General features: G+C 54.8%; 37 protein-coding genes across 37 annotated transcripts; 17 read left to right on the plus strand and 20 right to left on the minus strand.

Annotated features, from left to right (window-relative positions):
* Positions 1-6,792: 6,792 nt before the first annotated feature.
* On the minus strand, positions 6,793-8,546 carry V2A60_006472 (SAM complex subunit SAM50; the record flags this gene model as incomplete). Its single annotated transcript, XM_083257766.1, has 4 exons — positions 6,793-8,039; positions 8,095-8,281; positions 8,339-8,458; positions 8,517-8,546. The coding sequence occupies 4 exons, from the start codon at positions 8,544-8,546 to the stop codon at positions 6,793-6,795; spliced, it is 1,584 nt and encodes a 527-aa protein (XP_083113892.1).
* A 429-nt stretch (positions 8,547-8,975) lies between these two features.
* On the plus strand, positions 8,976-9,894 carry V2A60_006473 (ubiquitin-conjugating enzyme/RWD-like protein; the record flags this gene model as incomplete). The annotated part of the gene is made up of 3 exons (XM_083257767.1): positions 8,976-9,002; positions 9,058-9,137; positions 9,195-9,894. 3 exons carry the CDS (start codon positions 8,976-8,978, stop codon positions 9,892-9,894), a joined length of 807 nt encoding a protein of 268 aa, XP_083113893.1.
* A 1,030-nt stretch (positions 9,895-10,924) lies between these two features.
* Positions 10,925-13,555, plus strand: V2A60_006474 (uncharacterized protein; the record flags this gene model as incomplete). Its single annotated transcript, XM_083257768.1, has 3 exons — positions 10,925-11,267; positions 11,376-11,576; positions 11,646-13,555. The coding sequence occupies 3 exons, from the start codon at positions 10,925-10,927 to the stop codon at positions 13,553-13,555; spliced, it is 2,454 nt and encodes an 817-aa protein (XP_083113894.1).
* A 1,042-nt stretch (positions 13,556-14,597) lies between these two features.
* On the plus strand, positions 14,598-16,949 carry V2A60_006475 (ankyrin repeat domain-containing protein; the record flags this gene model as incomplete). The annotated part of the gene is made up of 1 exon (XM_083257769.1): positions 14,598-16,949. The coding sequence occupies one exon, from the start codon at positions 14,598-14,600 to the stop codon at positions 16,947-16,949; it is 2,352 nt and encodes a 783-aa protein (XP_083113895.1).
* Positions 16,950-17,856: 907 nt separating this feature from the next.
* On the plus strand, positions 17,857-19,677 carry V2A60_006476 (uncharacterized protein; the record flags this gene model as incomplete). Its single annotated transcript, XM_083257770.1, has 3 exons — positions 17,857-18,191; positions 18,278-18,874; positions 18,951-19,677. The coding sequence occupies 3 exons, from the start codon at positions 17,857-17,859 to the stop codon at positions 19,675-19,677; spliced, it is 1,659 nt and encodes a 552-aa protein (XP_083113896.1).
* A 544-nt stretch (positions 19,678-20,221) lies between these two features.
* V2A60_006477 (uncharacterized protein) lies at positions 20,222-23,165 on the minus strand (the record flags this gene model as incomplete). Its single annotated transcript, XM_083257771.1, has 5 exons — positions 20,222-22,596; positions 22,669-22,750; positions 22,805-22,883; positions 22,948-22,991; positions 23,073-23,165. The coding sequence occupies 5 exons, from the start codon at positions 23,163-23,165 to the stop codon at positions 20,222-20,224; spliced, it is 2,673 nt and encodes an 890-aa protein (XP_083113897.1).
* Positions 23,166-29,402: 6,237 nt separating this feature from the next.
* On the minus strand, positions 29,403-31,064 carry V2A60_006478 (Homogentisate 1,2-dioxygenase; the record flags this gene model as incomplete). The annotated part of the gene is made up of 2 exons (XM_083257772.1): positions 29,403-30,756; positions 30,997-31,064. The coding sequence occupies 2 exons, from the start codon at positions 31,062-31,064 to the stop codon at positions 29,403-29,405; spliced, it is 1,422 nt and encodes a 473-aa protein (XP_083113898.1).
* Positions 31,065-32,568: 1,504 nt separating this feature from the next.
* On the minus strand, positions 32,569-33,526 carry V2A60_006479 (uncharacterized protein; the record flags this gene model as incomplete). Its single annotated transcript, XM_083257773.1, has 4 exons — positions 32,569-32,724; positions 32,803-32,986; positions 33,202-33,253; positions 33,400-33,526. The coding sequence occupies 4 exons, from the start codon at positions 33,524-33,526 to the stop codon at positions 32,569-32,571; spliced, it is 519 nt and encodes a 172-aa protein (XP_083113899.1).
* A 3,590-nt stretch (positions 33,527-37,116) lies between these two features.
* Positions 37,117-39,124, plus strand: V2A60_006480 (major facilitator superfamily domain-containing protein; the record flags this gene model as incomplete). The annotated part of the gene is made up of 4 exons (XM_083257774.1): positions 37,117-37,263; positions 37,441-38,272; positions 38,343-38,567; positions 38,679-39,124. The coding sequence occupies 4 exons, from the start codon at positions 37,117-37,119 to the stop codon at positions 39,122-39,124; spliced, it is 1,650 nt and encodes a 549-aa protein (XP_083113900.1).
* Positions 39,125-39,501: 377 nt separating this feature from the next.
* Positions 39,502-40,977, minus strand: V2A60_006481 (Zn(II)2Cys6 transcription factor domain-containing protein; the record flags this gene model as incomplete). Its single annotated transcript, XM_083257775.1, has 2 exons — positions 39,502-40,770; positions 40,846-40,977. The coding sequence occupies 2 exons, from the start codon at positions 40,975-40,977 to the stop codon at positions 39,502-39,504; spliced, it is 1,401 nt and encodes a 466-aa protein (XP_083113901.1).
* Positions 40,978-42,559: 1,582 nt separating this feature from the next.
* V2A60_006482 (cytochrome P450) lies at positions 42,560-44,316 on the minus strand (the record flags this gene model as incomplete). Its single annotated transcript, XM_083257776.1, has 2 exons — positions 42,560-44,130; positions 44,184-44,316. The coding sequence occupies 2 exons, from the start codon at positions 44,314-44,316 to the stop codon at positions 42,560-42,562; spliced, it is 1,704 nt and encodes a 567-aa protein (XP_083113902.1).
* Positions 44,317-44,617: 301 nt separating this feature from the next.
* V2A60_006483 (cytochrome b5-like heme/steroid binding domain-containing protein) lies at positions 44,618-45,312 on the plus strand (the record flags this gene model as incomplete). Its single annotated transcript, XM_083257777.1, has 3 exons — positions 44,618-44,696; positions 44,747-44,907; positions 44,968-45,312. The coding sequence occupies 3 exons, from the start codon at positions 44,618-44,620 to the stop codon at positions 45,310-45,312; spliced, it is 585 nt and encodes a 194-aa protein (XP_083113903.1).
* Positions 45,313-45,790: 478 nt separating this feature from the next.
* V2A60_006484 (uncharacterized protein) lies at positions 45,791-46,965 on the plus strand (the record flags this gene model as incomplete). Its single annotated transcript, XM_083257778.1, has 2 exons — positions 45,791-46,125; positions 46,212-46,965. The coding sequence occupies 2 exons, from the start codon at positions 45,791-45,793 to the stop codon at positions 46,963-46,965; spliced, it is 1,089 nt and encodes a 362-aa protein (XP_083113904.1).
* A 312-nt stretch (positions 46,966-47,277) lies between these two features.
* Positions 47,278-48,174, minus strand: V2A60_006485 (uncharacterized protein; the record flags this gene model as incomplete). The annotated part of the gene is made up of 1 exon (XM_083257779.1): positions 47,278-48,174. The coding sequence occupies one exon, from the start codon at positions 48,172-48,174 to the stop codon at positions 47,278-47,280; it is 897 nt and encodes a 298-aa protein (XP_083113905.1).
* A 696-nt stretch (positions 48,175-48,870) lies between these two features.
* V2A60_006486 (type I polyketide synthase) lies at positions 48,871-56,817 on the plus strand (the record flags this gene model as incomplete). Its single annotated transcript, XM_083257780.1, has 7 exons — positions 48,871-49,089; positions 49,161-49,305; positions 49,405-49,673; positions 49,779-50,141; positions 50,245-55,776; positions 55,842-56,553; positions 56,648-56,817. The coding sequence occupies 7 exons, from the start codon at positions 48,871-48,873 to the stop codon at positions 56,815-56,817; spliced, it is 7,410 nt and encodes a 2,469-aa protein (XP_083113906.1).
* A 2,906-nt stretch (positions 56,818-59,723) lies between these two features.
* V2A60_006487 (uncharacterized protein) lies at positions 59,724-61,106 on the plus strand (the record flags this gene model as incomplete). Its single annotated transcript, XM_083257781.1, has 1 exon — positions 59,724-61,106. The coding sequence occupies one exon, from the start codon at positions 59,724-59,726 to the stop codon at positions 61,104-61,106; it is 1,383 nt and encodes a 460-aa protein (XP_083113907.1).
* A 501-nt stretch (positions 61,107-61,607) lies between these two features.
* V2A60_006488 (uncharacterized protein) lies at positions 61,608-62,778 on the minus strand (the record flags this gene model as incomplete). Its single annotated transcript, XM_083257782.1, has 2 exons — positions 61,608-62,172; positions 62,306-62,778. 2 exons carry the CDS (start codon positions 62,776-62,778, stop codon positions 61,608-61,610), a joined length of 1,038 nt encoding a protein of 345 aa, XP_083113908.1.
* A 1,663-nt stretch (positions 62,779-64,441) lies between these two features.
* On the plus strand, positions 64,442-65,326 carry V2A60_006489 (uncharacterized protein; the record flags this gene model as incomplete). Its single annotated transcript, XM_083257783.1, has 1 exon — positions 64,442-65,326. One exon carries the CDS (start codon positions 64,442-64,444, stop codon positions 65,324-65,326), a length of 885 nt encoding a protein of 294 aa, XP_083113909.1.
* A 487-nt stretch (positions 65,327-65,813) lies between these two features.
* V2A60_006490 (uncharacterized protein) lies at positions 65,814-67,064 on the minus strand (the record flags this gene model as incomplete). The annotated part of the gene is made up of 2 exons (XM_083257784.1): positions 65,814-66,626; positions 66,696-67,064. 2 exons carry the CDS (start codon positions 67,062-67,064, stop codon positions 65,814-65,816), a joined length of 1,182 nt encoding a protein of 393 aa, XP_083113910.1.
* A 1,666-nt stretch (positions 67,065-68,730) lies between these two features.
* On the minus strand, positions 68,731-69,604 carry V2A60_006491 (uncharacterized protein; the record flags this gene model as incomplete). Its single annotated transcript, XM_083257785.1, has 2 exons — positions 68,731-69,454; positions 69,522-69,604. 2 exons carry the CDS (start codon positions 69,602-69,604, stop codon positions 68,731-68,733), a joined length of 807 nt encoding a protein of 268 aa, XP_083113911.1.
* Positions 69,605-71,347: 1,743 nt separating this feature from the next.
* On the minus strand, positions 71,348-71,851 carry V2A60_006492 (uncharacterized protein; the record flags this gene model as incomplete). The annotated part of the gene is made up of 2 exons (XM_083257786.1): positions 71,348-71,721; positions 71,776-71,851. The coding sequence occupies 2 exons, from the start codon at positions 71,849-71,851 to the stop codon at positions 71,348-71,350; spliced, it is 450 nt and encodes a 149-aa protein (XP_083113912.1).
* A 928-nt stretch (positions 71,852-72,779) lies between these two features.
* Positions 72,780-73,733, plus strand: V2A60_006493 (oxidase ustYa family protein; the record flags this gene model as incomplete). Its single annotated transcript, XM_083257787.1, has 4 exons — positions 72,780-73,143; positions 73,199-73,320; positions 73,378-73,462; positions 73,516-73,733. The coding sequence occupies 4 exons, from the start codon at positions 72,780-72,782 to the stop codon at positions 73,731-73,733; spliced, it is 789 nt and encodes a 262-aa protein (XP_083113913.1).
* Positions 73,734-73,809: 76 nt separating this feature from the next.
* Positions 73,810-74,868, minus strand: V2A60_006494 (Zn(II)2Cys6 transcription factor domain-containing protein; the record flags this gene model as incomplete). The annotated part of the gene is made up of 2 exons (XM_083257788.1): positions 73,810-73,861; positions 74,306-74,868. The coding sequence occupies 2 exons, from the start codon at positions 74,866-74,868 to the stop codon at positions 73,810-73,812; spliced, it is 615 nt and encodes a 204-aa protein (XP_083113914.1).
* Positions 74,869-76,315: 1,447 nt separating this feature from the next.
* On the minus strand, positions 76,316-77,719 carry V2A60_006495 (pyridoxal phosphate-dependent transferase; the record flags this gene model as incomplete). Its single annotated transcript, XM_083257789.1, has 1 exon — positions 76,316-77,719. The coding sequence occupies one exon, from the start codon at positions 77,717-77,719 to the stop codon at positions 76,316-76,318; it is 1,404 nt and encodes a 467-aa protein (XP_083113915.1).
* Positions 77,720-77,916: 197 nt separating this feature from the next.
* On the minus strand, positions 77,917-79,966 carry V2A60_006496 (transcription factor domain-containing protein; the record flags this gene model as incomplete). Its single annotated transcript, XM_083257790.1, has 3 exons — positions 77,917-78,775; positions 78,828-79,265; positions 79,314-79,966. The coding sequence occupies 3 exons, from the start codon at positions 79,964-79,966 to the stop codon at positions 77,917-77,919; spliced, it is 1,950 nt and encodes a 649-aa protein (XP_083113916.1).
* An 882-nt stretch (positions 79,967-80,848) lies between these two features.
* On the minus strand, positions 80,849-82,118 carry V2A60_006497 (chaperonin 10-like protein; the record flags this gene model as incomplete). Its single annotated transcript, XM_083257791.1, has 2 exons — positions 80,849-81,722; positions 81,847-82,118. The coding sequence occupies 2 exons, from the start codon at positions 82,116-82,118 to the stop codon at positions 80,849-80,851; spliced, it is 1,146 nt and encodes a 381-aa protein (XP_083113917.1).
* Positions 82,119-83,222: 1,104 nt separating this feature from the next.
* Positions 83,223-85,130, minus strand: V2A60_006498 (Sodium/hydrogen exchanger family-domain-containing protein; the record flags this gene model as incomplete). The annotated part of the gene is made up of 2 exons (XM_083257792.1): positions 83,223-84,763; positions 84,986-85,130. The coding sequence occupies 2 exons, from the start codon at positions 85,128-85,130 to the stop codon at positions 83,223-83,225; spliced, it is 1,686 nt and encodes a 561-aa protein (XP_083113918.1).
* Positions 85,131-87,050: 1,920 nt separating this feature from the next.
* On the minus strand, positions 87,051-88,140 carry V2A60_006499 (RNA-DNA hybrid ribonuclease; the record flags this gene model as incomplete). Its single annotated transcript, XM_083257793.1, has 2 exons — positions 87,051-87,874; positions 87,984-88,140. The coding sequence occupies 2 exons, from the start codon at positions 88,138-88,140 to the stop codon at positions 87,051-87,053; spliced, it is 981 nt and encodes a 326-aa protein (XP_083113919.1).
* A 1,044-nt stretch (positions 88,141-89,184) lies between these two features.
* On the minus strand, positions 89,185-90,541 carry V2A60_006500 (cytidine deaminase-like protein; the record flags this gene model as incomplete). Its single annotated transcript, XM_083257794.1, has 2 exons — positions 89,185-90,217; positions 90,276-90,541. 2 exons carry the CDS (start codon positions 90,539-90,541, stop codon positions 89,185-89,187), a joined length of 1,299 nt encoding a protein of 432 aa, XP_083113920.1.
* A 6,146-nt stretch (positions 90,542-96,687) lies between these two features.
* V2A60_006501 (6-phosphofructo-2-kinase-domain-containing protein) lies at positions 96,688-98,724 on the plus strand (the record flags this gene model as incomplete). The annotated part of the gene is made up of 2 exons (XM_083257795.1): positions 96,688-96,923; positions 97,029-98,724. 2 exons carry the CDS (start codon positions 96,688-96,690, stop codon positions 98,722-98,724), a joined length of 1,932 nt encoding a protein of 643 aa, XP_083113921.1.
* A 977-nt stretch (positions 98,725-99,701) lies between these two features.
* Positions 99,702-101,045, minus strand: V2A60_006502 (rRNA-processing protein SOF1; the record flags this gene model as incomplete). The annotated part of the gene is made up of 1 exon (XM_083257796.1): positions 99,702-101,045. One exon carries the CDS (start codon positions 101,043-101,045, stop codon positions 99,702-99,704), a length of 1,344 nt encoding a protein of 447 aa, XP_083113922.1.
* A 478-nt stretch (positions 101,046-101,523) lies between these two features.
* Positions 101,524-102,708, plus strand: V2A60_006503 (DNA-directed RNA polymerase II core subunit RPB3; the record flags this gene model as incomplete). Its single annotated transcript, XM_083257797.1, has 3 exons — positions 101,524-101,595; positions 101,675-102,243; positions 102,303-102,708. The coding sequence occupies 3 exons, from the start codon at positions 101,524-101,526 to the stop codon at positions 102,706-102,708; spliced, it is 1,047 nt and encodes a 348-aa protein (XP_083113923.1).
* A 1,126-nt stretch (positions 102,709-103,834) lies between these two features.
* Positions 103,835-105,030, minus strand: V2A60_006504 (mitochondrial carrier domain-containing protein; the record flags this gene model as incomplete). Its single annotated transcript, XM_083257798.1, has 3 exons — positions 103,835-103,919; positions 103,988-104,688; positions 104,905-105,030. The coding sequence occupies 3 exons, from the start codon at positions 105,028-105,030 to the stop codon at positions 103,835-103,837; spliced, it is 912 nt and encodes a 303-aa protein (XP_083113924.1).
* A 923-nt stretch (positions 105,031-105,953) lies between these two features.
* On the plus strand, positions 105,954-107,466 carry V2A60_006505 (phenylalanine--tRNA ligase; the record flags this gene model as incomplete). Its single annotated transcript, XM_083257799.1, has 2 exons — positions 105,954-106,053; positions 106,109-107,466. 2 exons carry the CDS (start codon positions 105,954-105,956, stop codon positions 107,464-107,466), a joined length of 1,458 nt encoding a protein of 485 aa, XP_083113925.1.
* Positions 107,467-111,427: 3,961 nt separating this feature from the next.
* On the plus strand, positions 111,428-112,198 carry V2A60_006506 (Calcipressin-domain-containing protein; the record flags this gene model as incomplete). Its single annotated transcript, XM_083257800.1, has 1 exon — positions 111,428-112,198. One exon carries the CDS (start codon positions 111,428-111,430, stop codon positions 112,196-112,198), a length of 771 nt encoding a protein of 256 aa, XP_083113926.1.
* Positions 112,199-113,152: 954 nt separating this feature from the next.
* On the plus strand, positions 113,153-114,445 carry V2A60_006507 (mitochondrial ribosome assembly protein RRG9; the record flags this gene model as incomplete). Its single annotated transcript, XM_083257801.1, has 1 exon — positions 113,153-114,445. One exon carries the CDS (start codon positions 113,153-113,155, stop codon positions 114,443-114,445), a length of 1,293 nt encoding a protein of 430 aa, XP_083113927.1.
* A 3,143-nt stretch (positions 114,446-117,588) lies between these two features.
* Positions 117,589-118,729, plus strand: V2A60_006508 (SDR family oxidoreductase; the record flags this gene model as incomplete). The annotated part of the gene is made up of 2 exons (XM_083257802.1): positions 117,589-118,074; positions 118,127-118,729. The coding sequence occupies 2 exons, from the start codon at positions 117,589-117,591 to the stop codon at positions 118,727-118,729; spliced, it is 1,089 nt and encodes a 362-aa protein (XP_083113928.1).
* Between the last annotated feature and the right edge of the window lie 1,390 nt (positions 118,730-120,119).

Below are 120,119 nucleotides of genomic sequence, written 5' to 3' on the forward strand. Positions count from 1 at the left end.
AGAGTCTGAGGTCTGCCAGGGGGGGGTGGCGCACCAAAAGGGGAGGGAAAGACGCCGGTTAAATGGCAAACGGAGACAAGGAGAGTAAGTATTCTTGTGGCTAACTAAGTTATGTCTGTGCCGGATTCGCAAGTATTGATACTATTAAGTAGTTATTTGTCTTTTATCTACTCCGTAGAAACTGCCCAAGTAAGTAGATGCCTACCTAGATAGGGATATACACCAGGTATCCCTTTATCCAGCCTTGTTCTCCAGGTATGTACGAATCACAGGCTGTATACCCCCCCCCCCCCCCCCCCCCCCCGAGCAAAAGTGCAGATGAGATGGACTTGTTTCGTTTGGCCTCTGCCGCCAGCTGCCATGCTTGCCGGCCCGCCTCACGATGCTCGCAACCTTGACGCAGGCATTCATCTACCTACTACCTTACCTCTAGTACCTTAGTACCTGGTATCTTGCTTTGACTACCTACCTAGGTACCTACTAAGGTAGTAACTTACTTGCTTGTTTGTCCAGTGACTATAAGTACTAATCTATCTACTTAACCTTCCTACCAACTCAGATTCATCGTTCAACCCTACTAGGTAGACCCCTGGATCGTTTCTTGCTTGCACACCCAAGCTTCCGCCTCCCTTGCCCACCCACCTCGCATGCCACCTTCTGCTCTCCCAAATACCTGTTCATCTAGCTCACCCCACCAAGACGTTTCTTCCCTCTCACCTCCTCCCTTTACTCTTCGACGTGGCTTGACAGAAAACACCAGTAATATCGCAACCACCACCTATTCTAATACGAAACAAGAAAAAAAACCACGGACGGGCCGCATCTTCAAGGATCTCATTGACCCAGGCCCATCATTCGTTGTCTCGCTTTCTCAACACTCGGCATGCCTCTCGTCCACGCAAACACGGCCCTGCAAGCCACCTCCTTCCCCCTCACCTAATTACCAGATGATGCATGATTCACTTAAACAGGTGCACCAGTCCAGGAAAAAAAAAGAAGACACCGCCCGCCATCGCCGCAATACCAGTAGTCTGGAACACTGTGTTAGCGTCAATCTTACTCTGCCTCAGTACTAATAGATACCGGGGTGAGTCGGTACTTGGCAGGTTCCTCATGCCCAACAAAGCCTGTTGCTGACAGCCTTGGTACCTATATTGGCCTCTTCATCACTTCCCCAGGCTTTGATGAAGCCCAGCTTCCTCAACTTTCAGCCCCCCTTCCTATCCAAACATAAGTAGGTAAGTAGAGTAAGACCGCGCGAATATATATACTCAGTACTGACTTGTCTTGTGAGCCACTCGGCTCCGCTTGTTACTGATACTGTTGAAATGCCCACCACGTAGCGCCAAGCAAATCCCCGATGCATGATTGCATGAATGATGCATGCGCGTCGAGCATCTTTCTCTCACTACTTTGTTTTTGAAATCCGCTTGAGTATGGATGTACAGAACAACGCACATGGCAGGTGCAGCTATCAGGTGTGTTGGCGAGTAACACCATCCCAACGCCTTGGACAGTGCACACATGCGCGTCAGCATTACCCACGATATTCCTTTTGCCGCCGTCGCATACGACACTATTCTCTTGACATTTCTGAGTATTGCGTCAATTCACAAGTGCGGCGGCTTTCGTTTCCTTCCTTCCCGTATGTAAGCACAGGTAGTCCCCCACGCTAAAAGAGTCAGGAGAGGGTCAGGACTCAGGAGAGGGTGACGGGACAAAGCAAAATACATGCAAAATACAGGCGATGCCTCGCAACAGGCTGCAGTAGCTCGGCATCCTTGTCATATCAACTATCGAGTCAACAAGTGTAACGGCCGCTATTCGCACCATGACACAAGAAAATGATGACTATGGATGCTGCGGGCGCCCATCCCCACCGCCGCATTTGCCCCTTCATCAAGGAAAAGGACCAGTTCAGCCTTTCAGGTCATCCGGCGCTGTGGGGAAATGCGCATCCAAAACAAAGTTTCTTCTCATGGGACGAGTCACGCAAATCGTTGGACCGAGAGACGCACTCGAGAGGAGGGGAAAAGAAAGCAAATTTCATCCAAAAGAAGAAAAAAAGGGCAGGCGAGGAAAGAGGAATGAGCCAGAACAAACACATCAAACACACCAGGTTACGCCTCCACTGCAAGCTAGCCCAGCCATGTGGCATGTGGTGAGATGCCGGGGTTAAAACTCTTGACCCATCATTTGTTCTTTCGGATATACCGCGCTCTTGTTTTATCAAAGGCCGACTGATGTGCAACTTGTTTCCAAAACTCGTGGGGTGATGACCAAATCTCTCTCCCTTCTTGTTTTGGACTCGGTTCACGCGACGATTCCACCCTATCGAGTAAGTACTACCACTGGTAAACTGTGCGAATCGAACGGCTTGCCCGACGGCGAGCGGGACCTGCAATCTCCTGCACTTTCGAGCGTGAGGTCTATCAACAGGCTTACCCAGCACCTGACGCCGTGATGCGCGCTGGCACGGAGAGACATGGAGTTTCTTTTTCTCAAGGCCATGGCGCGTATGTAACTGAGCTTTCAATGTTGCTTTGGCGCCAGACTGTCCTGGCAGCACCTGCATTCAAGAGGCAGCGTCATCCCCATTTCCCTGCTTGCTTCTGTTGGATGGATGAGAAAGCCCATGTGACGACCAGCAAACACGTGCTTTAGTGTCCTTCTTTATTAGTACGCATCAATAGCATCCGCGGAGAGTTTTAGCGACTGGATGTTGGGGCGCATAAAGTTTACCCGTGCAGCAAGGCTCATCAGCGCACTGATGGGCATCCCGTCCAATTCGAGCAAATCCGTCTCCCTCGGCCATTCCCATCTCAGGGGAACAAACCCAAGTACCTGCACAGACGGACAGAGAGACAGCCCCGATGCCGCACAAAAATGAAATGTTCCCACCGCCCCTGAACTTCGGCTCTCCCTGCGGATACCCCCGTGCCAATCAAAAGACTGTTCCTGGCCCCAGGCTTCTTTTGGTTTAGTTAGCCCCTTTAGTAGCTGGATACAGCGGTGGGTTCCAAGCATTAACTGGAGTCTTCTGTGCGCCATCGCGCCCTTGTCTTCTTTCTGTGGCCATGACTGCTGCGACTGCGTCTGCTTGTCAAGTTCCCGTCAAAATCGCTACTTACCAGAACATCACTTTTGGCTTCAAGTCCTACTGGTAGTGTGCGGCAATCCCGGCAGAGGCTGGTCCGACATGGCTCTCGAAGCTTGATGGAGGCATCGCAGGGCTGATATCCGTCCTCACCCCACTGGGAAGCCTCATCCAATGTTCCCGAAATGGTCCGAGGCGGCCAGTTATCAAGATGAAACGCTGCATTTGGTAATGTGCCACCATGTAATCTGTACTGGTAAGTGTGGTCCAGAGCAGCAGCTAATAAACTCTTCGCGACTCCGCACCTGGCAAGGTATTGACGGGTAGGCATACTGAACTGCCCAGCTGCCTGCCATACTTACAGCCTCGTTGAGCTCGCTACTTAGGCGTTGAGGTGTCGGGGCGTGTTGGAGCTATTCGCTTCCATACAACTTGTGCAGGCATTGGATCGTTTGCCCCTGCGTATCAACTACATGAAGTGTTACTGAGTATGCTGATCAATTCGTGCAATCGGCATCTGGAGCACCTGTCATCGTCTGGTACTCAAGATAGGCCCCCAACATGCTAGTCTTGTCGGCTTGCTACCAAGCCCTTTGAGTAATACCGCGTACACCACGCAAGGCCAAAACGCGATCGGCAACGCGTCGTCTGCGCAAGTCCCGAGAATGTAAAAAAGATCTTCTCGTTTAGATGACGGTGTCACTAATTTATTAGTGCGGGCTTGTCTCTCGAGCTTTACTAGTCGCGTGCTTGCGCCCGCAATTCCTGCTACGCATGCGATGACGGTTTATTTTTACCATTTTCTTTGTTGTGTCAGTATGATGTCGTTGTGCCCTTTACCTGCGACCGGGCGTACGACCACTGCCAGGGTCGGTGCCATCCATCAGTTCTTCACCCGCTCTTGTCTGCATTCCATGCATCCAGTCGCGCCACGTGTGAAGGTTGGCTAAGACAAACCGGCCATGCCAGAATGTTGCTACCTTGAAGGAAGGAATTTGGGTGTGGGCGAACGACGGCTCGTGGTATCTATGCACTTTGTGATATTTTACAGGCCAGGAGCTGATCTTCTGTGGGCTCGTGCGCGGTTTCGAACGATGCAGGACCGTCTGTTCTTCAACAAACTCGCTGCAACTCTAGCTAGTCATGTCGAGCTAGCAAGAATGTCGGTAGTTCTCCCACCAGCGGCTGGGCCAGTTCTTACAAGGATGTTTTCACCCAGTAAAAAATGCGTGCCCGCCTCGGGACGCCAGCTTCTCCCTTAGCCGGTTTCAGTCCGGAACAGTGTGAGGGTGCCTTTTTGAGTACAGAAGAAATTGGCCAACAGCCCGAGTGTATCAAAAAAAAGTCGTAGCGGTGCATCGCTCCAGGAAGAGACCGGGGATAAGTGAGGCTAGTTGATAGCAAGGACCGGTGCGGTAAGACTGGATTTGTTTCTAGAAAAGAAGGCTGGTGTTGTCACTTACATATCGCGAAGGTCGTAAACGCGACACAGTTGGGCAGGCCTACCCTGCACACCCACTCCACGATAATTTTCTTGCTTCTGTTTGTCCATGCGTGCATGTGGGCTATAATCGTCGTTTTATTTGTTATGGTCTTGTGTTTTGACTGCTTGAAAACTGAGAAGCACTCGTGACATCGATTCCCTGTATCATATCACATTCCCTTGCCATTCCTGTTGAGAGTGCTTCGGCGTACTTGTCTTGACGCCATTCCTCCTCCTGAACGTATCCACGCCAGACCCGACGGGCACACCAAGGGCAACTGTCAGATTTCCACCCCATAATCCCAGCACTCACTCTTGAATTCCAGGATGACCATGCCCAGCCGGTTACTATCAAGAGACCATACGGATGTCGTCAAGTAAGTAGAACTTTTGTTCCTTCAGGCGAACCAGGAGCGCGCGTTCCGAGCATGGTGCATAGAGTTTCAGTAGCGTTCCGTCACGCACACGCTCTGCTTCTTATCCAGACATGCACCATTTACAGCCCATCATTACCCCATTCCGAATTTCTGCCACGGGAAGAGTAAGAAGATCTAGGGACGTGAGCCAAAACCTCACTGTACCGAGTACGAAACCGGGATGAACGCAGTAAACAGTGTGATGGGTGTATCATGTCAAACTGGTAGACGTTAGCCTTCACACCCCGTTTAAAGGACCAACAATCATTCTCCGGTAGGTGAAGAAGTATGTTCCGTCAGTCTATGACCAATATGGAAAAAGAAAAAGGCAAGGTACCCCCGGACCTCCCTCGCTAGTCCTGTTGATAGCCTTCTGATCCTCCTTCCCGCCTCTCTTTAGCATTTTCCTGAAACCACGGGCGAGGTAGGGCAGACAAGGGCAATCCCGGCCATGCTCAGGGTAGTGCAGACACTGTTCTTTCCCCTTTCCAGATAGGTGCTGAGGACGAGGTGGTGGTGGTGGTCATTTCGGTTCACTGGCAGCGCCGTCACCAGGGACCGTGCCGGACCCCCTCCAGGCCGCCTGCATTAATTAGACGCCGAGATAAGGTTTCTGGGCGGGGGGCCCGGGTCTCGAAAGCACCTGGCATCGTGGAGGGTTTCATCCATGCCGCGGGCTGCTTGCCGTGTTGGACACGACCCGTTGACAGCACAATGCCGTCACGGACACAAAAACGTTTCAGTACTGGCCGGTGCGACGCAGCAACGTCCTCGTGGCGACGACGACAAAGGCGGAGCATGCTTTATGCGTTGGGGAGAAACCACGCCTGTAGACATCTACGCCGGGTCATGCCGGTCAAACCGGCCGACAGGTGCCACTCGAAAAGGTCTGGATGAAGAGGGAGAGAGGTATGGAGAGGATGGCGGGTGCTCGCGCGCCTTCGTCTCGGCGTCGCTGGAAAAGCCAGTGCTGTACGTTTAGACTTTCATAGTTGAGCGCAGGACATTGATCAAGATGAAGGAAACAAACAAAATAAACAAAGAAAGCAACAGGGACAACCTTGGTAGATATTTATGTGAAGCCTCACATCCGCGCCGCGTGAGGCTGCCCGGCCTCACCGTATCTGACAGCAGGATACCGGAATCAAAACACTCGCTCGCTTCACTGTGACTGCTGTCGATGATACGAATAGACGCAAGAGACACTTTCGTATTCGTTAGAGAGGGACGCAAGTCCACGCGTCCCCCCCCTTCCCCTACACCGCTCACTCATTCGCACTTCCCTGCTGGATTGACTCTTGTTTTCCTTCTCTTGTCGCCCTCTCTGGTGACCCTGAGCTGTCACGAGAACAGGAATCTGACCAAGTGTTTGACCAAGAGTCCGCCTTGCGTCTACGGGTAAAAGGGAGAGATTCATAGGCGGCTGTCTTATGTCGATCCTGCCACCCGGCGAGGTCATTGAAAGGCGATGGCTGCATCGCACCGGTCGATAGATTGTCGGCCACTGCATGTTATACTTTACTAAATTTAGAGCAGAATCGATGCCGAGCACGTCTTTTGGCCCATCCTTGTACTAAATCGGCATGTGCTGATGGTCTCGTATTGGATTTGCGAGTTCTGAGTCATTGTTACGGCGCTCTGCCTTTTCAAGCTGCCAAAAAAAAAAAAGAAAGTCATGTTGAGATACGAAATAGAAAACTATGATACATTGGTGGGCGCCGCCCTTGCTTGTGTGTAAATTTTATGACTCTGTGTAGTCTACCTCATCTTCGTTGAACTCACCTCCGTATCCTTCCTTACATCAAGTTGATGCCGACTCCAAGCTGCAGCCCCTTGGTGCCAACCTCGCCCCTCCGTAGCACCAGAGGCAGACTAAAGTTGAGCTCGAACCGAGCCACAGGATGTGCGTAGACGAGACCAACACCAGCAGCGGCGCTGGGAGCTCCGTTTAGCAAGTCACCAACCGCATTGAGCATGCCATCGCGGACTGCGGAAGGGCTCAGGCCAGATGAGGCTACGCCGCCCTCGTTGTCCTTCGATTTGCTCGCGTTTTTCAGGGCCACCAGTCGGCCGCCGTTGGCAAAGACCTGGAAGCGCAGGCCGGAATCGGGGCCTTTGTAGGGTAGAGGCAGGAGCATGTTGACACTGCCGGCGGCGAATAAGTCGCCACCGACAGAGTCCTTGCCATCGTGGGGTCCCAGACCGCCGAGCTGGAATCCCCGCACATCTGCGGGGCCTCCAAGCTGGAAGCGGTCGTTGATGCGGCTGGGCTGGGCTTTGCCGGTAAAATCCAAGCCCAGAGGCATAGGCCACAGCATGCCCATGCGGAATCCTCCACCAATGGAGATGCCAGACCTTTGTGATGAGCCAGGAAGAGGGACCGGAACAGCACCACCGAGCTCAAGCTCACTCTTGGAAAAGGCAACATCGCCCCCAAGGGGTCCAACACCTGCAAGCTCGAACCTCGATCGGACCATGTAGCCGCTTTGTGGCAGCTGTGGGTTATCACGGCGCTCTCTGAAAAATGTGTGTTTGATAGCGCTCTTGATGGAATCACCAGCATCATGGCGGACCGTAGCGCTGGCACCTTGACCCAGGCCCGTCACCTGGCGCCAAAGACCAGAGTATTCCAGCGAGTGGCTGTCTCTTTGATTGTTGATCCATGAGAACTGAAGTGAGCCGCCCTTGAGCACTTCCTCGTGTGATGCCCAAGGCTTTTCGGAAGCAGAAGCAAGAGCTTCCAGCGAGATTCGCATGTCCGGGTTGCTCAGCACCGGCGCGCCGAGGTTGGCGCTGTAAGCGGATCTCGTTCTCGTACCAGAGCGCGCATTCAGAGTCAGCATCTCGGCTCCTCCGAATATGTTGCGCCACAGAAGAGATCCATAAGCAGAGCCTTCGCCGTTGCCGACGTCAGTTCCGGTCTGAAGTTTGAATCGGGGCAGCTCCTTGAGGGACAAGGAGACATTGACATCGGTCGGGTTCGACGAGGCATCTGCAGGGTCGGATTGCTGAAGGAATACCTCTGGGGGCTCTCGAAGTATTTCTAGTGATTGTTCAGCAAGCTTCTCTTGACGTACTCGGCATCTTCTGCCACTCACGCAATGCGCTCAGCTTGCCACTAGTCTCCTGCAGCTTTGCTAGCACTTCTCCCACCGTAGAAGGAGCACCAGGTTGATCGGCGAGTAATGGTTGGACAATTGGGGCAAGAAAGGGGCGTCGGATGTTGTTGCCGCCAAGAATGTTGACTTCGTTGACGGTCATCGGCATGGCTGTCTGGTCGACTAACTACGAGCAAAGTGTCAATTCACGCCATCGCTCGTTAAAATGATGGAGCAATATTACCAGCTGCGCGACTCTGCGGTCTCTGGCCTCATGATCAGCATTGCGAGATTCTGGCCGGGCTTGCGCATCCCGCAGGACATCCATGCCATCCTCGTGTAGTTTATCGAAGCTGCCGGCAGGCTGTACCTAATGCAATGAGTCGCTGGTCCTGGGGAGTCAATATTGGGGAAACACATACGGAGCCGATAGATTTGTTTCCGCTCGCCATTTTTCGTGATTGGTTCCTGTTGGGATATGGTCTCGGCAGATTGGACGAGGAATTCCCCTCAGCTTGCACGAGGGAACGGAACATCTCGCGAAGCTGTGCAAGCTCCCGGATGAATGGTGTGGCGTACCCACGTCAGTGTGGCTGAGCACAGGACACCAGCCACAGAACCCATTTGCCACGCTGACGCCTTGCTCCGACTCCGTTGCCTTGGCTTTCCATCCATTTATTAACCGCCGACCTCTCTCCTTGACGCCATACTACATCAACTCGGCGTGTAGAGCAACCTGTATCACTATTCTTCTTCATATTTATATTTTTCTTTCTTGCGCAGCGGCCTCTTTCCTGCGACGCCTTCGAATATATATCACCGGTCTCTTCCGTCACGCGACGTTCCCTTTCCACTGCGCATTTCATCTCCTCTACCTAGCCATGGCGAGCAAGGCGGCTTTTAAGCGTGTATGTATCTGCGTGAGCAATTCTGTATCAGTCAAGCGCTAACATAGAGTCGCAGTTGACCCGCGAGTACAAGACGATTACCGAAAATCCGCCTCCATACATTACGGCGCATCCGTCCGAATCTAATATCCTCGAGTGCGTGAAGTTCTACCCGGCATTTGCTGGCGGACACTAACTGGAGGTCGTATTTAGGTGGCATTACGTTATTACAGGGCCAGAAGATACTCCTTACCACGGCGGTCAGTACTGGGGCACTTTAATGTTCCCATCCAACTACCCGTTCGCTCCGCCGGCCATCCGTATGCACACGCCGTCTGGGCGATTCCAGCCATCAACGCGACTGTGTCTTTCGATATCGGATTTCCACCCCAAGTCTTTCAACCCCGCGTGGGAGGTGTCGACGATTCTCATTGGCCTACTGTCGTTCATGACGAGCGACGAGATGACGACTGGCTCTGTCTCAACCAACGCTACGGAGAAGAAGTTTCACGCATCCCGGTCACGATGGTGGAATTCGACGGGCGGCGGCTCGCATGCCAAAAATCCGGCCAACAAGGGCAACGTCAAGGTAGGCGACGGTGGCGCCAAATTTCGGGCGGAGTGGCCTCAGGTCGATGCCGACAACTGGGAGTGGATGAAGAACCACAAGGTCGATTCCTTGACGGGAAACCGCGCTGGCGGAGACAATGGCGCTTCGTGCGGTCCGCAACTCGGAATCGCCGGGACGAGCGGCCATCAGGCGCAGGCGGTGGTTGACGCGGTGGTACAGCAAAGGGACGCAGGGCGAGGATGGATCTACCGGAATAAATTGGTAGTCGCCGGCGCAGCCATATTCGTATACGTTCTGATTGCGAGATTGATGGGCGGCGACGGGGTCTTTTCCAAGAGTTGAGGGCTCGGAAGCTGGTTATGAACTAGAACAACAGCTGTGACGCACATGGCCGAGGCCACGGTACCATACAAGCATAGGATAATAGCAGGACCACGCTCGGCTGAGCGTGACAGCAGTTGGTGTATTTTAGAGCCGAGACTACTATGACGGCCTTTCACAAGCCCCCTAGATGAGTAGATACACAGCAGCCTTGATCATGTGCTGGCAGGCACCCCAAACAACTCCCATTTACGCATAAGACAGCTTCATGATCGGCAGCGCAGTGACGATGTTGGCTGTTGATTAGAGCTGTGACCAGGGGGTTGAAGTGGTCAACTACCATTATTATGACATGGTGCCCCATCGAATGGGATAGAAATCAAAAGTGGCCCAGGCCGGTCTCCGATTTGCAGGTGGGCCCCCAGTAGATGAGCGAGCCAAACAGCGAGCTGGCTGCGAGGAAAATAAATCAGGTTGGTACGTACCTGGCGGCACAGGCAGGCAATAAGTAATATCCGAGAATAATTTTACTGCTTGTATGTATTCGCAAATAGGGCGGTATTGTGATGATGTGATGATGTGATGATGCGATGATATTATGAAAAAAGAAAGTAAAAGAACCACTGGAAAGCCAGTCAAAACTACACGGTGGTAAAAGATGATGAGCCATCTTCTCTCTTATGAGGTTACCTTTTTCAGTGCCTACCTGACCTAGGTAGGTGTCTGTTAGGCACCTAAATATAACCGCTACAAGCCACTGCAAACACATGCCTCTTTAGCGGCACGCCCACTAAATTTAGCCTCTGTTAGCTCCTTCTAGCCCAGCAAACAGCGCCCTCTGCGCCCTCCAAATGGCCTGTTGGGCCAGTGCCAAATTCGCTGGCCTGCCGCCGCCGCCGCCGCCGCCGCCGTTCGCCGCCGCAGATTTCAAATCCCAAAATCTCGCCTGCTACTCTTTGCATCCTCGTTCGCCTCTTGCACCGCAGCTTCTGCGCACCCGTTCCTATCTCAGGGCCGCTTCTTCGCAGCCCGCTCGCCCTTCTGCTTCGCCATGGCGCCCGTCAACGGCTCGTCCAAGCCGCGCAAGGCCGTTTCCGCCGCCGCTGGTGCTGCCTCTGCTCCTTTGGCGCCAGTTGCGGCGACGACGACCAGCAAGCCTGCGCAGAAGAAGCCCGTGGTGCCTGCCCTGCCACTGCCCTACATGAAGCGCCATGCTGCTTCGGCCTCGACTTCTGCCTCCTCCCCTGCCCCCTCTCATGCGAACAAGGCTGAAGTAAAGCCCGAGGACTCGCCTCAGGGAAAGCAGCACAAGCTGAAGGAATCCAAGCCTCACAACGACCACAGCTCCAAAGCCGCCGCTGGTGCGGAGCCAACGTCGGCCACCAATGGCCCGGGTAAGTTGTTCACTGAACCTGCTTTCCTCCCAAACGAACCTCGTTTGAGCTCTGCCATAATTTCCGACTTCGTTTTCAGGCCTGTCGCTTTACTAATACCAGCTTCAGAGCCCGTAAGCCCATCGCAAGCCCAGACCAAAGCAGCGTCAACCCCCAACAAGCAGCCACTCTCGCCCAACACCGAAACATCCAGCCGAGGCTCGACCGAAGCCGCTGCGACCGCCATACACGTCAACCAAGCAGAAACCCGCGCAAAGGATAACGCGGGTACCTCAGCAGGATCAACTGAGCAGAGAAGCAACAAGTCTAGTGAGTGCCATTGGCGTTGACGTGTACCCGCTGCCAGCCCCTCGCTTGATGCTAACGCCCGTGTGACAGGTGCCAACGCGACGAACAACAAAGGCCCCAAGTCGCGGCCCCCTCCCGCCGTATCGCCAACCAGATACCACATGCCTCCGCCTTTCCAGCCTGGTAATAGGATGCCCGGCATGCACGCCAACGATGACGGATCTAGGGGTCCTCGACCGCCTGCCCCCAATGGCCATGCCCATGTACACCACCAAGCACACCCCAGCAACAGCAGCTTGCATTTCGGCGGCTTCCACGAATCTCAAAGCTCCAGCCCGGCGCCTCCTCATTCTGGCGGTATCGCCCCGCCTCCGGGCATGCCATTCCCGGCTGGCCGCCAGCCGTTCGTGGGCCCGGGTGCTAATGGCTTTCCGCCTATGATGCCGTACGGTCCCGACATGATGCCTGTAACGACCTTTGACAATTACGGAAGACTTCCAATGGCCTACGCCCCCCCAGAGTCTTACCCGCCTTACCGCAACAACTACAACGCATCAGCACCTCATAGCTTTCACGACTCTCATTCTTCCATGGAAGAATTCAACCAGCAGCAGTACGCCGGTCGAGTACCTATGCACAATGGCGGTCCTGTCGCAGAGGAACAGCAGATGCAAGGAAACTCCGGTCGCATGCTTGCCCCACCCGAATTTCATCGCATGATGCCCAACCCTGGTGTGCCACCTCACATGGCGCCGCCAAGCGAGGATGCGGACCAGCTCGCCGGGTACACTCAGCAGCAGTTTGGAAATCCAGAGCTGTCTGATTGCTCTCTTGAACTCCGCTACCTAGATGATCGAGCGCCACCAGTCCGTATCGCTGGCCATCGATTCATCCTCAACCGATCGGCCGAATTGGCTTCGCTTTTGCGCCAGCAGATAGTGTCGCCGAGTCCACCCGACCGCTCTCAGCAGACCGTGCTGATCGAGACCAACAGCAAGTGGATTCGTTCCGATTCATTCTACATGGCAGCTCAGCGTCTCTACGGTTTGCCGCTCTTGCAGTATCCTGGCCCTCGCAATCACCACTCCGATTCGGGCGAGTTGACTGATGCCGGTTCAGCTGTCGAGCAGCTCGACTTCGCACTCTCCTACGCGGCCGCCGGCCAGCTCATTGGCTGGGTACCCGTCACTAAGCGTGGATGCGAGGTAGCCACCCATCTTATCGACTGGCAGACGATCGAGCGAGTTTTGGAGTTCGCCTTGGATGGCTACCGCGACCTGGGCACTCACAATACGTACCGATATGGCGAGGGCTCCAAAATCATTCTTGACGCCGTCGTCACTTTTATCGTGCACAACTTTCCACCTACTTTCGAGCTGGATGCTGAGGTGATTGCTCCCGTACAGTATGCGAGACTGCCCATGCATCCTCCACCGCCTAGCCGGCCAACTGCCCAGGCAACTGCGGCCGCCTTGGCGGAAGAGAAGCCGGTGGTACAGCTTGGCAAGGGACGACGCTCCCAGAAACTGACCAACATTCAGTTTGGTGACTTGACACTTACCGAAAGCAACCCTACTTCGGCAACCGAAACACCTAAGGCATCCCGCCCGGCACAGCCTGTCTCCCATGCCGTCTTGTCCCGAGTTTTACTCAACATTCCGTTCACGCAGCTCAAGATGATTTTGGAATCTTCCAGCTCGGGCAACGTTAATGGCTGGGCCAACGCCGAATCACGGTACCGCATTGTCAAGGCTGCAGTGGACGAGCGCGAGGCGCGCCGTATCAAAGCAGTTGATGCTGTTGTTGACGGACGGGTTCTGGATGCGGAGGAGCTGCGCGCCAGCCTGAGAGCTCCCGAGCCTCGCAACATGCCGCAATGGGGCGCGCTCGGCTGGCACGAGGAGATGCTGCCGTACGGGAATCCAGACGGCCCTTCTCTGGGACGCAAGTGGGTTCCACTGCCAGCACCACAGGGCGGTCCTGTTGCCGATTATCCTTGACGTGCATCTACCAGTGCGTCAAGCATGGACATGACGATATGATGATCCGCACATGCTGCAACAGACCGCGCAGTACATTGAAGTTGCGTTTGCGCCTGGCTAAGAAGAAAGGACAAAAGTTTCAGCATGATTTTGGCAACGATTGGGTTTTTATTTGATTATTGCATTTGCAACCGGCTTTGGCAGAACTATAGTAACTGCCAAACAAAAACAAAGACTGAAGAACGAACGCATCGTGTTATCTCAGTGACCACACCGGTCAGTGTCCCGGAGCAGTCAACTTTGTTGCTTACGACGGGGGATGTTTGCTTCCACAACAGGGTCATTGATGAGACTGAAATGCACAGAGTCTCTGGTGGGTATTTGAATACGGGGGAAGTCAGCTTGATATTCGTTGGCCAGTACTACGAAATGCTGAGCACGGCAGTGTGCTACGAAAATGGCGTCTGGGGAGGTAGTTGGGGTAACTGGGAATCGGAGGGGGGCCGTATTTGGGGGTATTATGTTCTGGAGAGACTCGATATGGTTCCTTATTAGAAACCATTTTTTTTTCATCTCGTTTTCCGCGTTATTTTGTCTTCTTCGGGAGGGATGGGATAACCAGGCAAGGCTAGTGGCTGGGAGACGACACTAGCCTGCATGTATTTACGCCGATATATCGCTTGAGTTGGTAACAGGCAGCATATCAATGTCTTCTCACGATAAATGTATGAATTGATTTGCTAGTGAACTTCGTCCGAGAACCTTTTGCCTTGTGCGTGCTCACCCAGTGGTTATGATGCGGTTTCCCGACGTCAGCACGTTGCTTACTTCGCAGCTCAAGGCGTAGCGCCGCCAGTCAGTTTGGCTGGCTGGCAAACCTGAAATGGGACGGGCATACAATCCCAAGGCTGGCCAACCAACCTTGCATGAAATTTAGGTCAGCTGGGTGATCATCTAGCCTTGTATTCTCCATTTTATCAACTTGAACGACCTCGGCTTGTATGCTCGTTCGTTTTAGCCCCCTCATATACACGCATACCTCCACGAAAGTAGGGAAAGAATGACCCCGCAGCGGCTCGACGACCTCGCCGCAGAGCTCATTGTGGATGTTGCCAGGCATCTATGGCTAGGCGACATGAGCCGCCTGGCACAGGCCAACCGGCGGCTGCACCAAGTCGTCGATCCTTTTCTCTACCTGACGGATTCGAAGCCGTACAACCAGTACGCGCTGTTCTGGGCCGCGCAGCACAACCTGTCTACGGTTGCCGAGCGCGCACTGCACGCCGGCACGCCAGCAGAGCCATACAACACCTGTCCATCGCGGCTGCGACCGTTTGGGCGGCCGCTGCTGACGACGGAGGAACTCGAGGCGGCCGCGCGCTGCCCGACGCTTCTGACCCCTCTTGATATCGCGGCAGCGGCGGGACACACCGAGGTGGCGGCCTTGCTGCTGCGACACCTGCCCCCGACGTCGGCTCAATGTATTGTGACAGCAATCAGACACGCAGCGTCAAACGGGCATGTGGAAACGGCAGATTTGTTTTTACGGCATACGGAGCACTCGAGCGAGCAGGTGGGCTACTTGGTCCGCGCCGCGTTCATGGCGGCGGCTGATGCGGGGCAGACGGCGGTGCTCGAGCGATTGCTCGAGACAGAGGAGGGCCCCGCGGCTGTGAACCAGTCTGTCAGTGGCTTTTCTTACCGGCGGGCCATGATGCGCGCTGCTGGGGCTGGTCATGACGAAGTTTGGGACCTCTTATTGTCTTCTCAGCCACTGGAGCTTGACACCAGCTTTACTGTCCAACATGCACTACTAGACGAAGCTTTGGGCATGGCGGTGACTGGTACAGGCTCCAGAGCTATCTGTGAGCTGGTCCAGAGATACATTAGCTTGGGTTACGATTGGAAACGTGAAGGAGAGCCAGAAAGAATGCTACAAGTGGCTCTCATGAAAGACAATGTTCCCCTCATGGAGCTCTTACTCTCCTATTCATCGGAAGAGCAAAGAAATCGAGAAATACTTGTCCAAAGTTTCAGGAGCAATAATTGTCTCAAGGTCCGTAAGATGTTATTGCATCGTGACATTCCGAGCAGCGTTTGGGAGCAAGCGTTTGAGAAGGCTCTACGAGAGAGACGCGTCGACGAAGCTCGGCAGCTAATCCCGGCCGCAATTGACGCTGGCGAATACGTCCTCGAGGACGGGCCTAGAATGCTGCTTCATGCTTGTGCTATGGGATTTCTCGAGCTTGTCGAGCTTCTGCTGTGGCATGCTTTGGATTCAGAGGCTAGGGACATTTTCAAACATGCGCAGTCGATGAACCTCGGCGGGCTAGGGATGTTACAGTTACTGATGGCTCCTGGGAGAGGCAATGAGCGTCTCGCTATTGCGAGAATACTGCTCGAGGCTGGCGTTGATCCGAATAAGCGCGCGAATGTAGGGGTCGAGGCCGGATCGCCACTGAGCCGAGCGTGCATATACGGTCTGCGAGAGATTGCCCAGCTCTTAATGGAGCATGGTGCTGATGTTTTAGAGGTAGATGCACGCGGTGTTAGCCTTCTTCACACTGTGTGTACGGAGAACCCAGACGTCGTTCTCATAAAAGAGTTGCTGGCGCGCGGCGCCGACGTGATGGCCAGAACCGCGGGCGGGGCCACGCCGCTTCATCATATGTGCCTGGCGGGATACAACAGGCAAACAGCCATGAATTCGGTGAATAGATACCAAGCCGCCAAGCTGTTAATTTCTCACGGCGCGGACCCGAATGCGGGCAATCTCGCCGGCACGACGCCTCTCCATTTTGCGTGCGGCAACACGCCACACAAAATGGACCTCGAGGATGCTAAAGTTGTTCTTGCCCTGCTGGAAAGCGGCGCAGACATTGAAAAGCCGAACAGCGGGCACAAGACCCCTCTCTTCCTAGCATGTTCGGCTTTGAACCACCCCGTCGCCTCGATTCTGCTGGCGCAAGGGGCCGACCTGTCATCACGGACGCTCCATGGGTTCGCCGACCGGTTGAATGAAGTGGTCCTCGACGAGTTCATCGACTGCCACACGCACGAGATGGCGAAGCTCTTGCTTGCCCACGGGGCCGACCAGGCCATGCTGCGGCATGCGATGCTGCTGCCCATCAACGACCGCAGGGTCGGGTTTGAGACGTTGCGGCTACTGATGATGCATGGAGGTGCTACCGACAGAGACACGCCGCTCCTTTTCCAGAAAGATGATCAGAGGTCACACTTACGCACAGTGGTGTTGGCAGAGGAGCTTGGAATGGTGAAGGATGAAGAGCTTGCGAATGAAGTCGATGATATGAGCCCGTGCGTGGTGCTGGCATGGCCCCGCGAGCGGAGGAAGAAGGCGCCCATCGCGGACGAGTACGATGGTGAAGACGATGAAATACTGTACTACTAAGAAGACGCTACAGAAGCTAGCCCGACATTGAACAGCAAGATGGACTCTGGGAAGGGGGCCGGCGACATGCTTCCTAGCCATATAACAATGCGTCCTGTGCCTAATTATATCAATGATATATGATGAAATGAATGAGCAAGTGAGTCTGTCAGGCAGAGGACAATGTGTACATGACTACGTCACTGTGTAGCTAGCTAACAGCCGGTATTCATTGTCCAACCCCAGACAGCTCATCCCCACACTTTGTGCTTATAGCGTCCCTTTAGGCCCTTGCAGCTGCACCTGTAGCCGAGGCTGGCTTATTCTGGCCTGCTTGTGATTAATTGGTAAAAACATTAATAACATTCCAATCCCGCCGGGGGACCCTCCAGTGTTTTTCTCCTCTCCTTGCTGTCGCGACGTTATCGCGAGGTCTGACTCGTCTTATTATTCTGCCCGTCCGATCAGCCGTACGAAATCCTCCTCCCCTTCCCCCCCTTTTTTTTGTCTTCATTGTCCGATGGAGAGGTGATTTAGCCGAAGCCAAATCAAGGGTTGACTAGAGAGACAGCCGTGTCTCGTAACCAACTCGTGTGCTGCAGGGACCTGTCTGTCACCTGCACCCCCGTTTCCTGTGCCTCGGGATAAGCACAGCCAACTCGCATCAGCATCGCACATAAGCTCAGCCCTCTACGCATACAGAAACTCCGCGACCGAGAGAGAAGACGACAAGAAAAACAAAAAGAACAACGCAATTAAAAAAAAAAGAGAGGCCGGAGACGAGAGCCCCATTGGAACTGTACTTCTAGCTCTTGGTCCCTTCCTCCTCCCCCCCCGCTCGTCCACTCTTCACCAAACAATCGATAGGAAACAATAGAAAAAGGAAAAAAAAAAAAACAAGGACTGCAAGAGAGAAATAAGACAAAAGATGTCGTCGCCGGATGGAGGGAGCTCTGGGGGCCGCCCTCGACGAGTCTCATCCGCCGCAGGAACCATCGACCCCGTGATGCGCAACACGCTACGGTACACGGTCTCGGCGCGCGAATACGCAGCCTTGCACAAATACATCATTGCGCGCTCCAAGACGCTGCGCCGCAACGCGCCGACGCCCGCCGCCGTCGAGAAGAGCCTGGCCCCGACCGCGACCAGTGCCGGGAGCGACTACAATGCAAAGGCTGTGAGGCATGCCCTGCGCGTGTTTGTGGCCTCGTGGGTCGGCATGAAGGGTTATGAGTTTGTCACGAAGAAGCTCTCCAAAGATGGGTGAGTATGTGTGTGCATGTGTGAAGTGCGCGCGCACACTGAAGTCGACAGAGATGCTAATTTATTCTGGTGAATGACAATTCTAGCCGCGCACCCGCGCAGAAGCAGCCGTTTTACAAGTCGCCCGCGCTGCGACTCTCCCTCTCGTTGTCGAGCATCCTCTTCCTCTACCGCCTGCTCTTCCGCTTCCTCACGCGCCTCCGCGTGCACCTGCTGGAGCCCTCGGTCGAGCCGTTTCGCCGGCGCAACCCGCGCACCGCCGCGGCGCTCACGTCGCCGTACGCGCCCGCCGTCGGCGCCTCCTTTGCCGGCCTGGCCTTTGGCATCTACCCGTCGCCGCCGATGCGCGCCGGCGTCGCCCTCTGGCTGCTCTTCAAGGCGCTCGAGTACGGCTGGGACCTGGCCGAGGGGGAGGGCCTCGTCTGGGGCACGAAGCAGGGCAGGAAACGCGAGCGGCCCTGGTGGTTCGGCAGCTGGCTGCTCCAGCCGCTGGCCTTTGGCCAGCTGCTCCACGCGGCCGTCTTTGACAAGGACTGCTTCCCCGAAAGCTACGGCAAGTTCATCTGGGGCAACTCGCCCGTGTACCTGCACGGTCGCCCAGAGGGCTACCCGACGAACCTCAAGTGGCCAACCAAGGACGACGTCGTCGCTAGCCTGTCCGAGATGGCGCGACTCAACTGGCCGTACGTTGGCTCTCCCCCCCCCCCCCCATTTGATCGCATCCAACGCGCGCGCATTCGCTAATTTGAGACCCAACAGACCATTCATCTCTCCAACCATGTTCCCCAACAAGAAGAACATCCTCCCGCCCACAGTCACGGCCGTGTCGCCGCTGACGTCGCAAGCGCACCCGCTCATCACGTCGCTCTCCTGCGCGGCCCTCCACCCCAGCGACCCGTCGTGCACGCGCACCTACCTCACCTTCTGGCTCAGGTCGTTCCCGCCCGTGGCGCGCTTCTTCGTGCTCTTCTACTCGGCCATGACCATCGTCCCCGGCTTCCGCCGCTTCTACCACAGCCCCATCACCGGCCTGCAGCGCATCCTCTCGCGCTCCGCCCGCATGACGGCCTTTGTCACCGGCTCCCTGTCGACCGCGTGGGCCTCGATCTGCTTCTTCCAGACCTACCTGCCGCGCCACCTGCTGGCCACCCAGCGCTTCTTCCTCGGCGGCTTCGCCGCCGGCCTGTGGGCCTGGATCGAGCGCAGGCACGGCCGCATGGCCTTCCTCTACAGCGCCCGCGCCAGCGTCAACTCGCTCTGGAAGGTCGGCGCCAAGCGCCGCTGGTGGCGCGCCATGAAGGGCGGCGACCTCTGGGTCTTTGTCCTCGCGCTCATGATCACCGGCGTCGTCTACGAGCGCGACGCCAAGGCAATACAGCAAAACTCCTTCCGCAAGGGCGTCAGCTGGGTGCGCGGCGAGGGCTGGAGAGACTGGGCTATAGAGGAAGACGAGGAGGAGGACGGGACCAGGGAGAAGGAGGAGTAAGTAGGTGAGGCGTTTGCCAAACACGGATGGAACGCATAATGTGGCGAGTTTTGATTACACTGTACATGTTTTTTTTTCCTATGGAGCCTTTGTGCGTGTAAGGAATCGGGAGTTGAGGGAGGCGAGCTGCATTATCACGACTACTTGAACACTCAGGTCATTATCCCCTTTTTGTTTTCTGCCTCGGCGTCACTTGAAACAGTACATTAGCGACGGACTATCGAGATAGCACCGAACGTATGAGCTGGTAATAAAGCACATGAATCAACTCTCTGTGACACTATTCGTGATGGTGTCGTGATGATTGTCGGTAAGAGCATGGTGAATAGGCAATTTGTTTATATATTTTTGCTTATTATATAACTAGATAGTAATATCGTGAGGCAACTATCCCCCCTCCAAGAAAAAGCATTCATATCCAAGCCACATCTCCGTCCGCTTCGTTGCTCAAACAATAAGAACCAAAGAAAACACGTCAAGTCCATCACCACCCAAATAGTTACGCCAAGGAAGGGTATGCGGCGAACCGGGCCAAACACACAGCTTAAGGAGCAGGAATCTTGGAGTTGCTCCACCACGGGTAGAAGCGCTCGCCCTTGGCGAGGTGGTGCAAGGTGCAGGCCTTCTTCTCGCACCCGACAGACGCCTGGTTATTGCCCCACCACTCAATCTCCTTCTCGGCCCACTGGACGGAGAAGAGCATGATGATGGCGGAGATGGCAATGGCGGCCGACAGAGAGGCGGAGAGGACAAAGTTGAACTTGGACCAGAAGGCGAGGTAGCGGCCGCGGATGTAGATCCACGAGAACCAGGCGACGGGGACGGCGGGCCAGGCGAAGGAGAAGCTGTAGGGAGTCCACTGGAGGGAGCCGGCAATGGCCGCGACGATGTGGACCTGGCGGAGGGCACGGCTGTTGGGCATGGCCTTCTTCAGGCCCCAGGAGGCCAGGACGAGGAGGATGCCGATGGGGAAGCCCATCAGCAGCCAGCGGTACTGACCGTCCTTGCCAAACACCTTGATGGGGCCAATGGTGCCCCAGAGGACGGACGCCGTGAAGAAGGTGTTGGGGCCGGGGCAGGTGAAGCGCATGGGGGCGTTCTCCTGGCAGACGTTCTTGAGGTCCATCTGGAACTTGAGGACGCCCGTGCAGACCAGAGTGGAGATGAAGGTGGCGAGCAGCTGGCCGGCAAAGGTGACGCGGGGAGGGATCTTGACGTAGTGGGCAATCTTCAGATCGTTGGCAAAGGACAGGGCGTGGGCGCAGGTGACGTAGCCGTACGACTTGAAGAAGTTCATGGCGAGGGCGTTGCCCTCGACAATCATTCCGCCGATGAACTCGGCGAGCACGTTGAGGGTGACCTCGATACCGGTCATGGCGGCCACGATGCCGACAGGGACGACGAAGATGAGGCAGAGAAGAATACCGTAGAAGACGACACCGACGGACGTGTAGGTGGGCCAGACGGCGATACCGACGATACCAAAGACGATGGAGATGATGAGGGTGCCAAAGTACCACCACTCGGACACTTCGGGGTACACAGCCATGAGGCGGTTGTGAACATCCTGGTACTCGCCCTCGTTGGCGCGGATCGTGTCGTCGGCGGCTCCGTCAACAGTGTTGGTATTGTTGCTGCTGTTGCTGCTGCCTCTCTTCTTCCACTTGAACCCTTGCCAGAGGTTCTTGAAACCCATGGCCAGTTCATAGCGGTGGTAGAGAATGACGTGGGTGACAATGGCGGAATAGACGGCAAAGAAGAAGCCGTACACAAGAGAGTTGCCAGCAGTCATGTAGGGGGCAGAGTAGGCCCTGTACTTGGCATCGTCGTACATGCCGTGCTCGTCGAGGGTGCGCGAGACGTTGTACAGCTTGCCGTAGTGGTCGTAGATGCGGTTGGAGATGATGGGGAGGTAGCCCGTGTTCCAGGTGTTGCTGTACCAGACGCCCGCGATGAAGAGGCCGGTGATGAACATGCCGGCGACGGCGTTGAAGGTGGAGAAGGAGGGAATCATGAGGGGGTCGGTGGTGAAGCAGATGACGTTCCAGTCAAAGGTCGGGACGGGGTTGAAGAGGCCCAGACCGTTCTTCATGCCCGTCAGGATGCTGAGGTTCAGGTTGTCGGGAGCGATCCATGTCATCCAGCTAAAGTAGGAGAGCACCGAGAAGATGTAGTTGGGGAACCAAAAGTAGACAAACATGGCGCCAAAGGTGACGAGGAAGAAGTTGTAGCGCGAGATGTGCCAGAGCTTCTTGAACGGACCCGGGACGCTGTGGTTCTCCTCGTTGTGGAGGGCCGAGTTGAGGGAGATGGTGACGAGGGACGAGGGCCACACGCAGTACGACGGGTAGACGAGGAACTTGCGGGTCAGGCCGGCCAGGCCGTAGCCGATGAAGTTGGTGGCAAAGGCGTTGCAGAACATGTAGCCAAAGGAGCGGGCGTACTGCTGGTTGAAGTACTGGGGCAGCACCTGGACCCAGACGATGTAGGCGGTGTAGGGCGTGCTGCGGGACGTGTTGGCCATGATGGCGATGAGCATGTGCTCCTTCTTGTTGAAGCGGCCGGGGTTGAGCGGGATCGTCGTCTTGGTGAAGGGGAGGGGAATGTCGGCGTTGGGCATCCAGCGCTCCCAGGCCTTGCCGATCGGGTAGGCGAGCAGCTGGGCGACGTTGGTGTCGAAGCGGATGCTGGGGTAGCGGATGCTGAAGAGCTGGTTCACAAAGGCGAGGAAGACGGAGAAGATGATGCCGATGCTCCACGCGCGGATGGTGGACACGGGGAGCGACGGGTTGTCGTGGTTGTCCACGGCGGCGCGGACCTCGGCGTAGGGGCTGTTGTTGGTGATGAGGGCTGCCTCGAGCTTCATCTCCTGGATCAGGCGCTCGTGCTTCTCTGCGTTCTCGGCAATGTCCTCCTTGGCTGTTTGGCAAGCATCGGGTTAGCTACAAGGTTGTCTCTTGTGACTCGTTAAAAGGGGGGTCTAGGCCGTACCGAGGAATTCCTTGATCTTCTGCAGAGTAACAAAGGGAAAGTTGGGATCGCCGTCATGAATAAGAACGACGTTTCTCATCAGCTAATACCGTGTTAATCAATGAAAGAAGCCATGGGTGAGGCAGTATCAGCCTACCTTTTGGACCGTCTCCAGGGTCATGGAGGCTGCGACCTCCTTGGCCTCCAAGATGTCATCTTCTGTGGCGTTGAGATGGCTATCAAAGTGTTAGTTGTATTGACTTTCCATTGACGGTGTGCCAGAGGAGAACTCAAACTTACCCTTCAATGGTCTGAGTACGGTGCATGTCTTCCTCCTCGTAGAGCTTGGCGAGAATGAAAGGTTAGTTACGGGGGAGCTTTTGCCGGGTTGCACAAGAGGAAAAAAAAAAAGAAAAAATCCTCACCACTTCAGTCATTTCCTGCTTCTCACCAAGAACACCGCCATTGTTCGGATCCTGGGGGCTAATATCCCGCGGCTCATTTACAGATCTCGCCATGATGAGAATTTCCCGTCTCCTGGGTCCAGGAAAGGCACACGCAAAAGAAAAGGACCTCGGGGCCAAGGTATGAAGAGGTTGACACAGGAGAGGAATACAAGCGAACGTCGCAGATGGTGAAGGGGCGGGAGTTGTAAGCATCATATAGTAAATTCAAAAATGGCAGGGCTGGCCGGGCCCAGCAACGGTCACTTCATCTTGCCTCCCCCCCCCCCGCCGCCTCTCCCCGGGAAGGTAGAGAGGGAGTGCAGCGCCAAGATCGCGGGGGGGTGTCGCATGGCTGAAAAGAGGCGACAATACTACGGTGGGGAATGCGTGAGCGAACAGCAAGAGATCTCGGAGTTGAGCTTCCTCAAAGGGTGTAGACTGCCCAGGCCCTAGACGAGCTGGGGCGTACAGAGAACCTGGTTGCCAAGGGACCTTCGGGGGACTTTGTGGTTTGTGGCACACTCTGGAGCAAGGCTGTCCTGATGACTGCAGAAACAGAGGCATACATACTGTTACTGTACATACATGGCTGTTCAACTTGTGCTCAAGTTACTCGGTGGCCACTGGGCAAGTACTGAACTCGGCTACTGGTTTGGATCTGGACCGACTTGCGTGCCGGCACGGACCTATCGCGCAACATTCATGACACTTTTTTCAATGACGGACACTCTTTTATCTTTACCGACATTGGCAACGCACTCCTGGGTCTGTCGTCTTGGACGGTATAATAATGCTCACTGTCACTCGCACTACAACTGTTTCCGACTGTGGCAGGAATGTCAATGTCTGGAACTTTTGAGAAGCGCCCTCCTTCCGCCACACGAACCAACCAGGCCTAATCTGATATTGCGCGAGTTGGGGCTTGCTCGCGCTAATAAATGCTAAAAGCACTGAAGATCGATGGGCTCCAGCAAAAAAAGGCTAGATGCGCGCGAGCTTATCTTGGGCCTAATAGTGACAGCCTGACAGGCTGCTGCTCCGGCATTCTTAGTTAGTTAATCCACATGCACCACGCTACCTACTACAAGTTACTGGTACACTTGAATGGCAAATGGATGCAGCGTCATCATGATCTGTCTCCATCCCCCTCGTCCCCCGTCCAGGGGTGCCTTGTTGCCTCGCCTAGAGGCTAGAGCTGAGGACTGGCTAGCCACCCGCCGCAGCAATAATTGAGGCTGAGAAGGCGACGGGAACTTCTGCTAGAGGACAGCGTCATGGGGGAAAGGGAGGGGAGGGAACCTTTGCCACAGCGCGTGATGCCATTCCCAATCTACAAGGGGAGAGGGGCAAAGGAGAAAAGGAGAAGCCAATCATATTTTTGCTGCAGGAAATAACGAAAAAAAAAAAGAGAAAAGAGAGGAATGCAGAGAGGAGACTCCGTACATGATTAGATAGTTCAAGTAGATAGTCAAGGAAGGCTTGGTGGTGCTACGCACACTACTGGCGTACTGATAGCTCCCTCTCCGTCAGCGGTCTAGAATGGAGACGTCGGCTCGGCATTGTCTTGGCCCTGCGCCCGCCCGCGCGAGAGAGAGAGAGAGAGAAGTGAAGAGAAGGCGGGAAAAAAGCCCATCCCAAGCCCCCCCAGGCCCAACCCATTCTGGAAAGGGAGGAAAGGGGAGGGGGGGCAACTTTGGCCGCAACCCGAGCTGGTCAAAAGACCTTTTGCTGCTGGTACTATTATTGAATGCTGGCGGCGCCCGCCCAGACGGAAGCACGGCGAGGAACTCTTTTTTTCGACCGAAATCGTGGGTTCCGATGCCCGTGGCTGCTTTTGCTTTCGGAGGACGAGTCCAATCCGGGACAGCCGAAAGAAGAGATGGCCTACCTACCTACCTACCTACTTACCTGCCTGCGGTGGCGGGATCAGTTTTATTTCTTCTGAGCGATGCCATCTCTGGGCAAAAGAGGTCTGCTACTTGGACTTGTTGCAGCAAGGCTACATGGAGCATCGTTGACGCATTTTACTGCGGGAGACAAGTGCTGACCCTTTTTGCCGCCCAGCAGATCGCGCCACCAATCCGGGCCTTTTGGCGAGCGCCTTTTCTTTCCTGCCATTTTTTTTTTTTTTTGGGGGTTTCGTTTATTTTTTTTTTCATCATGCGCCCGCGCCTGCATAACACCATCAAAAAGTCTTTCGGCACTACTCCGTACTAAACCTGGCAAAGTACGGCTCCAGCACCAAAGGATGAGAGAGTCGAGCAAGCCACTCGGCCAATCTTTTTTCACAAGCCAGCCAGTGAATCCATCCGCATTAGTACTGAGCAGGCCAGGCAAATTAAGGTTATCCGGTTAGGGGACCATTAGTGCGCCATGGCGTGTATGACCTGGCGCAATTCTTCCCCCCTCCATGCCTGTTCCTTCTTACACACCTTCTTCTTCTGAGACAGCACACGCACACGCACACGGCACATAGCCCTTCAGCTCCAGCCCTGTAATCTTGTCAGCTTTTGCCGAGTAAGCATTGTCATGTCAGACATAGCAACGTCGTGGACAAGAAGGAGAGACTTTTGCGTGCGCGACTCTAGCGAACATGTCGGGGTGAGACAGCTCGGAGTTTGTTGCGAGATATGGGCAAATGTTGGTAGGCCGAGGGAGGGCTTGCTTCCCGCCGCTATCGCCCCCAAAAAAGAGAAAAAAAGACACCAACGCCCGCCCATCCCGGACAAGCCCCAGAACTAGTTAGATTGCATCTTGGCGGATGTCGGGGACGATGGCCATTGGGCGGACGGTGGACAGGAACTTTTGTATGCTGCATTGCTGCTCCCCCATGTCCCATCGCATCATAAGCGCAAGAAAAATGGGAACCTGCGGCGCGCCGGCAAACAACCTCTCTGCAAATTCAACTAATAACACCGCAGGCAGGCTCCATCCAGACCGGCCTCTTCCTCCGACCGGTTTGTTGTGGTCACAAGGGGTCGCATTTCGCCGAGTTTGTTGCTGTGGTCCCCGTGTAAGTTGGCTGGATTTCTCCAGAAACCGTTTCGGGGACCGCTACTTATCCACCCCCGCGTTGGGAAATAAATGAAAGGAGCGAGATTCTCATCTCGTAACGGAATTCAAACGGCTACTGAAGAAGCCAGCTCCTCATGGCTCGTTTATCAGGAGGGCACTGCCTCCCCCCGGCCCCCCCCCCCCCCTCCTGCTTCTTGGCACGCCCACCCAGTGGCAGAGATGAATGCGGGAAAGATGCTCGCATGGAAGCAAGGTGATGAGCAGCTTGGCACGCAACTTTCTTCAGCTACCTCTGCAGGGCGTTGCTGCCGATGATACCTTGGCTCCTGGTTGTCTCACTGAACCGAGGCTCCTCTCAGCTTTTACGCGGCGAGGCTGCGAGGCTCTGGGCTTCATGTCGATGATCATCTAGAGATTTGCGTTTCCAGTCCATGGTATCAGTAAGCTGGATGAGTATAATACAGTCGTCCCCCCCTTTCGCACCAGCCCGATAAGTAGATTTTTTTTTCCGCAATCAGTGGCGTCCGGCCCTGTCCAACAAGTCCAGTGTGCCACTTTGATAAAGGGACGGACAGTGGTCGCCACCCCCCCCCCCCCCCCGCGGCCGGGGGAGGCGGCGCCTCATTGACGTTGGAGAAAGAAAAGGAGCATTGGTCCTTTTGGGGCGGTACTCTACGGCTCATGACGGCATTGTGTACTCTGTATACGCAAATGCCCAAAGGAGTCTGAAAAGAAAACTCAAACTGGCAGAACAGAGCAGCTCTGCCCAGTCCCAGTGGCGTTTGGAATTGGTTGGGTAGAGAAGCGCCCGAGCAAACAAGTAGAAAAAACCTAAATTTTCCAATCTGGGCCAAGAAAGATGAATTTCACTTTTTCCTATTGTCCCATATCGCCCTCCAGTACGGAGTACTCCGTAGTTATCTACTTACCATGCCAGCTATAGGTTGAATGCCAGCCTCAGATCGCCCGCCCAGTCCTCATTGCCAAGTCTTTGCCCTCCCTTGCCCTCCCCACACATACTCTCTGACGAACAACAAGGCGTTTATCTATAGCACCATGTTCTTTTTCCAAACAAAGGGTATCCGTCTCAAAAAGGAAGGAGCAAAGCGTGAGCTGGAAACGAGGCTGCTTGGCATACCTCGGCGTGGTTCGTGGTTCGTGGCGAGGAGGCGTTTGGTCGTTCCTTTGGCAAAACGCCATGCAGTTGCTGATATCTAATAGCTAATAGCTAATAGAAATACCAGTCCGCCCTTGTCTCGGGATCTTTTGTCCCTATCAGGCGGCAATAGCGGTGTCAGGCTGGCTTGGCCTCGGTCGTGTCGTGCCGGGGGAAGGGAAAGGGGAGGGCCATGCGCCAGGAGGCGCGCATGGATGCGTCCCGAGTAAACGAGCAACCAAAGATGGGTTGGGATTTTTTTACGTCAAAGATTTGAAAGTATTTGGTTTTTTTTATTGTCATGGGGGAAGAAGGAGATTGAAGCCATGCATTTCAACGCCCCCGTCAAAGGATCAATGGACTAGGAAAGCCCACGATGGCTGCCTTGCCAATTTGCTGTGCATGGTCATTGGTAGCTGCATAGGCGGTGCTTGGGGTTACATTGATCGGAAAGATGGCAAACAATAGACACATGACACTGGGCAGCGGCACCTGAGCAATCTCAAGCCCTTCATAGTACTGTTCTACATGTAATTGCGAGGTTGTGTGGTGCTCTGCTTAAACGTCCTACCTGGGGATCGCGGGGAGTAAGAGTCACCGCCGACAGCGAATTCGTGCCATCCCGCCAGGATATACGGCTTCACATTACAATGGTATAGTCCGCGGGATCCGTCGCCAAAGGTTGAGCTGGTCAATGGCGTACTCTGGTCATATTGTTCGCGTATAGCAAGCGCATCTTCGGGGCCACCCACCTCATACCTTCATCGTCATTTGAGTGGAATGAAAATGGCCGCAGGATTTGCAAAAGGGAAGCGGTGTCGACAATTGGTCCGTCTCTTCACTCGACCTCCTGCTGACTGACTGACTCGTCATCTGGGCCCCGAGTACTTTGGCGAGAGCAACTTGCTGGCTTAGACCGGCATTCACACAGCTTCATGCCGGGCTACAGCAGTGGGATAATGCCAAGACAGCATGGAGAATTACAGATGAGAGTTTGAACAGGCGTATCTCTTCAGAAATTCGCGTCCACGCTGGTCAACCTGAACCTTGGTCCGGTTTCATCGGGGATCTCGTGAGTCCCTCCTGTCGAACAGCAATGACTAAAGAGTCGTACGGCAGCCATGAAATGTATCATCCATCCAAATTGGCTATTCTCGTCAACGGTTCTCCGACATATCGTCCCTCCTTCAAACGATGCCGTCTGCTACCGAGGCGCGCATCCTCGGTTTATGCACCGCCCGCCCGCCCGCGCCCACCCGGCCGTCCCAGGAAACATTATACGGATCCATGCTCTTCTACCAACGTTCCTGATATACTACAGGCATGAGTAACGCTGCTCAATCCAGCGGCTTGTGCCCGGTCTGCGGAGCGTACGCTCGAGAGGACTGTCGACTGCTCGGCATTCGTGAGAACGGCCGTCTTGATGCATACGCATCAAAGTCAGGGGCAAGCCGAGAAATCGGTGGAGCACCCGCCGCAAGCACCAAACTCAGCCGTGTCTAGGGAGTATTTCCAGTACGTACGCATTGGTATAGATACATGTATACGAGAAGCTGGAGCTGAACGTTTCGGCAGAGGACAGACAGGTGGACCTTTTCGTCCGACCGGGAAGCCCCCCTCCGGCCGCGGGGCTGAGGCCGGCAGCTATGCAGAGTCTCTCAGGGGTGCAGGCCCTCTTGTCCGTGCTGGTCGAAAAAAGCCATGACTAGTTACTCCGTACAATGACATGCTTCTCGCAAGGGATTAGTCAGTGAGGGACTTGGGCTTGTAATTAGGAATTGGGTTCGTAGGCGCAGGATGAGGCTTCACTTGAGCTAGTTCATGTGCCCTTGTCAAGATGTACCAATAGCCAGTGACAGAGCGGGAACCAGGTCAAATCATTGCGCTCCTTTTTGCTGTTGTTCAAGTAATTTCATTTCAAGCGTAGTCTAGTGGTCATGTTTGTCGTACAGCGCAAGCTCATTTCTATGTACAATTTATAGATTCCCCCTTTCCGCCTTTGTGCCGTGAAAACGAGGTCCATTCGTCGAGCGTGGAAAGAAAAAAAAAGAAAAGAAAGTCCGCCAAAAAAAAAATGCTGATCAAAGGTCCGCTGCCCAGCTGAAATACCTCTTCTTTTTTTAGCCTGCCTCCCCCACTTACTCCAGGAGGTGACTCCGGACCGTCTTGTCCTCGGGCATCTTCCAATGCGTCTGGACACCGCCCCAGCTCTCCTCGCTGTAGCCCTCCTGGACCTTTTTGCAGGTGCGCAGCCCCCACTCGGTGACGCCGACCATGAGGCACGTCTCGAACATGAAGGCGCAGCTGCCGGTGCCGACCTTGACGGGCTTGAGCTCGGCCTCGCGGGCGCCCTCGTTGCTCTCGGCGTCCGGGCCGTGACCGCTCATGACGTTGTGGAGGCTCGCGCCGCCGGGCACGAAGCCTCCGGCGCCGGCCTTTTTCGCGTCGTAGTCGCCGCAGATGAGGCCCATGAACTCGGCCATGGTGTTGCGGTGGTACCAGGGCGGGCGGAAGGTGTCCTCGCCGACGAGCCAGCGCGGCGGGAAGATGACAAAGTCGGCGACGGCGGTGCCGGGGGACGGGCTCGGCGCGGACAGCACCGTGAAGATGGACGGGTCCGGGTGGTCAAAGGTGATGGTGCCGACGGCGGCGAAGCGGCCCAGGTCGTACTTGTAGGGGTAGTAGTTGCCCTGCCAGCCGACGACGTCAAAGGGCGTGTGCGCCTGCGTCGTCGCGAAGAGGGTGTTGTTGAACTTGACCGTCACCGTGTACTGGGCGCCGCCCTCGGAGGCGGTGGCGCCGGCGTCGGCGTCGAAGCTGGCGACGGGCGCCTGGAAGTCGCGCGCGTTGGCCAGGCCGTTGGAGCCGATGGGCCCGAGCTCGGGGAGGTGGAAGTGGCCCTCGTAGAGCTCGAGGGCGTAGCCGCGGGCGGCGCCCGACGGCAGCCGCACCTGGTACTTGACGCCGCGGGGGATGACGGCAATCTCCATGGGCCGGACGAGCAGCCAGCCCATCTCGGTGCGGATGTCGAGGTCGCCGTCCTGCGCGACGATGAGCAGGTCGCCGTCGGCCGAGTAGAAGGCGGCGTGCTCGTCCATGCTCTTGCCGGCGGTGAAGACGTACATGCCGAGGCCGGACTTGAGGCTGGCGTCACCGGCGCCGGCGACGAGGCGCAGGCCGGACACGAAGTCGAGGTCCTTGGCCTCGTTGTGGTCAAAGGGATCCCAGCGCAGCTGGTTGGGGATGTAGTGCAGCTTGCTGGAGCCCTCGTCGAGCGCGGCACCGTCGACGCCGTTGGCGGCGGCCGTCTTCTCGGCGGGCGCGTACGGGGGGTGCGCGCACGACGGCAGGACGCGGTACAACCACGTCTGCTTGTTGAGGTGCCGCGGCGCCGTGAAGGCGGTGCCGGAGAGCTTCTCGGCGTAGAGGCCGTAGGGCGGCTTCTGCGGGTTGTTGTGGCCGATGGGAAGAGTGCCCTCGACGGCTTCGGACCTGGAAAGAGAAAAAGAAGAGTATTAGTGATTTGAGACAATGGTAGATGGAATAGGACAGGGCTTTGATTGCGCCGTCTTCTTCCTCTGTTTATTTGCATTTTGTCTTTCTTTTCTGGTTCGGGGCCGTGTGCGTGTCTCAAGTTGTTGGCCTTTTTTTTGGGTTTGAGACAACCATCAATCACGTTTGGCGAGAGAAACAGAGAGAAGAGGAGGCGAGGGCACGGAGCAGCGAGCTTACTCAAAGTGACATCCGAAGCCGTTTTGGTAACGGTACTTTTCCTTGGTGGCAAACTGTGTGACGGGCATCTTGAACAATTGGCGGTTCGATTTTCCTGGTTTCTCGAGAAGGATTGGCCAATGCTGCAACTAGAGATTGGGGGGAAGGAAAGCTAGGAAGGAGGGAAAGGAGATGGAGAGATTTTAAAACATCAGCGAGGCCCGCAAACAAAAATAGCTTATCGGTATATCACGAATGGCTATTCGCGGAGGAGCCCCAAACGTCATCAGTTTCGTGGAAGCTGTCTGCTTTGTCCCCTCCCCTCCGGCAAGCGGCCTCTCGACGCGCCCAGATTCCGCCGCGGGGAGTGCGGCCGGGATTCCGAGGGTAGCCGCGCATATTGGTGCGGGACTGATCAAGTCTGACCAAGCCGGAAAGACTTTTTTTTTGGTTGTGTTGGAGAGGTGGAGGAAGGATGGGGGAGGGGCTCGGTGGCGGCGCCCGGTGTTTCCGCCCGGCGCAAACCAGTCCACTTGGAGGGGGAGGGGGAAGAGTGCTAGTGTACTAACAGATATACACGCTCTGCGGTGCCGGGAGCTGTTAGCAGAGTACCTGATACCCCGTCCACGGCGACAGAGGAGAGGCGCAACTTGCTTCCGGGTAGGTGGAATCGGAATCGCAACGCTCTGAGGAAGGAACCGAAACAAAAGAACGGAAGATCAGACGCCCGAAAAAAAAAACGGGAAGATCAGGCAATCTCGAAAGCCAAATTTACTTTCCATGTCAAGGTCATTATCCACTTTCCATCCTTATCAATCTGCTGACTTTGTTCTTTGTTATCTGGAGGTGTGCACCTCCTCCGGCGGACAGCCTCTGCCGGGATCCTTGGTTAGATATCCCCATAGATGGTAGGCCAAGCCAGCTGTGACAGTGGTGGCACATGGGCTCAAACGATTGCGCAGTATTGCTTTTTTTTTCCTTGACAAAAAGCAGAAAAGAATAACCAAAAAAAGAAGAAGCAGATAAACAAAAAGGTCGAAACTCGAGACATGCAAAAAACGTATCGAACAACGTTTCAAATCTTTGACAAAGGCAAGGCTTGCCAGTCAATGCCTAATGCCTTACGCTTGCTACGACCAGGTCGTGTGCGGGGTGTAGTGTGGGCTCAACCCCTCCATCGCACACACAATCCACGTCAGCATCACGCTTCACACAGTCTACACTGCACTGCCTACGGCTTATACAAACTCTCCGGCAACACACCAAAATTCACGAGTAATTATCCCAAGTTACCCCTTCATCGCCTCTCAACACGTAGCAAACATTCAACATGAGCCCAAGTGAAATGGTGCGCAAAGTAAAGTGAGGCCGAGACACACCGCCTCGGCCCAGCAAAGTAGTAATTGCCATTCGTGAGGAGAGTACATATTCTGCGCCGCATCGCGGTCGCAAATGAGCAAAAACACGCCAAAATTAATACCTAGGTATCTCATTGCAATATCCCAGGCGCCGCCCCGCCGAGGAAGCTTGCGAGGCCAAACAATACAGGTTGAAGGAACTATTGGAACAGATAACAGGGTTGGCTGGGGGCATTTACTCTTCGTCCTTCTTGCCCTTCTTCTTCTTGCCGCCGCCACCGAAGCCAGTGCTGGTGGGCTGCGACTGGAGGTGGACAACTAGTCGCGTCCACGACTCCTCCTTGTCCCACTCAAAGCCAGCAAGGTAAGGCTTGTCGAGCTCGTCGTCCGACTATTGATGCTCAGTCAGTCAATCCATCATTCAACGCGATTCGGCGCTTGCTGGATGCACGCGGCAATCCTGACGTACCCGCTTCTTGTAAGACTTGTGGATGGCGTCCAGAGCATCCTTGATGGTGACACCCTTGAGGTTGCGGGCTGTCACCTCCAAGCCGAGAGGAAAGTGCAGGTCAATCTTCTTGATGGGAGGTTTCGTCAGATGAAGCTTGAGGATGCTGGGGTCGTCGACCGTCAACGAGCTCTTGTTAATTTTCCTGCGGGACAGACGCGTTAGCCAAGGGAACCGGCAGACGCCGCCGATAGAGTGTATGGAGCTTCTCCCGGCTTGCTACCCAGTACTACTAATGCACGATACGGCGAGAGGTGGGGCGCGAGCGACCCGCCATGGTGTCATGAGCACATGGGACGGAAGAGGCAGGGCGGCGACGGGGCGACAAAGGGCGGCGGCAGACGGGTGCAAAAAACTCACCAGCCAGTTTTTTGCGTCTCAATGGCAATTTCTAGTTCGACGCCATCCTTTTCTGCGATTGGCGAGGTTCATGTCAGCGCCGATAGCGTAGCTTGGGAGGGGGGGGGGGCTGTTGTGCGGGAGGTGAAGTGAAAGCGGGGTAACGAGAACGAGGCGATGCGAGGTGGCGCGTAGCGCAGGTGATTGAGACAGACATACCTAGGTCGTTGACGTTGTAGACACCCGGGGCGGCCGCGGAGCTGGCTCTTCTATTGCCCTTTTCCTTGGGCGGCGAGGATGAGAGGCCTTGAACGGCAGAGTCGACTTTGGAGAGAGGTTCCGACATGTTGGCAGAGTTGTTGTTGTGAAGTTGTGGAGACGAGCCAGCAGCTGAGCTGTGAGTGACGTGTGAGCGTTGCCGGTTTGACAGCAGTGAGGGTGGTCGAGGGCGCAAAGAGCAGCGGATGTGGATTGAACTAACCAGTTGCGAGTGAATTGGACTGGTGTGAGATGTGAAGACGATGGCCCGTGTGCGAGAGTTGATGATGAAGAGAAGACGAAGAAGAAGGGAAAAAGGGCAGAAGAGGGAGGGAGGGGAGGAGGGGATAGATATCTGTTTGAGGGAATGCGCCTAGTAGTGGACGGGACGGCCAGCGGAGCTCTGTTTGGTTGCTCGAGCTCGGTCGCAAGCAGGTCGGGGCGGGGTCAGCAACAACAGGTTGTAGACTGACTGTGACCAGCTAGCTGCCTAGGTAAGTAGCTGATCTCTACTCCGTAGCTAGGTAGCTACCTCTAGGTAGGTATGACTGTGAAAGCGTGGATTGGAGACGAGGCGCAAGGGGGGGATCGCGTGACTTGGAGGTACTTTGAGCGTCACTTCTGCCAGCTGCCAGCTGCCAGCTACTAAAAGGGCCCCGCTAGTTGTAGGTCTAGCGCTGCCTGGCGTGTTCGCTGGTGGCCTGAGTCTCCAGCGAATCTGGGGTGCAAAATCCGGGGAAGCCTGGTCTCTTGCCCCACAGGTCCGATTAGCTGCTTGCAGAGAGAGGAAGAACGGGGAGGGGAAAGAGGGGGCCCGATGGGTAAGGGGCGAGAGGATGAGGACAACAAGAGGACCAGGCGAATGTGAATGCAAAGAATATTCAATCGATGCTGGAGGATGGCTATCACTGTCTGGCTAGTGGAGGAGCAGGAGGAGCAGGTACCTAGTGTGAGGGCCCTGAGGGGATGGGTAATGGTGGTGTGGTGGTGGTGTGACGGACCGTCTGGCTGGCAAACAAACGGACCAGCAGGCCGCGACAGGGAAGCCCCCATCTGCTGTTCACTACAAGCCGTCACGCCACTTTTACACGCCAAACCAAAGTACCTTGCCATCGCTCGACGGCATCCTTTTGATGCATTTGACGTGATGCCTTTTGGACCTAGTACCTCCATGTACCTTTTATTTTTCCTGTTTCCCACTATCGAGTCTCTAGGTACGGCCAGCCATCTCCCCTGCCACCCCCCTCCGGCCCTCCGGCCACCATTGTGCATCGCGCAACGCCCAGCGCTTCCAATTTAACAATTTCCTGTGCCTACGTCTGATCTTATTTTGTCTGATCCCAGCCAATCTGTAAAACCAAGTTACCCAAGAACTCAGCCAATGTCACTCTCATTCATGAGATGGGTACTAAGGTACCTGGGGAGGGAGACGCAGGAGGACCGACAGTGAGGGGTACCAGGCCTCAGGCAAGCATGTATGTACCATCGTCTACCTCTGCAAACGGCACCTGCAAGGCGAGCCCCCTCTATTCGTACCCCTGCCCTGACCGACCCCTACCATCCGCCCGATGACGCTGCAAGCACACGACCACCGCCACGCTTCCTACGCGACGTCACCCACCACCAAATCACCCCTCAAACCGTCCTTTCTCTTGTGTATCTCTTGCAATCACTTTCTACTCCCGCCACTCACATTTTCTTTTTTGTATTCCTTCCTTTCTTTTTCACACCTTCACTTTGACTCAATTGCACGCAAACGTCACATCTTACTCGCTCCGCCTAGCAAGCCCGTCGATAAAGGCACTATTGTGGGCCGCTGGCGCACCTGACCTCGTGGGCCCCTCATCCACGGCCGGCGGCGAGTTCGGAGGTTCGGCTCGGAGTGACGACGATTCGATCAATCCAATAATGTTGAGAAATGGGAAACACACTGACGCTGGAACTCGGGCTTCTCAAGATTCCTTGCTCTCCGCAAGGAATATTACCTCATACAATATTTAGCTGTTGGCTGCGCCAAAGCAAAGCTGTTCGTTGTTGTTGGTACCAACATGCACCTCAGCAGATGATGCGACAGGTTGACCATCGTTGGAGATTTCTGCCAAAGTACTCTTGCCTCTATTCTTACACTGGTATCTTCAGCACAGTTTTTCGCTCCAGCAACCGAGCGAGAGAAATCGCGCACGACCATCCGGTGATCCACGCAGCAAGACCAGGGCTTGTGTGGCAACTCTGCCTTTATACCGAGATGAAACCCTCAGGGCCACCATCACTTGCATCGAACAATCTCGAAACATCAATGTCCCTCGGTTGTGAAAACGATCATGAGCTCTGCGTTGGACGTATGACCACGGGCGAAGCTACACAAGGTGCACCCATTTGCTCTCAAGCTATACATGGGAATACTGATGCCATAATTATCTCCGGCCAAGCAAATGTCTTTCATACGAACAAACTTCCTTGACTCGAGAAATAAGTCCAAGCTTCACAAGCAAGGGACAGTTCAACATGGCAAGCAGACACCCAGCTGGCCTGCTCGTCCCGGGCAGCATGATGCGTCTGCTTGTCGCAGTCCCTCCTAGAAATCTAGAAGCTAAAATTCTGCCATGATTAATTGTATCCATGTCGGGACGACCTCTGTAGCAGGTTTCTTCTTCTTCTTTTTTTTTCTCCATTTTTTTTCCACTGCAGTTTGATATCGCATACCACCAAGGTTGAGGTGGCTGGTGCTGGCGTACATGGGCTTCAGCTCCTTTGCCATACAGGGACGTAGCTTGTAGATCATAGAGCGTGCCTCGACTTATCAGGCAAGAAAGTAGGAAGAACGCTGCACGGGCTTCAGATGTAACCTTGCGAGCGCATGATTGTATTATGCCAAAAGGAGGCAAATTTCTCGGGGACGTTGCTCTTCCCCGTCTCAATGGAAAGAAGTTGCGCCGCTGTGAACTGCGCCCCATTTACTCTAAAAAATTATTAACGGCAGGCCCGATTTGGATGTTTCGAAAAAATGTCCCGATTTGGCAATTTCCCTTTTGGGAAGGACGAAGAGCCCCACCAGATCGGATCGTTTTGGGATTTTCCAGACCATCGTGACAAAAATCGTCTTCCTTTGCCTTTTCTCTCCAGGCGGCTGAATCCAATGAATATATCATGGCTTTTTTTTTCGAGTAATCTAGCCGTTCTATTAGGAGCTGCAGTTTTCTATAGATGAATTTTCCAAGATTTCTTTTTCTTCTCAAAATCTGTAGAACCCGCAAAGAAGTGCGCATCCTCGCAAGTAATTCTGGCGAAACCTGGCGATGGCTTCGGCGTAGAATTGGTCCGCCTCCTGTGGGGTCCCTGCTGTCTGTTTTTGTTCTCTCCTTGTCGCTCCCAGGAGCAGAAGTGATTTTTGTCCGTCGCGCTTTTCATTCAAGCCGGTTCTTGGTTTCTCCTTTCTTTCCTTCTCTCCAATTAATCAGCATTTCTTGCAGTCTGGATTATAAACCCTTTTTTCCTTCTCTCGTCCGCCAAGGCCCCCCCTCACGCCCCTCTATCTTGTGCGATTCCTCTTCTTGAAAAGGTCCAAAGCTGCGTGTTGTTATTTTTTGCCTCCTTGTTGAAAAACAAAACTCAAACGCCCCCGGGGAAGAAGAAAAAAAAGGCCAAATAAGAAACAATTGCAGAAAAAGGTCTGTTACCATGACGGCAGCTACACAGACTGAGGAACATCCCAAAGATGGCATCTCAACACCAGAGACTCTGCTCGGCGACACTTCTGCGCCAAGAGAGCCGGTGGTGGAAAAGGCGGCCAAGCCTGCCTCCCCTCGCCCTGTTCATGGAGCCAAGGTGCGTTGTCCCTCTCTACCTTGTTGTTTGCTTCGACGAGGGGGGAATACATGTTTAATTCGGCCTCCTCCTTGGCCTTGTTACGGGTATCAACACCCGACCAAGACTCCCCATCTCTCCATCTCTCCATCTGTCTCTCTCGTCACCTACCTCTGACAACAACCAAAAAATCTGCAGTGGGCTCTCGTCGTCGTCTCGCTCCTCGCCTCCTTCCTCCTCTACGCCCTCGACACCACCATCGTCGCCACGATCCAGCCCGCCATCGTGGGCGCGTTTGGGCACGTCGACCTCGTGCCCTGGCTGGGCGTCTCGTTCGCGCTCGCCTCGGCGGCCAGCACGCTGCTGTGGTCCAAGGCGTTTGGGCTCTTCTCCGCCAAGAAGCTGTTCCTGGGCGCGACGGCGCTCTTCATGGGCGCGTCGGCGCTCTGCGGCGGCGCCCCCGACATTGCCGCCTTCATCGTCGGCCGCGCCCTCGCCGGCGTCGGCGGCACCGGCATGTACATGGGCCTCCTCACCCTCCTCTCCGTCAACACCTCCGACGCCGAGCGCCCGCGCTACCTGAGCCTCACGGGCTTCTGGTGGGGCATCGGCACCGTCCTCGGGCCCGTCGTCGGCGGCGCCTTTGCCGAGAGCGCCGCCACCTGGCGCTGGGCCTTTTACCTCAACCCCTGCGTCGGCGCCGTCGTCGCCCCCGTCTACCTCCTCGTCCTGCCCGACTACCGGCCCCTGCCCGGCGCGAGCCTGCGCGCCCGCCTGGCCAGGCTCGACTGGGTCGGCGCCGTCCTCTCCTCGGGCCTGTTCCTCTGCATCATGATGGCCATGAACTTTGGCGGCGTGCTCTGGTCCTGGCGCGACGGCCGGAGCATCGCCCTCTTTGCCCTCTCCGGCGTCTTGTTTGCCGCGTTTTGCGTCCAGCAGTGCTTCTGCCTGCTCACCACCCCAGACAATCGCATCTTTCCCATGCACTTTTTCCGAAACTACGAAATGGTCATTCTCTTCGTCACCATGAGTACGTCCCCCCACACCGAGACTGCCGTTGAGGCAACGCATATTTTGCATCTACTAATGAAAAATCAAAGTGTTTGCCGCCTTTGGTACATTCATCACCATTTACTATCTGCCTCTCTACTTTCAATTCACCAGAGGCGCCACGGCTCTCCAGACTTCTGTCCACATCCTGCCTTATATCCTCTTCCTCTCCGCCAGCGTCCTCATCAATGGCGATTTCATGTCCAAGACGGGCTACTACTACCCCTGGTATCTTTTTGGATCTGCGCTGCAACTAATTGGTGGCGCTTTGCTATGTAAGTTGAAAAGAAGAAATAAAAAAACACCGACTTCCCTTGGGGAGCTCCCACCCCTCCTGCAACTACCCCGTCAAAGTTCTGGTGGCTAACGAAACATGAACACGCCAGTCACTGCCGACGAGCACACCAGCAACGCCAAGATTTACGGCTATACGATCTTGCTGGGAGTCGGCGTCGGCTGCTACTGCCAGGCTGGCTTTCCGGTCGCGCAGATGAAGGTGGCCGCCACGGACATTGCCTATAGCGTGGGCTTCATGACTGTCAGCCAGATGCTGGGCATTGCCCTCGGCACGGGCATCTCAGGCGCCGTCTTTGTCAACAAGTCCCACCAGGGCCTGCAGCGCCTGTTTCCGGGAGCGTCGGCACAGGAGATCTCCTCTGCCGTCGCGGGCGTCGGCAGTGACCTGATCGACAAGGCCAGCAAAGACGTTGCCGCGGCTGCCATCCACGTCATTGCGCTAGCCATCCAGGACGCCTTCATCCCGGTTTTCGTGACGGGTGCCATTTCATTCTTGTGCAGCCTGGCCATGAAGAAAGAAAAGCTCTTTTGCTAGTGGAGCAGATTGCTGCGCGCTTTGCCTCTTTTCTCACTCTTCTTCTCCATGACACGTTGTATAGTATGGCTTATAGGCCCTGATCCGACAGAGTTTTTGCATTTGCATTCAAGCACCGGCGGCAAAGGGGGGGTAACTTGTTCATCTCTTTCTTTTCCTTTTAATAATTGCGCCGATACGTGATCCCTAACTAAATAATAAGACAAGATAACAGCTTCCATGCCCAAAACAAATAGAGTCTGTGACGGTAACATGGGCCAGTCTGGTGCGCTTGAATAAATGGGCGAGGTGCAGGTAGTATGCAGCGAAATATGTTGCATGCGTTCTGGTCAGGTGGCTTGAGAAAAGTGGACGGAAAAAAAGGTTCTCAGCGAATTTTAGCCGTCATAATCAGAGTACGGCCCCCCCATGAATGCCTGTAGAGTCTGTTGCATCTTCGTGACGATGCTCTTAGCACCTGCCAACAGTAGACGTGGTTGGTCCACCATGCAAGCCTCGAGGCGAATGATGAGTTGGCTCAAGCATTTGACGTGGAGCTCAATCATGCTTGTAAGAAGACTTGTGCGCATCTTTGTTTTCTGTACGCTATACCGGCCAAACTGGAACACGGTGGGCACCGTGTCGGCAGACTGGCAGTGCGTTAGTCGATGGACCAGCTCCGAGAGCATCAGCGCCAGGTGGTTGACGGCAGTCACGACGAGCATGGGACTCAGGTCATTGAGGCCACAGTTCATGCACGCGAGTAGAATAGAAAATTGATCGATTCCCCTTTCCACCGATAGGAATAACGTGTCGGTCGGTGTTGCTTCGGCGTCGGCGTTTCGCTGCAGGTCTAGCTCGTCTAGGCCGCGCAGCACGGATGAGAGACAATTGCAGCGACCAGACGCACATGATGACGATGGCTCGGAGAGCTGATCTTGCGATGTGACCGACTTGTTTCTACGAGATGCGCGTGCGCACCCGGAGGAGGATGGCTGAGGGGTGAATGGCGGTGTGAGGTCTAGATCTGCCGACTGTAGATTGGTTTGGCCTGGATGACTTTCACGCGCTGGCCGTGTTGAGGCGTCGTCACGTATTCGCGGAGGAGAAAGCTCAAACAGTTGTAGGATGTCCTGATCGAGAAGCGACGTCTCATTGTCGTCGAGAGGATTGTCAAAATCATGCACGGAATGGGACTGAGGTTCTAGCCTCAGTGTCGGGTTCGGGACTGCGCTCAGATGTTTGGCGGGACACAGGGCAAAACCATTACCGCTGAGAGGAACATCTGACCAGTACTTGTCTCGGTCCTGGTGTGTGGTGGAGGTGGAGGTGGAGGTGTTGTTGTCTTCGGTACCGGATACAGCATGCCGGTTTGGCAGGCCGGAGAGCGTCACGGAAGTAGCAGGAGTGGCATCCTGCGCTCGATTCCAGGAATTGCTTGTTCCAGAAGAGGATGTGCCATTTGTCAAGCTCCCGTCGTCGCACTCGGGAGACGAGCCGCTGCGCGGGGAGATGGGCCGGCGCGAAGGGACGTCGGTCAAGCGAGGATCCCAGACCTTGCGGCGCCTCTTCTTGCCCGGCCCGACGCCGGAGCTAAACGTATACGTGCATGCGCTCGAGGACGCGAGGCAGCGATCACAAGCCTCGCCAGTGCCCAGGCATCTCAACTATGGACCTGGTCAGTCAGGGACCACCCACGACCAGCCAAAAGGAAGGGAGGGCGGCCGGGTACCACAGCGTACCTTTTTCGCTCGGCAAAAGTCGCAAGCGGTGCGTGAGTACTGTGTGGAGCTGGAGGAAGACGTAATGTCGGGAGGCGTGATGATTCGCGGCTGCTGCTGGGCCGGCTCGTCACATCGGAAGGCTGTAAACATGATGGGCAAGATTGCCGGGGGGTGGGAGGCGCGAGCCAGGGCGATGCTGCGGGCGGAAGAAGTGCAGAAATTGAACAGCTCTGTCTTGCGCGGCTGGTTTCACAGATCTCGGAGTTGGCCAGAAAAGGACAGACAGTTATTCGGATGGAAAGTCTGCGATGAGGGGGGGGGGGGGATAGTAAGAGAGGCATAGTCAGCTGGGGGCGTGGCGGCGGGTGGTGGCGGGCGTTGGACAGTCTTTATCGGTTTCCGTTGCGTGGACGTTTTACGTCTGTGGACTGCAGCGAGTCGGGAAGCTAAAAAAAAATCCTAAAAAAAACCCCACGAGTGGGAACGAGATGCCGGATGAGGGGCAACAGAATAATAAGGGACCAGACGAGCCGACTGACTAACCTACTTGGTTTCTTTCTTGTCTGTCTTGTCTGTCTTGTCCGTCTGTCTGCCTGCCCACAGCACCACGGTGGCGTGCTGGCCCACGATCCCTGCAGCCTCGCGACTGTCGCAGAACCAGCCCTGTAGGCTGTAGGCCAAGGACTGCGTAATGGGTGGCTGGCTTGCGACAGTGTAGTCAGTTACCGCGTATAAAAGAATTAGTCAATATGCGCCCTCGGAATCCAGCCGCTTTTGGCCCTCGCAAATGCAGTCATCATCATGGCCCCCACCGTCGAGAACCGCCCAGCTGCACCCTTTCAGTTCATCTAGAGTTCAAGTATTTTTAGTCTTGTGGGCATCCTGTGGTTATCTCCGGGGACCGACCTCTCTACTCTAAATATTCCATGGACCATTGGGGGAACAATGGAGGACGGGGACAGGGCATTACTCTGTAGATCTTATATGAGTAGCTTGTCCTCTCCTCATGCAATACGCAACTCTGTTAACCTTTATCACATATCATGTTTGCTACTCTTTTAAAGGGTTTTGAACTGCCATTGAATCGACTTGTTAAAAACAAACTCTATAACTCTATTCCTATTTCACCTTTTTCGGGCGACAAACACTATGGCTCTCGCTGGCCCCCATACCAAGACTAGCTGGATGGCGCGATGCGGATGTGATTCGGCATATGCCTTGCCCCTGTTTGACGGCTGAAGCTGAGAGTTGGCTCGCTGTTTGGCACGGGTATTGATATTGCCGGAACGGAAGTGACAGAGGGGCATTTTCCCGCTTCCTTTCATCAATAGTAACGTGGCATGCTGCGCTGCGTGGGGAGATAGCCAGGTGGGCTTCACATTGTGTGTCTACTTGATTGAGACAGAGTTGCTGAAAATTGTTCTGGCCAATCTTTGTTCTTTTCTCTCTCTCTCTCTCTTTCTCTCTCTCTCAGGGTGACATTGGTGACATCTTGTCTGCATGCCTCCCCACCAGCGGAGGCTTGTGATGGCCAAAAAGTAAGAAGTAATCAAATCAACTCAACTCAATTTGCAATAGACCACATCAACATAAGGCTGCCTAGCTCAGACTTCATGATTGGTGAATAAAATCATAATATAATAACTAATCTCATTGCTATCAATTTCACAACTATTTTGAAATAAAAAACAAAAAAAAAAAAAAAAAAACTCTTGAGTAATGCGAAGCTCTCCTACTCTTTCTTGCGAGCCTCCGGCCAGGTGGTTCGCCGACGGGCCCGCACGTAGCAGTTCAACGGGCGGATCACGAGGAATTCCGGGTCGTACTCCATCGCCTCGGTCGACGCGTCCTCAAAGTGGTAGCGGTAGACCAGGTTCGCCAGCGCCAGCTTGGCCTCGAGCTTGGCCACGTTGAAGCCGACGCAACCGCGCGGGCCCGCCGCAAAGGGCGTAAAGGCGAGCCGGTGCCGCTCCCGCCGCCCGCCGCCGCCCGCCCACCGGTCCGGGTCGAACCGCTCGGGGTTCTCCCAGTGGTCCTTGTTCCTGTGGATGGAGGGGAACGTGGGTATGACGACGCTGCGCGCGGGGATCCGCCACCCGCCCGGCACGATGACGTCCCGCCTGGTGTTGCGCGCCGTCTGGAACGACGGGTTGTGCAGCCGGTGCGTCTCCTTGACGAAGCCGTCGAGAAAGGGCAGCGCGTTGATCTCGTCGTGCGTCCAGGCCCGGCCCCGGCCCCGGCCCGGCCCGCCACCACCACCACCACCACCCCCCGCGTGGTCGACGAGCTCCTGCAGCAGCCGCTCCTGGTGGTGGCCCGGGTACTTTGTGAGCGCGTACACCATCCACGACAGCAGCGACGCGCTCGTCACGAAGCCCGCGCCGATCAGCACCACGACGTTGGCGAGGCGGTACTCGGCCGGCAGCTTCTCCCCGTTCTCGTCCACGGCGCGCTTCAGGTAGTCGGCGATGCAGGTCGAGTCCAGCGCCGCGGCCTGGATCGGGGCGTCCTTGCCGCCGTCGCCGCCCGGCGCCGCCTTGTCAATGGCCTCGTCGACCAGGGCCCACGCCCGCCGCTTCACCTCGGCCAGACGCCGGTGGTTGCCAAACGGCAGGTAGCCGTGCCACCGGGGGCTCAGCGACGTCTTCTTCATCAGGGACATGTACTCCCCCAGCAGGCGGATGATCTCGTGCGCCGGCGTGTCAATGTCCTTGAAGTGCCCCACGTCGAGCCCCAGCACGATGCGGTAGATGATTTGCCCGGCGAGCTTGAACATGTACTGGTACACGTGGAACGCCCGGCCCTGGCGGTCCAGCTCGTCAAAGACGGAAAAGGACTCCTGAATCGCCTGCTGCATGTTGCCGGTGTATTGCCGCACCGCGTTGGGCGTCATGCTCGGCGGGATGAACTTGTGAGCAATGTGAAAGGCCGGCGAGGATGTGTCGCACATGAAGAGCGCAGTCTCGTCGCGCATGTAGTACAGCGGATGCGACGGATCCGAGGTAGCCTTTGTAAAGTAGTCGCTTTCGCTCAGAGCGGCTTCCGACACCCGCGGATCATTGGTCAGATAGTTGGTCGTGCTCATGTTGGCCGTCCTGATGACGCTGCCAAAGCGTGCAAACAGCCGCTCATGGTTGCCCATATGATCGGGATAGATTTCAAAGTGATTCCCAAAGAATGGCAGTTCTCGAGGTGCATACGGTTCTCTGATTGGACAACCGTCGACTTTCAAGCCGATTGATCTCGTTGCCGCCATCACATCCGCAGTCGTGAGCAGTGTACCCGACTCATGCAAAGTAATGCCTGCGTCTTTCGGTCAACATCTAAATTGGCGCAGTTCCGCTTCCAGAAAGTACCTTTGGGGTCGCAAATGGCAAAAATGCCCGCGAGGTCCGACTTGATATGATCAACATGGTCCGACGGCTGTACCTCGATCTTTGCGCTTTGGCTTCGGACCGTGCCGATGAGATGGAATTCCTTAAACACCATAGTTACTGTAGTGTTGACTGTGTAGTACGAAAGTGATTGTCCGGCATACTTCTCCTTGTATGCTCTGGAATAAGACTGCCGCCCGCCATCCTGTGCACAAAGACAAGCCACCTAAATCCATATTCGGCACTAATTCAGCATATTCCGACTACGGACTTCCCCTTTCAGGCATTTTCATCTCATCTTTTGCTTGGTCGGCATCGGATAGACAAGTTTTTAGTTTTATAGCACCATGACAATGAATTCAGCATGGCGGCCGGAATAGCAACTTCAACAATTCCAGCGCAAGGCACCAGCAGCCATGATTCGCAATTACACGCTCGCGCAAATTGCAGAGGCCAACACACCGGAAAAAGCTTGGATTGTCATTCACGGAAAGGGTGCGTAAATAGAATTCTACGCCTCTTGAGAGACTGGCTGACGATGCCAGTGTACAATGTCTCGAGCTACCTTGATGACCACCCGGGCGGCCGCGACGTGCTGTTGGAGCTCGCAGGCAGTGATGCTACCAGCGACTTTGACTTTGTCGGCCATTCCAAGTCAGCTGCGAAAGCCATGGCCGAATTCCAAGTCGGAGCGGTGGCTGGCTATGTTTGTATCCCCTCTACCAACGAATTTTTTTTCCATTGGGCTTTCTAATACGTGGTCTAGACCGCGGCGCCCGAGCGAGCAAGTAGACAACAAGTGATTGTGTCTGCGACTGAGCCGCAGAAGCTTGGCAGTGAAGTGACGCCATTCCTTCAGAACAGTACTGTGCGAGCCTTGGTTGTTCTGGTCCTTCTCTCTGCCGCGGCTTTGTGCCGGGGCCTCCACACCACATATCATCGTTCTGAGCAGTTGAATGGGCCTCTCAGCCTACAGTCAGTTTCTTTCAATCTGGTCATGCTGCTTTTGCTTTCAGGCGGCGCGCTGGTTTTCGGCATGCGGAGCTACTGGCACAGTCTGTTCCACTACAGGGGCGTCTTTGAGTATCCGCCGCACTACATTTTCCCGTAATACGGACATATCCCACGTAGAAAGCGGTCACTAATGAGGTGCCCTCGGACGTGTCAACACCCCTCAATCCAGTGTCAATTTTCGCGGATGGTAGGTGCATGGATGGAGCACCCAGTAAGTGCTGTTAGGGTATGGGTGCGCTTACCAATAGGGATGTCCGGTTGGCTGTCTGTCTTGAACCCCGAAGCAACGGTGTATTTAGTTTGGCTGGAAAAGAAAAAGAAAATACTGCGGGTTGATGGTCCTGTGAGAGACTTCTGATAGCTATTGAATTGTTCATCTCTCGTATGATTGGTGACTCGGCATAGGTCTCCCGTGAATGGACTAACTTGGACGCTTGACAAATTCGGAAATCACCAAAATGGCAAGTCACCATTGCATCCCTGCAACAGGCCATTTCCCGGGCTAACCATATTTAAACAGACCCCCAACTTACAAGCTCGGGTGCTGACTTACACGCCCAAATCATGCCCAAAACATGGTGATGCATACGTACTTTCTGGGCCTGACGGCAGTCGGTTACGATGCGCTCTGGGGATCGCTGGTTCGAAATGGGACAGCCCAAGCCATCGGCGCCGTCAAAGCGGCCGGAACGCTTCCCGAGGGCAGCCCTCTTCGGCTGGTCTACACGGCATGGCCTGCCATTGACAGGCTCCTCATCTCACCCGTCATCTTCTACGATGCTCTTATGCGCGACCACAATCCGACGTTCCGGTCGCTCCTGGTGAGCCTCTTCTGCACGATGCAAACAACTTCGTTTTGCATGGTCGCCGCAGGTTGGGCCTGGGGATTTCCGCGCTGGGCCACCATCCTGTAAGTTCAAACCGCGCCCCCATGACTGGCAACTTAAAGCCGTGCACACAAAGATTCGCGTACCAACTTCGTCACCGGCATTGTAGGGGACCGCTGTTCTGGGGTATCGTGAATCAAAGCTACGGCGCCGCGTTCATCTATCCCTTGTACCTCTTCGCGCACACGCACCCGGCCACCACAGGCGCCAAGGCGAGCACCAACGTTGCTGCCATGTCGCCCGTGGATGCGGAGGCGCTGGCGTACACTTCTATTCTTGCGGGCTTGCTGCCGGCCTGGCTGCTCTGGCCGGCCTTCGTTTCCTGCTCGACGGAAACAAGGCAGTTTCTCATTGCATCCTACCGGCTCACCCCAATACTCCTGGGCCTTGCGCAGCCAGCTTTTGCAGCTCTCATCCAGGTGCTGCGTCGAAAGCCGCTCGACAAGAGCGCAACGCGCCCGCTTGTGCAGGCCTCTCTGTACATGTCAGGGCTTTTCTCGGTAATAGGACATTGGTATGCTATCAGCAGCGCAGTGCTGTCGCCATCAGTCTCCCTGGCCGGCATTTTCCTGCCCGGGGTCACGCAAACTGCAGGCGCACCATTCCGCGCCATCATTGGTCTTGGCTGCCATAAATTCCTACAAAATGACTTTTGGGTGATTCTTGCGGGATTTATACCTTTTGCATCCGCAATGCTATGCCGTGATGGCAATTGCGCCGATTCGACGGAGACCCCATCGAATTTTGCCACAGTTCAAAAGTTTATGCTCGGCACAAGTGGTAGCTTTCTCTCTCTGGGAGCACTGTCCACTCTGCTCTCTCCAGGGGCGGTGTTGGCTTGGTCCATGGCTGCGTCTGTTTGAGGGATGAATGCCCTTCTTGCGGCAAACTCTTTTCCTATACCACATAGTAACAAGTAGACTTTAGTGGAAAAAAGACGACAGAAAAAAATGATAGACAAAGAGGGCAAGAGAACTGATTAAAAGCACAAGTAGCAAGAGCTAATCTAAGATGTCAATGCCCCCCTGATGTAATAGAGCAAAAATTGATACAAACTCATCCAAGATAGCCAAAGACCCCTGAATATCCTAGCAGCCGGCAAAGTCTATCAGTCTATCTTCGGGTTTATTGTAATCATGCCCAGTCTTAAAGCTACAAAGCTATAAAAACCCGCCTCAAAACATACTTCGCGGTTTCACGTTTAATGCCTTGTGCATCGCCTGCTGGCTGTTGCTTTCAGCCGCTGCCCACTCGATATCCCGGACCAGTCGCTTCACCTCATCAGGTTTCGTAGGTACGGCGTGGCCCCCCGAGTGCTGAAAGCCCCTTGCCATACTACGTTCGCACATGCCCATGACCACGAGGGACTGCTCCACCATGGCGGAGTGATCGCGCTCTCCGGTGTAGTGGACGGTTGGTATCCCGATCCGCGCCTCGGTCAGAACCGGGTGCAGCAGTCGCGGCACCTTGTCGGCGTGTCGGTGCCTGAAGAAGGCAACGTCGTAGTCTGGGCCGGTGGCGCCTATCTTGCGGGCAATGTTGAAGGTCGCGGCCAGGTAGTCGACAAAGACCTGCTCCAGGCGAGGCAACTTTGCCGAGACGTGGTCGGGGAAGTCGGACAAGGTGTCGTGCTTTTCCCGGAGGAGGTGCTGCACGATGGGGAGGCAGTGCTGCGTGTCCGGAGAGAAGCCCGCGACGGAGGAGAGGAGCACGGCGAAACCAAAAGGCGCCGGCTCACCTGGACATCGGCGCTGGTGGTCAAGGATGTAAGACGCGGCCATGGATGCGCCTTGGCTGAAGCCAATCACGCCAGCAAAGGGACCGCAATCTTGAACCATGTCATCCAGATCATCGAGGGCAACGCGAATCTCGCCCGGAGCATACCCCGTCGTGTATGAATAAAAGGGCCCAGGGTAGTGCGAGGCCATGCCGGGGCCCCGTTCGCGAGTGAACGCGCCATCAAAGAAGATGAATTCATATTCAGACTCCAACGCCTTGACGACAGGATTGAGTTGAACGCGAAGGATATCGGAGGACGAGCCCACGCCGTGCAGAGCCAAGAGCTTCTTCATTTTTGGATCTTTGTTTGGCAACGTATCGTCAACACAGTTGTTCTTTGTTGCGGACTGTAACCAAGGGGGTCTTGTACAAGTTGAGGATCTTTGCTCGCATGACTCTATTATGAGCAGTAGTTAAATGCTCGATTCATGTTTCCGATTTTGGACACTTGATATTACTGTATTTTAGTTTGGGAGTTTCCTATTGTCCCAATGCCATGTGTGTGTTGCAAAATAGACACGCAAGTCCTCCCCGGCGACCAATTCTTTTTTTTTCTTCACAGAAACAGATATACACAAAGGCACCGAAGAAGGCGTAAGCACTAAGCCAGACGTGATAAGCATATGCAAAACCCACGTTTTTTTCCCCAGCAGTTTATTTCCCATGTTGGAAAGTGGAAAACGGCATGTCCACTCTGATACAGCTTGCGACCTACTCACAGCCTTGTCCATTTTGGGCACTTGCAACAAGCCACAATCTTTTATTCCCTCGCGAAACAGCGAAGCTGAGATCGAATCATATGTTATGAAAATGGATGTAATAGTTGTTTGCGATGGTTGCCTTCTGATTTCGAAGAATTGAACAAGGTATAGATAGACCATGGCTGCTATCTCCAAAATTATCCAAGCATTACACAAAAAGTCTGTCTACGTTTTCGTGCCTTGATAGTCACGACACGACACTTATTAGACAAGATACCGTTTCAAGAGATGGGGTACCAATCTTCGCCCAACTTCAAGGCCGACAACCGTTGTCACGATGATCCCATTGTGATTGTAGGCGCGGCCTGCAGATTCGCGGGCGAAGCATCATCACTGGACAACCTATGGAATATGATGAAGGAGTCCCGCACCGCACATTCCAAAGCCCCCAAGGACCGTTGGGATGCGGACGCTTGGTACCACCCTGACCCGGACCGGAAAGGTTCTGTACGTACTCTTCTTCCCCATACAGTCACTCGATGACCGTGTTTGGCTCACTGTAAGACAAAAAAAAAAAGTTGAATACTACGCACGGTTTCTTCCTGGAGCAAGACATTGCCGCATTTGATGCACCGTTCTTTACCGTCAATGCAAAGGAAGCCGCCGGCATGGACCCGGCCAAGAGACTTTCACTAGAAGTGGCCTACGAAACCTTTGAGAATGGTGAGTTGAGCCTTCTCCCCCCCCCCCAAAAAAAAGGCGTCGTCTCTTTTTGGGGGGCACGAGAGAGAGACACCACTGCTAACCCATTTTATTCTTAAGCGGGCATGCCTTTGGAAAAGATTGCAGGCTCGAAAACCGGTGTCTACGTTGGCAGCATGACGAGCGACTACGAGGTCCTGTCCACTCGTGAAATGTACGACGAGCCACACATGGCCGCGGCGGGAAGCAGCGAGGCCATGACCGCCAACCGCGTATCGTGGTTCTTTGATCTTCGCGGGCCCAGCTTGACGCTCGACACGGCCTGCTCCTCCAGTCTATACGCCTTGCATCTGGCATGTCAGTCGTTACGGCTCGGCGAAACCAACATGGTAAGGAAGAGAGCAAGAAAATCAATCGCCCCTCTCACAAAAAAAAAACCCCTTGAATAGCACATCTTTCAGAAAGTTGTTCCTGATTTTAACTTCTCTTGATAGGGCCTCGTCGCTGGCGTCAGCGTCATGCTTCACCCCAACTTCATGCAGCAGCTGGTGGCCATGCACATGCTGAGCCCCGACGGCATCTCGCACACGTTTGACGACCGGGCCAACGGGTACGGCCGAGGCGAGGGCGTCGGCGCGCTGGTGGTCAAGCGCCTGAGCGACGCCCTTCGCGACGGGGACACGATCCGCGCCGTCATCCGCGGCGTCGGCTCCAATGTGGACGGCAAGACGCCGAGCGTGACGATGCCGAGCGCCGAGGCGCAGGCCGACCTGATCAGAGAGGTATACGAGCAGGCCGGGCTGCCATTGCAATCGACCCCGTACATTGAGCTGCACGGCACGGGAACCCCCGTTGGTGTAAGTCTTTGTTGTCTCCCCTTGTACCCTCCACCCGCCTGGGTCTGTTTTGAACAAGTCGCTCATCTTTCTTTTTTTGTCTTGCCGTCTTTCGCGAATATAGGATCCAATCGAACTGTCCGCCATCGCGGCAACATTCGGCGCGGCGGCGCTAAGAGATCGACCCGTCTACGTGGGCAGCATCAAGCCGAATGTCGGACACACGGAAGGCTGCGCCGGCCTCGCCGGTGTGTTCAAAGCGGTGCTGTCCCTCGAGCGCGGCGTCATCCTGCCTACGGCCGAGGTCCGGACGCTGAACCCCAAGTTGCGGCTGGACGAGTGGAACGTTGCGCTGCCCCGGGGCCCCCTGCCGTGGCCCGCCGACGCGCCGCGACGCATCAGCGTCAACTCGTTTGGCTTCGGCGGCGCCAACGCCCACGTTATTCTCGACGGGGCCTCCCAGTACCTGGCAGAGCGCGGTCTCCCTCGACGCCACGCGTCGGACGTCTCCCTTTCCGACGTCCGGGCCCTCTCCCACAACGGAGTGGCCGGCGGCGGCGGCCATGAAACTGAGCCGCGGCAGAAGAAGAAGGAGAAGAAGCTACTGCTGTTTCCCCTCAGCTCGCGGGACGAGGCCGGGGTTGCCAGAACGGCCAAGATACTGGGAGCCTATCTGGAGACGCGCAAGGACGAGCACGACCCGGGGTACCTGCCCAGCGTTGCCCACACGCTGTCGTTCCGGCGCTCGGAGCTGGAGCACCGCTCCTTTGTCGTGGCGGATTCCGTCGGCGACCTGGCTCACAAGCTCGCCATGCCGAGCTCCTCGATGCCGCGCGCGGCGCGGCGCTCGGCCAGGCACAACCGCGTCGCCTTCGTCTTCACCGGGCAGGGCGCCCAGTGGGCCGGCATGGGCCGGCAGCTGCACGGGCAGTTTGACGCCTTCACGCGGAGCATCGCGCGGAGTGGTGCGTGCCTCGCGGCGCTGGGGTGCTCGTTCAGTCTGGAGGAGGAGCTGCGGCGGACAGAGCTGAGCAGGATAGAGACGGCCGAGCTCAGCCAGCCCGTCTGCACGGCCGTGCAGCTCGCCCTGGTGGACCTGCTGCGGGACTGGCAAGTGCTTCCCGGCGCCGTGGTCGGCCACTCGAGCGGCGAGATCGCCGCGGCCTACGCGGCGCGCCTCATCACGCACGAGGACGCCGTCAAGGTCGCGTACCTGCGCGGCGTCTACTCCGGGGTCGTATCCAGCAGCTTTCGGGCCGGCGCAATGCTCGCGGCCGGCATCTCCGAGTCCGAGGCCGAGGAGTACCTCGCGGCCGTGCCTCCGGGGAGCGCCGTGGTGGCATGCGTCAACAGCCCCAAGAGCGTCACCTTGTCTGGCGATGCCGACGTCGTGACCCGGCTCGAGGCCACCATCTCGGCCGACGGCAAGTTTGCGCGCAAGCTCCGCGTCATGACGGCCTACCACTCCCCGCACATGGCGAGCGTCGCGGAGAGCTGCCTCAAGGCCATGCAGGACGCCGGCGTCGGCCGCATCACAATGATAGGCACAGAAGGTGACGACGCTACCTCGTCCATCCCCATGTTCTCGTCAGTGACGGGCGAGGTGATTGACCCGGCTGAACTGGACCCCACGTACTGGATCCGCAACATGTGCGGCACGGTGCGCTTCTCGCCGGCCGTGACCAACCTCCTCGCGGGCAACCTCTCCCCGTCCCTCAAGAGGCGGACCGCGGGCCGGAAGCCGGTCGTGAAGTGGGACGCCCTCATCGAGATCGGCCCGCACTCGGCCCTCAAGGCGCCGCTGGTGCAGATCATGGAGGGAATCGACGGCAAGCTGCCCAAGCAGCTCCCGTACACGTCGCTCCTCGTGCGCAAGGAGGACGCCGTCGCTACGGCCCTCGCGGCAGCGGGTGCTCTCTGGGCGGCCGGTGTCAAGGTCGCGATGGACCGGGTCAACCGGAATCCGATCGACGACGACGCGGCGGCGGCGACGGCGGCGACGGCCTTCGAGGGCGCTGCGACGCGGACCGTGACCGACCTGCCCTCGTACGGCTGGAATCACGAGAAGACGTTCTGGCACGAGGCGCCGGCGACGAGGCAGCAGCGCCTCCAGGGCCGCCCGCGGACCGACCTCCTCGGCGCCCCCGTCGAGAACCAGAACCCGCTCGAGCCGCGGTGGCGGAACCACCTGCGCGTCCGCGAGAACCCGTGGGTGGAGGACCACAAGATCACGGGCACCATCCTGTATCCCGGCGCCGGGATGCTCATCATGGTCATCGAGGCGGTGGCTGAGATGACCGGCGGCACCGGCGGCACCGGCGGCGGCGACCGCGCCGAGGTGGACGGCGTCGAGTTCAAAAATGTGCGCTTCGAAAAGGGACTCGTCATCCCGCAGGACGGCGCCACGGAGACAATCTTGCGCGTCCAGTTGCCCTCGCAGAGCAGCGGCGCATCCGCATCGGCGCAGCACTCTTTTGCCATCTTCTCCAGGATCGGCGACGCGCCATGGGTCAAGAACTGCCACGGCCGCTTCCGCATACTCTATGCCGAGGCCGGTGCCGGTGCCGGGGCGCTCGGGGCCGACGAGGAGACTACGGCTACGCTCGAGTGGAAACGACACATTGACAAGTTCCACGCGGCCAAGCAAGGCAGCGCGGTGCCCGTTGACGTGGCGAAGCTGTATACCAGGCTGCATGGCGTCGGCATGCAGTACGGGCCTACGTTCCAGAATGTCACCGAGTTGCAGACCGTTCCCGGACGCGAGCTGTGCTACGGCGCCGTCAGGATACCCGACACCAGGAGCGTGATGCCCCTCGAGTACGAGTTCCCCCACCTCATCCACCCGGCCACGCTCGACGCCATTTTCCACCTCATCGTCGTGGCCGTTGCCGGCGGCGAGAGCCTGACCGAGGCGGCGGTGCCGTCGATGCTGGAGAGGCTCTACATTTCGTTTGACCTGCCGCGGGGTCCCGGCCGGGAGTTTGTCGGCTACGCCGAGCGCGTGCACCGCCGCGACGGCAAGCTGTGCGCCGACCTTGTCGTGTCGGACGGAGCGTGGCAGAAGCCAAAGGTCACGGTGCAGGGCCTCATAATGACGCGAGTCTCTTCTGATTCCGCCGACAGCGCAGCACCCGGACAAGGCGCCGTGGCTCGAAAGACGACCACCCTCGACTGGAAAGTCGACCCTGTTTTCTTTGCCCAGCTCTCGTCTACGGGCCTACTGTCGAGCGTTTCCACCCTCCGGGATTGGCTGGAGCTTGAATGTCACAAGTCGACCGAGCTCAGGGTCGCGGTCATTGGCCAGACACTGACGGAGCAGGTTGTGGATGAGCTGCTACCGTTCCTCAACGGCGCATCTTCTTACCGGGGAATCTCACACCTGGCCGTGACAGAAGACTCAAGTGATTCTCTCCAACCCTGGAAGACCAGGACTGCCGTGGCAGATACTCCCATCAGCTACGAGACTGAGAGTGAGTGGGCAGAGTCCAGCGCGTCATATGACATTGTTATTGTCGGCGCGACTCGAGATGATCCAAGTGAAACACTACAATCGTACAAGGCAAAGATCAAGGCAAGTGGACGAATCGTCGTTGTTGACTCTTACATGAAAGCACCTGTTGCGCACAGTGTCAATGGGACGAATGGAGTCGGACTCACCAACGGCCATGCAAGTGCCGACAAGGACTTTGTCAAGCTAGAGTTTGGCGGCGGAGCGTCATTCCAGGTTTACACCGAGAGAAAGCAAAAAGTTCCTATCGAAACGGAGATTATGATCCTTGTCCCGTCCGCCACTGCTGTATCACCAGGTGTTGGCTTGATTTCGGATCAACTCGATAGATGCTCTGTCGCAACTCGTCTAGTTGAGCTCAAAGACGCTGCGTCGCTGCAACACGCGACAGTCCTCTGCTTCCTGGACGGCAGTTTTGTCAATGGCTGGACGCGCGAAGAGTTCCAATTCTTCCAGGCCATGGTGTCTACTGCCAGTCGCATCTGCTGGGTGACAAACGGCGCACAGATGCTGCAGCCATCCAAGCGTGGTCTCGATGCCAGCGGCGTTGCCGGCCTTCTTCGAGTGCTGCGCAACGAATTCCCGCACGTCACCCTGTCGCATCTCGACTTGTCCTTTGATCCCAACCATGCAGCCGAAGGGGACGCCAAACTAGTTGTCGACATTCTCCGCCAACTTACGAGCCCTGTGGCGGAGGGAGAGCTGCCCGAACTAGAGCTTGCCGAGATGGATGGCAACGTTTTGATCCCCCGCGTTGTCGAGGATAGCGGAATGGATCTGGAGGTAGCGCGATCCACCGGTAACGCACCGCCGCTACTACAAGAGCTTGGCAGATGTGGCCCCCTCCAACTGCTCAAGACTCGGGCCAAGGGAATCAAGTCTTGCTGGGAAGCAGAAGAAGTGATCCATGACGCTCTGGCGGTGGATGATGTGGAGGTTGTCGTGTCAGAAATCTCAATCTACCCATTCGCGAGCAGTTCTGAAGTTGCAAGAAAATTATTGGGAAGCCTTGTCACCGGTACTGTGAGCGGATGCGGCGCGAACGTGTCAAGCCTTCAACCCGGAGACGAAGTGGTGGTACTGGGACTGTCCAACTGCAAGACTACGGTTCGTCAACACCACTCTCTGGTTTCCAAGATGTCGGCCAAGGCTTCGCACTCGGCAGCAAAGTTGTGGATCGAGCTCATGGTGAATTATATTCTCGAGCACGTTACCCATTTGGGTGCAGGAGAGACCATTCTTGTCCCGGACGCCGACAGCCTTTTGGGTCACGCCATTATCGTCAGAGCGACCAAAGAATTTGGTGCGCACGTCCAGGCCATCGTTTCCACCACCGAGCAGAAATCCCGATTGCTTGCACGGACTGGCCTGGGACACGACTCGGTCACGGTACACTCCACGGAAGCAAGCTCTTCTCTGTTATTTTCGCACATGCTAGAGAAGACTTGCGGCACGGGTGTCGATGTTGTTGTGCAGACAGGGCAGAGCCTAACGCTCGACGAGGATGCTGCTGTTTGCCTTGCGGACCTTACCCGAGTGGCCATTGTTTTGCAACCGGACCATGCAGCTTCTTCGATTCCCGCATTAGGGGGCAATGTGACTTGGGCGACAATCGACCCCGCGCGCATCCTAGTAGAGCAACCTCGTACGGTGGCGAAGCTCCTTGGTCGCAGAAGCCAAGAGATCTCGGATCTTTCCGAGGTCGATTCTGGGGTCATATTTTCCGTCGCAGAACTGGACAAGGCGATTGAGGTGGCAGAGTCTGGCAATTCTGATAATCTCGTCTCCATCAGCTTCGTTCACGGCATGGGGGGTGCTGTACCGAGCGTCCATGTGATGCCGCCTGCGCCGCAGATGCCCGCACTCGACAGAAACGCTACGTATGTTCTGGCCGGTGGTCTGGGCTCGCTGGGCCTCAGAGTCGCGGAGCTGATGGCAAGGAGCGGAGCGACGCATCTGGTGTTTCTCTCCCGCTCTGGCGGGAACCGTCACAACGACAAGTTGAGCAAGCTCCATGCACTGGGATGCGAGACGCTGGTGCTTGCCTGCGACGTCACCTCAGATGAAAGCGTGCGGAGCATGGTTACGAAAGTGGAAAAGACAGGACGGCCCATCAAAGGTCTTCTTCAGTGCGCCATGGTGCTTCAGGTGAGTAATTGGCGGCGATTTAGGTCTAGCAGGTGTGGAGGAGATGCTAACGAATTGCAAAACAGGACAGCTTATTCGACAAGATGAGCCACGAACAGTGGCTAGTCGCCTTCAAGCCCAAGGTCCAAGGTAGCTGGAACTTGCATTGCGCTCTCCCGAGCGACTTGGCATTCTTCGTCATGCTCTCCTCGGTCGTGTCGGTGATTGGCAACGTGGCGCAGGCCAACTACGCGGCGGGCAACTCGTACATGGACGCGCTGGCGCGGTACCGGCGCTCTCTCGGGATGGCGGGCACGTCGATCAACGCCGGGCTGGTGGCCGACTCTGACCACACGATTGACGGGACAAGTATGGAGGACTACCTGGAGCGGTTCAAGCACATGGCCAGCGTTAGCACGACGCTGGCGGAGCTGGACACGGCCGTGGCAGCGGCGATGCGGGGCACGGTCGGCAGCAACAAGGGCGGCGACGCGTCGACGTCGACGTCGACGTCGGCGCAGTTTGTGTTTTGCATGACGGACTCGCTGGAGCCGACGGGCGTGGACTTTTGGGCCGGCGACGCCAAATTCGTGCACAGGGTGCGGCGCGCTCGCGCCGACTCGGAGTCGGGCGGCGACGGCGGGCACGAGATCAGCGTGGCCGTGGTTCTCGCGGCGGCGACGGCGCGGGAGGACTGCCAGGCCGCCATCCAAGACGTACTGAGGAAGCTGCTCGCCCCCGGGATGGGCGTGCAGCCGGGCGAAATTGATGTGGAGCGACCGCTATACGAGCTTGGAGGTAAGATGATGTGGCTGCCATGGTTGTATCCAAAGCAAGGGTGATGATGATGCTAACGGGCGTGTCTGTGTGTGTGCGTGTGCGCTTATTCTAGTTGACTCGTTCAAGGCGGTCGAGGTCCGCAACCAAATCTTCCGGCAGCTCAAGTGCGACGTGTCGGTATTTGAAATTTTGAGCCCCAACTCGCTGGCTCATCTGGCGGACCAGCTTGCGTCGCGGAGCCCGTTGGTGCCAAGCGCGCTAGCCGTACCAGTAGACAACTGAACCCCTGGAGGAGGAGGAGGGGGTTGTCGAGGATGAAACGGTAGCCGGGTACCGAATTACTGACGGATTGTCTAACTTGCTTACGGGTTCGATGTGGCGGGATGGGGTGGGAAATTGGTGACGGTCGAGATGCGCCATCAGGCGCTGCTGGCGTGATTCGGGGCCGTGCTTGGTTTTAGAGTGGTTGCAGAAGGCATTTGCAAGGTACCTGAGAGGCCGGCAGATATCCGTACTAAGGTTCCATTGCTTGGCGGCAACACAGATGCTTATTTACGCGAACTACGGTGTATCGTTGAAGCGAATTTACGAATCGCATTCCCCCCTCCCCCCTCCATTTTTTTTCTGTCTTCACATGTACTAAGTAGATTAAGCTGGAACACGTGCTCTCACTTGGGTTCCGTGAAAACATGGGGGTTTGGTAACCTGTATTTTTGAGGGGCTTCCCTACGCGGCCCTTGTCCAAAGGGTGTAGCAAACGGAGAAGAGTTGTGGGCGGTGCTTAACAGACTGCGGTATATTTTATTTTCCCCGGGGGAAACCAACATTGGTCCATAAAATCGTGGAAAGAGTCTGACACGATGAGGTTGTCTACTTTTGATTTTTAATTCTTCTTTTTTCTTTTTTCCCCCTCTTCTCTCGTCACCAGCAGGCGGACGCCTTGACGGGTGCGGGAGCGCCCCTGGGTCCTGAGCCCTTGGCCATGCGCATGACTCCCGCCGTGTACGGAATAAGCAGAAGCTAAGCCGATCAGCAAAGCGAAACGCGCGGCCGTCCCATCCACACAATGGAGCGGCGCAAGCCTCGAACGACGCCGTCTGTCGCAAAGTGGCGAAAGTCGGTATGTAGGTTATATGGAGTGCTGAGAATGGGGGAGGAGAGTCAAAAAAAAAAGGGTTCATTACTGGGGAATGAGATGGGATGTGCAGGGCAAGATGTGACCAAATGTTTAGTTGGACCACCAAAGAGCTCAGGTTTATAATCAGTGGCGGAGTGTCGGGGCAAATGGACGAGAGGCGGCGTCTTGAACATGCTTTTCTGCCAGTGACTGACGAGTGAGCATTACATATTTTTTTGGTGGCTTTTGATATGGCGTTGTGGATTGATTTTAGTGGAAAGGGATTGATACTTGTGTGAAAAAAAAAAAAGGTCTGGGAGATGCATTGTCGATGGATTGCATCGTCTCTCGGTTGTTGGCGTATCTGGTGTGGGGTTGATGAGGAAGGGGAAAAGGGATGGGCCAATGGACCAATGTTTATGCAAATGAGGGGGGGGGGGGGGGGGGTCAAAAAGGGAAGGAAAAAAAAGGAAAAAAAAACGAAAGAATGAAAAAAAGTGACAAAGGCAAGAAAGGTAAGAAAGCGACAACAAAGAGGACAATGACATGGGTGCCGATGATCTTGGAAAGAGAGACGCCAAAAAAAAAAAAATCTCCAGAGTCGAGAGGCAGCGGGCGCGGAATGATGGGGTCCGAGACCAGCTGGGCGGCGGCGTCGTAAGTAACACGCGGTGAAGACTGGGGACTGGGCATTGGCCATGGCACTGGCTGGACTGCCTAAGAGGAAGAACCTGAACAAGAAATTACAAATAAAAGAAGAGGAAAAAAAAATAAAACGAACCAACGGCTCTCTCTCTCGCTCTGGCAAAAAAAAAAAAAAGAAGAAGAAGAGAAAGACGGCACCAGCGCTTTTGGCCCGTCCGCCCGCCCGTCCGCCTCGTGGTCCTTGGTCCTTGGTCCTTGGTAAGCCGCCTCCAGAGGGGGGGAGGACGCGCAATGCAGGCCGACAGCGCAACGTCACCCTTCTTCGCGTATACGTACCCCCTCTCTTGGGTGGGGGGAAAAGAAAGAGAGAGAGAGAGAGCACATTCGCATGCATGTCAGTACCCGCGTCAGTACAGAGTAAAAAGCCAAAGAGTTAGTTACGGCTTGATAGTCTCAATTGTCTCTGTTGATTCCCAAGTGAAGAAGAATAAATCCTCATAACGGTCTCTTGATGGCAACTCGTAAGAAATTACGAAGCTGAGAAAAAAAAACGAAGAAAAATGAGAAGAAGTAAAATCAAGAAAAACAAAATCGTCGTCTCTGTCGTCGTCGTCGTCGTTGTCGGAAAGCAGACAACCAAAAGCGACCCCCCCTCTCCTCTCTTCCCCTCGTACCCACGCTCTTCTCGTACTTAGCCTGTAAGTACCTAGCCTGTAAGTACTTACACTCTCTTCGTTACCAGTACGGAGTAGTACCTTAGTACGTTTAGTAGGTAAGTAGGTAGGCTCTCTCTCACCCCCCTGGCCTACCACCTTCTGCACTTCTCTCCGGGCCCCCCCTGCACTCACTCTCACACTCACTCACTCACACTCTCGCTTTCGCCTATTGTTCGTCGTCCCTCTTGGTCTTTGCCATCTTTCTTACCACTTTCTCCATTGGCTACCGTGGGCTGCTCGGTCAAACTAGTCTCTCGTCTCTCTACTTCCAGATCTTGCCTGGAGTCTCCGTCTTCTCTCTCTCTCTCTCCCTCCTCTCTCTTCCTCTCTCTACGTCTCTCGCTGTCTCTCTTTGCCTTTCTGCAACACCAAAAAAACCCACCCTTCTCTCACTTACTTTCTACAAGTTGCATCCCTTGGCTTTCTTCTTTTTTCCCGCCGCGCCTCACCTACCTTTGTTCTTCTCTTTTCCCAATCAGCTTCTTCTTCTTCTTCCAATCTTGCTGGTTGTTGACGGCAACACACACACACACACACACCTCGAACCACTTCCCTCCGCAAACCACCACCACAACCTCCCACGCTCCTCTTAGCCGCGAAATCGCTGCATGCGACCGACTCGCTACCTGCGCAACCACCCGCACCAAAAGCCTCGCCGCGCGCCCGCCCAAAATCCCCTTCGACCTCGTCTCCTCTAGCCATGCGAAGATATGCCGCCGCCACATGGCTTCCCTGACATTATCAGAAGGCCCGGCACCGCAGTAACCACCTCGCCGGATCTGCTCAAGCCGCCGCTGCCCACCCTCCCGACCAGCTTCTCCCAGCACGTCCGCGACACCGAGGTCCAGGTCCCGCCTCTCATTGCCGGCGCCCTCGTCGCCGCCTTTGCCAACTCCCTCGCCGACGGCCTCGACAACGGCCTCCTCACCCACTATTACCTCGAAGATCAAAAAGTCAAAATCAACCTCGACCGTGTCATCGATCGCCTCATCTCCGACTTTTGCCGTCACATCTGGGACGAGCTCTACCGCTTCTACCACAGCGACGACGACGCCGCCTCCCGTCCTACCAGCCAGGTCATCCTCCTCTTTGAGGGTCCCATCCGCCAGATCATCCTCATCCTCAACGGTCCCGAAACCTCGCGTTGCGTCCTCGACCGCATCGGCCCCAGCCTCTCCCAGCGCAACGTCACCTGGTCTGCCAATGCCGGCGGCATTGACCTGCCCCTCGCCCTACAGCTCGTCTGCGGCTTCTGGCATCGCGAGTTCCCAGACGTCTCCCCCGGCGGCTGCCCGGAGCAGATTGCTCGCACCCTGCACTCTCTCATCATTGATGGCCAGGCCTCCAAACGCCTCATCTCCGAGATTGACCGCGTCCTCCTCTCCCCCAACTATGTCCAGGTCCACATGGCCGAGTCGGCCATATGGGACGTCATCCGCAAACGACCCTTTCCGCCACCCACCGACGGCTACCAATTAATTCAGTTCAAATTCGATTGCCAGCTCTTCGGCCCCCTCGACGGCATTGGCGATCCTCAGCTCGTCAATCTCGGCTCCTTGCCTGCCATTACCGGCACCGCCGGCAGCTGCGTCTACACCACCGTCGCCGAGTACATTGACAACCAGTGGCCCAAGTGCGGCCGTCTGCTGCTAAAATGTCTCGAAGAGGCAGTCACCAACGCCTCCGCCTCCCACCAGTCGGGCGATCCCTGCCCCGGCATGTCCGTGTGGGACAGCACCGACGAGGACTCCGTCTTTTGCCCTGGTCTGCGCCTCGTCCACCTCGAAGTCGAGGAAAACGCCATCCGCGTGAGCGCCTCGGCCTGGACGCACACTCTCATTGAGATTTTCCAGCAAATGTGCTGGACCTGTGCCGCCCTCAGCGCGTCCCCCTTTCCCGGCGGCTCCCTGTCCGAGTCCGCCATTGCCGTCTCCGACTGGGCCTACCAAAACGGCTCCGTCTACATGGACTGCAGCCTATCACATAAACCAATAGAAGAACGCGAAAGCATGACGTGGTTGGACCAATTTCACGGCGCCGCCATAGCATCCGGTTTTCCTCTGGCGGCATTTTCAACGCCCCAAAACACATGACCAAGGCGTTTCTTTTTCTCTTCTTCTTCTTCTTCTTCTCTATTTCATGGTTGGGAGTTGTGGAACTTGTGGTTTTTTGTTCTTTTTTTTTTCATTCTTCTGCTCTGAATCATTGCACCCAAAAACGGTTTCTTTTGTGTGCCCCCTCGGGGCTCGTCACGGCACGGTTACATGTGTTACATCTTTCTGGTTTCTTGTTCCATTTTATCTTTACGGTTAGACGGCTCATGACGGCTGCATCTGGGTTATCCAAACGTCCCTGTAAATTATTATATTAATACATGATACCCAAAAATATTACCTTGGTCACCATGTTTTCTTATGTGTGTGTTTTTTGTCATTCTGTGCCTGGTCTTTTTTCTTCTTCTTCTTCTTCTTCTTCTCAGACTCTGCGTATCTCTAATCTGGATACACCTTCATATTATACCCGCTGCTGCTACGATTACGAATTGCCCCCTCCTCCCTCTCTCGCCAACCAACTCGAGTTTCGAGTTTCATGCTTCACCTCGACGACAGCGACGGCGGCGGCGGCGTCACCAGCCGGGCGACCGCCGACGCGAGCCGGCTATACCGGAACCCCGCGTCCCCGAGGCCGTCGACGACGAGCGCGCGCGTCTCCGGGTCGACCATGACCACGGGTCGCCGATCCGCGTCGCCCCTCTCGTACGCTTCGGCGCGGGCGGGGTCTGCCGGCGCAAACAGCCGCGACTTGCGTAGCGTCTCGTACGGGTTCCAGTGCGGCTCCCACACCACAATTTCGAGAGCGGGCGCTGGTGGTGGCGGTGATGGTCCTCGTCTTAATCGGCGTCGTTGTTGCATTCCCTTCTCTTCTTCCTCTTCCTCTTCCTCTTCCTCCTCCTCCGGAGAATCAAGTAGCGCCCTCACCTGCCCGACGAGGGTCCGCGGCGTGAGCAGCGCCGCCCTGGCAACAATCATGTCGTCACCGTTGTCGTCGTCGCTCCTGTCGGCGGCGTGGCGCGAGGAGGGCTGGATGACTAGGAGGGGCCGGAGCCGCGGCGAGGGAGCCAAGGCCTCCCAAGTTGCTTGTGAGATGTTTGCGTAGAATCTAAGAGTGTGTGTTAGCCGGGCAAGTATTATTTGATTCGTCTTTTTGCTAAATTCTTTTTTTTTTTTGCGCGCGTGTGTGTATGTATGAAGCCATCATGTCGAGTGTATGGTAGGAAAATGTAGACACATACTCAAACGTGGCGCCTGGCTCGACAATAAAGGCATCGACGGCTTCTTTATGGAGCACTTTGGCCAGCACATTCCGGCGCTGAAGCAATTCGTCAGTCTCGACGGCAATGTGTGTAAGCGCGTCCTCCTCCTCCTCCTCCTCCACGACACGGCCTCCACGACCATCTCCATGGGCCGCGTCTCGCTCCGGACATGGTTGCGACCCCAGTAGCGGCCCTAGCACCAGCAGCCGCAGCGGCCGTGGCAGGCACTGTGCCGTTGTCGTCGCCGTCGTCGTCGCCGTCGCCGTCGTCGTCTCATTCACCAAAACACCCCAGACACCAAGGGCCAATAGCATGGTGGCCGCGATGGCGGCCACGTAGAGGGCCGCGGCATCGCGGTGGCGGCGGAGCTGGCGGCGGTGTCGTCTTCGTAGTCGACGGAGCGGGTCCCGTCCGGGATTCTGTTGCTGTAGCTCAAGATCGGGATTGCCCATTTTTTTTCTTTTTCGAGAGCAACCGAGGCTCTTTGGAGTTGCCTTTTTTTTTTCTTTTTTTCTTATTTTTCCTGTTCCTTTCTCTACTTTACAAATATGGAACCGGTATTCGCCTCTTTTACCCCAATGCGGTCTCGCTCGGCTGGATCTGCGGGTTTTTGCGTTTGGAAAAGGGTATAATGCTCAGTAAGGAGTCTAGCGCAGAGAGAGAGAGAGAGAGCTTGTCGACTCTTTTTGGTTCGGAGTTCGTATAGGCTGATTTGGACAACTCCTTGGCTATCAAGGTGACGGATGCGCAGAGTGTGAAACTATACACCATAAAAAAGGAAGCAGAAGAAGAAAGTAACCAAAGATGAACTCGGCAAGTAAAGCAATAACGCTAGAACAGAACGAAATATAGATGCAGACTTGTTTGCAAAAATCAAAACAATAAAAAGTCCAGCAAGATAAGGGGGAGGGGAAACTGGGATATTTATCCCAACTCTCTCCCGTTGGCAAACATACCTGTCCGGATCTGGAATGCGAAGCGTCCACTTGTCCTTCTTCTTGGCGCGGGCTATTGTGTGGGACTTGGGGTCCTCGTATCAAGGATACCGAGCCAGTCGATTATTATTCCATATTCATCTTGTGCATTGAATTTCATGCGACTGTATATGCCTTTGCCTGTCTGTCCAATTGTTTCTAAATTATAGAGTGCCGGGTCTTGGAGAAAAGCTTAAAAAATTAGGAACTAACCCCCCCGTCGCGCGCGCTCCCTACGCAAGGGTATTCTGAGACAATATCTAGGAAATTGTTTCTACATATTACATGAATCCCCCCCCCCCCCGGCATAACGTGACCCGGCTTGCCCGGGAGACCACAGGCAGAAGGGAGGGGAATTGGACCACCAAGTTAAAGTTGAGAGGTAGACAGAGACTTAAAACAGCCGTTTTACAAGGGAGGGGCGCTTAAACAGCTGTATGAGTCGTACTGGTACCTTGAAATGCCGCTATAGACAAGGTTGACTCCACTGTAACCCTGCGGCAGTTCGACTCGATTGTAACCCGGCCGTAGTTCCAGAACTCGACTGACTACCTACGTGGCGCGGCTCCCGAGTTGCTGGCTGCCATTGTCTACTCAGTATCCGTATTTACACTTCAGTCTTGTTCTCGCCAAAGGGCGGTAGCGGGCAGAGCCTGTTCAAGGGGACAAGATCCGAGTCATTGGTCTTCGAACTTGAGGGCGCAGCTAGCTGCCTGATGCTTGACAACAGGAACGTCAATGCACCACAATACACTTTCCGACGTCATGAAGCTCGGCGTGACAACCGTCTTGCTCATCAACACTTTTTTTTTTTTTTCGTTCTAATGGACACGGTTATTCACAGATACAGATAAAGACGGACGGAAGCTGAAAATGGTGCTCTCAAGTGCATGGCGCGGAGAAGACGGAAGTGAAGCCCGCGTGAGATGGCATCTGAGAAGCTTCCGAGGCGCAAAATTCGCCTGTGATGTGCATCCCGTTTTCATATCCGTGGCACAATTCTCCTGCTAGAAAGAATTCCTTCTCTTCTGAAATCTCCTTTGTTTGTTCTTCTGCCTCTCTTTGACGCATTCTTGTCTGTATTGTGCCAAGTTGGCCAAAGTCTCCGTCCACGAGCACCAAATTCAACGCACACAACAAAATGGCACCGCGGCAGCACACCGCCGCTCACACTCGCAAAACCGTCACCACTCCAGCTCCGAGAGCTTCGGTCCACCGCGTCACAAAGGCAAGAATGCGCACCTGCTCCTCCAGCGATCCCCCACCCTCCTCCTCCTCCTCCTCCACCACCCTACCTCTGTGGGAGCAGGTGCGCGCGCTGGAGCTCGCCAACGCGACCATGGCCCTGGAGTCGGCGGCTCTCCGGGACCGCATCGCCTCCCTCAACCACAAGCTTGACCAGCGCCGCCACTACACCAGCGTCATCCAAGGGGACCAGATGCGCGCCCTGGAGAACAAGGTCGCGCTCGAGAAGCAGCTCGTCGACGCACGCGCCGCCGCTGCCGCCGAACGGCGAGCGAGGGACGACGAGATGCGCACCTTGCGGGCCCAGCTCGCGCACGACAAGCTCGAGAGCCGCATCCACCGCTGCGCGGCGCAGGTCGCGTACCAGACGCTGACGGGGCCTGCCGAGCGCGACATGCTGCTGCGCATCCTCAAGCGGTGCCGGCGCGCTTTTACGGACTCCGACGCGCCGCCGCCCCCGAGACCCCCGTCGCCGGAGCCGGCACTGCAGCCGGAGCTGAAGCCGGAGGTGCAGGAGAGAGCCGGCGCTGTGGGCGTTTTCATGCGCAGGGGGCCGCAGGACGATGCCGACGACGACGACGACGGTGACGAGAATGAGGACTGGGTTCTGCGCACGCCGTCGAAGCGTCAGGGCAACATGCCCAGGACGCCCGTGTCGATGCCGCGCGTAAGTCTCTTTGGGAGCACGGCGCCCGGCGTTTGTCGGGAAGACAGTACGCCGCGCCGCGAGGGGCTACGTCCGAGAAGAAATAATGCCGGCAGCAATGGCAGCCCGTGCTAAGGTATAGACTGGTTCCGAGGGCGGAGTTGGGGATCATGACGGCTGGTTGACCCAACGTTCACTCCTCTTTTGCTGGCGCGGCCCGAGCTTTGATGACTGCAGCTTTGATGACTGCAGCTGATACATACAGCCTTGTTGGTTTCGGAGCTAAAAATTCCTGTCCTGGCAAGGGGTTGCTTGCTAAAGCGATGAGTAGGACTTACTTTCCGTTCGACTTTGGATTTGGAAAACGACGGAATACATATTGGTGGAGGAGCAAGCAAAGGAAAAGAGAGAGACATATTTCGCAGAGTTGAGTGTCATTGAGATATGTACATCTAGAAACGAAATTAGACGGAAAAGAACACGCTGCAGCATGTCAATACAAAACTCCCCAAACGCCATTGTTTTTTTGCTATTCTCAAATCATCACTGTCCGTTTCCAATCTCTTTGTTGATAAATGAGGCACTTGACACATTGCGTCGGTCGGCGTGCCAAAAACCGGCTTTATTCACCTTCGTTGCGCGAGGCATAGCTGGCCGCGCTCTCGCCTACCTTGACCTCGTCCTCGGGGACACCCACCGCCACGCTCATGACGCTCTGCCTGGCGCTGGAGCGGCTCTTGTCGCGGGGCCCTGCGATGCTGGTGCCACCCGTCGGCACAACGTTGGCGCTCGCTGTGGTGCTCGTGCTCTCGCTGCGTACATGTCGGGTGGCGCTGCTCTCTCTGCGTTCGCGCACCATCTTCTCCAGCTCGCGCACCCGCTTCTTGAGCAGCTCGTTTTCCTTCTTGGCCGTCTCGAGCTCGGTGCGATAAAAGGCCGTCTCCTCGTAGCGCGTAGTCGCAGGCATGAGGGCAGGGCTCATGTGGTCGCCGCCAAAGTTGCTTCCCGGCGTCGCTGCCACCGAGTTCGTGGATGCATGGTGCGGCACGCGCTGCTGGTGGAAGTAGCTCGATGGATCTAGCCCGGCTCCAGCAGCTGCTCCGCCGCTGGTCAGGTGCACTCCACCACCCGGGGCAGCCTGACTAGATCGCGACGTGCTGCTATCCTGTCGTGAGAGTGGTACCGGCGCCGGTGGTCGAGGGAAGTGCGTGCCGCGGCCGTCAAAGGACGATGCCAGCTGATGGCTCTGGCTGGCGGTTGACGAAGTGCGATGGTGGCGCCTGGTTGTGGGTATGGAGAATCCCGATCCAGAAAGCAGTGATGTCTCGGCGATGGGGTCGTGGCTAGTGCCCGCGGAAGCAGACGAGGCATTCGAAGCTACAGAGGCGTTATGGGTTGCTCGTAGGAGGGACAGTTCCCGGGTGAGGCGGTTGACCTGGTACGACGGTGTTAGTTTGTGGCGGGGTAGCATGTGCCATATGCAGCCGCGTGACGAGGGACGTACCAGGGCTTCTTGTTCTTTCTCGAGCTCCGTGTGAAGCTCAGAGGTAGTCATGGGTCGGGGATGTCGCAGAGGACCAGGGCCGCTCGCAGGCTCGGGCTGGGCGAGCTGAGCAGAGGTGAGGTGAGGGGAGGGCAGAGACGACGCGGCAGCGCTCCCGTGGTGGTGTTGGTGGTTTACGGCGGTCTGGTTGGAGGGGAGAATGTTGAGCGACGAGGATGGCGTGAGGTTTCCCGGGGACGGAGAGCCGACGGTGTGCCCGGGGACGGCGGCAGCGGCGGGCACGGTAGCCATCGAAAGGTTGCCGGATTGCCGGCGTGAAGAGGGTGCCTGGGGGTGAGGCGAGGCTGGTACAGAGTTCAAGTCGGGCATGGCTGGTGATGATGGCAGCGCTGTATCGTCTGGTCCTTGGAGGGGAGGCGCAGGCTATAAAGCGGGAGCGATACGAGGAGTCGATTGAAGAGGCCGCATACATTCGAAGGAGAAGAAGAAGAAGGAAATTTGGAGGAGAAAAGGGAGGGGGCGTATCACGACACGGGCGTTGGAAGAGAGAGACACGCAGAGAGAGAGAGAGAAGAGGCAAGTGGCGTTTCCAACAGAACGTCTCAGAAGCAAGACAATGGCAGAAATACAGTGGTGGAGAGGCCCTGCAAGACCCCTGTAAGACCCCTGCAGGATTGTACTGGGGCTTGAGGGAGTTGGTGTCCTTTGCGAAGCCGCTGTTTGGCTGGAAATGGCTACCTATAATTGTGAGATTATCTATTATCTGTTCAAGAAGCACAGACCAACGCCAGTGAATTAGGGAGAGTTGTTCATTCGTCGTGTGACTGATCCCGGCGGCTTATTAGGCATAGTGAAGCTAACTTGGTCGACGGCCGCCATCGCGGACCTGCGGGGAAGCTGGCGACTCTCAGGGTACCTAATTAGTTACTGAAGGGAGCGATGCTACAGTTTAATTTCAACGTGCCCTTGAGTGACATGCAAGTGTGGTCAACTCTCTATTACATCTGTATATTTATCTGTATATTTATCTGTATATTTATCTGTATATTTATCTGTATATTTATCTGTATATTTATCTGTATATTTATCTGTATATTTATCTGTATATTTATCTGTATATTTATCTGTACATTCATGCATGAATTTGGGTGAAGATATTGTGTGTGAATATGTGTGCATGTAGGTGCGCGTGTATATTTGTGTGTATAGTAGTGTATACTGGTAGTAGTGTATACGACTACCTACCTTAGGTAGTGGTTGGTGTATATGTGTGCATATATGTGCATGTATATGCATGACTATACTATGTACACAAGGGACAGCCAAGAACCCTGCCAAACTAAGCCGTGTACGGATAGTTACCAGCCGGGGCGTCCATGCCATCATTTCGAGGGATGCAATAATGCGGCAACCATATCGATCTCACTCGTCATTGCCTCTGCAGCAAGATCAAGCGCCGTGGCAATCGCCCAAGTCACAGGCAGGGGGTAACAAACCTTGCCAACACTTGTCAGTTAATTACATGTGATTGACCTCCTGAACGAACGGCGCAGTCTGGTTGCCGGGGACCAGTACAGTGTTGTACGACTTGCGGCAATAAATTCGGCCGCGAGATATTGGCCATTGTCTCCTGGCTCCTGAATAAGTAGTGAACAGTGCTGAAATGGATGCCCGTACAAGTCTAGAAAAATCGAACAGGTAACTTGTGGACCGTGCCAAGCTACCACTCTGAGAATAGAATTGCATATCGACGCCCGCCGGTGCAATTATACAAGCAGCTCAAAGTCTTGGGCTTTTAGCTTCACAGTACAATTACAAAATTACAACATCAGGGTCATTCATGATTCACATCTTGAACAAATTCAATGGTTCCACACCAATGATGCTACAACAGTCATAGAATTACTCGTATTCATAGGTCTCAACTTGATAAAGGATGCGAATACATAAGACACGCCATCGGTGGTGAAGGTCGTAACACCAATCAACTCTCAACATTCATGCCATGCACAATCAGCACTCTTCACCCGCCCGTCTAACCAGTCTTGGTGTCAGCGGGCGCGGGTGCGCCAGCGGCCCCCGCGGCAGGGGCGGGAGGCGCACCAGCAGCAGCCTCCTCCTTGGGCTTCTGCTGGCCAAAGACGCGCTCCAGGCCGGCGGCCTTGTAGGCGCTGCCCCCGTGACTCTCCTTCTTGAGGTCGGCGAGGCGGCGGGCCTCGGTGTGGATGTCCTGGACCTGGCGGGAGCCGTCGGTGTAGAACTTGACAATCTTGCGGCCGGTGGGCGTGGTGCTGGCCTTTTCAAAGTACGAGCCCAGGCCGGTGAGGAAGTTGTTGGCCTTTTGCGACAGGCCGTAGCTCTGGTCCGTGGCGCGGGCGCGGTCCGTGGCGTGGTACTTGGCGTCGAGGTTCTGAATGGTGCCCAGGAAGCGCGTCGACACGTTGTGCTTGGTGTCGAGCTCGATGGCGTGCTCAATGGCCGCGTCGCCGACGACGTAGCCGTGCGCGAGGTACTCGGCCAGGATGCGCGCGCGCGGCTTCTCCTCCTGCGTGATCTCGTCCGAGTCGCGCTCCTTGCTGTCGTGCGCGACGTCGTCGCCCGGCGCCGCGCCGCTGGCGCTGCTGATGGTGATGTGGTTGGGTCCGAGCTGCGTGTTGGTGAGGAGGAGGGCCGTCTTCATCGCCGTCTCCTTCTCAAAGGTCACCTCGGCGGTCTTGGTCTCGCCTTCGGTGGTGATTTTGATGTCGGTCACCTTGCCGCTGTGCGCGATTTGTTAGCAGTCTGCACATGTGGAGATAGATCGAGGCAGGACGGTGAAGCACTTACCAAAAGACAAAAAAGTCCTTGACCTCGCCATCGCTGGTCGAGGCAGAAATGTTCTTGACAATCACAGTAGCTTTGGACGCCATGATGTTGTATCGTGCGGGCAGGTCAATGTAGAGGATAAAACAGGGCAGATAATAAATTCAAGGTGCTTCTGGGGTGCAAGGTAACAGATATAAGTAAGAGATTAAGCAGTACGATTCCTGGGAACAGCTTTGTTGGGAGAAGCAAAAAGCATGTGCTCGTGGCAACATGGCACCATGGATCCAAGCTCTGGGCCTTGTTTGGGGCGGGGCAAATATCGCGACGTCATCTCCAAACTGTGGCGGTGCTGATCCGCTGAGCAAACCGCACTAGCTCGCGGGCTGCCTCCGTTGGTACGTGGTACTCTTGCTGTGGCGCAGACCGGCCGAGTTGACAAAAAAGTTGGCGAGGACCCTGATGACGAATTCCGAGGCACTTGCACATGGTTTTCTTGAGCCAGGTGCGTTGTAAAGGTCGAACTGGTGTGTGCACTTTGCAAGTCTCTCACCTGTCTTGTAGCCCATGCTGCATCCCACCGTAGTCATGCAGGGTGCCCAAGCCAAAGCTATGTACAGTACTTGATGCTCAGAAACTGATAAAGCTTGTATAGAAACCCAACCTGTAAGTACCGTTAGCACATGGTTGGGTAAACCTACGGATATGTTCCCGCTATACGAGTTGTTGATGAGCAGCCAAACAAGGCTTGGCAGTACTTGCAGGTTTCGCAGCGCCCCCGGTCAAGACACAAATCCATGCGCAGATCATCTCCAACAAAACTGCCATACACTCGCCTGGGAAACTTTGCAGTGTTTTATGTCCGTCTGAAGATGGTCCGGGTGATTTAGAGTACAGCTATCGTGTCCATGCATGTTACAGTTATGCTAGAGAGAGCTCGTTGCAAGTAGGCAGCAGGGAGCCCGTGCCTTTGGATGGCGATCAATACTCTGCCCATGTCCCACCGACTGGTTTGTCGCTGACGGCAGAGGAATCGAAGTAGGCATTCTCTTTTCCTTGCCATGATGATTGCCTTTCCACTCGGGCCGAGCTTGCTGTCCAGTACGAACCGGTTCTAGGGTTGACTGGCTCCAACGTCAGTTCGAAGCAGTTGTCTAGCCTAGCCATAGCTTTACTTTGCGGAGGCATGTGTGCTATTACCATCAAGATGTTTGTAGCAACTTATTAGGCACCGCCGTAAACCCGTAGGACGAAGCGTAGCCGGCGTCATCGAAGATGTTAGATAACCATTCAAGTTTCTTCAGCAAATAAAATATTCTAACTATAAACGGCCGCAACCTTGATCGAAACTTTTGAAAAAAAAAAAAAAAACTCTACTTGCGTTGATTGGCAACCGTTTCAAGCACTCTTTCATTCACCGGCCATCCACAAAGTGTTCGTGATAATGGTACCGTGCCATGGCTTGACAAGCAGCAGTAGCTGTGGGGAATAGTGGTCAAGACCCCCGCAACTGTGGAATTACCGGTCAATTTCCGTTCATTATCGTCCAACATGTGCTTGTCATGCAGAATATCGGGTGATGTCAATGCAGCTCAGTGTAGGAGGACACTGCGCTTGCGCGCCGCATCTCGCCTACCCTGGACAGATGTGCAACGGCACCACAAAGGAAATGAGAGAATAGTGAAACGCAATCTGCCGATAGAGTATATCGATAACTTTGACGCTTGGACTGCCCAAGAAGTAGACATATAATTATATAAGTTTTCTCAATCAGGATAGTATTTTGTCATGGCAGCCTATCATAAGCGCAACTAACATCCTACTTACAGTGTGCAGGAGTCGCATTCGACTTAGACGTTGCCATAAGCACCATAGGGCTCCAACTCCTCGGATTCTTGACGCTTCACGTTGCCATAGGCACCATAGGGCTCCAACTCCTCAGATTCCTGACGCTTCACATTTCCATAAGCGCCATAAGGCTCCAGTTCCTCAGATTCCTGCCTCTTTACGTTTCCGTAAGCACCATAAGGCTCGAGCTCCTCGGATTCCTGTCGCTTGACATTACCATAGGCACCGTACGGCTCGAGCTCTTCCGTCTCCTGGCGCTTGACATTTCCGTACGCCCCGTACGGCTCGAGCTCCTCGGCTTCCTGTCGTTTGACATTGCCATAGGCTCCGTAGGGCTCGACTTCCTCGGACTCTTGACGCTGAGCGAGGGCCGCACCTGTGAACTCGTCAGTCATATCCTGATTGCGACGAAAAAAGCATGCCCATCTACCCTGCGGATTCGTCGGGGCCGCCAAGACAGCCGACAGCAAAGCGACGACAGTAATAGTTTGGGTGATGAGTTGCATGGTTTTGAAGTTGTCACGGGGTTAAAGCTAGAGTAGAGGTTATCTGTTCTCGTAAAAAACTGTATAAACACAGACGTGGGGCCGTTTATATATGTTGCTTTCTCCAAAGATGTCCGCATCTTTCCGCCCATTATCTTATGATGCTTATCCTCTAGACATCCGCGTTAGGCATAGTAGGTCTCTTTCTTCACAAATGAATAAAAACCAAATCACAATAGATACTGTGGACTCAGGATGGCCCTGTGTTACTGGCTGTAAAGGCCCCGAACTTGCACATGATCCATGCTGCTGAAACTGTAATATAGCTTAGACAATTTGTACATCCCGCAAATTCTCTTTTTACGGTTAAATCATGGATCGAATCCCCCTTCAGACCTTGGATTGGCCAGAAAGCTCCCGATATGAGAAGTTGAAGCAACCAAGTCGCGCGTCTGACTTTGCAGTCCGGCGGGTGTGCGGTATCCTGCCATTGGGCCTGGGCAACAGCAAGCCGACTGACTGTAGGCGATGTCCTAGCGCCTGGCCTTTATTGGTCCAAAAGATGCCGAAAGCCAGGTCCGGATATCGCAATCTGACAGGCGCAACTAGTGGCTGCATTAGCTGCGATTTAGCTTGCAGAAACTCAATCACGTCGTCAACCACGCTGGCTACTATTGGCCAGAAAAAGACCGAGCTGTAGCTGAGTCGCTGCAGCTGGATAAGATCCTGGGGTAGCAGACTTTCATACAATTAGACATATCGGGTAGCTATTGAAATTTCGTGGATCGCAGCTCTACAGGTGGCCCTTTTGAATCGAAAACCCCTCGAGTTTTCTGCAAACTTTTACGTCTCCTCCATAGTTCATCGTGGTTGCCGCAGAAGACCAAGACGCATATTCACCTTGCTTCTCGCGCGATTGTACATGCCCTGTCCTCTCCTTTCCGTTGTCATGGACCCTGAAAAATCACCTTGTTCAACAACGCTGGACGATGACTTTGAATCAGAGTCTTTGCTACCAGATGCGCTGCTCCGATATCGTCTGGGCGCCGACTTTGAAAAGAAGCGCATGCGTTATCTTTTGATCTCGCTGCTTGGCATTGCGGTGTATACCATTGCCGTGATGGGAGTCACAGTATCAACACTACGCAAAGTTGACTACGAGTGTCGTGGCGGCCCACATCTCTATCCCAATTTACTCGAGGATGCGATCGAGTATCGTCTCGAAACGTTTGTAGACAACCACAAGCCCGATCATCCGTACTTTGGCGAGCCAAGCAAGGAACTGGATCACAACTGGCATGAGCTCACAAAGTGTAAGTACAAATAGCATAAGAATCAAAACCCGATAGCTGACTACAGTATTTGTAGGGTCTGATGTCAGGATCCCAGAATCCGAGGTCGAGCGTCTGGGTCGAGAATATCAGGGAGTTCACTTTACGGACGGCGGGTACTATGGCATGCTCACCGTTCATCACAATCTGCACTGCTTGGTATGGGGTTGACTTGACCAGCTTTGACTCGAGCGTGCTGCTAATGCTCAAATACAGAAGCGCTTGTATCAACACATGAATATCGACCACTACTTCCCAAATATGACAGACGAAGAGAGGCAAATGGAGTCTCAGCACACGAGTAAGAACCAGAAATCCGTTTCAATACTCTTATACTAATATGCGAATTCAAAGTCCACTGCATGGCACTAATAAAAAACGCGCTCATGTGTCAAGCAGACACGACTCTTCTTACCATGCGCTGGCTCGATTTTAGTCCAATTCCCGCTGCCAACTGGTCCACGCCACGCACCTGTGTCGACTGGTCTCGGATCGAGGATTGGACAAAGAATAACTGGGTGGACGCAAAAAAGGACGGAAGAATGGTGCATCCCAAATTTGGTGAGTTTTGATGCAGCCCGAGTAATCTTTTCCGCAGCATGACTCGGAGCCCATACTGACCTTATCTCTCTCTCTCTCTCTCTCTCTTCAGGTCAGGTGTTCGTCAATGGTAAACATAATGGTTCTCGAATAGGGGTATCTTTGATGCATGAAGACCATAGTCATTAGTTATTCTCTTGTTGAATCAATTTTCAAAGGTTTGCTGCCTTTTCGGCGTCAACTTTACTTGTGCTTGACACACTGAGTGCCTTTATGCCAACGGGATGTAGACCAGAGATGTATATTATGGAGATGAAAGATGCGCAAACGAATAAAAGTCAAAAATCCACTTCGTACAAGCAGTATGCATCAGGATGGAAATGTCTGACGCACTCTCATTTAGGCTCGTGTATGCTAGTCGTCTCCAATGAGTCCACACAAAGTATCTCTTATTTACCAAGCAGAAAAATGTACCCTCTGTGCATGCATCACCAACTGCGCTCTCTCAGTATCCCTGAATCCCAAATCTGGATTCATGTCGGAAGATTGACGCCGTGATACGCAACCCGTCTGTCGTTGGTGCTTCCACGCGCCGTGCACATACCCGAAGCCCTCTTCCATGAGGCCGCAGCTCCCGAACTCGGGCTCGTATCCGTCAAAGGCACTATCCGCATAAGGCTGCTGATGTAACGGTGTGCCCCAAAGAGCCTCCAGATCTAGTGCAGTTGTCGGCCAGTCATGATCCAGAAGGTGACACGGCGTTGGTACGTGTGCGACATCTGAAATCCCGGCCGTCGATCCAGCACCACGAACACCAACACGGCGATCCAAATCCAGCTCGTCTCGGCTATAGCTATATATGCTCTGCTCGATGCTGTACTCTGGGAGAGAAGATCCCATCTCTGCTGATGGCAGGTCGTGGTTGGCCTCTCTCGATGCGGCACTCGCCAAGGGGCGGATAATTCGGGGCTGAAAAGGTCCATTATCCTTGCGGACCTTGCGAGGTCTCCCTGTCCGTTTTGCCGGCGCATATGTGCAAGAGACTTTCTGCTTCTGGCAGCGTTTGCATGCTGGTCTGTCCTGGCTACACTTGACTTTGGAGGAGCTGCACTCCTCGCAGGAGCGTTTGAGCTCAGATGAAGTTGAGCTGTAGTTGAGGGCTTCCATTGAACAGTATCTTTCACGTTCAAGTACACGACAGTCGAGAAGCAAAGCTCGTATAAAGTGAAGTGGCAATAGTCTGGAATAGTGTTCAAAAGAGATAAGACGTACGTCAGACCATTTATACCGGCGACCAAGAACCATTCTGCAACCGGGATCCGCCCTCGACGCCCCGTATTGGGCCAGAGCAGAGTTGCTGTTGAACGGCTGAGAAGACATCAGCTACTAACCCCTCCATCTCTGTCTCCCATCAGTATATCTTTCCTCGTTGAACCTAGTCCGGCTCTTCTGTCATTGCACTTTCGATCCTGCCAAGTACAGATTACTTGCAAAAAAAATCCCATTCCAAGAACCATAGCTATTAGTGTGAGCCAGCTTGGCTGGGTAGTGTGCGCCTCTCAGACAAATCTCAAGCCATCTATAGCCACCTAGGCTTGTGCGACTCGCTGGTGCCATCACACCATAACAAGAAGAGACATCAGCGCCGCCACCCATGGGCTTCGTCCCTCAAGCCAATCCGGTCATGGACCCTGGATTTATCCATTGCCACCACGCGACATGGGGGAGCGCTGCACTAGTTTGCAGCTGCTGAATGGCGACTCTCCCTTAGCGAAGCCCGCCCCGTGGCGGAATCGGGGCCGCCCTCGCGTTGCCGCCGTATCGAGATGGGGTGGCTTACACCGGCCGCACGACATTCTCGACTCTCAAGCCTCAGTCGCCAAACAATTATTCCCGCTGCGGTCTTGTCCCGCTTGGGGGCTTGATAACACTCTTGGCAAATCGCAAACAATGGAGCAACTTTCCTGGCAATGCATCGACTGAACCCCCTCCATCTTCGCCACCAATGCGCCATTGCCGCTGAGGAGAGAGAGAGGCGTAATGTTGGCGCACACGGGGACGAGGAGCTCCGTTGGCGAGGTACAATATCGCGGCCCATGACGAGAAGGCACAGGCGGCACCAGAGCAGGAAGATGTAGAGGTGATAAGTAGCCCGTGCGCGAGAAGCGCTCCAGCCTATCGAGACGCAACACACCGGCCAGTGTCAACGTGCTGAGCTGACCACTTTGACTTAGCCTGGTGCCCTGTATCTGCAGATGACCAAGTGGCGTTATCATACCCCGCCATCTTACACCATGGCTAGATGCACCTAACGATAGCTACCTGATTCAGCTGCTCGGCAATGATGATACTCGAGGAGCAAAGTATGCATATTTAGGTCGTGTCTGCCATTCACAGACGTACTATTCGACCATTGCCACCCAAAAAAAAAACTGGATACTGACTAAGATCATTATTTCTTGACACAAGCACCCGAGTTGCATTACTGGATCGTAAGTTTGGGAGCCCTTGATCTCTACTTCAGCCGGCAAAACGACAAGAATGTGGCTTACAGATATATTCATTTGAATAGAACAAGTTTGTGATTTATCTAAAAATTTGCATAAATATCAAATTAGTAGAGAGGCAAGGAGCCCTCCGTCTCGGCAAAGGCGCGCTCCAACATTTCCAAACCTTGCTCGACTTGCTCTGCCGAGATCGTGATGGGCGGCGCGATGCGGAACACGCCGCCAAAGCTGGGGTGGGTGCTCAAATTCGCCCAGATGCCGTAGTCAAAGGCCTTGTCCCCGATTCTCTTGGCCAAATCACTGGCGGGGTGCTTTGACTCCCGGTCCGTGACGATTTCGATGCCGGCCATTAGCCCACGGCCCCGGACTTGGCCGACGCAGCCATAACGAGACCTGAGCTTGTGCAGTCCCGCGTGAAGGACGTGGCCGACCTCGCGTGCGTGCCGGACCAAATCGTCACGGTCGACAATCTCGAGCACCTTGTCGCCTACGGCGGCGACCAGCGGGTCGTTGAGATGAGTCGTGTAGAAGAAGAACTTCTTGTCCCGCGACACGCGGTGGATATCGTCGCTCGTGACGACGGCACTCAAGGGCAGGCCGTTTCCGAGAGTTTTCGAGAGCGTCAGAATGTCTGGGACGACTCCTTCGTGGTTGATGGCCATGAAGTCGCCGCAACGACCAACGCCGGTCTGCGCCTCGTCCACGATGAGAAGCATGCCGCGCTTCTCGCAGTGCCTCTTGAGCGCTCTCAGATACCCCGGCGGTAAAACATGCATCCCGCCAGAGCTCTGGATGCATTCGACGATGCAGCAGGCGAGGGATCCGCAGGACTGCAGGTCAATCATGCGCCATCCATAGTCGAGCTCGGCCTCCCAGTCATAACTGCCATCATATTTGCGAAAGACGGACCGGTACGCGTTTGGAGCCGGGAGCATCAGGGTTCCCGGCATGAGCGGACCATGGCCGCTGCGACCGAAATGGAATTGCGCCCCGACAGCCTGCGCGGTAACACCATGCCAGGACGCGCCCAGACCGACGACTTCAAACTTTCCCGTGTAGACTTTGGCCAGCTTGATGGCTGCTTCATTGCTCTCCCCGCCGGTAGAGAGAAACATGGCTCTGTCGAGCCCTTCCGGCAGCATGTTGCATAGGCGCTCGGCAAGGTTAACCACGGGAGGGGATACCATGCCGGAGAAGGTATGGTCTAGGTACATGGCGTGATCCGCGATAGTCTTCACAATTTCTGGGTGACCGTGGCCCAAGAGACATGACATCTGACCAGAAGTCCAGTCTAGCAGCCTTTGACCCCTCGCTGTATAAAAGTAGAGACCAGCGGTGCCGACAATGATTTCATCGTGTATACTACTCCCGAATCCTAAAAGAAATTTTCGGGATTTTTCAACGAGAGTGTTCTGGTCCTCGCCCTGATATAGCGTCGGTGCAGGCCCATCCTTTGTGAGTGCAAGGGCCGTGGTGCATTCGTCAGGCGTTGTGTTCAAGCCAGGTGCCATGTTGACAAGAGATGAGCAGAAGAAATGATTTGTAATGATTCAAAAGTCGAATTCTCTCCAACACTTGAAGAGAGCTTCAAAGGTTTTATATTAGAGCGGTCGATATTCCCGGATACCCAGAATGATTGCCCGCCCAGCAGTTTACCGCGGGAAACTCCCCTCGGAGAGCTCGACGCAGGCGGCGCTGGTCTGGACCGTTACCAAGCATTCTGTAGCGGGTCCCATAAGCCAGGAAAAAGTTGGTCTAGAGTTAAATCATCTGGCATGATAAAGTCTTGAAGTTCAAGCATATCACCCACGTCATGATTCTCTGGCCCGACACTGGTAAGCACCTTGTCGATGATGTCGCCGTGTTGTGCCAAGCACACATCGCCCATGTCCCAGCCACAGCTTTCTTTGTGAAGTCGCAGAATGTCGATCAACTCCCTAGCCAGCTGAAAAGACGAACTTTGCACAAGGCTTGTCGGAGAGCTCTGAGTTTCTAGCGCGTGGCGAAGTAAGAAGTTGACCGTGGTCGGGTATACAAAGGCACCCACCGACATCCAAAAGTCACTCAGTTGCTTAGAGTGCAAGTTTTTAGTAAAGTTCAGCACCTCTTCTGCTACTTGCAGACCCTGAAAATAGTCTGTGACATCTCGCTGTTCAGGGGGTCCTGATCTTTTTGTCGAGGCCTCCGGTTGTATTCTCTGTAGAAGCAGTTTCATGCTTAGATATGCCAAGCGAAGATTGCAGGCCCCTGGTGCGTCTAAATCTGTGCCTAGAACAACGACTCCCCGAGCTACTCCTACCAGGGAATCTGCCCACTCGTGGAATGCCGACTCGATTTGAGGCGTGCTCCTTCTCTTGTGCTCCTGGATGTTATGTTCCTGAATATTGTAGATGTGTTCCAGCGAGATATCGAGAACTTTGGTCAATCCAACCAGAGCAATGAAGATGGATGCCGCTCGTAATGTCTTCCCCTTGGAATTGGCTGGGCACAAATACTGTACTGTTGGGGATGGCACATCTTGCTGTGATTGTGTTATACGTGGTGGTGTCCCATGAGCCAGGCTGGACCTTTTCAATGATTAATCCCGGGCACTATTCCTGGAAGGGGGGGTCAACGTACCATTTGTCCTGCACAAATAGTGCCCACCAGATATTGATTCTCAAGTGTTTCTCCGACTCGGGTATATTCCACCCCAGCGGATTGTAATTCAGTCCTAGTGAGTGTGCAATAGAGACCGCCGAGCTTAGCAGCACGCCGTTTCCGATCAGGGAAGTCGCCGGGCGGCCGCCAACATTGAGTAGAATAGCGGCAATGATGGAAACACCAGGCGATAAATGCAGTTCGGAATACAATGCTTCATTGGCAAGGTTCCAGATAAATCTGCCATCAGGCCAGGATCGATCAGCTATCAGAGTTGAGTTTCCGCAATACACTGCCATGTGGGCATAGAGGCATGCAAGCAACGAGGGCGATATCTTTTCTCTGTTCTCTTGAAGCTGGCGCCGAAAAGAATCTTCGTCCAGAAGTGGCATACAGCTGTTTATTCTGTGAAAGTATCTTCGATACGTCAGCGTTGCCCATTAATCGTACGTTCTTTCGCCTTACTCGTCGATGATTTGATCCAACTTGGGCTCAAGTAGCTTTTCAATAATCTCTAGTTTCTCTGCCGACGGACTACGATGAGCCGCCTTGCCCAGCGGCCGCTTCTGAATGCTGGTAAATAAGACTGGCTTAGATCTGTCCGTTGAGCCGGGCAAAAAGACTCGAGTGACTCTAGGGGCACCCGGAACACCGGCGAGATAGTCTGTGAGCACCCGACTGTCGTCTGTCGCAGCTGGGCCTACGATGTGGAGGTTTAGGTTTTCGTCATCTGCGGTATTGAGACCCCGAGGCTCTTGCGAATCTTTTGGAGGCTGATGCGGTTGCGGTGACCCCACTGCCTGTGTTCCATGGGCCGCTTCTGCGCTGGTTCGTCGTCGTGAGCTGCGAGTGAGGGTGGTTCGAGTCTGCCCTGCAGTGGTCCCAACGAGATTTCTACTACGCTGGCTCGTGCCGAGGCGTCGGCTAGCAGAACTCGGCGCCAATTTTGATGACCGCGGCGAGTCTGGAAAGTGGCAATTTGACTTGTGCAGTTTGCACATTAGACAAGCCAAGGAATCGGCCTCGGTCTGGCATCGCGATTTTCGACGCCGACAGGGAATGCAAGCCGGGTGAAGATGCGACCGGTACGGCCGGTCAATGGCCGCATGAGACTCCATGGCGGCGACCAGAAGAATTTGCTCCAAGTCGCAATGCAATGATCAGATGTCAATGCATTAACAATTGATGGCAGAATGCATGGATAGTTTGCCGCGGGGAAACTGAGTGAAGCGTTTATATGGGTCATCCATCTCTTAGCTGATTCATTCGTAGGGCGCAACTATTGTTAAGAGGGTTCTATTGTAATCATATTACGCTGCAGAAATGAATAGACAAGCTATGTGAAGATTCTCTACTGCAGGATTGATTCAATGTGTAAATCTCGAGCTTTTAGAAAATTCATGTCATGGGTACCATGGCTTCTGTTGAGGCACAGGTACCGTTAGCCCGTGCGCACGTATAAGATAGCATCTGCGAGCAGAGTCGATGGCTTCTAGCGACTGGCAGTATTTAAAACGACGATTCGCTGCTTTGCGCTACCTGAAATTCATAAGTGGAATATTTCTGCTGCTGCTCGTGATACCAGCATTATGTCTGGTAGCTAGTCGGCCTAAGAGACATTCAATCAAGAACTTCTTCATGGAGAAAGCTCTGGACAGCCTCTTTCAGCAGCACTGTATCATGTTTTCGTCATCTATCTAACCGAACATGATTGTACGAGCGCAACACACTATTCGCTTTTGGCTCACAAGGGCAGTCTAGTGGGCAATACACTGTCTCGTACGAAAGAAATGGTGTATGAAGTGAATCATCCAAAAGCTACAGCAAGTCCGATAGTGCTTGCCTGGCAGCTCATGCTACCGGCTCCAGCTGCCGAGCATACAAGAGTACGTGTGCAATCAGTCAGTTGGAAGAATGGTGAAACTAAAAAGGAAATGCAGATATTCGAGTTCAAACGGGATCCCTTTCTCCGTTCATCTCGAGACAATGCACAAGCAAGCTCACAGAGTATACACCAGTTTCGTGCCCGAGACCCTGCCCTGGCGAAGATCCTCGAGGCCGACCAGCACGCCCTCCAGCCCTTGCCCTCCTCTGTTCGCCGTCTCCCGGATGGGCCGCAGCTTCTTGTCCTCGAGCAGCTTCTCGCTGCGCTCCCAGAACGCGGCCGCAAAGGCCGCGTCCTCGGGCGAGGCCGGGAACACGTTGGCGCCGCGCGCAAACGACTCCCCAAACGCCGTGTACCCGAGCTGGAAGCGGGCCTCGACCATGGGGTTCCTGTCCGCGAGGAGGTCGGCCGGCGTGAGGGGGGCCACCGTGGCGTAGAGGCCCTTCTTCTTGGCGCTCAGGGCGCGGGCGGCCAGGTCCTGAAAGTGCTCGCTGGGCGAGCAGTCCCAGGCCAGCGTGAGGTCGTCCTCGTCCTCCTCGCCGCCCCTGCCGCCGCCGTCGCCGCCACCGACGGCCTCCCGAATCTTCTGCACCAGCGCCTCGACCGGCTCGTGGTAGTCGAGGAGCACGTCGGCGCCGAGCGACCGCAGGTAGTCAAAGTTGTGCGGCGAGGCGGTGGCCACGACGCGCAGCCCCGAGAGCTTGGCGTACTGGATGCCCAGCACGCCGGTCGCGGTGCTGCCGCCGCCAATCAGGATCGTCTGCCGCTGCGGCCCCCCGGCCTCCGCCGCCGGCTCGGACGCGGACGCGGACGCGGACGCCACCGGCGGCAGCGGCAGGCCCAGGAGCTGGTACAAGGCCTGCCCGCAGGTGGTGACGCCCACGCCCAGAGTGGCAGCCTGCTCGAAGCTGAGGTGGTCCGGGATCCTGGCCACCACGTGTTCCTTGGTGATGGTGTAATGCCCAAACGCGCCGTGCTCGGCGTCCTTGCTATTATTCCGCCAGTCCAGGTTAGCAACGTTTGACTTGGTTTTTCTTTTGACGACGTTGGGCCATGTCGATTATACATCCTCCCCTCGCGCGGGGAAGTGGGAGGGGGGGGGGCTGTACGTACGCTCCAAACGCTACGCCGCACACTCTATCTCCTTGCTGGAAGCCTCTATTCGCGCCAGGTCCGACTTCCTCCACGACGCCGGCGAAATCGACGCCCGGACGTGTTCCGGCGGCAAAGCCGGACGGGTCGTGGATAGCCTTCCAGTCCGTCGGGTTGAGCGCGACGGCCCTGGTCTTGATGAGGAGATAGCCTGGTGGCGGCTTCTGTCTAGCCACAGGCTGGATTTCGAGCTTACCGGCGCCCACGCAAATGATGGCTTTTGAATCGGCCATTGGGTTTCGAGTTCAGAGCAGAAAACCTCGGTATGTTTTCAAAAGAAAAAAAAGGACTTTGAAAACAACTGATTGAAACTAGATTGCATAGATATGTCTCTATTTTCTTACAAATCTCCTATGGCGTGATGCTGAGTTAAGCTGTAGGTAGATGCGGGGTCGAACCTGTCCTACTAGACTGCCTACCTACCTACACTGCTGCCGGTTACTAAGAGCAAGTCAGAGAATGGCTTATTACTCGAGGAAATGGGGTATAGGTCAATGACGCCGACCTAATCAGCACCCTACTGTTTGCTTGGATTGCAGTTGGCGAGGCTGACAAGTTCAGCCAATGGGGTTCGACGGAGACTATCAATCGGAGAAGCCTCGTCGCTATTTAGTATGCAAACGCTCCGAGCCTTGGGCTCTCTTTTTTTCAAATTGGAAACTTGAGTGCATAGGCTACTAGACTGACAGAAAAATGGCACATCCATCCATTCCGTCTAGCAAGAGGCTTATTTCGATGTCAGAGCATCCGCGGCCCAATATGGTTGCCGTTTAGCGAAAACGGAGAGGGCATGGCATATACGTAGCCAAATTTTGTCTTTGTATGGTCAGTAGCTCACCGAGTCAAGTATTCTAGCCTGGCATATCTAGATACATGCCTAGATAGGAGGGACATCAACAATATAAAACCAAGTTTTTGCCACGCACTCTCGGCCACGAGACTGGAAACGCCGAATTACGGGCCAGCTGTTGAGAATCGCGTTTGATTATAGTCTAAATCCATCTTTTTCGATCCTGTCTCATCTCTAAATAACAACCAGCCAGGAAAAAATCACATGCTATGCCTATCGCTATGCATCGCAATAGAGAAAAAACCTAAGCACCACAAATCATCTACACCACTTCTTTTCCAGTACTGTAATGCCGAGGGAATCAACTTGGGATTGGAGGAGCGCAGTCGACTTGATCGCCAGGGCCATTCCAGACCAACAGCGAGCAAAGGCATGAAAGCAACTTCCACTGTCTACCTCTCTCAACTACACAACGATCAACCACCCCACCCATATCCCCCGACCAAGTCTTTTGCACATTGAATCATGTTGCGCTTTCAAAAAGTCCCTACACAGAGGAAGAAGCTTCATCTGGGAAGCGAATTTCGCGCTTCGGCGAGGGCTTGCGCTCAATGACCATACCCTGCGGCAGATTTCGCTCCGAGCCGGACTCCATGTCCCTCTGTCGTCCGCGCACAGAGTGTACCCGTGACGTGCTGCCCGTCACACCGCTATCACGGCCTGTCTGGCCTTGGTCATCCTTACCGCTGGGGATGCGACGCCCGAACCCGGGCAGAACCTGCCTCTCGCTGGGGCCCGAGTCGCTGACGTCGCCGCTGAGGGCGCGGCTGAGGGTTCGCGGAGCCAGATAGCCTAGCTTCCCGAGGGGGATAGAGAGGCCGTGTACGACGACGCTGGCGACGACCATGAACCAGACCACGACGGTAACTGTGTCTCGCAGGTGCTTGACGTCGTCTCGGGGGACGCCATCGTCGTCGCTCAAATGCCTGTCAATAAATTCGGTGGTGATGAAGAGGTAGAAAATGGCAGACACGCCAATGGGGCCAAAAAAGCCAACAAAGATGGCGTTGCGGTGGCTGTCAATCTGATGGATCCAGTGATGCATGCCGTATATCCATGGGAGACGGCGCAGCAGCAGAATGAGAAGACCAAGCGGGATGACGCGAGAGAGCGTAGTAAAGTCATTGTGCGCAATGAGATCCCAGGGAATGACGGCACCATACCACAGGAAGATTGAGACGTTGAGCAGCATATCGACGGTGGGCTGGAGCGAGTCATCCTTGGTCTCTTGTCGGAACCAATCGTCCCACGTAAACGCGTTGCCAGCGACGAAACAAGCCAGGACGTCATCGGTACCAATGAGGCCGCAGGTGCCGAGAACAAAGAGACCGAGCGAAATGGCGAAAACGAGGAAGCTCTCGCGGTCAACCCAGCCGCGGTCTTCCGCCCAGTGGAGCAGGTACTGGGCGAGCAGCCCAACGACGGCACCATAGGCGATGCTCATGAGGATGACATAGGCCCACGTCAGCGCGAACCAGAGCCCAAAGGCCTGGCCAGCGCCACCAGCGGCGGGGTCAGCGCCAGCGCCAATGTACTTGATGAGGTAGAGCGCAAAGAACAGCCATGGGTAGCCGAGGCCGTCATTGGTGCCCGACTCGGCGACGATGAGGTCCTGCAGCTCCTTGGGAATGTTCTTGTCCGCAAACTTGCCCTTGACGATAACGGCGGACAGGACGGGGTCGGTGGGCGTGACACAGGCGCCGACAGCCAGGGCGTGGAGGAAGCTGGGCGTGCCGAGCAGACCCCAGACGAGCAGGCTGGTGGCCAGCCACATCATGGCCATGCCGGGGCCCACGAGAAGGAGCACCGACTTGGCCTCGAGCCACATGTACTTGCTGCGCAGCTGGACGCCGGCGAGGACCAGCTGGACGGCCAGGACCAGCCGGGAGAAATCGAGAGTGATGGCGTCGATGTTGGCCTCGCACTGGCTGGCGGAGAGATTGTTCTGGGGACAGCCGGCGTACTCATGAGGGCGGATGAATTGGGCACCTTTGGGGCCAAAGGCGACACCGATGACCATGGAAATCACTGTAGACTCATGTTAGATTGTCAGTTTCTCTGTTACTCTCTTCTTCTTTGTGCCTCGTTTTTTTTTTCATTGGCTTTCTCTTGCGCCCCTCCTTTCTGTCCCTTGTATCGTACTCAGTATGGCTGGGCCATGTTCTTGGCGATCGGGCTCGGCAGTGGGGAGAGAGGGCCACACAAACACCACAAAATCGAGGGCGGACGAGGACCGAGATCCGAACTTACGGGCTTCCGAGAGATAAAAGTGCTCCTTGAGCAGGTACGAAACCAAGCCAAAGAGCGAAATGAAGCCACCGAGCAAGGCGGTGGCAACATTAAAGTTGGTCGAGGCAACGGGCGCGGCCCAGATGGGAAAGATGTTTCTCGCCATGGTGCGGAATAAGCGTTTGCCGGTGGCCCGCGATGGTTCGAACTACCGGGCGGGCCAAGCCTGGTTGCTCCCACTCGTAGCGACGAGGTCGTACCCAAGATTCCTCGAATAGAGGAGAGAAGGACGAAAGGGGTTCCGAATGACGGTGTTTCAGACCGCCCACGAGCTACTGTTAGCAACGCTGAGCGGGAGCAACGAGGACAAGGATGGGAGTTGACGGAATCTGGCTAATCATGTCGCGGTGCCGAGCGCCCAGCATAGGGTGCGGTCAGAGATGAAGGCAGAGTCAAAGGACTGCGGCCCGAAGAGGGGAAGGAAGAGGGTCCAGCAGCGGGTTTATTGGGAGAGAAAAGAGCAAATGCAACGAGGAGAGAGGGTCGTGGCAAGGGGTGTTTGTAGTTTTTTTTTTTTTGTTCCTTTGCTCGTGATGCGTGCAGGAGAGTTGCAGATGCAGGGGACAAAACAGGGCGGATGCAAAAGCGATGCGGCTGACTACTTACCTACCCTACCTTTGCCTATCCAGGCCAGAGGCAGAGAACTAACTAGTTAGTGGGCCGCTACGAGCAAGAAGAATGAATTGAACTCGTCATCATCACGCGCCGGTTCGGCTCCCGAGCTAATCTAGCTCATCTACTTAGACCGGAGTCTCCATTTTGTTGTATTCTGAAGTGAGACCTTGTCTACGCTGAAAGCCGATTATTCCCACAGAGCACAGAGCAGGGCTGATTAGAAGACATGCAGCTCTAGCACCCCGCAGTCAAACGTACTGGTAGCTGCTACGGAGTACAGTGCTACTACATAGGTACATACCTACGCGGAACTCCAATCGCGCGAGGCTTGAAGAGTCTTGGCCGCTAATGGCCCTTTTTTTTTTGCAGCATTTTTTTTTCTCGATTGTATGTCTCTTACACTTGTCATTGTGACATGAGACCCGGAGGCGAGGACGCTGCTGGCCACGATGAATTTACCCACCATGCTCGACAAGCCGCCGGCAGGGGGGGAAATGCAGGAACACGATGCCCAAATTACGCATCCCGTCTGCACAAACAAGCCCAACCTCGCAGCATGGCATGAGGGTGTGAGCGTAATCAACAGCCCGCGCGCAGTCATACCACTGTCCACCTTTTTCTTTCCTTCTTTTTTTTTTTCTTTGTGCAATAACTCCCCTTGCTTATAGTACGGCGCCCGCCTCCTGTTTGAATCTCGGCATGCCGGGTGTCTTCCGCTTCGCGTTCCCGGGTGTCCACTGCCCATGCACCGCATTGGCGCGCCATTCGAGTGGTTTCCGCCTCTTTCTATGCGTCATCTTTGTCTTTGCCTCCTCCTTCTTCTTCTTCATTTTCCTTCCTCTTCGCAAGATTTCCCTACAAGAGCGTCTTGAATAGGCTGCTTCGTCATCTGCGCCGTTACTCCAACACCTGACAAAACGGCACGTACAACTCATTCTCTCTCTCGCTCATGATATTGCACGCATATTTATATTTTTCTTTCGTTACTGTCCTAACCAGCTCTTGTAATCAACACCGACGGGGAACAAGAAACCAAAATACAAAAACAAAACCAGGACTAAAATGTTCAACATCATGTCCAAAACAACAGAGCCGGTTTTCACTCATACTGTGTGCACGCGGTAGCTGCTCTTCTCAAATCCATGCAGGCACCAGTTTGCCTTCACGCGCATTTACCGCGAACAAAACGATTCCTCATCAAGAACTCTCAGTTCATGAATCGGGGGAGAGAAAAGAGTCCAAATACCAATACATTGAAAAAGCCTTCCTCCCTCCCCATTTCGCACTGTCCTAGCGTGTGCCTTTATTTTTGACGCAGTCACCCCCCTCCCACCTCCATCATCTCAACTTCACAGCCGCCTTACCCCCTCATCATCCACATCAACGGCCGACTTGTTTCCTTTTTTGCTTTCTACATCTTCGCGCCTCGCACAGCCAAGGCATCCGCCGCCTGATTTCCTCTGTCGGCGGCGTGGCCCTTGACCCACTCAAACTGCGTCGCGCCGCCGGCCCTGCCACGCTCCTCCATCTTGGACAGAACCGCCCGGATAATGTCCTGGTTCTTGACGGGCTCGCCCGTGGCCGTCAGCCAGCCCTTCTTCTTCCAGCTGGCCGCCCACTGCGTCACGCAGTTGATCGAGTACTGGCTGTCGCTCACAATCTTGACAGTCTTGGCCACCGGGCATACCTGCAGCGCCCGAAGCATTGCCATCAGCTCCGCCCGCTGGTTCGTCTGTGGCTCACCCTCGAGCCGCTCCGAGATGTTGCGCTCGTCACCCGCCCCGAAGAAGACGCCGACGCCCGCCCGCGCCCCGGCTTTACCGTTGGCCAGGCTGCTGCCGTCTGTGTAAACCCTGATGAGATCTTCGGGTACTTGTGGGAATGCCAGTGGCGGCGGCACCCTCGTCGTCTTTGTGGGCTTCTTCACTTGCGTTGGTATGTCGATCTTTGTGCTGCTGGCCGATGTGGCTGCTGGCCTCTCCCCAAGCGCCATGACGGCTTCCATGCTTCCATATTCTCGGATATAGTCGACTGCTTCGGCACGACTGTTGAATCGCTTGTATTTGGGTCCCTTGACGCCCTTGATGGCTTCTGCCGCATCATCCCACTCGCTGAAGATGCCCGTTGGGTTACCCACCGCCACGGCGTAAAACTTGGCGGGTCCTTCTGACACGGTCGCAACCTTTTTACCAGCCGCAAACGCTTCCGCGTCGGACCTTGAAATGAATGATCGAACTGTAAAACGCCCCAACGTCCATCATGTTAGTTACAGCCCGAACCCGAAAAAAATGTGAGATCCAGCGGCAAATGTAAAAGAGGGAAAGAGAAGAATAGTACGACATACACAGTGCGCCTTTAAATCCTGCCGTCTGCTGCGCGCACTCGGAATAGGTTGTGTAGACGCCGGGTCTAAAGCCGACTTGCACAGCGTAAAATTTTTGTACATTGTCCGTCTTTCGTTTCTTGGACGCGCTCGGCGAGGCCACGGAGGAGGCCGCCATGGCCGACGACGGCGCTACTCGCTTCCTGTTCATCATGGACGGCGGGAACGCGAGCGGCGAGGGGTGTGGTAGGCTCGCAATCGTGGTGGTGATGGCTCGTCGTCCGATGATCGCGACGAGAGCGGAGGGAGAAGGGCTCAAATGGAGTGTCTTCGAACTTCGATGCCTCGCGCAGGGAAGCGGTGGCAAGACGTATCGTGATAGGCAATAGGCGCGGCCAAGGGAGGCGGTTTGCATTGATCGCCGCTCTGGGGGGGGGGGGAGGGAGAGGAAGCCAACGCCTGACAGAGTGATGCTGATAACGGGGAAAATAGCAAAATGGCTTCACTATGCCATTGTTCTTGAAACGAGGGTGGGCAAGCGATCGTGTTTTTTTCCCGTGATGTGGCGGCGTAGTCGTCAAAGGCGCGCGCGACTGCTCCAAGGGCAGAAATTGTTCAATCCAAAGGTCGACAGTTTGTGTGTGGGGTGTTGGACTATTTGGAAACGCGAAAGCTCTGGTATGGGCCTGCCTTGACTAGAGTGGCGGTAGCCCGAGGCGCCCCGCGCTACAGGAGGCCCCCCCCCCCCCCCCTTCTTGGCTTGCCAATAGGTACTGGATGCCATTTCGCTCTCATCTCTACCCGGTAGTTGGCGTCTTCGGCTCTTCAATTTTCGATATAGGTTACTGCGATCACGGGTAGCGCTCCCAAATATGCGGGTTGCGATAGTGTAACATGGTGTTTTGTCATTATAATTTACAAGTCTCGTAGCTCCAGCAATTCTCAATGTTCGCTCCGAGATACTGTCACTCCCAAGCTTCAATAGTGAGCACCTTGCACGGCTGAAGCTGTAGGTCCATGCCATGTCCGCCGTCCCAGAGTCTTGTAACATCGCTCGACCCAACACGGGCGATATCTTTCCGAAGCTGCAACATGTAAAAATGGGATAAGCAAATGCCTTTGCAGCGGTGAGCGTAGCCATAACATAATGTACGGTGCGGATAGCCGCAATATCCTTCAAGCAGAGCCAACGAGTCTGGAATTGACCCAGGAGGCGGTAATCCTAAACATGAGTGGTCGGGTCCAAAGTAACCAGGTCAAAATTAGCATCTTGCTCCAGCTCCCAGGCCAGCAAGCTCCAATTGAGCTCTCGCCTCCAGAAGAGACCCAACCCTCTTCCGCCTCCGTCAGGACGATCGTCTGAACTCAAGCCACCAGTTCTTGGCATGTGGTTGCAGAATACCACTTTGCCCATTCTGGCGTGAAGGATGGCCATCGAACATGCCACACACGGTTCATGGGTCATGTAAAGCTCCAGCCCATGGCACAAATAACCATCTTTATTCGGGTGTTCCTGCAGGAAACACTTCGTTTCGGCCTCCAGAATCGGTCCATCGTGGAAAGCGTCAAATTCGAGTACGGGTAGGTCGAGTGTCAGATCGATTGCCCTCCTCTCATGGCGGACAAGCTTTTGCGCCACCATGCTGATAACGCGGAGGACACAGTGTGCCATGGGGTTGCCGACATCTCCTAGCAGAGGATCTTGGCGCCAGCGCGCATCACCTGCCACGGCAACAAGTTGGACGCCATTCTCGTCTCTTTGCACAACGACGGCTCCTATAGCTTCGCCCATCCCACTACGTTTGGCGTCGTCTGCCACGCGCTGGGCCAACGTCATCCACATGGTCGCGTCGTCCTTGATTTCATCAGTACCTCTGGCCACTATGCTAGGGTGCGGTCCCAAGGGGTTGTTCTTGCGATACACCGTTGGCCAGAACTGTGAGGACCACATGGCAGCCTGAATTTGTGAGGTCGGCGCCACAAGTGGGACTGGGACGGTAGAAACCCAGATATCGACCTCGTCGAGGAGACTGACGCCGGATAGTGTCTGTACCAGCTCTTCTTCTGTGATATCTGAGGCTTCACAGCACATAATGTAGAGCCACATTGATTTTGCAAAGTGGACAAGACGACCTTCGGGGGTCTCGTTCATGAACTTGGTCTTGAGATGGGCAGGCAAGTCCGCAGGCTTTGCGCATCCTCGCAGATGGGGTAGGGGATTAGCGCTACCACTTGGCCGCATAAGGCGCAATGCACTGGAATCATGGTTAACTCTTGGACCGCAGAGCTATGGATTCAGTAGGAGTAACTCACGCAAGAACATCAGCAGCTGCCTTTGCCGGAACTCGGGTGATGAAGGCCGAGACAATGGTGTGGTCTTGTCGAACTTCTTGTGTAGTTTTGAGAGGTATAAGAACGCCGCTCTTGGATTGCAAGGACTTGATATCATCAATCAAGGGGTTCGGCAAAACGCCACCGGTGAATTTGCATGCTGGTAGGCCAGCCACCGAGGCATCATGGTCGAGATCTTGGTCCATGCCCTCTCCGTTCATGTCAAAGGTCGTTTTTGACGGATCCATAATGCTACGGAGTGTTCAGAAGTGTTCAGAAGCACCACTGCGATAGCCCGGGAAAACTTTGAATTCTCGACGGCGATGCAGCTGATGATGGGTGTTCTTTGATTGGGCAAGTATCGTTTCGACTTGGGTACCCTCGGTCTGCGTGAGCGATCTGGGGGAGAGGGGGTGATGTTTTTATAGCACCCTTGGCTCCTTTCCGTTGCCGGCCTCCCAGTTCGTTTTGCTGCAGCTGCGGCTGTGGCATCCGGGAAAACAATAGTGTAACTGGAAGGAGTGCTCCTGATGGAACCGGACGCTCTACCGATACTCCTCTGGCTGCTGTCCGAGCAACGAATACTGTGCTTTTTCGTAGCCGGACCCCAGGATCTCAGATCGAGAGAGGCGAATGAGGTGATGCAGGAGGGACAATTGGTGCGTGTGTTTGCGTCTGCAAGAGATACGACCTGTTGTGCTACAAACAGAATTTTTTTTGCAGGCAGGCAGGCAGGTGCGCGACAGCAATGCAAGATGAGGTAACAGCACCACCGCAGCTTATGAAATACTCTGACCTCAGGACTCTTTCCCCTTCGTTGCGATGCCCGACTGGCAGAAAGCAGACAAGGACTAGTGTCTCCCGTGATTGTTCATGAACCAAAGCTCTGGTATTTTCGATGTTGAAGACTTTTTGTGGAGCTAGCAACGAGCCATGATACCGGCAATCTACAGGCTTGTAAGTCACCGCCACAGCCATCAGCGAAAGGAGCGATGGAAGCGGTCTGCGGTCTGCACGAATATATTTCGCATCACTCAGGACATCGCTTCGACTGATTGAATCTGGTCAACCATCATATTGGTTGGGGCCCTGAGCTGCCAAGTGTATGCTACAAATCCAGCTACCCTATACAGTAGGATGGTGCTGTAAAAAAGTATATCAACCGCCACAATTCCTTATTGAGACTATCAACATGGAGAGGAAGAAGTGGTATTGGCAGTTCGCTCCAGACGTCAGTTTTTTCTTTTTTTCTTTTTTCTCACTTTCCAAAGTAACGCTTCTCCCAGGATGGGTGTCGGCCCGGAGCCATCAACTGTAGAAGCCAAGACCTCGAAATTTGCCACTGAGTGACACGAAGCAGGGCATCCAGCTTAAGGACTGAGAAGAAGAGAAATGGAGAACAACATAAATAAAGAAACAAGGAGAAGCAGGCCCGAAAAGTCAAAGTATAAAATGGGAGGCTGTTACATGAGTAGTAATCTGACGTCTGGGTGGTGCCTCACCTATTATTAACAACGCACGTTGCGGTATGAATGGCAAGGAAGAGACGCTTACGCAGCTGGAGGCGACTGCTACACAGCCCGATTCTCGGCCAGAGCTTCGCATTCCACTGGGTTGTGTGATTTGCCGTCACCATGTTTTCCAGGTACAAAGCAAGTTCTTGCAGGAGCCGCGGGTCCGACCGTGTTTCGTACTCGCGGTGCATGACATGGGCAGGGACCAGTGGACTACCGAGAGCGGATAATTTAAGCATAGACTTTTGTGTCTTGAATTTTTATTATTCTTAGTTGGGTGCCATGGTGCACCAACAGCACGGGCGGGAGCTACCGCCAACTCGGGGCAGTTCAAACTAGGGCAGGTTTGTTGAGATGGGGTGTTTCAGTCGAAAGGGGGCAAAGTTTGCACGACAGGCATTTGTTGGATCTGGGCGGATCTGGGCCAAACTCCAGGCTTTGATGGAGGGGCCGGTATGTATGGGATGGATGATACGTAGCAGCGGAGGTTGCAGCTACTGGTAGCAAATGTCTTGTTTGCGAATGACGGGACGAGAACAAGAGGCCGGCATTTCGAACAACTTGCTAATCTGTACCAAGTAACTACCAATACTGAGTGCTTGGTTGTAGCTTGTTCCTCAGTCCGGATTACGGAAAACGGACTCCGGATATTGCCAGCGTCGAATTGATGAGAGGCCTTTGGCTCCACTGATAAGACGACTCGAGCTGCAGAAATGAATAACGTAGCATGTACTTACTTACCAGTACTATTATGTTGGCGACCAGGATGGGCTCGGAGCTAGCAGTTGGAGTCGTTATCTCTGAGCAATAAAGTGTCAGGGAAAGGCGGCGCCATGCGCTGGATTAGGATAGACCCTTTTTCTTAGTCGTGGCCGGCACATGCGGAGTAACGAAGTAAGAGGGAGGGTTAGAAAGGGGAGGGGCGCGCCGCCTGCCGCATTCACACGCAGTAACTAATCTGTACAGATTTACTCCGTAGAGAGAAAGCCTCGCATGATTACAGATGCTGCAGCCAACCAGCCAGCTTCTGCGGAGCATCGGCTCTCTCTCCCCTCACCAGCCCCAGTAGCGTACCACGCAGCTGTGAGGGGGAGCCGTTGGAGAAATTTTTTTTTTGAAAGGGCGCAAAGCTGTGGATAATGTGCTAGAGTCAATGGCCCGATATCGACGTGTGATGGCGCCCGCCGCCTCCGCCTTCGCCTCCGCCTCCGCCGCCGTCGTCGCCGCCGTGAGTGACGGCTTCCATCCTATCCGCTATCGGCATGCCGCTCACACGGCAAGACATGCATGGCTGGTCTGGCGTCAGGCAGCGCAACCCATCCTTGTCTTCGAATCATCTGTTCCTCGTAATTGGGGAAATGATGACGTTTTGCGCGCGGTATTTACGAGTGCGGGGGAGAGAAAGCGCAGTGGACAACACGGGGGGAAAGGGGATCTGTATACGGATAACGGAGATGGCAATCTGACGGGGCTTCTGGGAGCAAGCATCCAACACTCACTCCTGCGAGCAAGGTAGCCCATGGAAGGGGATATGGGATTAGATGAAGGAATAAGCTGCCAAAGGGGAAATGTAATAATCGGCGTGATGTGAGGGGAGTCGAGGATGTAGCTTATAGCTCCAAGCGGCAGCTCTCAGTCATACTCCGACCATCTAGCGGCGCGGCGCGTGGGGTGCATGCGTTGACATGTACACTGGCACATACATGAAAGTATAGTAGCGGGGTAGTCAGTAAGTAATACATCTATCCCTGAGATGCTGATGGTGGGTGAGATGACGGGGTGAATGCCGGTTCTCCCATTTACTAACTAACTAGGTAGTAACCTAATTAGGCAACATCAGCAATCGGCAGAGAGAGAGAGAGAGAGAGGGAGAGAGAGAGGGAGAGATAGACAGACAGACAGACGGCGAGCCAGAGAGACGGTCGGCCGGCTGGTCTGACGGGGTGTGTGCAGCAAAACGACGGACGGGAAACGGGATTGCATCCTTTTGGCCTTCGCGGCGGTTTGTGCTTGCTGAGCTTGGTCAAACGCGAGCTTGTCAATGCGAATAGGGATTTGTGAGGCATCCATCAGACGAGTCACGGCTGCGACGCGCAATCTGACATGTTTTTTTTCTGCTCTCCCGTTGGCTTCACTGTGCCAGGAACAGCGCAAGGGCTATACTCAGTACAGAGCACAAAGTGACTGACTGATAATCTAGTGCATGAGCTTGGTGGTATGTGTATTCGCATGCCTGTTCGAGTATACTTTTGCTTGGGTGTCGTGGTGTGTATGTGTGTGAGACCCAAGGCTCGGTGGCCCCCGTCTAGCCCATAGTTACCAGTATCTCGTAGATGCGCAATCTGCGACCGGCAAAGGGTATGAGCTTAAAATAAAACTTGATAGCTCCATGGAGAATAATAATAATAATAATAATCAACGAGCCGTTACACGGGCGGCCGCATGTGCAGGGCACCGACAAGTCACTGACTCTGGAGGTGATGTGCCGCCGTCTTGAACAAGTCTGGAGGGTGCGCGAGACATGAGACCGGCCCTGTTCGCATGCGAGCCCTCGAGTTTCGTTTTGCTGGCTGCCTGCCAGCGTATTCGTAGACGGATGGAATAAGGATAGAGATTCCTGGTTGGGAGAGCTGATGCGTCCGCCCGGACCTTGTCCCTCCCCCGCCCCTTCCCTTTTCTTTGGGGGTGTCAGTATTACCTTAGCTGTCTGTTGGAGGAAGCATTCTGACACGGGCCAAAGTCATGATCCCAGGGACATGCATCTCAGGATTGGGGCATGGTCGGGCCAATGCGCCGAGTGGCTTGCCCAAGCTCGCCAAGGAACAAGGTCCCCTTTGCAATCGGGATGATACTAGTTTGTTAGCTCGGTGAGTATACTAATGTAGCGTAGGTAGTGATGATGATGATGGTGGTGGTGGTGGTGGTGGTGGTGGTGGTGTGTGTGTGGTCTTGATGTGTCGCCCGCACCTTTCTCTCCTCCTCAACAAAGGGCCTGCCTGGCTGCATGTGTTATTAGCTCCTCCTGCTCTCTGTCACTGGCGGCGACATTAATCAACTACTTGAAGCCTTGCGCCCCCCCGACCAACCGGCGTGGAGATGTGTATGACAATTTTGTGGTTTATTTCTCGCACGAAAGTCCCTTCACCACCCTTTTTTTTTCTTCTTCTTCTTTTCGGTTTCTATTCTTGGACCGTTTTTTTCTATTTTATTTCGCCGAATCTCACCTCCCTCGATCTCACACCTGTCGCCGATCATTCAGGTCTGGTATCTGGTTGTTGTTTCAGCGCCGTCACACGTCATACTGCATAGGTTGTCTAGTTGCGCTTGGCAGCGACAGGATTTGACTCAGGGCCTGCCTGTGTTGCTTTCGATCGGCGCGTACGGGACGAGATAAAAGGCCCAGGACGACGACGCGACCCTGGAAAGCAGAGAAAGAAAGAAAGAGGAACAAGGGTCCCAAGGAGAAAAGGCACAAGTAGAAGAAGAAACCATCATCCGCTGCACTCTGGACAGGCGCCAGACTTGCTACTGACCTTTTTCCTTTCGTCTTCTCTTTTTCTACACCCTCTCTTCCACAGATACAGAAAAAAAACGCCGGACCCCATTTGGACACCAAGGAGGAGAAAAGAAGACCCCATTTCCCATACACAGAACCACACCACTCTGCGACTACTCTAACACCAGTCGACTTGCAAGCCAAGTCTCCGCCCGGTCCGACAACTCGAGTCAGCGCCCCCATCATTTCGGCGATTGGGGGACTTTTTTCGAATTTTCATTTCACTTTTACAGAAGGTCTTTCGGCTTCTGCGCTGTCCAGTTGTTTGCACGACCCAGGACCCCTTTTTTACTTGGGGTGGCGCTTTGTCGAAATCACCTTACCCTTCCTTACCTTTTGCTTTCTTGCACCCAAGAAACACTCTCCCCCCCCCCCCCCCCCACCCAGTGTGTGCCAGTCACTCAAGGGCGCTACCACAGCCTACAGGCAATGGGATTCTAGGGGGCCGATTTCGCAGCTTCTCCAATTCTGCCTTTTGCTAGTTACGGATTACTAGCGCCATCTACGGAGCACCTATTTACTGTCCAGCAATTCAGCCACAGCAGCTGCAACAAGGTACAAGAAGAGCCTCTATCACCGACGAGCGCATTTTTTGCCTTTGAGCTTTTTTATTTTATTTTACTCTCGCTCGCCAGGAGCCTCCACTGTCCCCCTCACCGAGCCCGCTCATTCTCACAACTGTCATCCACCCGAATCTGCCCCCTTCTCGGTACTGTCGGGGTCCCTACGCCGACCACCCAGTCTGTGGCCTTGTCAGTGGCCTGTCGGCGCCACCTGTCAGTCACAGTCACCGCGCCAGCATCTCCGCCAGCATCAGCACCAGCACCAGCGCCAGCACCCTGCGCCAATACCAGGTACATAGATAGGTACCTAGGTAGTAGCCAACCAACCCTGGCACCATCGTGCGTCGGTGGCGCCCCCGTTGATTTTTCTTTTTCTTTTTCTTTTTTGCCCTTTGGCTTCCTTTTTGGCTTTCCTTTTTGGGTTTACCTTTTTAGGTTTACCTTTTTTGGCGCGCGCCGCGCCCCAAATCCTACCAAAGATGCCTTCAGCAGTCATGGCCCAAGTTGGTGTGTAATCAACCCTCCTTTCTACCCTGCCTTGCCTACCTCTCTCTTCTCACACTCCATTCTTCTGCCCCTACCTATCCTTTTTCCTTTTCTTCTTCTATCGATCCATCATTGCCTCCTTTACGCGACTTGACTTTTGCAATTTCACTTGCTCTTCTTTTTTTACTGACTCCTACCCCTCTGCTCCTCTCTTCCTCCCTACCGCAGACTTGGGACGTCGATTTGCTCAGCAGTCATACTTGGCCAAGCTTGCCATGAACAACCATCTCGGCTCCTCGCCACCGTACTCGCTCTCGCCCACCATTTCCGAATCCGAGCACCAGCTTGCCGTCCAGCACCTCAACAACCATGTAACGCAGACGCAGCCTCTCCCTCCCACCTCGGCGCCTTCCTCTGCCATGGCTGCCGTCTTGCGCGGCACCAACGACCTGACTGAGACGCCACCTTTCCCACGCAGCGTTGGTTCGACGGCTCCCAGCTCTCCGCGAATGTGAGTCGCCATGATGCCACGGTTCTATTCGACAAGAAAAATTCATCGTCGCATAGACCTTGGCTTTGACATTTCTACTTCTCAAGTTGCTAACAATCTGCGCAGCCCTCCCCTTCGCCAAAATTCTGGCAGCCAGACACCTCGAGTCCGCCCTCATGCCACCACCCTCAACATCCCTGGCATGACCAGGTCTCGCGTCTCTCCCGATGGTCGAATTCCCCAGCGAGATGTCGCCGCCAAGCTCGTCATCATCATGGTCGGTCTGCCCGCCCGCGGCAAGTCCTATATCACCAAGAAGCTCCAGCGCTACCTGTCTTGGCAGCAACACGAGTCCAGAATCTTCAACGTCGGCAACAGGCGTCGTAACGCTGCCGGCATCCGCGTCCCGGTGCAGCCCAGACTCACGCCAGAGCCCCCTCGCCTCGATGGACCCGTCCACGCTGCCTCGATTCTTCTAAACGGTCACCCTGCGCCCATGCCCATGACGGGTGCTGACGACACACCCACCGATCTGGATCTAAACAGCACCGATGACCAGATGGATCAGTCTGCCAAGTTCTTCGACCCCAAGAACGAAAGGGCCTCTGCTCTGCGCGAGCAAGTCGCCATGGACACCCTAGATGAGCTGCTCGACTATCTTCTCATCCAAGGTGGCTCTGTCGGTATCTTTGACGCCACCAACAGCACAATTGCTCGCAGACAACACATTGTGAACCGCATCAGAGACCGCGAGCCCAAGCTCGGCATTCTCTTTATCGAGAGTATTTGCAGAGACCCTCTTCTTTTGGAGGCCAACATGCGACTCAAGCTATCTGGCCCCGACTACCGCGACAAAGACCCCAAAAAGTCTCTCGAGGACTTCAAGAACCGTGTCGCCGCCTACGAAAGTGCCTACGTCCCGCTCGGACAGTATGAGGAGCAAAATGACATGCAGTACATTCAAATGGTTGATGTAGGACGCAAACTTGTTCAGCACAGACTCAAGGGCTTCCTCAGTGGCGGAATCAGCACCTATTTGTCCAGCTTCAATCTGGCTCCCCGCCAGATCTGGATGACGCGGCACGGCCAGAGCGTTGACAACGAGCTCGGTAATCTCGGTGGCAATTCACCACTGACTGAGCGCGGCCACTGCTACGGCGAGTCCCTCTATCGCTTCATCACTCAGAAGCGCAAGGAGTGGATTATGGAGCAGACAAGTAAGATGGCACAGGCTACCTTCCCGCCGCTCCCCGGCGACAACACGCCGCCGTATCCAGACATGAACAGGGAACTGGATGAGAAGAACTTTTGCGTCTGGACTTCTATGCTTCGGCGCAGTGCCGAGACTGCCGAATACTTTGAGGCAGACGACGATTATGATGTCAAAAACTGGGAAATGCTCAATGAGCTGAATACCGGTCAATTTGAGGGCATGACGTACCAGGAAATTGCCACGAAACATCCCGAGGAATTCCACAAGCGTTCCGAGGACAAGCTCAACTACATTTACCCCGGTGTCGGCGGCGAAGGCTATCTTCAGGTTATTAGCCGTCTCCGTGACATGGTCCGTGAAATTGAGCGCATCACCGATCACGTCCTCATTATCGGACACCGCTCCGTCTGCCGTGTTCTGATGGCCTACTTCATGGACCTTACCCGCGACGACATTACCGACATGGATGTCCCTCTCGGCATGCTCTACTCCATCGAACCAAAGCCGTACGGCATTGCATTCCATGCCTACAAATACAACGAGGAACAGAGCTGGTTCGACGAGCTCCCTCACTACAAGCCTCAAAAGGCAGCCCGCGGCACCGTCTAGGAGAAGCCGCGTGCCCGGGCCACCACGGCTTTACTTTCACGACTTGTACAACAATCAGACCCCAAACAGAATGGGGTCAGGGGATAACGGCGTTTGTTCTTGTTTTTTCTTCGTCATACATTGGGGTTGGGTTTTTTTTATAGAGGATAGGTGCGGGTTTCACAGCAAGTTTTCACAAACCACACCGCGCGCAGCAACAGAAAAAGGGAACCACAGGAAAACAAAGACCTTTCAACGCCGCAAAACGCAAAGCACAAAAAGTACTTTGCGATATACCCACGACAAAACTTTTTTATTAGATTTTCCGCGACAGACATGCGGGGAAACATGAGACCTTTATGATACCAACGGCGTTGTTTGCTTTCCTGCTATTCTCCTGGTTCTTTTTTTTTTCCTCTGCAGCGATTTAGATTTGTGGGCAAGGGCTTCCTTTCGATTCAGTCCTGGGATCTTGTACTGTTAGACTTGCGAGGTCCATAGCTGTACGGCTTGTTTTTCTGCCTTGCTTTTGTGCTTGGGCCTGAGTAACTCTTGCCAGTCAATGTCTTTTATCATGATAATGATTGCAATGGTTTATTTTCTTTACTGCTCTTTTTTGCTTTTTTTAGCATTTCATCATCTTAGCGAAGTCATGTGTATGTTGTGGGTTGGACTGAAAACATCTCTTGTATCCTCTTATTTTCTCGCCCGGCTCTGTTTTTTGTGCTTGGCGTTTTGCGAATCATGCATCCCATCAACTACCATACGTACTGGTTATGGGCCCCAAAGAGAAGAGGGAGATGATGTGTTATTTTGTTCGCTTTTTTGCTATTCTATGAACACATAATGAATAGAAGAGGATGAAGAAAAAAAAAGTCCCTGATATGTTTTCTCATATAAACAAACGCCATGCCATGCAAGTGATTCCAGAACAACAAGTTCCCGATACCAAAGAAGAAGAAAATTCCCATTCTAACCCCCCCCCCCGCAGGTTTTGGTTACTTTTGCCTCGACAGGACCATCTTTTCCCTCTCGCTCTGCCGCTTCTCAAACTGCTTCTTGGTGTGTTTGCGCTCGTTCTCCTCCTTGCGCTTGATGGACTTGAGCTCCTCCTTCTTGATGCCGGCGGCCTTCTTGACGACGGTGGGGATGTGGCGGTGGCGGCGGATGCGGCGGATCTCGGGCATGTGGCCGTAGCGCTCGACGAGGGCGTCATTGTACTCGAGGGCCTGGCGCTGGCGGGCCGACTTGACGCCCTCGCGGGCCGAGGCCTCGGCGCGCCAGAGGCGGACGTTGCCGTCGTCGGAGCCCGAGAGCAGGTAGCGGGCGTCGGGGGTCCAGCGGGCGGCCGTGACGCGCTGCATGCGCTTGGTGTGGTAGACGTCGCGCGAGTGGCCGCCGTCGCGGCGCCACAGGCGCACGGTGCGGTCCCAGGACGCCGTGACGAGCTCCTGCCCCGTCGGGGAGAACTCGACGTCCATGACGGCGGCGACGTGGTCCTTGAGCACGTTGAGGGCGCGGTCGAAGCGCCGCATGTCGAAGAGGTAGGCGTTGTGGTCCTCGGACGCCGTCGCCAGGTTGAAGGCCTCCATCGGCGACCACGCCACGCGGTTGGTCGCGAAGCTGAGCACCGTCCGCGTCACCGGCGTCGCCGTGCGCAGGTCGTACAGCACCACGGACCGGTCCGCCGCGCACGACGCCAGGATCGACGTCTCGACCTGGTTAAAGGCCACGTCGGTGACGGTGTCGGTCGCCGTCGGCCACTTGAGCACCTCGGGCGCCGCCGTGTGCCGCTCCAGGTCGTAGATGGAGATTGTGCTCGACGCCGTCGCCGCCGCAAAGGCCGCGCGCGAGCGGTGGTGCGACAGCGACGTGAACGCCCCGGCGCCGAGCCACGACGAGATGGGCGCCGACTCGCTCGCCGTGTGGTACGGGTCGAACAGCTTGACGGTGCGGTCCGCCGCGCACGTCAGCAGCTTCTGGTCGCGCGTCCACGCCATGCCCTTGACAATGTTCTCGTGCGCCGTCGTGTGCCACGCCTCCTCCCGCGTCGCCAGGTCCCAGACCTTGACCACGCCGTCGCCGCTGCCGCTCGCGAACCGCTCCAGCGAGTTGGGGTCCTTGGCGATCGAGTACACGCCGTCCACGTGGCCCCGTCCCAGCTGCGCGATGAACGGCGACGCGTGCATCCGCTCCAGCTTGACGGCGTTGAGAGCGCGCTTGTACTCGCGCGCCCGCTCAAACGGGTGCAGCGCAGAGTCGAGGTTGCGAGACTGCTTCGAGGCGTCGGAGCCCGGTGCCTGCTGCGAGGCCACCGAGCGGGTGATGGCCTTAATTTTCATCGTGGCTGCGCTTGTCTTGTTGTGAAATCGATGCGGATGGCAGAGAATCGTCAGTCGAGGATCAGAAATAGAAATGTTTTCTTGTCCGGCGAAATCAGACTATGACGCCCAATTCACACAATCTTCCTATAAAAAGTCGGTCGTCGTCCGAAAAGTTCAAAAGTTCGGAGGTGGTGGGGATTATTTTTTTCCTTATCGCTCTCCCCATGCATGCGATAAGATGGGGTGGTGCAAGCTTAGTCATTGTACGCCACGGGCGAATTAGCTCTCGAGAGCGCGCCTTCGCAAATGCTACCAGATAAAGGTTGCCTCGAATCCTAGCCCGCGATCCACGAAAAACTGCAAGAAAGCCCTTGTGTGACGAACTCCTTGTGATACAGCGCGCAAATTTTTCAGAGCAATATATGAGAGAAGCCCTCGACATTATTCTCTAACAGTCCATCCCCAATCGCCTCAGCGCGCGCGCGCAAGCTCCAAAATGGACGGCATGAACTATGAACCCATGATGACGGATGAGGATTCAGAGCAGCCTCATGTGACGATTCTGGCGGTACGAGACGAATCTTAACTCTTGAAGGCCCTTCTTCTTCCGTTGCTGACACCAGGGTGCTTGCCCACCCATTCGTTAGGCTGATAGCACAAAGGTCGAGTTTGTACTGTCGAGAACAAGTCTCCCTTTCGCCAACTCCCTGCGGCGCATCATCCAGGCCGAGGTGCCCACAGTGGCCATTGACCTCGTCGAGATCGAAATTAACACGTCGGTTCTCGCGGACGAATTCATCGCGCACCGACTGGGCTTGATCCCCCTCGACTCCAAGGATGTCGACGAGCTCAACTACTCGCGCGACTGCGACTGCGAACAGTACTGCGAGCAATGCAGCATCACACTCACCCTGCATGCCAAGTGTACCTCAGATGAGAACATGAAGGTCTACGCCCGAGACCTCATCGTCGACGGCCGCCACGCGACCTCGATTGGCACCCCGATCATCACCGACCCCGACGGCGTCGGCTGCCTGCTCGCCAAGTTGCGGAAAGACCAGGAGCTGCGGCTAAAATGCGTCGCAAAGAAGGGCATAGCCAAGGAACACGCCAAGTGGATGCCTACGTCGGCCGTAGGCTTCGAATACGACCCCCACAACAAGCTACATCATCTCGACATGTGGTTTGAGAACAACACTGATCCCGAGAAAGAATGGTATGGGAGCTTCTTTCCTGTTGAGTGAGATGGAACTAACATGAATGTCTCGTGTATAGGCCAAAGAGTAAATACGTTGAGTGGGAGCCGGAAGGAAAAGGCGAGCCCTTCAACTATGATGCCAAACCGGAAAACTTCTTCTTTGACGTGGAGACCTCTGGCAGTATGGAGCCCGATCAGATTGTACAGAGCGGCATCCGCGTGCTGCAACAAAAGATTGGCGGCCTGCTCAAGGGCCTCGACCCGCGCAAGTACGGCGGTGAGGAGGCCGGCGGCGAGTTTGACGGCCCACGAAGCCCGGATATGAACATGGAGGGCGGCACGACGCCGTGGCAGGATGGTGGCTACACAACGCCCTATGGCGGAGGCAACGCCACCTCCTACGGCGGCGGCGGCGGCGGAGGCAACTACGGCGGAGGTCCCGGCTATGGGACCACACCGTACGGCCAGTCGGGCTGGCAATAACAGGTTCGGCAGGATCTTGTATACAATCTTTCGGACACAATTGGGTCAAGAAATGGACAAAAATGAAATATTTGGGCGTTGTTTTTGTTTACCTTTTCCGACAGCTTTCCTGGGGTACCTTTTTTTCGTCATGCTCAACAGTGACTGATTTGGTTGGGATCGTTTTTCATTTAGTTCATCATAACGGGGTTCAGGGGGTGTTGTACAGTAACGATATTCAGTATGAGAAAAACAATACAGCGAATAAAGGATGCTTCTCGGATAGTCTGCGAGGTTGCATATGCACTTTCGTTTCTAGGAGAGTTGTTGATCAGCCTTACACATGTGGACTGAAGAGAGACTTGCCTGTCACAATAGCATGCGGAAGACAAATTGAAGAGATGGGGTCAATTTCCAGTCTGTGCATAACTAACAAACGTCGTTTTGCGTAAAGGCTTCTGGGCTTCCGTGTGGATACTTCCCGCAAGCTGTATCTGTTCTCCCATCACCACCAGTGGCAAACTAGCATCCTGCGTGCGGACGGTTAGTAGCCTAGGTGTGGCTCGGTCACGCCCAAATCTGTCCTTCTTACGGCTAGCCAATACAAAAGCACGTTTTGATCAAGGTCGGTGTATCTGTCCAATAAGCAAAGTAGGCTCTTCGGGAGTCAGATTACAGAGCGCATGTAGCAAGCCCGAATGGAATGACGGAAATCAGACAAGGTTATTTTCTTGACTATGGCAAATGACAAAAGCTTCCGTCCCAGTTGTAACAGAGTTGTTTGGTAGTTTTCTTCAGCTTCTATCAAATCTTTGTGTCCAACAAATATCAAGTCATTGTGATATGCCTTCTATCGTCATGGCCGCTCAAGATTCAAAGAAAACACGTCTCACAGAAAGAAGTGCCAAGACTGGATAGACGATGCCGCCAAGAGCCCGTTAAATGTATTTCTTTCCAATGTCATTTCATGGTCGGTCTTTGTCTTGAACAGTGCATCTATCCATTAGACCAAAGGCCGACATATGCGAAAAATGAAAGAGTCTTAAATCCGTCTCCATATACACAAGGAAATCAAACGCCGTGTCGAATGCTCCAATCTATAGTCCCATGCTGCAGTGGTTTTGTCTATTCACCCCAACGGCAAGCATTACGCTTCGCCATCATCGATTCCCTTGGCCGCTCTATACAGCTTGCGGTGCGCCTCTAGGAAGATGAACGTACAAATAGTGTGTCTAATCATCATTGTTAGCAGGGGATAACTCGTCGCAAAGCTACGGATGGATTGTCCTGGGCCACGTACGGTCCGAGTCTCAGGAAGCTGGGGACCCAGCCTTTGAACATCCAGCGCATGCCTTCGGCGCGTGAAATGTCGCTGATAACTTGCAGAATGCTCTGCTTCTGTGATGACGACATGACGCGAGTCTTGATGACGTCGATGGGGCTTGTGGCCGTGGCGGCAGCCAGGCCCGCGAGAAAGGAGGCGGAAAAGTGCGTCGTCAAGGTGTCGCCCATGGGGGTATACTCGAGGAGCATGCGCTTGAACGTGTCGTAAGTGGCAAGCTGCCCGGCCGTCATGACGGCGGCGCGACTGGCGTTGGGCAGCCAGCCGCGAAAGTAGCTAGACAGACCCTCGTCGCGGGCCATGCGAACCATGCCGTCGACGGCGTGCTTGTAGTTGCGGCGCTCGGCGGCGGGAAGGGCGGCGTCGTGCTGCATGCGCACGTTGAGGACGTCGGCAAAGTTGCCAGCGATGCCACCGAGGAAGCCCGAAGTGACGGCCATGGCCGTCAGGGCGGGAAAGGTGGCCGTGTGACCAGAGCTGGTGTATCGCGTCTTGAGCTCTTCGTAGACGCCAAATCGCACCGTCGAGTAGGTCAGCTGGCGCATGAGGGAGGCGGAGATGCCAGAGTAGAGGCCAATGACGCCGTCGTTCTTGAGAATGTGGACAAAGGTACCGCTCATGTTCTTGGGGGCGTTGCCCTGTCGCGTTTGCAACCGTACCTACAGCGCAACTCGTGTTAGTTTCCAGCAATCGCAGGACAGTCGTGTCGGAGTAATTGTGTTCGAGGACGGGATGTCGAAAAAAATCGTACCTTGACTGTCGTGGAGGGGGTTCGGGGTTAGCAAACTGAGTGTCCTTATCGAAGCGCAAAAAGCCTTCACTCAGCGCGCCGGGAGGGGAAAAAAAGACATACCCAGGTCCAATGGATGCGTGACGCAGGCGGCCAAGCTGCTGGCACTGCCTCCGAACCAAAAGGGATAGCGGATAGTCGGTGTGGCCGCCTTTTTCTGGGAAGTCGTTTGGTCCGACGGCTTCGAGGCCGATTCCTGTGCCGAGCTCATGATGACGGCCAACGGCGTTGCATCCAACGGCGGGAAAGAGAGCAGAGGATGGAGGAAGGAGAGGAGAAGAGCAAAAAAAGCGAAAGACTACGGCGACATTCCGTTTGAGCGGGGTTGTAGCGCAGGCTGCAAGTTTGTCTTGAATGGATTGTGCAACCCCAAAAGAAAATGACAGCGATTGGGAGGGAAGAAAGCTGTCGGGGCGCAAGGTTTCCTGATATCGGTCGGGCAATGGCTCGTTTTGTCTCGGCACAGGGCCGCTGGCGCCGAGCTGGCCGGCCAGGTGCACACCAAAGTTGGATAAAGCTGGCCTGTGGTTCGCTGGAGGAGAGCGGGGGCCCACTGTTGCTGCACCGTTGCAGCACTTTCGTCATGACTTTATAGTGCTTGTTTTAGTGCGCTGCGTGCTGGAACAACTGCCCAAGTACGGAGTACAGGCTACAGGCAGGCAGGCACCTGAATGTAGACTCCGAACTCGGGTGACGCAGTGGTTTTGGATAATTAATTTAGGGATAGTGAAGCATAGGGTTGATACTGGTTGCGATCTTGAATCTCATATTTTAGGTGCTCTTCTTCTCTTGTTCTCCCCCTCGATCGTCGATGGGTGGCTTTGTGCTGCTGAATCCTCGTTACGCCGTCATCGGCCTTGTCGCCGAACAACCATTTGGCAGCGTCCACTTGCCATTTGGCGGCATGGCATGCACTATAATAAGCCATCTGGATTCACAGCGGCTGCCCATCCGTTGGCTATTGGACAATTGGACCCACCCCAGCTACCAGGCCTGGCAGAGCTGGCCTACCCTGCAGAAGGCTGACTACAGGTGACCAAATTCATAGCTTCCAAAGCTCCCACTTGTTTCGACAATATCGCACCGTGACCTCCCTCCCTCCCATTGTGCAGCAGGGCCTGTCGCATGGGAGCCATGCGCCTCACAATACAACTTACTGCCTCATTCAGGCTTCTCTCATCAAAAGGGTTGCCTGTACGACGACCGCTGCTCGTCAGAGCCTTCTCATCATCCAGTGCGCGTCGTCCGTCCTCCACGTCCTTGCTCGTCTAACCAAGCTGTCCGTATAGCACACCGTCAGTCTGGCGCTGCCAACAAGACGCCTTCCACAGTCACTATACGAGGCCACACTTGCAAAACAGACCCCGAATGGTTCAACATTCCCGACAATGTCCTCGATTCTGCCACGCGCCGACTGCATCTCCAGAAGGACCACCCCGTCTACATCACCCGCCAAATCATTCAGGCCAACTTTCCCACGCCCACATTCAAATACCACAACGACTTTAGCCCCGTCGTGACGACGCGCCAAAATTTCGATTCCCTCGGCTTCCCTGCTGACCATCCTGGACGAGCACGCTCCGACACCTACTACATCAACGACACCACCCTGTTGCGCACGCACACCAGCGCCCATCAGGCCGAGACTTTTCGCGCCAACGAGAGCGACGGGTACCTCATCTCGGCCGACGTCTACCGCCGCGATGCCATTGACCGCAGTCACTACCCGGCATTCCACCAGATGGAGGGCGCCCGCCAATGGGACCGCGATGAGGTTCCTGGGGGCGACGTAGCCGCCGCTGTGCTGCGCGACCTTGAGACACTTCCCAAGCATGATGTTGTCGTCGAGGACCCGAATCCACCGTGGCACGCGGAGCGTAACCCTGTACAGCACCAGCATCACTCCAACGCCGAAGCCGAGGCCATTGGCGCTCACCTGAAGCGCTCGCTGGAGAACATGGTGGTCGATGTCTTTTCACGAGCCAAGGCCGCCGCCAAGAGGGCAGACCCCAACTTTGTTGACGAGCCCCTCAAGATGAGATGGGTAGAGGCTTACTTCCCCTTTACTAGCCCCTCGTGGGAGCTTGAAGTGTACTACGCTGGGGACTGGCTGGAGGTCCTAGGCTGTGGTGTGGTAAAGCAGGATTTGTACATCAATGCTGGCGTTTCGTCCAAGCTAGGCTGGGCTTTTGGAATCGGAATTGACCGTATAGCTATGCTGTTGTTCAAAATCCCCGATATTCGCCTGTTTTGGTCGCGCGATGATCGCTTCATCTCCCAGTTCACTGGCGTTTCGGACGACTTGGAAAAGCTGAAGCTATTCGCGCCGTTTTCCAAATACCCACCCAGCCCTCGCGATGTCTCCTTCTGGCTCAAAGCCTCCACATCTTCGGCAGCTGGAGGAAATGTAAAAAACGTCTTTCACGAAAATGATATTATGGAGCTTGTACGCAACATTGCCGGCGACGTTGTCGAAGATGTGAGACTTATCGATGAGTTTACACACCCGAAAACGGGTAGAAAGAGTATGGCATATCGTATCGTGTACCGAAGCCTAGAAAGGACTTTGACGACCGAAGAGGCCAACAAATATCACGACAATGTAAGAAGGGCGCTTGTTGCTGAGCTCGGTGTCGAATTACGGTAATCGCTCTGTAGCGGGGTGATCGATGAACCAGAGGTTGTACGATACGATAAAAATGTACTTTGTATATTATGAAGCGCCATCTATGAACTTCTCGAATAGAAAGAATGTTGATGTTTCATGTTCTGTCAAATTTAGAGTAAGCCTGCCCCAAGTCTCTACCAGAGGCTCCGAAGCTGGGTATCGCCTCCCGCGCGAATTTCCATGGGTGCTTTCCTGGCGTTCGCTGCAACGAAGCGAAGGAAGTGAGATTAAACAAACTCAAAAATGCCTCAAGCAACAGCGATGACATCCATGAGCTCTATTGGTGCGAGAGCCATCAAGTCGCATTGCACAGAGTTGATCTATCGACACACGATAATGTCATTTGGTGGTGGCTGTGAACAAAGCCAAGTCCAGAAGCGGAAGTGCGCCGAGCGACAGACTGACTTGCCTAAATGGGCAGAGACACAGGCTTGATTAACGGGAGGCGTAGCCGATGCCGAACGAGTCCTCTGGGCAGAGATCACAACATGTAATATTTTATCTGGTGAAATGGGGTTGCAGCGGATAGAAACGGAGAGGAGCCATACGTGTTATACATTGCTAATTGAGGGAGACATGAATGCAACAAGCCTCGATGTGACAAAAGGAGAACCAAACGAGTAGTCTTTGGCTTGGAAAGAACACAACCAACTACGAGCAGTATTATTAAGTAATGAGAGAACTAAATGACATTGCCGAGACCATGGTCGAGCTCTAAGTAGTTAGCTTATCGACCAAGACCCCCGGAATGTGCAACAAACCCGGGCAATGTCTGCATGGAAAGTCTGCCACGCTGGTTCTGTACCCACTCTTCTACCATGCTTGGAGGCGGATCTTCGAGCCGTAGATATATATCGAGACTTTGACACACAGAAGCGGTAACTAGCCGTTGCTGTCGAGACTCACCTGGTAGCTATTGGACCAGTCGGACTGGGTCCATATGGCGTTGCATCTCATCACGACCACGCCGAAGGGACAAATGCGTCTGAGCTAGGTACTTTCAAGTTTTGTCAACTTTCTTTTCATGTGAAAATCTGATTTTCGCCCTTTCGATAGGCTGAACAGGAGGGACTCCGCGCCGCTGATCTTAAACTCTCCAGGAAGATTCCCACTATTCAAAAGTTTCAACTTGAGCATACAAGGGACGGAATGTTCCTCAATAATGAGATGCTGACGATGAAATCTTTCAAGAATAACAGATTGGTATCTTCATATTTTATTCAAGCGCATGATACATGTGCAATGAGAACACCGGACCTTGGCGGTCATTCTCGGACCCAGAGTGATTTCTATTGCATGGCTCAAAATCGCGAGCGGGAGGTACATGGACCCAAGCTAGTAGGGTCGGGATCGTTACATACAGTGTACATGGCATGACTACACATGACACCTATTACGTACCAGGTCATCTGGGAGGCCTGATATGGGGTAGTCGATCGTGGGATGGTTTTAGCCGCTTGCTGCCATTGCTATTCGGTGGGGCGCAGAGCGAGGAGACAAAAAAAAGGAGGCGCAGCATGAATGACAGAAGACAAACCAGAAACAAAGTTGACGTAGTCAGACGAGGGGGAGTAAGTAGCGAAACAAATGATTTTCAATTTTGAGTTGGAGAAATTGTAAGCCAGACTTGTTGAATGCCAGCCAGGCCAACAACACAGCCTCGCGACAGGGCCTGTCATGCGTGGTGAGCACCACGCGGCCTGGGGCTGTAATCGACCAAAAAGCCGACGAGGACAGCTCGGAAAACGCCTGTGTAGTGATTTGTACGGATGACATGACTACAAAGACAGCAGCGCCTCTCTAGAATGGTCCTTGCGCACACAACAAAGGGAGAAGAAAAAGAGAGAAGGGAACCTCCGCTGGACAGGGGTGGGCAGGTATGCTACGCAGCGCTGCCAGTGCAGGCTGTGCAGAAAGTAAGCCCAGGGCCGGTCTGTAATAAGTACCGACCTAAAGCAATAGCTAAGCACTTAATTTAGGTTGTTTGCCTGTCAACTTGTGGCACAGCAAAGACGGAGGAGAGGTGAAGAGAGACAGAGACAGAGAGACAGAGTTGGCAAAGAGGCCACCGACGCACATCGAATTAAAACATGCTTGATTTAAAACATAATTACAAGGAAATCAAGGAAAAAAATTATTCTTGACTTTTTCGTTTCAACCAACTACCTCTGCACAGCCCAGCTGCTCGCGTACCCGTGCCGCTTGCTGCTGCAAAGTCGTCCCCACTGACTCGTTCAGGTACCGGACATCTGTGACATGTCGAGAGGCCCGGGGCGGGCGCGCCAAGCTTGATGGGGAAGCTGATGAGTTTTGGCTTTGCTCCCAGTGGCGGGGATATCACTATTTTTTTTTTTTACTTTAGATGGCCGCTTTAGGCTGACGCGAACTAGGTGCCAAGTTATGCATCAGAGAGGTGATCTCGGGTCCAGGCCTGAGATCTAGCCAACTGGGGCAAATTTTGTGCATGTCAACGGGCTGTCGGTGTATATTCATGACATTCTTGCGACGGCCAATTCGCTGAGACGCCGTTCTCGGCAACAAGAGATCTATGAGCAAGGCATTTGGTGCAAACGCGATGCTTACAACCGGAGTTGAAACACCTCTTGCGCCCCTGCCTCGCGTGCGTCATACATTGACAGCAAATCCAGCCCTCTTTGTTTTGCCGCTTTGCTTCGATGGAGCACGCATCCTGGCCGCAGAGGAGCTTGTGGTTTTCCTGCTCCTCCGGGAGCAGCGGTTCGCACCGGACCGCCTTTTCGCCGTCGCCATGCTGCCTGAAGGCCAGCAGTCTAGCCGTTGCGCATAGCCTGGGTTTTTTCGGGTCGAGGCGGGACATCTGGACGAGCTCGTGATTGCACAGGCCGACGGCCTTGATGTAGCGACACATTGCTGGGATGCTAGGGGCGGCGAAGATCGTTGCTGGCCAAGCATTGATTACTCGTTGATGAGATACTGAGCTCGGAAATGACCTGCTCAGAGGTAAATGAGATGAACATGCTCTGAGATTGCTTCGATGAAGCGTCCTGCTTTTATAATTCAACAGAGAGAAAACTACGGCGGCCCTTGTTGTCGCACAATGACCATGACAGAGCCTGTGAAGCCTCCAGGCAACGAGCATGGCTTGATGCACAAGCTGGGTATCTGATGCTCGTCAAACGTGAGACTCAAAAACAATAGAGAATACACCGTCGACACTACATGTTACCTACTCGTAGATTGGACGGATTGCATCACGGCTTGGTCAGGTCGCGAGCGCCTATACGCTTAACATGCTAGAGATAAAGAGGCGCATCACAACGTTCTACTGAACATTGCGTCAGTCGCCGAACCACCACCGCAACTGTCAAGGAGAATAGCTACTTTGTGTCTAAGACTGCAGAACACCAAAGCACGTCGTGGCGGTGCTACTCTCGGATCTCAGGCCCCATGCCAGATCGCATCCTTTTGCCCAGCACTTACATGCACAATACTGGTAACGTGTGCGCACACAAGCCATGCACAATCGTGGTGCCTTGCATAAAATGCACAAGTCTGCCTCTCTGCACCACAGCCACTTTAAAGCTCGGCTTGGCAGAGGCTCAGCTAGAGCGGCGCAGGCGCTAGCCAAGTTGGGATGGCCGCCACAGCCCGGCCAGGGCCCTCTATTGCCGCCACCGCTTCCCCCGGTCGACTTCGCCTCTCCTCCTCTCCCGCATTTTCGATACATATATCCTACCCAAGACTCTCCTCCCGCCTTTCCACCCTCTCTACGATTCCCTACCTAGCCTCTGCAACTACATTTGTACCTAACCGCTTTTTGTTTTTCTCAGCACGCAAATTCGTCCTCCATCCTTCTTTTCCCTGTCGTTGGCTTTGCGTCCTGCCACCACTGCCCTACAAAGCGTCCTCCCGTAACACACACCCCCCACCTTACCACACACAAAGCCCTACATACACAACAATGGAACTGTCACCGAAGCCCAGCAGGTCCTCGTCGACCTCGTCCCGGCGCGGCATCAACCTGACGCTCGACCTGTCCAACCTGCCACCGCTGGAGCAGCCGACGCCGCCCTCCAACACGCTCCTCTTCACCAACCTCGACAACCTCGACATCTTCCGGGCCGACAAGCTGCAGTCGCTGCGCGACCTGATTAACCGCACCGCCACCATCCACGCCTTTGCGCCACTCAAGTCGTTCCGCCGCATCGTCGTGTCCTTTTACGATGTCGAGTCGGCCGTCTCCATCCGCAAGATCTGGGACGGCGAGGCCATCATGGGCCAGCGCGTCCGCATCTACTTTGGCCACCCCACCTCGGTCCAGTCCAAGCCCGACCACCTCGCCCTGCCCGATGCCGGCAAGCTCTTCTTCATCTCCCCGCCCCCGAGTCCTCCACACGGATGGGAGGTCCGCCTCGAGGACGCCCCCAACAAGATGGTCCACGCCGACGACCTGGCCGAGGCCCTTGCTCGGCTAGGGGCTGGCGCTGGCAGCAGCCGCGGCAGCTCCTTCGACTCTCCCATCACCCCGGTCGATGGCGCCGCCGTCGGCCGCACGAGAAGCCGCAGTTCTACCCTCATCTACCACCCCGAAAATCACGGCAGTGGCGCGGGCCTTCCCGCTGTCTTTGTCGAGGATATGACGGACGAGCCCGAGGAGATGTCGCCGTTGGATGCCAAGCCCATCATGGCACACACCTCGCGCCCTCCCGTAGAGCTTATGCACGATGCGTGAATACCACTACCATCTTCTTCTTGTTTTGCTCGTGGGCCTTTACTTGGGCTATAATATCAATAATGAATGGAGCGAGGATACAGAAAACTTGTTTGATTACTGGCGTTTAGGTTTGGTTGGCAATAGCCAAGGCGTTCACAAGTATGTAGGATTCAAATCACCTCAAGAGCATAGCTCATTATTACTGAGGATACAAATAACATTGAGCCATCTTTTGGCATTTGATATCATCTTCTTTCGTGCTATTAGAAAATACCCGCTCTTTGATCTTGCCGAAGGCGGGCTCTCGACGTGTTGTGTCGTCCAATGGGGCTGTGCCAGCTGCAAAGCCTCCTCCGGGAGGCTTAGAAGACCATGTGTATGGATTCGCCTAGCCGTGATGACTTGATTTGCTCCCATGTGTTTGCCTTTCTGTCACGCGCAAAGCCTGCGTTCTCTACACTCAAAATTTAGGCAAAATTTGGCTGTCTAATGGAGATGGGCGTCGGGGCGTGTGATCATGGCGTGACGCCGTTGGCTTGGTGTATAGGCTTCGCCTTTTCAATGCTTGCCCAGAGAATTTTCTATTGACGTCGCAAAAATCTTGAACGTGGAATCCTGGTCGCGATATGCTCGAAGATGCAGACGTTGACATCAGTTGAGAGCAATGGGGGAGACTTTAATGACTGCCCAGAGTCACACGACCCCCCCCCCCCCCCCCCCCCCCCTTTCCCAAAAAAAAAAAACCTGTATTCACCAAATGGCATTCTCATTCATCGTAACCCCAGAGGCACTAGCATCTGACAATTTAGTAGCTGCCTCCCTAACTTCAATTGTCTACGGAGACCGAATCAGTGGTGGAAACCTACCCTGTATTGTATGGGGCCAAAAAAAAAATATTACAACGAAGTTGGCCCCATATTAGGAGCTTCAACAATCTCTCCTTTACCATCACACGACCAGCTCTCCGCAACCATGAGCTGCCCGTGCAATGCCTCAGCGCTGAGGCTTTTTGCGCGTGGCTTGGTGCAGGTGCATCGCCTGGAGCCTGGCATGCCGTTTGCTTTGCCAGTCCGAGGCGCTCCCGGTGTTCGTTCCGCCGGTGCCTTGGCTTCGCAGCGCCGCTCCCTACATGCATCGCAAGCACTTTCGGATGCTGAAAATCCTGCGCCGACCAACTCGGAACCGGATAATCAGCCAGTAGCAACAGCTGAGAAACCGTCAGCCGAATCGACGACGCCGAGAGAGCCAGTTAACGGAACGCCATCTGACAGAACGAAGACACATGAGGAATGCATGGCGGAAGCCCGGGGGAAGGCTGCGTGGCGATTTAAGCAGCAAGGGTTCGACTGGAAGGCCTTCAGGTCCAAAGACCCTGCTGTTCGCGCAAAGGCAGACTTCTCCAACTTCGACTGGAAAAATTGGCAGGGCAAGAAGCACGGTACCAAACGGCTCAGCAAGCTTGTGGACAATCTTGAAGCGGCCCGAGCCGAGGACCGTGCGGCCGTTGGTATATCGCCGAGAGGCAACGAGAAAGCTGGGTTCCGGAATCAAAGGAAGCGTCAAGATTCTCCCTCAACAATAGCACGATACAATGACATACCCGAAGACGGCGCGACAACATCACTCAAGAAGGCAGATTGGAGGATCCAAAAGGAGGCCATGAAGGCCAAATTTCCAGAGGGCTGGAAGCCGCACAAGCGGCTCTCCCCCGACGCGCTGGCCGGCATCCGCGCTTTGAACGCGCAGTTCCCCGACGTCTACACAACGCAGACACTGGCGAGCAAGTTTGCCGTGTCGCCGGAAGCTATTCGACGCATCCTCAGGAGCAAGTGGGTGCCGTCCTCGCAGGAGGATGAGGACCGACAGCAGCGCTGGCACCGCCGCGGCGTCAGCGTGTGGGAGCGCAAGGCTGAGCTCGGCATCAAGCCGCCCAAGCGCTGGCGCGACGAGGGCATCGCGCGCGAGCCCGCGTATCATGAGCGCAAGGCGGCCGCCCGCATCGGCCGTGAGCAGCAGGTCCGCAAGGAGCGCGACGCATACATGCGCAGCTTCGCCAAGAGCCAGAGAGGGCGCGAGGAGGACGACACTACGGTGAAGAGGGGCGGCAACGATCGCCGGCACGCCGATGGGGCGGGGACGGCAGACAAGCCGTGGCGGAGGACGGGCAGCGCGAGATCGGCAGAGCCAAGCAAGCCAAGAGAGACGAGGACCGAGCCGGATGGCGATGTCTTTGACCAAGCCCTTGCCTCGCAACGGCGCGATTGAATCCAGCCCAATATTTGGGACGATGGAGCGGCTGTGACCTACGCCTCTAGCTGCACGACGTTCTTTTCTGCAACATCAACTATATTCACTGTACAGTACGGTATCACCATGGACAAAGCACAGCATAATTGTAATATAGAGCTCAACTTTATTTTCTCCTCTACCAAGTCTAGCACCTGGCCATATGGCGCCTCCATAAGACTGTGATTGTATATGACGAGCTTGGTTTGGACGAGTTTGTGGTTTGTCGAACCAGGATAACAAAGCCGCCTGCCGAGGAGATTTTTTTTCTTCAATGAACCGTGATTATGTTGGGATGTTCAGCGAGACACGATAGGAGGATGAGGAGGGGAACCGGCCAGCGCGGGCATCTCATGGAGCGTCTTTGGATTCTTCATCAGCGCAGGACAGCGAGTTGTAGAGCGCAACGTGAAGTTGCTTCTTTCTGCAGGGGCCCAAGTTTCGTAATGGATAGTTTCGTGTTGGAACTTGGGCTGGAATGAGACAGGTTCAAGCGTTCTTTTGCTGGTCGAGAACGGCTGTCGATTATAGGAGCACTGGCACTCACTACTTTCTGCTATATCTGCTACAACATAAAATATCTTGTACTGTTTAGCCGGCAGTCTAAAGGTAGGAGAATTATACCTCGGTGATTCACACTGATCGCTTCTTCGGTACATTTGATAAGCCAAATAAACAGGCATGCCGGTGACGGAGTTGAATCCCTTGGGGACACGAACCAAAGCAGCATGCATCGGAAAGAAATAAATGTCGATTCAAAGGCTGCCAGCTCTTTTTGTTCCCCTTGCCGTTCATGTACAGTCTTAGCCACGAGCATCCGCGCAAATAGAGTACTGCGTGCATGCTGCCGGTTGACTTCGTATGTGCTCTGTGAAACCTGCGAGTATTCCGCTCCTGGCCAAGGCCATCACCCCCGGCCTAGTCATCAGTTACCAAGCCCTGCAGATTGAGCCTCGCCCTCGGTCAGAGCTTCATAAACGTAAGCAAAAGGTTTAAATCCCTCTAATCCCTCTTCGAGTGAGGCTGTAAGCTCCTCCTGCAGCGGTAGAGCCCTCCCGCTCCCACAAGAAAGCAAACACTACCATTTTATCCATACTAATAGGAAGTTGGGAATCGCCAAAACACAAAGACCATAATCACCAAACCAAGAAAGAAAAAAAAGGCCATCTTTCTTCGGCCGGGGATATGTAGGTCACGCACGCGCCGACTCTTGGCCTTTTCTGCGCTCCTACGCCCGCACGCCTTATCGTTGGACTCGTCATCATACTACATACTAATTCTTGATAATCATTGTGACTCGCGCTGTTCGCTTGTGTCTTTCCGCTTCACTTCGCCAGCTCTGGTAGCATGAAATGCCCATCTTATCCCTACTTTAGCCGCTCTGTTGAACCTGCTGCAATTTATTGCCTACACAGATCTGAGATCTTTGAACGTGGGAGCAAAGTCGGTCTTCAACGTCTCTCCCGAAAGGGCCACTTCCACAATGGCCAAGCCAGCTGGTGGGTGGGCTGGCAAGACCTCATGCCTTTGTACTTGGTAGGCGGTGCCCGCGTCTCACAAATTGGAGCTCTTTGGAGCGCTACGCCGGTGTTTTCGGCGCACGAGCAATGGGGGGAAGAACCCGGGCGGCCTACGCTGCATCGTGCGGCGTGAAACGCTTGTTTCTTACATGCACTTTATTAGCCCGTCTCCCCAAGACGACTGCAACCCTGGTCGACATGCGACGAAACACACGCAACGAAATCCCCTCGGAACTCAGAATATCCCCACCTCTGTTTAACAATTCCGCCCATTTTCAGTTCAAGTTGGCAAGGACTGACGAGTTTTGGGGGGAAAGAGGCTCGGTGCGCCGTTCGGCTCGTTCTTCAAGGCCAAATATGTGTAAATCATCACCAGTGTGGTATAAAACCAGGAAACTCTCGGTCGGAAACTGAGTCAGTCTCTCGCTCCAACAGTGTTGGCAGAGTTCAACTCACCGTGTCACCACCAACTAGTTCGCAGTTCGTCCCACTCCCGATCTTGCATAGCGGCCATGCGCATAATAACTTGCGCCCGCCTCCCCATCGCGAACCTGCCAGGGTCATCCATTATTAGCGCTACACGCCCTGGATGCGGTAGAGACTGGGTGCACTGCTAACGTGGGTGAAAAGGCCAAAGTGTTTGTGACCAGGAAATATAAAGATTTTTTTTTTTAAAAAAATGGAGCTTCCCAAGCAGCGCTGCAGGGCGTCTCTAGAGCCATGCGGCGGAACAATGGGAGATCCCCGAGCAGATGGCAGAACCGTAGCGATATCGCCTCGTTCTCCGAGCTTAACAGATGTTGACAATGTCGCGGCGAGAGTTCGTCCTCGGACACCCTGCATGACCATGCGAGCCCTATGTTTGCGAGTGAGTGAACAACAACTCGGGAAGCGCCGGGAGTTTGTGTGAGCAGCGACCAAACTCACGGTCCCAGCCTGCGTGAGCCCCGAGTTTATGACTTGGCCTATTGTTGGTGGATCAACCTGCTAGATCTTAGAAAACACTTGTGTAATCTGTAGCATTGCACTCAAGTGCCTATAGCAAGGCGCATAAGGAGTTGCCAAAGCGGTATCATGTACTGGCGTATGATGTGTGTCTTGGGGTTCAGACAAAAGGCTCGCCCATCGCGGTAGTCATCTCATTACGATGGCCATTGATAGCCGCTCGTATACATCACGAACTGGGGCTTGCTGTTGCATTGGCTTTGAGAACGGGGTGTTGTAGAACGTCCCCGGCGCCAGGGGTTGGCTGGTGCATACTAAAAAGTCGGGGCCCATTCAGGGCCAAAGCACATGTCAGAAGGAGGTTTCAAGGTCAAGTGGGCGAGCTGTCCAGCACTGCTGTCTTTTTCTTCTTTTTTCCCCCTTCTCCTACTTCATAGCTAGCAGCAAGCTCTTCATTTTTTTTTCTCTCGTTCTTACCATATTGTTTCAATTCTCTTCTTCGATGCTCAATCATAACGCATAGCGAGTCTTTTTTTTTCACAGCGAATTCCCGAGTCGAACGCACCACCAGCCCTCGGAAACACTACCGACATCAAGCGCGGCGACGACGACCCCTCCCTCCCACTCTCCACCAACAGATAGCGAAATCAGTCTGCCATGGCGTCGCTCTCGTCCCGCGGCAGCTTCCCCCAGCCGCCGCAGCGCGACTCGTGGTTCGCGCCGCTGTCGCTCGACCTGCTCGTCAACGTGCTCAAGGTGACCGTGTTCCACCCGTTTGTGACGGCGCTGGTGCCGCTGTGCCTGCGAGCGCGCGCCATGATGTGGGACGCGCCGCTGATGCGGGCGGCTTTTGCATGGGCGGCGTTCGTGTCGCTTCTGTGGGTGGCGGCGGCAGTGAACCGGCGCATTGCGCATGGGATCCCTCGCCAGGTCGACCTCGGCGAGGAGGTCATTGTCATCACCGGCGGGGCGAGCGGCCTGGGCATGCTGGTGGCCGAAGTTTACGGCATGCGCGGCGCCACAGTGGCTGTTCTTGATGTCAATGATATGGAGGACGGCGAGGCGCGCGGCGTTACTTTTTACAGGTGCGACGTGAGCGACCCCAACCAGCTTGCGGCGACAGCGCTCAGGATTGAGCAAGAGGTACGGACAAAGCTACGTCGTGGATCTACACGCACTAACATGCTCGGACTAGCTCGGAAAGCCTACGGTGCTCATCAACAATGCCGCCATTGTGGTTGGGAAAACGCTTCTCGACCTCTCCGTTGACGAAATCGACCGCAGCCTATCGACGAACCTGCTGGGCCCTTTCTACTGCATGAAGGCGTTCCTGCCTGCCATTATCCGCGGCGGCAACGGCGGCACCATTGTCAACATCTCCTCCGTCATCGGCCACCTGGGTGCGGCGCAGCTCAGCGACTACGCCGCGGCCAAGGCCGGTCTGTCGGCCATGCACCGATCCGTCACGGCGGAGCTGCGCGAGTCGCACCCGGAGATCAAGACGGTGCTCATCACGCCGGGACAGCTGAGCACGCCACTGTTCTACGGGGTGCAGACGCCCAGCAGCTTCATCGCGCCGGTCGTGGAGCCCGTCGAAGTGGCCAAGGAGATTGTGGCGGCAATCGACAACGGCAGAGGCGTGACGACTGGGATGCCGCTGTACGCGCGCTGGGTCGACTGGTATGCGGTGCTGCCGGAGGGCCTGCAGGTGCTCGCCAGGAAGATCTCGGGCGTGGATCGGGGCATGCGGACCTTTGTCGGGCGGAGTGGCAGTGTCGAGGGCAAGAAGCAGCGATAATGACCAAGGGCTTCTGGGGGGTCCGCTCTGATGCTGGCATCGGAGCATCCAAACCCTGCAGAGAAGGGGAGTTGCACGAGCAAAAGGAGAGCGCACACGGTACATGAGCGCTGCTCTGTGATTTATTCCAGGATTCTGTAATTGTACGCTATGATGGCGAAGAAATATGACGATGATTAAAGGAACAAGACTTGCATCGCACGGGAGCACCAAGATAGTAGCAGCCCTCTCTATTAGCGCTGGTGGCGAAGAAGCAATGCAAAGGTTGGAGACGTTCCTTTTCGCATCTCGCTTCCGTCTGAAACGCACGTAAATGTATTCCAATGGAGAGAGAAAATGGAGATGGACAAGAGAAAATGAAATGAAAGAAAAGACATGCAGAAGAATCAAGACAAGAAAAGGACATGAGCGATCGTCGATGGTGCGGAAGCTGCCCTTGCGGAGAATCTTCTCCGGAGGGGAATTGGATCCTTGCAGGGCTGTTGGACAGCCTCTGATAACTACTTTGTAGGTACTCAAACGACTGCCAACTTGTCAATTCTTTCTTCTCCCCCTGACGATGAAGTATTTTTACAGTAAACTCTTGTTTTATTATATACATGCATATATGTGATGCTTATATCTACTATATTACATGTATTTCCTCAATGTTGGAGAGAACAAGCAAGCTGATGCGGCCTAGACGGGAGACGGCTTTACAACTCCTGCGTCATGCACAACCGGCCGAGATGGTGCAGAGCCGGAGAAAATCTGTGCCAATCATAGAGCCGTATCTTATAAGGTGTGTGGAGGGGACGACCAGGGGGAGGGAAGGGAGGGCAGGGGGGGGTTGATGCAGCAACTTGATCTGGGTAGAGCGGCCAGCCGTCTTGGCAAATTTTACCTCATTTGTTACTCCGTACCTAGGTACGCAGAGAGAGACGAGCACAGGTCAATACTCGGGGAGGAAGCTCACCCATAGCACCCTCCGTGTCAAAGGCCAAGATTCGACAAGAAGGGTTGGCAAGGGGGGCTGTTGCCGTTGTTATTGTTGTTGTTGTATCAGCAATAGACTGGACAGGAAAGGACAAGAGAGGAGGACAGGATAGACTGGCTGGGCAATGTTTAGCGATGGTGTCCAATTAAGATGTAGCACGGCAGATTCACCAATGAAAGGCCGCCTCGGTCGTGTTCAAGACTGCTGGTGCGACATGGGCACCCGGCGCTGGTCAAACTGGTACCTGCATGCCGTCATCAGTCCCGCTGCCCGTTGCTTTTACCACTAGTTTAGTTGGGCGTTGACGGTTTTTTTTTTCCTTTTCTTTTTAATTTTTTTTTTTAAAATCTGCGTCTTGCTGTTATCGAATTCATGGGAATTCTTTCACAAAGACGATGAGAGGAGCCGCCGTAT

Source organism: Cordyceps javanica, chromosome 4 (assembly GCF_051103115.1).
Source record: "Cordyceps javanica chromosome 4, complete sequence".
In the NCBI taxonomy this organism is placed as follows: Eukaryota; Fungi; Ascomycota; class Sordariomycetes; order Hypocreales; family Cordycipitaceae; genus Cordyceps; species Cordyceps javanica.